Genomic DNA, 131,211 nt, shown 5'->3' with positions numbered 1-131,211 from the left:
CTGGTGGCCCTTAAAAAGACGACGAGCAGACAGCAAGTACAAGTAGTGAGGGGGAGATAAATAAATAAAACTAATCTTTTAATTTAAAAAAAGGGAAGCGGATGTGGCTCAACAGATAGAGTGTCTGCCTATCATATAGGAGGTCCAGGGTTCAAACCCAGGGCCTCCTGGCCCATGTGGTGAGCTGGCCCATGTGCAGTGCTGCCACATGCAAGGAATGCCATGCCATGCAGGGGCACCCCCTGCATAGGGGAGCCCTACATGCAAGGAGCACGCCCCTCAAGGAGAGCTGCCCTGTGCAAAAAAAGCACAGCCTGCCTAAGAGTGGCAACGCATACATGGAGAGCTAACACAGTAAGATGACACAACAAAAAGAGATACAGATTTCCCAGTGCTGCTGAGAATGCAAGCAGACACAGAAGAACACACAGCGAATGGATATAAGAGCAGAAAATGGGGCAGGGAGAGAGAAATAAATTTTTAAAAAACCTAAATTCATTAATTTTTAAAAACTTGAAAATTTAATGGAATTACAAATAGTTTGTTGGAGAAAGGATCTGAAGTGCATTAAGATAAAAATCCATAAACATAATCAGAAGCAAGAATATGAGTAATTCAGGACCAATTTCTAATGTCTGGAGATCTGCAAAATATTTATTAAAAGCTACATACACATACCATGAAATTTCTTTTTTTTTAAAGACACACATACGTGTTAATAAATATGCTAGTATTTTCCTCCAAAATGCTGACAGATTTTCTTAATTACCATCAGGGTTATCATAATCCCAGTAAGAGGAGGTGCATTTGCAATGATCAAAAAAGTCATTACCTTCTGCCTAGAAGGTAAGAGGTAGAGAGGGCTTGGACATGCTGTGCTTGAAGTGTCTCTAGGAAAAGCAGGGCAGGCTCCCCAGGAGGCAGCTGGAGGGATGCTTCTGGGGCTCAGAACAGAAGCCCAGGATGAAGTTAAGGCCTGGGGGAGTCGCCGGCATCTCAGTGGTAGCTGAAGCCAGCAGTGAGTCAGACCGCTCCCAAGGGAAGAGCCTGTGGGGGCAGAAGAGCAGGTACCGGATCTGAAAGAGCCCTCCTCAGGAGCCTGGGAGAAGCCCAGGCCACGAAGAATGAGAAAAAAATTCGCTGAAAGGGAACACTAAACCCAGGAGAGAAGAGTTTAATAGGAACCCAAACAACCACTAGTTTTTCACTTACAGAAAATGAATAGAAAATGAAGCAGCAGATATTTTAAGAAAACCAAGAGCATAACAATAAGAACTAAGATAATCAAAACTAAACATGTGAGGAGCAGGGTGTATGGGAATCCTCTATATATTCTTTGTAACATTTATGTAATCTAAGTATCTTTTAAAAAATAAAAAAATGAAAAGACAAAAAAAAAACTATGGAAAAAAAATCACTGCAGTAAATGGGTAAAAAAATGGCTTTTAATTCAACAGGTATTCTTAGATATACTGAGAAAAGAGTTTAAAGAACCAACTTCAACTAAAAGGAATCATCAGAGGGCAAGAAAGAGCTCCCCAAAATTTAAAATCTTGACTGCTGAATTGTGAAAATCAAGGACAAAATTCTCAACTGAAGACCTGAAATAGAATGGATATTTTTTAAAACTATGCAAATCTACAACACAGGACAAAAGATAGAGTCTGCAGGACTGAGCCTTCTTTTCTGAGCATCTAAAATAGTTAACCATTTTCCAGATCATTAGAAACACTGGTGAAGGGGCACGGCCCACCAAAGACTGAGAGTGAAGCATAAGCTTAGAGAACACCCTCCCTTCCCACACCTTACAGCACACCAGCAGGGCTCAGTGCAGTAACAGTGGGTGTCAGCGCAAGAGCTGTGAGACAGACTTCTCAACAGGAGTCCCGAGGGAAGTGCAAAGTCAAGAGGGAAGGAAAAAACAAGGACACTGGAGGAATTTGAAGCCTCTTTCATCTACAGCTATAACAAATGTTAAACACAGCCAGCTCCTGGCCAGAATAACATAAATCCTCATGCTAAAGCCTATTTACTTCAGTTCCCATTACCTAATAGCACATGTCCAGCTTTCAACAAAAAATTTCAACAAATGCCAAAAAGGCAAGCAAAAATATACTCTGAAGATGCAAAGCAATCATTAGAACCAGACTCTGACATGGCACAGATGTTGGAATTATCAGAGAAGAAACAAAGTGACTTTGAGGGATATGTTCAGGACTTGAATGGAAAAAGCAGACAACATTCAAGAACAGATGAATAATATAAACAGAGAGAGAGAATCTCTGAGAAAAGAATCAACAGGAAATGCTAGAAATAGAAAACACAGTAACTTGAGCCATAAAAAGGAATGAAGTTCTGATACAGGCTACAAGAAGGAAGAATCTTTAAAGCATCATTCTGTGTGAAATAAACATGATTCATGATTCCACTTATATGAATAAACATATTCATATAGACAAAAAGAAGATTGGAGGTTACCAAGGGGTTGGGGAAAGGGGAATGGGGAGTTCTTGCTTAATGCACAGATTTTCTGTTTATGGTGTTGAAAATGTTCTTTTAATGATGTAACATGATGGTAATGTTAGCACAACATTGTAAATGCAATTAATGACATGGAATTGTACACTTAAAAATGGCAACAGGCAAATTTTAAGTTATATATATATATATTCACATTAAAAATTTTTTTAAACACAGTAACAGAAATGAAGACTGCCTACCATGGGCTCATCTGTAGAGTCTAAACAACTGAAGAAAGAATCAGAGAACTTGAACAGAAACTTACAAACTGGAAGAAAAAAAAAGCACGTAATACATGGAGCTGGATTATTTGAAGTAATAATGGTCAAGAATATTTCAAAAGTAACAAAATATCCAGGAAGCACAGAGAACACCAAACAAGATAAATACAAAAGATACACATGAACATGTCCATACAGATCAAAGTCAAACCACAGAAAACCAAAGACAGAACAAATACTGAAAGAAGTCAGAGGAAGTTTTTTTTTTTTAAAAAAAACAAAGCCTTACCTACAGAGAAACAAGAATAATAACAATAACAGGCAATGTCTCATCAGAAACCACACAAGAGGAGAAAGGAGTGAAATACATAAGAAATGAAAACAACACATTGAAGCATATCTGTATAATTCCAAAAAACTCGTACAAGCCTCCAGATGAAAAGAACAGGTTGCTCATAAAATAGAGAAATATCCTAGCTTTAGATGTCTCCTCTGCAGTAGTAGAAGGAATAAGATAATGTGATTATGAAAAAGAACTTCAATCCAAGAATCCTCTGCACAAATAGCTTTTCATACGACAGGCCAAAAATAAGATGTGTTCAGACTGCAGTCTCGAAAAGTAAATGACCCAGATGACCCCAGCAGAGAAGAACCTGAGGTGTTCCTACAAACCAGGAAACAAATCTCAAGCAGGGAGAACACGAAGAGGAGAAGGAGTAGCAAATAGTAAATCTTGTTATAGATAAATGGTTACAACTAAATGGATAATGTTCACACGATTTGAAATGCACAATGTAGTATTAAAGAAGAGTAACTGAAACTGAAGAAATTCAACATAAGGGAAAAGATATATATATTAAAAATATGGAAAAATTACTGATATATTAGCAAAATGATATACTAGTAGAAATTAGCAAATTGAAGGAATATGGGGATGGGATGGGATGGGGGACTGAAGCTTTCTAGGGGTTGTCTAAGGAGGTCCAGAAGAGGAGGAGTGGCAACCACAACACTGTGGAACAGCAGGAGAGCATTTAAGTAATCTGGAACATTATAACAGGCTCAGTTATAATAATTAAAGGCAGGCTGATAACCACGAAAAATGAAAATCAGAAAATTACCAAATCAATAGAGAACAAAAAAGAAATGAGAATTCTGAACAAGCCTGAAAAAGTAAAAAAACAAAAAAAAGTATAATGGTACAAATTATAGTGTATATGTTATGTTATATTATACTTAAATATAATAGTTGATAAACCAAGACAGAAAGCAAATATACAAATTATCACAGGAAATACGAATGCCTGAATTCCTTATCTGAGACAATCATATTGGTTTTAAAAAACAAAATCCAGCCATAAGTTGTTTTTAAAAAAAGACAAATCTGAAACAGAGATAAAGGTAGAAAATAAAGGAATAGGCAAAATATTTCAGGAAAATGAAAATGTAAATAAAAAATTTTCAGGAGAATGCAAATGCAAATAAAAGGGAAGCAAGCACTTATCTATATCAAGTGGAACTTGCAGCCTTAACCTTTCCATGGTATAAAGACAGATATCATATAATGATAATTAGCAAAATTAAGTCAAAAGGATAAAAGTCATTATTTCTATGAAGCCAAATTTAAAAACAGCAATACAAGATAATTTGACTATAGAAAACAAACTATAGTGAGAGGTTAAGTAGCTCTTTCAATTTATGACAGATCAAGATTAAAAATAAGTAAACAGAGCTATCATGTGATGAATTATACAAACAGCGATTACTCATTTTGAGGCAGGTTAGTTTAGAGAATGAGGGAAGGTGGCTGAGACCTGCAAAGAACATGGCTGAGAGATACCCCCTCCCCTGCCATGAAAAAGAAACCCTGCTACTAAGAACAAAGCTGCAAAGTCCCTGCCTAGACCCTGACCACAGGGTTCCATTTGGAACTCTTTCCAGGGTCAAGGGGAAGCCCCAGATAACTCCAAATAAAAGGCCTCATTATTGGTCCCCTGGTGCAACCAACCAGAACAGCAAAGTGCTGCTGTTGTAGAATTTGAGAGAGGTTCAATTCTTTGCATATAGAGAGGCCAGGACTCAGGAATGATTTTGAGAAGGAAAAATGGTTTATTGGTGGCCGGCCACTGAACTCAGGAGCTTTCTGTTTCGATCTCAACCCCTGAAAAAGATTTTTGAGTCCTTTTTATACAGAGAGAAAAGGCCAACCAGGTCCTTTTGTTTCTGTTCTCAATAGGCTTGAATTAGCATATATATCTTCCACATCTTAGGTTAAGCTTTTAGCAGGGACCCTGGCATTCTAGATAAGCTTTTAGCATATTTGGTTTGCATTTCCTCTGAATACTTAAAGTTTATAGACCTTGCATTGTTAAACTGTTTCCTGCTCACCAAGGGCAGGAATGCAGCCTTTTATCCCACACACACAAGTTACAGATAGTTTAGGTTATCTCTGAAGAGACAAAGAGCCTCCCACCCATAGCCCACATCACTGGGGCCCCTCAACATTAGGAAGGGGGAAGAGGCAAGGTCTTAAAAAGGCCTAAGCTGGGACCCCACAAGCCTGTCTCCCCCTTCCACATGCCCACACCCATGTCTGGGGTTGCCCACTGCTTTTCTTTTCTTGTTTCTTAATAAACTCTTTACTTCCTTGCCTATCACTTGTCCTTAAATTCTTTTATGCAACATAGCCAAGAATGCAGAAGGCCAGAACCCACAGTGTTCCACTAACAATTTTATTCTTTCAGCGACAATTTGCAAAACTTGATGAGGTAGTAATAATGACACCTAAAATCTAATGGTATTTACTCTATACCAAATATTCTTCTAAATATTTTCAAATTACATAATCTAATAATTTTCACGACAGACCTGTAATATATAGACTAATTTTCCTCAAAATAAAAGGCAAGAAAATCAAAGCAAAAAAAAGTTAAGTAGCATACCAAAGGTTACCCAACTACCCAACTAAGGAGGGAGGGGTAGATTCCGGAAAGAAACCAGGGCATCTGACAACAAAGCACTTAATCATTTGATCACATTCTGATCACTGAGAAATTCTTAAATGAATTCTAAAATGTAGAAATTTTACAATCTATATCAATTATGGGCTTTAAAACTGAGATGAAAATGATGATTTCACCAAAGATATATACTCATCAATAAAGGAAAAGTTCCCTAAATAAATCTTTGGATCTAAGATAAATACCAAATCCAAATTAAGTTGTCTTTACATGACAACATAAGAGCCACAAATAAAGCTCATTTGTCTAACTCATTTTTTAATTAAAAAAAACTGAAAATAATTATTCATTACATATTTATCTAACAAAAATTGGAAAAAAATAAGAAATAAAGGAAAACAGGACAAGATAACAATAAAATCAGTGATGGATTAAAATAAAACAAAAGAAATAAGGAAGAAGGCTAAATAAAATTAAAAGCAGTTTGTTGAAATTAGCCCATAAAAGAAAATAAATGTAAACCTACTATCGGTAAGGAAACAAGGTAATAAAATAAAACTTTAAACAGCTTTGAGAAATGAAACTTAAAAACCAAACTTTATAAGGGAACAGATGTGACTCAAGCAGTTCCCACATGGGAGGTCCCAGGTTTGGTTTCCAGTGTCTCATAAAAACAAAAACAAACAACAAGCAAACAAATGAAGGAAAAAGAAGAAAAAACCAATGCAGGAAAGCCAATGTGGATCACTGGCTGAATGCCAGCTTCCCACATACAAGGTCCCAGGTTCAGTCCTCGGTCCCAGTACCTAAAAAAAAAAAATTTTTATGAAGAAAATAAAACCATAGAAAATAGAAAAATATCACAATCCTTATTTAAATGTACCTAATATTGGCAGACTACATATAGGAGTATACTAAAAGAACAGTACAGCATGTCCCATTAGATTATTTTCTCTATAAAAGTGATGACTTTGTTGTTCACCGCAATATTTCCAACACTATAACCACCAGTGCTCACGATATGTTCACTGAATAAACTTAATGACCAAATAAGATTTATATCAGGAATGTAAGACTACTGCAACAATAGGAAACTTATCGGAGATATTAATTTTTTTAAGGAGGTACCAGGGATTGAATCCAGGATCTTGTACTTACAAAGGAGGCACTCAACCACTGGGCTACACCTGCTCCCCAAGGAGATATTAAATTAATTCATTAGTTGTGGCTACAGATAAATATATGAATGTCACTAGCTAATGGGCACTTAGATACATATTTTAAACTATGGTAGCCAATGATAACTTGGAAATGGAATGACTATCAGCCAGTTAGGGGTAATGTCAAAAACAGTAAGTTATTATGAATAAATTCAGTTTTGTTTGAAGGAGACATTTGAACAAAGTCCTGAAGGAAGAAGGAAGAAAGGGAGGGAGGGAAGAAGAAAAGGATAAAGGGAGGAAGGGAGGGAAGAAAAGGAACAAGGAACAACTGATACAAATAGAAAACAAATAAAAAGATGATGGAAAAACACAAAAATATCAATATTCACATTAAATATATGTGGCCCATATATTCCAACTAAAAGGCACATATTGTCAGATTGGATTAAAAAACAAAAAGCAACACCTGTTTAAATACAATAGTCAATAAACTCTCATTAGATATAAAGACACAAATAGGTTAAAATAGAAACAACCAGCAAGATGGCAGCAGAGGAAGGAGATCCTAGAGTCAGCTCCTGCTACAGAATAGCTAGTAAGCACCCAGAGCTAAAAAGCACCTGTTTGGGGGGCTCCAAGAGACCAGAAGAGCATCCTGGAAGGAATGGAAGCAGGAGACCGCCCACCTGCAGAGAGGATTCGTAGAGTACTCCACACCAGAGAGGCTGGCACCCATCCTCCACAGGAGGCCCAAGCCACTTCGGGAGCTATTGCACAGCTGGAATTGGAAGCTCCACTTCCCAAAAATGGGGAAGGAAGAGACAGTGGGACACCAACTTCAGCTACTGATTATTAAATTCGGTAGGCTAAAGAATAATCCCAAGAACAGCTGAAGTTTGAACCTGTCCAAGTCAGAAAGAGGCTGGTAGCCTCCATCTTAATGCTCCCCTGGCACAAGGGGAAGCCGGGTGGGCTGAAAATCCCAGTGCTGGTAGGAACCGGCTTCTTTCCATCCAGATCACATTGCAGCTCCACTATAAGCCCCAGCTCTACCTCCAGCAGGGAGGAAGCTGTGGGGACCTGTGCCAGCCTCTCCAGGAAAACACAGACCACACTGTGGAGGCCAGTGATTACCCTACTCTAGTGGCACAAATCGTGCCGGAAGCGTTTCTGTGGCTGGAAATAGAAGCTCCATGTCCCCAAAACAGGGTAGGGAGAGACAGTTTGCCACTGACTTCAATTACTGATTAGTAAATTTGGCTAGCTAAAGTATAACTCTAAGAACAGCTAAAGTCTGAAACTGTCCAAGTTGAAAAGAGGCCAGTGGTTACCATTTTGACTCTGCCCCAGCATGAGGGGAAGCGGGGCTGACTGAAAATCACAGTGAGAGTAGACACCTGTTTCTTTCACCCAGATCAGCCTGCAGCCCTAGCCGAGGCTTCAGTCCCACCTCTAGCAGGGAGGAAGCTGTTGAGCCCTGCACCATCTCTAGGTAACTGCAGGGACATTTGGCTGGCACAGACTAAACAGTAGGAAATCTACCAGGGCAACTGCAGTCATTTTGTACCCACATGGCATAGATTGCTGCCCACACCTATAGCTCCATTACAGCCCCAGGTAGAGGAGAAGGAGGTGTGAAGCTTCATCAGTCTCTCTGGGCAACTACAGTCTAGGCCTGCACAACTTGGATTACTATACACAGCTGTGGCTCTGTCCCTACCCCTCACAAAGGAGAAAGTTGGGAGAAGCTTTATTGGTTCCTGGGGCAATAAGGGCAGCTTGAGCCTCCACAGCTTACAAAACCAACTAGATCCCCGGCTCCTACTACACAACCACCAAGGGAGAAAGGGCAGGAAGCCCTCAACTGGAGGGGAAAGCTACACCCAGAAAAATGCGTCTAGTAAGCCAGATGCCAAGACACCAACAAAAAATTACAATCCACACCAAGAAACAGGAAGTGGAGACAACTAATCACAGATGTTCAAACAAATCTCTCTAATAAATTCAATGAGATGGCTAAAGAGATTAAGGATATTAAGAAGTCACTGGGAGAGGGAAGCAGATTTGGCTCAATGGCTAGAGTGTGCAACTACCAATGGGAGGTCCACGGTTCAAACCCCACGCCTCCTTGACCTGTGTGGAGCTGAACCATGCACAGTGCTGATGCGCACAAGGAGGGCCATGCCATGCAGGGGTGTCTCCCGCATTGGGGAGCCCCACGTGCAAGAAGTGTGCCCTATAAGGAGAGCCACCCAGTTTGAAAAAAGTGCAGCCTACGCAGGAGTGGTGCCACACATACGGAGTGCTGACACAGCAAAATGACGCAACAAAAAAAGACAGAGATTCCCAGTGCCGCTGACAAGAATACAAGCAGACACAGAAGAACATACAGTGAACAGACACAAACAGCAGACAACTGGGAGGGCCCCTCCCCCCACAGGGAGAGAAATAAATAAATAATCATTTTTTAAAAATGAAGATAAAACTGAGGGAAGCAGATGTGGTTCAAGTGATAAGGCTCTGCCTACCATATGGGAGGACCCAGGTTCGACCCCTGGGACCTCTTGGTAAAAAAGAAGACAAAGTGTGCCTCCACACTGAGCCAGTACCCACACAGTGAGCTGAGTGCCCATGCAAATGCCTGTGTGGTGTGCCAAGTACCCATGTGAGTGCCCGCATGGTGAGACAGTGCCCAAACGGTGAGCCACGGCCAGTGCAGTAAGCCAGTGCCTGCACAAATGTGTCATGCAGCAAGATGATGATGCAACAAAAAGAGAGACAAATGGGAGAGTCAAAGTGAAGCACAGCAAACATCAAGAAGTGAGGTGGCACAACTGACAGGGAACCTCTCTCCACATCAGAGGTCCCCAGGATCGAATCCCTCTGAATCCTAGAGGAGAAGGATAAGAAGACAAAAAATAGATATAGATACTGAAGATCACACAGCAGATGGACAGAGATAGCAAAAACAGCAGGTGGGGGAGGGGGAGAAATAAATAAATCTTTAAAAAAAAAGAAGACATTGGATGAGCACAAAGAATTTGAAAGCATACACAGAAAAATAGCAGATCTTACAGGAAGGAAAGGTGCAATAAATTAAAAATACACTGCAATCATGTAACAGCAAATTTGAGGAGGCAGAAGAAAGGATTGGTGAGCTTGAAGAAAAGGCCTCTGAAAGCAAAAATACAAAAGAAGAGATAAAATAATGGGAAAAATTGAACAAGTTCTCAAGGAAGTAAATGACAGCAAGAGATGTGCAAACAAATATGTCATAGGTGTCCCAGAAGAAGAGAAGAGAAAGGGGGCAGAAGGAATATTTCAAGGAATAACGGTAGAAAATTTCTCAACCCTATTGAAGGGACATGTCTAAGAAACACAATATACTCCCTTCCAAATAAATCCAAATAGACCAACTCCAAGAGAAATATTTATCAAAATGTCAGATGTCAAAGACAAAGAGAATTTTGAGAGCAGCAAGAGAAAAGCAATGCTTAACATGTAAGGGATACCCAATAAGACTAAGTGCTAATTTCTCAACAGAAACCATGGAGGCAAGAAGACAGTGGTGTGATATATTTAAGATACTTCAAGAGAAAAACTTCCAGCCAAGAATCTTATATCTGGCAAGATTGTCTTTCAAAACTGAGGGGAAGTTTAGAACACTCACAGAAACATAGAAACTGAGAGAGTTTGTAACCAAGAGACAAGCTTTACAAGAAATACTAAAGAGTGTGTTATACTCTGAAAAGAAAATACAGTAGAGAGAGGCTTGGAAGAAGTCTAGAAATGAAGATTATATCAGTAAAATAGTTAAAAGTCTCAAAAGAGTGGTGAAAATAAAGTATGACAGATAAAACCCAAATATTTTGGAATAAACTTAACAAATGATGTAAAGCACTTGTAGTCAGAAAACTACAACTCATTGTTAAATTAAAAAAAAAAACTAAATAATTGGAAGAATATTCCATTCTCACAGACTGGATGACTAGATATCATTAAGACGTCAATTCTATTCAAAATGATATACAGATTCAATGTAATCCCAATAAAAAATTTCACCAGCATTTTTAAATAAGTGGAAAAAATGATTATCAAATTTATTTGTAAGGATAAGGTGTCCCGAAGAGCTAGAAACATCTCCAAAAGAAAAGCAAAGAGAATCAGCAAGATGGGGGCAGAGTAAGGAGCTCCTAGAGTCAGCTCCTGCTACAGGGCAGTTAGCAAACACCCAGAGCTCTCTGGAGCTGCTGAAGCACCTGTTTGGGGGCTATGGAGGCCAGGAGAGCATCCTGCAACATCCTTGGGGGAGTGGAAGGAGGAGACTGCCCATCTGCAGAGAAGACTCATAAGTAGAGCACTCCATGCCATGGAGTCTGGTGCCCACCCTCCCCTGGAGGCACAGGCTGCCTCAGGAGCTGTTCCAAGGCTGGAATTGAAAGCCCCACTTCCCCAAAATGGGGGAGGAAGAGACAGTTGGGTACCAATTTCAGCTATAATGAGGAAATTCAGTGGGCTACAGTATGATCCTGAGAACAGCTAAGGTTTGAGCTTGTACAGGCCAGAAAGAGGCCGGGAGCTGCCATCTTAACTCCACGCCTGGCACGAGGGGAAGTGGGGTGGACTGAGGATCCCAGTGGTGGTGGGGACTGGCTTCTTTCCATCCAGATCCTATTGCAGGTCTAGCCTAGGCCCCACTGCCACCTCCAGCAGGGAGGAAGCTGGGGGAACCTGTGCCAGCCTCTCTGGGAAATTACTGGCCAAGCCACGGAGGCTGGTGATTATCCTGCTCTAGCAGTATAAGCAGCCCCAGGAGCTATTCTGTGACAGAAATTGGAAGCTCCATTTCCCAGAAACAGGAGAGGAGGAGATGGTTGGCTGGTTGGCTGCCAATCTCAGTTACTGATTGGGAAACTTGGCTGGCTAAGAGATAATCCTGGAACAGCTGGGGTGTGAACCAGCTCAAGTCAGAAAGAGGCCAGTGGCTGCCATTCTGACTCCTCCCCCAGCCTGAGGGGAAGCTGGGCTGATGCACATAAGCCTGCAGGCCCCCTAGGCTTCAGCCTCACCTCTGGCAGGGAGGAGGTTGAAGAGCCCTGCACTAGCCTACACAGGTAACTGCAGGGAACTTTGGCTGGCATAGACTGAAAATCAGAAGTCTGCATAGATTGTTGCCCACACCTGCAGCTCCATCCCTGCCCCATGTAGGGGAGAAAGAGATGTGAAACTTCATCAGTCTCTCAAGGCAACTACAGTCTATGCCTGCATGTGGATTATTCCACACAGCTGTGACTCTGTCCCTGTCCCTGGCAAAGGAGAAAGTTGGAAGAAGCTTCATTGGTCCCTGGTGCAATGAGGACAGCTTGAGCCTCCACAGCTTACAGCACCAACTACCTGCTTGGCTCCTACTGCATAACCAGCAAGGGAGGAAGGATACGAAGCCCTAAACTAGAGAGAAAAACTGCACCCAGAAAAAATACTCCAGTAAGTCAGATGCGAAGACACCAACCAAAAACTACAATCCACACCAAGAAACAGGAAGCAATGGTCCAGTTACAGGAACAAGATAAGCCTCCAAATGACATAAAGGAGTTGAGACAAATAATTATAGATGTTCAAACAAATCTCCTTAATAAATTCAATGTGATGGCTAAAGAGGTTAGGGATATTAAGAAGACAATGGATGAGCACAAAGAATAATTTGAAAGCATACATAGAAAATAGCAGATCTTATGGGAATGAAAGGTGCAATCTATGAAATTTTAAAAATATTGGAATTATATAATAGCAGATTTGAGGAGGCAGAAGAACGGATTGATGACCTTGAAGAAATGGCCTCTGAAAGTGAGTATACAAAAGAAGAGATGAAGAAAAGAATGGAAAAAATTGAACAAGGTCTCAGGGAACTAAATGACAGTAAAAGCCATGGAAACATACGTGTCATGGGTGTCCCAGAAGGAGAAGAGAAGGGAAATGGGGCAGGAGGAATATTTAAAGAAATAATGGTAGAAAATTTCCCAACCCTATTGAAAGACATAGATATCCCTGTCCAAGAAGCACAACATACTCCTATCCAAACAAATCCATATAGACCAACTCCAAGACACATACTCACCAGAATGTCAATGGCCAAAGACAAAGAGAGAATTCTGAGAGCAGCAAGAGAAAAGCAATGAATAACATATAAGGGATAGCCTATAAGATTAAGTGCTGATTTCTCACCAGAAACAAGGGAGACAAGAAGACAGTGGTCTGATATATTTAAGATACTACAAGAGAAAACCTTCCAGCCAAGAATCTTATATCCAGCAAGACTGTCTTTCAAAAATGAGGGCGAAATTAGAATATCCACAGATAAACAGAAACTGAGAGAATTTCTAAGCAAGAGACCAGATTTTCAGGAAATATTAAAGGGTGCGCTAGAGCCTGAAAAGACAAGACAGGAGAGAGGGGCCTGGAAGAGAGTCTAGAAATGAAGATTCTATCAATAAAAGTAACTGAAAGTGTCAAAAGAGAGGTGAAAATAAAATATGACAGATAAAACTCAAATAGTCAGGAATGAACTTAACAATGATGTAAAGCACTTGTATCCAATGTTAAACAAATAAAAAAAGCCCTAAAAAACTGGAAGAACATTCCATGCTCATGGATTGGAAGATTAAGTATCATTAAGATGTCAATTCTACTCAAATTGATATACAGATGTAATGCAATCCAGATAAAAATTCCACCAGTGTTAGAGAAAAAACTGAAAACATGATCATTAAATTTATTTGGAAAGGTTAGGAGTCCTGATTAGCCAGAAACATCATAAAAAGGAAAAGTGAACCCTCATCTCCAGACTTTAAATCATAATACCTACCTATAGTGGTAAAAACAGCATGGTACTGGCCTGGAGACAGACACACAGATCAATGGAACCAAATGGATGGTTCAGAAACAGACCCTCACATTTATGGTTAAATGATTTTTGACAAGCCTGTCAAATCCACACAACTCGGGCACAAATGGTGCTGAGAGAACTGAATATCCATAGCCAAAAGAAGGAAAGGGAACTCCTATCTCATACCTTATACAAAAATTAATGCAAAATGGATAAAAAACCTAAATATAAAAGCAAGAACCATAAAGCTTCTAGAAGAAAATGTAGGAAAGTATCTTCAAGACCTGGTGGTAGATGGTGGATTCTTACAGGAGATAAGAGGAGGACTGAGATGGACTACTGATGTTTAATGTATGCAGAACTTTTAATTACTGTAAAAGTATAGAAATGTATAGAGTTGATGGTAACACATTATAGTGAATAACAGCCAGTTTATAAACAGGAATGTGGCTAAAAAATGGTAGTCTATGGATGTAAATGCCAATTGAAAGAAATCTAGAGAATAATCTAGGGACTGATTAATAGAGTAAACCCAAAGGTGGATGAGAATTGTGGTTGATGGCACAGATGCAAGAGTGTCTTTTGTGAGCTAGAGCAGATGTACATCATTATTGCAAGGTTGTGGGAATGTGGAGAAGCAAGGGAAAAACACAACTGGAGTGACCTATGGACTGTGGTTAACAGTAATAATGTAATATTCATGCATCTACGCCAAAGATATACAGTGGTGATAATGGGAGAGTATGGAAAAAGTGTGCCAAATGTATTCTATGGATCTGGTAATAGTCTGATATTATCCATAATCTGTAACAAATGTTCTACCATGGTGTGGTATGTTGATAGAGAATTGTATGGGAATCCTGCACATGTGCATGATTGTTTTGTATGTTTACAACTTCTGTCATAGAAATATATTTGAAAAATAATAACAGGGTTGGTTGGGGGGAATACTCTAAATGTAAGATAAGGACTATAGTAGTAAGATTTTGACAATATTCATGATTTGTAATAAATGTCTCACAACAATGCAAGGTGTTGGTGGTGGGCAGATGTATGGGATCCCTGTATGATGTCAGGCATGTTTGCTTTGTAAGTTCACAACTTTTACTATACACTTATAGTTTATGTATGTTTATGTATAAATGATACAGCAGCAGTAGTAGTAGTAATAATAATAATACGCTTCATTGGGGGAAAAATACACCAAATGTAAGATACTTTGGTTAGTAGTAATATTTTGAAGATGCTCTTTAATCATTAGTTAAAAATGTTTCACAACAATGAAAGGTATTGGTGGTAGGGTGAGGTGAGGTGACGTATGAGAACGCTGTATGATGTTAAGTATGTTTGTTTTATAAGTTCACAACTATTACTTTACACTTACTGTTTATATATGTTTATGTATGAGTGGTATACTTAAATTTTTTAAAAATGAAAAAAAAGTAAATGGATACAGGGAAAGAGAAGTGGCTCAGGCAACATAGCTCCTGCCTTCCACATTGGAGGTCCCTGGTTCAGTTCCCAGTGCCCCCCAAAGAAGAGAGTGAGCTGGCAAAATGGGCAAGCATGGCAAGCTGATGCAACAAGATAAAACAACAAGAGACACAAGAAGAAAAAACATAATAAGAGACACAACAAAGCAGGGGGCGGAGGTTCCTAGGAGTGGAGTTGCCTCCTAAAGAAGACAGCGAGCTGGCACGATGGGCAGGCACAAGAGACATGCGCAGCAAGCTGACACAAGATGATGCAACAAGAGACACGGTGAAAAAAAATGAGAGACACCACAAAAGCAGGGGGCAGAGGTGGCTCAAATGATTAGGCACCTCCCTCTCACATCAGAGATCCCAGGTTCAGCTCCCCGTGCTTCCTAAAGAAACAAGAAAGATGAACAGACACAGCAAGTGCAAACAACAAGGGTGTGAGGAGAAATAAATAAAAATGAATCTTAAAAAAAAGTAAATGGATAGAAAAAGATATACAGTGCTAACACTAATCAAAAGATTAAAATAACCCATGCTATCATTCCATTAATATCAGACAAAGGAGATATCAAAGCAAAGGTTATTACCAGGAATAAAGAGAACATTTCATACGCAACAAGAAATAAAAAAAAATCCCAAAAAAGAAAAATCTATTTATGTAAGCAGAAATAGAACTTTAAAACATATGAAACCACAGCTTATAGAACTGAAGTGAGAAATAGACAAATGCACCAAGTCAGAAATTTCAAAATCCTATCTCAATAACTGATAGAACAAGTAGAGAGAAAAATCTGCGATATAAAAGATTTGAGCAACTACCAATTGAATTAGCTTAACCTATTTGTCACTTATCGAACATTTCACCCAGCAACAATAGAATACACATTCTTTCAAGTGTACACAGAATATTTATCAAGATAGTCTATATTCTGGGTCCTCAAACAAGTCTCAGAAAATACAAAAAGAGAGAAGCGGACTTGGCCTAATGGATAGGGTGTCTGCCTACCACATGGGAGGTCCGCAGTTCAAACCCCGGGCCTCCTGACCCATGTGGAGCTGGCCCATGCACAGTGCTGATGCGCGCAAGGAGTGCCATGCCACACAGGGGCATCCCCCCGGTAGGGGAGCTCCACACACAAGGAATGCACCCTGTAAGGAGAGCCACCCAGTGCGAAAGAAAGTGCAGCCTGCCCAAGAATGGCCGCACACACGGAGAGCTGACACAACAAGATGACACAACAAAAAGGAACAAAGATTCCCGTTGCCGCTGATAAGGATAGAAGTGGTCAAAGAAGAACACACAGTAAATGGACACAGAGAGCAGACAACTGGGGGGGGAGGGGGAGAGGGGAGAGAAATAAATAAAAAAATAAATCTTTAAAAAAAAATACAAAAAGATTCAAAATATACTCTCTGACCACAAGGAGATTAAATGAGAAATCAATAGAAAGATACCTCGGAAATATCCAATTATTTAGAAACTAAATAACACATTTCTAAATAACCTGAAGGCCAAACACAATGTTAAAATGGAAATTTCCCAATTTTTGAACTCAATGAAAATGAAAACACAGCACATCAAAATTAGTGATATTCAGTGGCAGACTTGGCCCAGTGGTTAGGATGTCCATCTACCACATGGGAGGTCCATGGTTCAAACCCCAGGCCTCCATGGCCCATGTGGAGCTGGCCCATGTGCAGTGCTGATGCGTGCAAGGAGTGCTCTGCCATGCAGGGATGTTCCCCGCATAGGGGAGCCCCACGTGCAAGGAGTGCGCCCCATAAGGAGAGCCGTCCAGCACGAAAGAAAGTGCAGCCTGCCCAGGAATGGTGCCGAAAACACGGAGAGCTGACACAACAAGATGACGCAACAAAAAGAAACACAGATTCCCGTGCCGCTGACAACAACAGAAGCGGACAAAGAAGAAGATGCAGCAAATAGACAAAGAGAACAGACAACCAGAGTAGGGGGGGAAGGGGAGAAACATAAATAATAAATAAATCTTTAAAAAAAAAGTAGAGTTTCATTAAAAAAATAGTGATATTCAGTTAAAGCAGGATTTAGAGAGAATTTATAGCATTAAACTCCTACATTAGAAAATTTAAAAGTCTGATTATCAATAACCTCAAATCTACCTTTGGAAACTAGAAAAATAACAGTGAGTTAAAACCCAAACTAAGAAAGAAAATAAAAAAGATCAGAGTAAAAGTCAATGAAATAAAAAAGAAAACTAAGAAAAAATTTAATGAAGTTAAAAGCTGGTTCTTGGAGATCAAAGAAAAAAAAACTGATCAGGAAAAAAGAGCAAAGATACAAATTACCAATATCAGGAAAGGAGCAGGTAATATCACTATAGATTCTACAGCTATTTAAAGGAAAATAAAGAAAATTATAAACAACTCCATGCCAACAAATTTAAATAACATGCATGAAATTAATAAACTCCTTAATAGAGACAAACTACCAAAACTCATTCAAGAAGAAATAACCTGAATACCTTTATATCTATTAAAGAAATTGAACTTGTAGCTAAAATTTTTCCCACAAAGATAACCCTGGAACAAGATGATTGCACTGGTAAATTCTACCAAACAATTAATTAATACCAATCCTACAAAAATGCTTTAGAAAACTATAGTGAAGAAAATACTTCCCCACTCATTTTATGAGGTATTATCCCAATATCAATATACACTACAGTAAAACTGCACACTTATATCATTCATAAACGTAAAAGCAAAAAATTATAACTCAAGTCAATCTTAAATCTTAATAAATCAACAATATATTAAAAGGACAATATGTCATGAACAAATGGGGTTTAGCCCAAGATTTCAAAGTTGGTATAATATTTGCAAATCATTCACTGTAATTCACCATTTTTAACATACAAAAAATGAAAAACATCTCAATAAATGAAGAAAAGCATTTGAAAAACTTCTCTCACATCTATTCTTCAAAAAAATCCCAGCAAACTAAAAGTAGATTCTCAACCTGAAAAGTAAATCTACCAAAAAAAACTAGATCTAACATATTTTTTTTATTGTTTTTTTAAAAGATAAATAGATCGCACAAAATGTTACATGAAAAAACATGAGGTTCCCATATACCCCACTCCCCACCCCACCCCCATGCTCCTCCCACATCAACATCCCCTTTTCATCAGTGAGGCACATTCATTGCATTTGGTGAATACGGCCCGGAGCACTGCCACACTGCACAGACCATAGTTTACATTGTTGTTCACACTCTCCCCCAGTCCATCCAGTGGGTTATGGCAGGATAAACAATGTTCTGCCTCTGTCCCTGCAATATCATTCAGGACAGCTCCAAGTCCTGAAAATGCCGCATATCACACCTCTTCCTCCCTCACCCAGCCCTCAGCAACTCCCATGGTCACCTTCTCAAAATCAGTGATACAATTTCTTCCATCTAACATCATATTTAATATCAAAAAATTGTATTCTTTCTACATAAGATCGGGAACAAGTTAAGGATGCCTGCTTACAATACTTCTTCTACTCAACACTATCCTAGAGATTCTAGTCAGTGTAATAAGGCAAGAAAAATAAATAATAGGCATTCAGATAGGAAAGGAAAAAGTAAATTATCTTTATTTGCAAATAACATGGCTATCTATGTAGAAAATCCTATAGATCTACAAAAATCTGTAGTGAATTTAGTAATGTTCCATGGTACAGGAACAATATACAAAAATTAAATGTTTTTATACCCTAGCAACAAACAAGAGGAAACAATTTTTTAGTACTATATACAGTAGCATCAAAAATATGGATACTTAGAGAAAATTTAGCAAAATATGTATAAGGTACATATAAAGAGAATCTACAAAACATTGCTGAGCAAAATTAAAGTCCTAAATAAGGTAAAAGGTGTATAGCTTACTCATGGAAAAGAAGACTCAAAATTCTAAGATGTCAATTCCCACCAAACTAACTGATGGATTCCATACAACCCCTATCAAAATACCAGGGTTGTTTTTTTTTTTCAGTAGAAATTGGCAAGCTGACTCTAAAGTTCATAGGGAAATGCAAAAAAACAAAAATATCCAAAACATCTTTGAAAAAGAACAAAGTTGGAGGACTTACAATACTTCATTTCGAGGCTTATTTTAAATTTACAATAATCAAAACAGTGTTATACTGGCATAATAAAAAAACAAATAGATCAATGGAACAGAATCTAGAAGTAGACACACATATACAGTCAATTCATTTTCAACAAAGGTACAAAGGTAATTCAGTGCAGAAATGGTATTAGAACAATTGGATATGAAATAAAAAAAGAATTTCCATCCATATTTCTTCACCATATACAAAAATTAACTCCACTGGCCCACAGGCCCAAATGTAAAATATAAAATTATAAAACTTCTAGAAGGAAAACATGAGAGAAAAATTACTTATTTCTAGAATACATACAGAATTCACAAAACTTGATAAGAAACTAAACTTTAAAAAAAAAATTATCTGACTACACACTGCACCAAAGAAGGTATGTAGATGGTAAATAAGCACAGGAAAAGATGCTCAGTGAGATACTACTATAAAACTACAAATTAGAAAAGCTAAGATAAAATTTTACATACTAAAACTGTATTAAAATACCAAATGATGGCAAAGATGTGGAGCAACTGGAACACTCATACATTGTTTATATGAATTTTGGAATACAGTCCAGCAGTTTCTCAAAAAGTTTAACACATATATATTTACCACATGTCTCAGCAAGCCTACTCCTAGGTGTTTACCAAAGTGAAATGAAAACACATTCACACAAAAACCTGTAAATGACTGTATGCATTTGTCAAAGCTCACAGAACTGTATACTAAAAAGAGATAACTCCTAGTATATGAAAATTATATCTTAATTTTTAAAGAGGATAAAAAAGGTTAAGCACAAGGTTTGTACAGGCAATTCATATGAGAAAATGACAAGTGGCCAAAAGGTAATCAACATCATTAACACCAAGGAAACGCCAAACAATGACACACCATGCAACCTCTCCAGAATTATTACTGAAAACAAAACAAAACCTGAAACTACCAAGTACCAGCCAGGATCCCAGAATTACTACTAAAAACAAAACAAAACCTGAAAATACCAAGTATCAGCCAGGATATAGAGCAACTAGAACTCTGAGCAATGCTAATGAGTGTGAAAACACCTACAATCACATTAGACACTGTTGGGCAGTATTTACTACAACTGCACATATACATACCCTATAATCCCTATATCTAAGTAATCTGTATTAGTCAGCCAAAGGGGTGCTTGCTGCAAAGTACCAGAAATTTGTTGGCTTTTATAGATGGTACTTATTTGGGGTAAAAGCTTATAGTTACAAGGCCCTAAAGAGTCCAACTGAAGGTTACTTTTTTCACCAAAGTCTATTGCGACATGTTGAAGCAAAATGGTGGGGACTCTCTATGAGGTTTCAGCCTTCCTCTCTCTCTCAAAGCCCAGTGGGCCCAGCTTCTTCCGATCTCAGCTGTAGGCTGGAGGGCTCGTTTCTTTCTGGGCCTTCTTAGCTGCTCAGGGTTCTGGTCCCTTCAGCTGCAAACTATCAGGTGAATGGTTCATCTCTCTCCAGGGCCCCAGGCTCAAGCTCCCTCCTCTGCAGTGTCTATGGAGCACTCTGGATTCCTGTGAATCTTCTTCTGTGTGAGTGTCTGTTTAAATAGCCCACTGAAAGGGCAGGGACTCAAACTGAGTCGCCTAATGATGTGGCCAATTTAATCAAAGGCATCTCAGCTGAATCTAATACAAAGGGTATCATGCCCACAGAAACACACCAATTTACAAACATATCTCTTTTTGGAATTCATAAATAATATCAAAGTGCCACAAAATCCAACTCCAACTTATAAACTTAACAGATGTGAGCACATAGGGGCACAAAATAAAATGTTCAAGAATATTAATATCAACTTTATTCACAGACCAAGTATTGGAAACAGTTCAAGTCCATCATGTCATATTCCAATTATGAAAAATTAGACAATAATAAAAGATTAAAAGGCTCCATATGACCTGACCATCAATTCTTCTCTGCTTTCATCTGCTATCCCTCTACACCTCTTGCTGACTCTAAATAAACTGGCCTTCTCCTTGTTCTTAAAAAGCACATGGATCATTCTCAAGAATGATGAAATCCTGCCTCAGAGCCTTTGTACTTGCTATTTGCTCTGTCCCATACATTCCTATAACTCATTCTGTCACCTCTTCCAAGTATTTGCTCACTTTTCAGTGCCTATGTTTTCAGTAAAGTCCACCCTCAGCCTACATCTCAAGGAGAACAGAAAACACAACATACCAAAACTTATGGGATACAGCAAAGGCAGTATTGAGAGGGAAATTTATAGCTCTAAATGCTTACATTAAAGGAGAAGCATGATCACAAATCAGAGACTTAACCTCACAACTGGAGGATCAGAAAAAGAAGAACTGAACCCAAAGCAAGCAGAAAATAAGTAACAAAGATTACAGTGCAATTAAATGAAATAGAGAATTAAAAAAAAAAAACAATAGAGAACATCAACAAAACCAAAAGTTGGTTCTCTGAAAAGATCAATAAAAATCAACAAACTTTAGCTAGACTGACAAAGAAAAACAGAGAGGGCTCAAATAATTAAAATCAGAAATGAAAACGAATACATTACTACTGACCTCACAGAAATAGAAAGGATTGTAAGAAAATACCATAAAACTTACTAGTTATGGATTTGTTGAGATCAAAATTAAAAACTTGTGCATCAAACGACTTCATCATGAAAGTAAAAAGACACCTATGGAATGGAAGAATATATTTGAAAGTCACATATCTGATAAGGGTTTAACATCCAGAATATATAAAGAAATCCTACAGTATAACAACAAAAAGACAACCCAATTAAAAAACAGGCATAGGCTTCTCCAGAGAAGATATACAAATGGCCTAAACACACATGAAAAGATACTCAACATTAGCCATTTGGAAAATACAAGTAAAACCACAATAAGATACCATTTCATACCCACTAAAATGGCTACTATTAAAAAATGGAAAATAACAAATGCTGGAGAGGATGTAGAATAACAGAAATACTCATTCCTTAGTGAGAACATAAAATGGTACAGCCCACTGTGAAAGACAGTTTGGTGGTTCCTCAGAAAATTAAGCATAAAATTACAAAATGATACTGAAATCACACTTGAAAGTATATACCCAATGAACTGAAAGCAGATACTCAAACTAGTATTTGCATATATATGTTTATAGCAGCATTATTCACAGTTACCAAAGATGGAAGCAATACAAGTTTTCATCAAGAGATGAATGCATAAACATGATATATACACACAGTGGGATATTATTCAGTCATAAGTAGGAATGAAGTTCTGATAGTTGAATGAATCTTGAAGACATCGTGTTGAGTGAAATAAGGCAGGCACACACAAAAACAAATATTCTGTGATCTCAGTGATGGAAATAATTAGAATAAGCAAATTCAGAGAGTGAGAAACTAGTGTACAGTTTACCAGGGTACAAAGAGGGGCTAGGGAATAGGGAGTTAATGCTTAATGGGTACAGTTCTGTTTGAGGTGATGGAAAAGTTTTGGTAATGAATGGTGGTGATGGTAGCCCAACATTATGAATGTAATTAACAGTGCTAAATTATATATCTGATATGATTAAAGGAGGAAATTTAAGTTGTATATATGTTATGAGCATAAAAATATTTTTTAAAAGAATCATAAGACTAGTACAACATAGGCAGTGAACCCTACTGTAAACTCTGTTCTGTGGTTAATTATATAAATAAAATATTCTTTCATCAATTGTAACAAAGCTACCCCACGAATGCAGTGTTAGTCACAGGGGATAACATGGGAACTCCATGTTATCTGCATGCTTCTTCTGTAAACCTACAATTTCCACAATTCAAAAAATTATTTTAAAAAGTTATAACCAATTAAACTAAATCCTTTTTTCTTCTTCTTTATTTTCTTTTAAAAGATGTTACATTAAAAAAATATGAGGTCCCCACATACCCCCCCCGACCCTTCCCACATCAACAACCTCTTCCATCATCGTGGCACATCCACTTAAAACCGGTGGAGAGGCAGGCCATGTCCAGCATTGTCACAGCAGGTCATTCTACCACTAACCTGTGGCTGTTGCTACCACTAGAGCTTATGGACTAGTGTATAGGATCAAGAATCACATTGTGATGTAGGCAGATAAGGAAATGTTGAAAGCTTCTAGGATTTGATGACTTTGTCAGTAAGGTACTGGAAGACATTACTGAGTTGGAAATCACACTATATGAAGGATTACTATATTAGATCAGATCTTGCTAAATGGAAAAAATATAACAATGCTGGTTCCTGGAGAAGGTCCTTAAGCATGAATGGATTACCTTGACTAATGCTAGATTCAGTTTTCTTTTATAATAGCAACAAAATATATTTCTTTTTTACCTTTCAATGTTTAGAGTTTATAGAGCTAAGTTTCCTGTTATTTGAAGATACACTGTAAATGCAAATTTTTAAAACTATACATAACTAACCAGGGTAGAATTTCAACAAACAGATTACAGGAACAAAATTAAAATGTAGCAAAACAAATATATGCATATATAGCTTTATAATTCACTGGGGAAAAAAACAACAATAATTACAACTGGCATTCCTCCTGGAAAAAAATAAGAACCGTTCTCACAACTTACCCAAAAATAAAGGTAATGAAAAACAACACATTACTATTATTAGACAAAAATACAGCAGAATATCATGATCTTGTTAAAAGAAATGTTTTTTAAAGACATAAAAAAAAATCCACGGAGCACATGAAAATTTAAATTTTTACTATTACTAAAGAAATATCCTTGTTAAAAACAAGGCAAACACTGGGGAAAGATATTTGCAACATAAATAAGAGAAAAAGGATTACTATTAAAATTACATAAAGTATCCTCACAAGCATAAAAATAGGGGAAAAAAACAAAATGGGCAAATACATGAACAAGGTAATCCATAGAAGAAGCCTAACACATCATGCACAGTTGCTCAATAATTCATTGTTAAATAACAGACCAGCTGTGATGGGTCCTTAGTAATGGAAATAGGAACAGCCTTGCGTGTAAAGAAGCTTGGACTTTACAATGCAGGCAGCTGGAAGCCAATGAAGTTCTGTCCACATGGAAGAAACATTAACTGATCAATTTTGGGGAAATTATTGAAAACGGGCTTGAGTTGCTAGAAAAAGGAGATATACAGAGTAGTCCTAAGAAAAAACTAACCTATGGCAGTGTAGAAGGGATGAGAGAGGGCATTCAGATTTAAAAAACATTTTTTTAAAGATATAAGAAATACACATACAAAAAGAAACAAAAATGGACTGAAGAACTGAGGTAGGGAGTGATTCAGGACAAATTCTGCTTTTGGTCACTTGGATGACAGGTTAAATGGCATTAACGTTTGACAGAAAATAAAGGAACATGAGTACTTTTATTTTGGATCTGTTGAGCTGAGAGACTTTTTAGGCGAGAGAAAACAAGTAAAGTACACATTAGAGCTCATGGTAGGAGCTGAGGACCAGACTGGAGAGACAGATTTTGGGGTCCCAGCAAATGCATTCCAGCTAACAAGAAGAGGAAGTAGAAGGATCAGGAAAGGCACCTGAAGATAATTACTTTTAAGAGTAAGAGGATGAAGAAGGCACCAGAAGGCAGAAAATTAAGACAAAGGCACAGGGCCAGTGTGGTGGTGTCAGAAAAACCAACAGAGGGCACTCTCAGGAAAGAACAGTTCAGTGGTGTCAGCGAGACAGCAGACACTAGAAAATAATTAGGTCACTGTGACCTTCACCAAAAAAAGGTAAAAGAAGTAGAGAGGACAAAGCAAGAATGGTCTGAAATGTGAATCAGAATTACAGACAAAAGTACCAGAGAGTATAACTCTGAATTGTCTGCACCACCCCAGAAATACAGCCTAAATGGGAGGAAAAGTCATTTATGAAAATAATCTCGATCACATGCATTCCATTCCTTTCACTGGATACTCTCAACTTTTATTTCTAGATCAAACAGGAACACCAGAAACTGATCAAGAGCAGCATGATTCTATATGGTAGCCACTAGTCACAGGTGACAAACTGGCACTTAAAATGCTGCTACTGCAGCTTAGGAACTAAATTTTAATTATTTTTAATTAAATTTAGATGGAAATATCTACATATAGCTACTGGCTACTCTACTGGACTGCACAGGTCTAGTGCCACAATATTTTACTTCACTGAAAACCAATCACTGAACTCTCTCTTAGCTCTAGAGTTCTCTGCTTCCATTGAAGAACTACTACTTGAAAGAGGCTGCTTTTCTTTCAGGGATGTTTTTAGAAGGTTGTACACGTCAACACACATATAGAGTCCAAGAAAGGAACTTCTTAGACTTGAACACCAAGAAATCTTCATGTCTTCACTAACCATTGATATAGTTTCTCCTTATAGAAAATGTAAATCATGTAATAATGTCTACATTTTGATACAACCATGAGATCAGAAACAAATTTATAGTTCTGATAACTCTGAAACTTGTACATATGTGACATCAGCCTACTATTGGTCAAAAATTGTTATTTCCTTGTTGTTGATTTGTATACATATTTCCACTCTAATCTACTGACTTAAAATCCTTACACAAAGGTATTTTAAATAAAGTTGAGAATAAAAATAAACTCACCTGGCATCTGTTCATTTCCTGCTGGTCTTGGGAAAGCATAAAGAAGTGTGGATTTACAGCTGGAGAAAGAAGAAAGAAGTCAGTCTGCAGAAATCTGATCTGCCTTGCAGCTCTTGGATATACTGGCCTAAAACACTTCACAGAACAGGCAGTTCAAACAATGAGGAGGCTTATCTAAGACTAGTTCATGTTCAGCTTAGACATCCAATTTTCACTGGGTGAAAGTACACATATCAAGCCCATTATTTATTAGCAATGTATGTATGTCTCCCTCTGAATTGGGCACACACATTCAAAAAACGTAAAGCAGAACCAATTTACAGACTACAGAATGCTAAAAAATGATATTTTCATTAAAACAAATGCAGGAAATTCTCAAATTGTACTCTTTATTCATTTTACTAATATAACACTGTGGATTTTGCTGAAGTTGAACAATTCAAAGAACTTTGAAAAAGAGAGTGTTTTAATAAGATATCTTTTTTAATGTATTCTAACAATTGCAATTTCATAATCTTTCAATAAGAAATCTGTTTAACAGTGCAAAGGAGATAGCATGAGAATAAAAAAAAAAAACTAGCAACACTTGGCTTTATCAATAACCAAGGAGTAACCCAGAACAATTCATTGACTCTCTACAGGGCCACATTTTTCTTCTTTCAAATGAGGGAGAAATAGCTAAACCTTGTATAGTCTTCCTGCACTACCATTTTGTGATTCTACATCAGAATTTTTTAAAGAAAATAAAAACTATCTCTAGATGCCACACACAGTAGATAAGACATGACATGCAAGCTCAGGATCTGGAAATTTTGAGTGGAGACCATAAAAATGTGTACTATATGGGGAGGGTTAGGTAGAATTTCCCCAGTTGCAGCGAGTGATTGCTTCCTCCCTATAAGCACCCACAAAAAAGTGACATTTTCTGCACAGCCTGCCCCTCACTCAGTACACACCTCTCTGCTGAAACCTGGTCCTGGACCTTCCACCTCACCAAGCTGTGACCGCTTCAGATGTGACATCTGAAGTCTGATTTATTTAGGGAAGGGGCACCAAAAATTGCTATTGGCCTTGCAAATCTAGAATCTGCTCCTTTTGGGGTCTTCCACTTCTCTGAAGCTCTGGCCAGGGGTCTGAAGTCACAGGAGTGTTTTCTTCCAGGTGGGATTGAGATTCCTGCAGTTCTTTCCCTCTTATCTCCTTGGAACTGCTTTGTTCCAAAGGAGATGATGGGACCTAGGCCTAGAGAACAAAATCGTTTAGTTGGAACCTTCATATAACCTCCAATGTGACTCTCTGGGAAGTCTCTGTTCTCGAGAATCCCAGGCTAGATCTCCTACCAGCTCAAATCAGGCCCACTGGACACAAAGGATGGGAAGTTTAGGACAAACCCATACTCTCCATTACTCCCAGGGCACCTGAGCATAGCCCAAAAAGCACCCGTGCCCCTTCAGAGCTGGGAGGGCCCAATGCTGGCACTGGGCAGTGTCCTATTAGCAGCCACAAAAGATGAGGCCACAACAAATGTAGATTTCAGTCCAACTCACTTCTATGCTAGCTGGGAGTGTGTAAATCAGTCATCTCGCAGCCTGTTTTCTTATTTGCTAAAATGGGCCTATTAGCCCGACCTCAGGGATGAAAATTCAACAAGACACCAAACGGAATAACAGCTGCCTAATCATTGCTAGCAGACACTCGGCTAAGCACCGGATCTATGCCCCGCTTCTGAGCGCGGCCCACCCTGCCATGTGAAGAACGCGGAGACCCAACTCGGCCCGCCCACCCCCGTACGGACCGGGCCGCCGCGCACAGCGCGGAGCCTCGGGCCCCGCCCGCGAGCCGTCCCCTCCTCGCAGGGGCCCGCGCTCCTCCCTCCTCGAGACCCCGACGCCAGCACGCCCGCGCGCTTCAGCGGCAGACCTGCGTGGGCCGCGACCGCAGTCCCGGAGGCCGCGGGCCCGAGCCGGAGCTGCCGCCGCGCCGGTCCCACTGCCACACGCGGGCGAGGGCACACTTCGGAGCGGTGGGCGGGCCACTGGGGGCGCGACACTCGGCACGCGCTGGCAGTGGAGGCGGCGACGCGGGGCGGGCCCAGGGGGCGCTGAGGCCGCTGGCCGTGGGCGGGGCCAGGGGGCGCTGAGGCGTCTGGTGCCGTGGGGGGCAGGCGCGTGTCGGGCGGTGCGCGGGGCCAGGGTGCACAGGTTAGGCGCGTACCGGCAGAGGGGGCGCGGGGAGCGGGGGGGGGAGGGGAGCGGGGGGGGAGGGGAGCGGGGGGGGGGAGGGGCGCGGTGGGCGGGGCCAGGCCGCACTGGCTGGGTAGGTGCCGCGCCGCTGTACCGAGAGGAAAGGAATTAAGACCTTGGAAAGTCTTACCTCCTCTCAGAGATTTGCGCGCTTAGCCATTGAATGCACAACGTCCTGATATTTTGCAGAAACACGGCCTCATATGCTTATAATTTATGACTACTTTCAGAATAAATTTTCTTGGGAAATAACATTTTCTTCGCATTGATAGTAAGGAAAATAAGTTACATTCACCGTCGCATTAAAACTGCGCAAAGTACTTAATTCAAGCTAATAAAAAATGTGTAAAGAAAATGTTTTGTGGTGTATGACATTTGGGCTTGACAGATAATCCTATCATTTTCTGTGACGGAAGACCCAATCCTTGACAGAATTTCAAAGAGAATGTCGAATTCTATGTCTGCTTACTCTTCGCTTTTTATTTTGTATTGTTATCGTTTAGGAAACAGAATTTAAAACAAACATCTTGCCACCCCAGAAAACCTATCCACAAAAGTAGAAGAGACAGAAAATAGTTTTATTTTTTAAGAACTAAACCAGAATGTGATGCATATCATGGACAATCCACTAAAAAGACTGTGAAGAAATCTCACTCTTTGGTGTAGTTAGGCAGATACAAATCATTGTATACATGTTCTGAAGGTAAATGATAACTAGTCCTCAAGTAAAGTCCTTTTTGTAATACATAGATTATCCTAAATTCATTTGGTAATCTGGGTGACCATCTGTGTTAGCTAATTGCCTTTATCCACAGGAAAAGGAAATCATTTTTAAGACAGGTAGGTTTGCAACCTGGAATGAGGCACCCATTAAAGTTAGGCCCCCACTCTCCCACAGAACCTGAGGTTACATTTCAAAGAGATGGTTCCCAGATCCCTGAGAAAGACCTTCTTGGGCGTAAAGCTGGCAAGAATCTTATTTAGCTTTTAAAAAGACACATATCTCAAAGGGAAGAGAAAATATACAATTACCAGTTTTCTAAACAAATCCTCTTTTAAAAGGGAGAGGAGTCTTTTCCCTTTTTGCAGCAGGGAAAAATAATTTTTCTCCTTTTCAATTTGTATTTGCCCTTATAGTACTGAACAAGAGAATTGTAAACTTGATCTAAGAGAAGAAAAATGGATTTTTTTTTGCCATACACAGTACTGTAATGTGTCGTCCCCCCCCCCCCCCCCAATATATTAAAAGCATTCTATTACTATAATTTTAGTTTGGAATTGGTTCCAAAGAAGAGTGCTTAATATTTTATTACATGATTGAGAAGGGAAAGAATTAAGTCTTCAATTAAACATACTGGACAAATAACTAAGTACTTGAAATTAAAATGTGCTTAAACAGTTCACATGTTACAGTAAGTGCCATTTCATATAAAATCAAGATTAAAACATGAAAATTATTACTTTGTGATAGATTGAATCATGATGCTAACAAAGACATGTTCAAGTTTTGACCCTTAGTCCTGTCAGTGTGAAGTCATCTGTAAATAGTACCTTGGAAGATCCTGTTTAGATGAGGCAAAACTATATTAGGGTGGACCTCAATCCCATATGGCTGGAGTCTTGCAAGCGGAGGAAACTGGAATGCAGTCTGCTAGAGGAACCAAAGGAAGAGTCAGACAGGGGTCACCTTTATGTTGCAGGAAATTATACAAAGCACCTTCTCAGATCATAATGGAATGAAACTGGAAATCAATAATAGGAAAGAATTTTAAATTCACAATTGTGTGGAGACAAATAATGCACTCCTAAGCAATCAGTAGGTCAAAGAAGAAATCACAGGGGAAATCAGTAAATGTATTGAGACAAATGAAAATGAGAACACAACTTATCAAAACTTATGGATACAGCAAAGGCAATCTTGAGTGGGAAATTTTAGCCCTAAACAGCTATATTAAAAAGAAGAAAGAACTAAAATCAAAGATCTAACTGAACAGCTGGAGAAACTTGAAAAAGAACAGCAAAAATTCCAAAAGCAAGCAGAAGGAAAGAAATCCTAAAAATTAGAGGAGAAAAATGGAATTGAGAAAAAAAAAATCAGCAAAACCAAAGCTGATTCTTTGAGAAGATCAATAAAATTGGCAAACACCTAGCTAGACTAACAAAGAAAATAAGAGAGAAGATGCAAATCAATAAAACAGAAATGAAAGGTGTGAAGTTATGGAAGACACACAGAAATAAAAAGAATCATAAGAACATGTTGTGAGAAATTGTATGCCCACAAACTAGACTACCTAAGTGAAATGGACAAATTCCTAGAAATGCATGAACAGCCTACACTGGTACTGCAAGAAATACAAGAATTTACTAAACAATATTTAATGAGATTATCTCCATCATCAAAAATCTCCCAACAAAGTCCAGGCCCAAATAGCTTACAGGTGAATTTCCTGAGAATTTCAAGAATTACACTAATCCTGTTTAAATCATCGAAAAAAAATTGAGGAGGAAGAAAAATTATGCAACACATTTTATGAAGCCAATATCATCCTAATACCAAAGACAGATAAAGACAGTACAAGAAAAGAAAATTACAGCCCAATCTCTCTAATGAACATAGATGCAAAAATTATCAATGAAATACTTGCAAGTAGAATGCAAAAGTGTATCAAAAGACTTATATATCACTGCCAAGTGGTATTTATTCCTGGTATGCAAGGGTGGTTCGACATAAGAAAATCAATCAAAGTAATACACCACATTAACAAGTTATACAGGAAAAAAAACACATGATCATCTGAATTGATGCAGGAAAGGCATTTGAAAAAATTCAGCATCTTTTCCTGATAAAAACACTTCAAAAGATAGGAATAGAAGGAAAATTCCTCAATATGATAAAGAGATATATAAAAAACCCCACAGCCAACATTGTACCCAATGGGGAAATGTTGAAAACTTTCCTTATAAGATCAGGAACAAGACAAGGGTGCCCACTGTCACCATTGTTATTAACAGTGTACTAGAATTTCTAGCTAGAGCAATCAGACAAGAAAAAATTATAAAAGGCATCCAAATAGGAAAACAGGAAATAAAGCTCTATTTGTGGATGACATGATATTTGGAAAATTTTGAAATGTCTACAACAAAGCTACTTGAGCTAATAAATGTGTTCAGCAAAGTGCTGAACATGCAAAAATCACTGTTTCTGTACAGTAGTATCAAGCAATCTGAGGAGGAATTCAGGGGGGAAATTCCATTTACGATAGCAACAAAAAGACTCAAATACTTAGGAATCAATTTAATCAAAGAAGTGCAGGACTTATATGCAGAGAACTACAAAACAAGGCTTAAAAAAATCAGTGAAGACCTAGACAAATGGAAAGACATTCCATGATCATGGATTGGAAGACTGAATATCATGAAGAGGTCAATCCTGCCCAAACTGATTTATAGATTATGCAATACTAATCAATATTCAACAGCCTAATTTACAGAAAGAGCAAAGGCAATTACCAAATTAATTTGGAAGGAATAGTGCACCTAAGTAGCCAAAAGCATTCTAAAAAAGAACAGTGACATGGGAAGAATCCCACTGCCTGACCTTGAAATATATTACAAAGCTACCATGGTCAAAAGAGTATGGCAGGAAGCTGATGTGGCTGGGCTGGGGCGTGCTGGCCTCCCTCATATAAGATCCCAGGTTCAATTCCTGGCCTCAGTACCAAAAAAAAGAAAAGCCAGTATTGCATTGGCAAAAAGATAGAAGACACATCAATCAGTGGAACAGAAATAAAAGTCCAGAAATAAACCATCACCTCTATAGCCAACCGGTTTTCAATAAACCTATCAAAGCCATGTTAAAATACAAAACAGTCTCTTCAACAAATGGTGCTGGAAGAATGAGGTACCCAAAACAAAAAGAATGAAACATGATCCCTATTTCAGTCCTATACAAGAATCAACTCAGAATACATTAATGACCTAAATATAAAAGCCAGGATCATAAAACTACTAGAAGAAAATATAGAGAAACATTTTAAAGATGGTGTGGTAGGTGGTGGTTTCTTGGAACTTATACCAAAGCACACACACACCAAAAAAAAAGGATAAATGAGATCTTCTCAAAATTAAGCACTTTTGCCCCCCACAGGATTTGTCAAAGGGGTGAAAAGGTAGCTGTCTCAATGGGAGAAAATATTTGAAAATCACATATCTGATGAGGTTTTAATACCCATGATATATAAAATGATGACCAGACAGCAACAAAAAATGACAGACCATACCAATAATCAGGAAAACATGACCCAATACAATGAACAAACTAAAAACCAGGAAGAGAAGTGGAACATTGAACAAGTAATTAAAGCTCTCAAAACATGTATCGACAGACTTCCGGCAAGATGGTGGCTGAGTGAGCTTGCCTTGCAGTCTCTCCTGGGAAGAGGCAGCTGGGCAACGCTGGAGGTTCTCCGGGACCAGGCTTTTTCAGGATTTTTTCAGGGCAGGAAGTGTCTGGACATCAATTTGGTGGGAAGGTAACGGAAAGGACTGGTCTATAAGATATAATTTGGGACTTTTCAGGAGGGGGAGGCAAGATGGTGGCTGAGTGAACTTCCCGGTTACTAGCTCCTGGGGGGAATCGGCTGGGAGGCGTCGGAGACTCTTTGGGACCGGCTGTTTCGGGGATTTTTCCTGGTCCGGAGGTGTCTGGACATCGATTTGGAGGGAAGGTAACAGAGAGGATCCATCTGTGAAATATACACGGAGATCCCAGCTACGTGTGGAGGACTCCCTCCTTGGGTAGGCGGAGCTGAGGCAGCTAGCACCGCACGGAGCCCCGGTGGGCGGCGGCCAGGGTAGCCTAGCTGGGCCGAGGTGGGCAGCGGGCGGGGGATACGAGCCACGCCGCGGCGGGCAGCGGGCAGGAGAGCCGAGCCGAGCAGCGTTGCTCCGCGGCGGGCGGCGGGCGGGGGAACCGAGCCCAGCTGAGCCCAGTCTAAACTGAAAATTAACCTCCCATCTCCTGACCTCCACTCCTACCCTCCAGAAGCAGCCACTTGCAAAACCTCTTCTTTTGTGAGCATGTTGCACATTATTCTGATAACATGGTTGTACTGAGTGCAGTTTCTTATTAAAGTTTACATATTATCTCTTGACCTCTTCCATTTTCCCAACAGAGTTAAATAATTTCATACTAAATATTTATTGCTTACTTTGCCATTACAATATAAATATTGTTTATAGCTGAGCTATTTATTATGGTGTTATTTAGTTTTTAATTATTTGTTATGTTTATTTTTATCTTGTTACTTCAGGGATCTTTTAGTTTCCCATGTTTTCTGATTATGTAGAAGCTTCCCTCTTATATAACTAGCTTCCCAATTTTTTCATAGATATTCTCTTAATTCTCTGAGACTATGAATTGCAGAATTTTTACATTTTATCCTGCTCACTAATTCTTCTGAATTTTTCTGGTTGTTGCTGTAGGTACTGATATTTTGGTCACAAATTTTAAGAGCTGAGGTGTTCCTCGAGTGTCTGACCATCTTTGTCCATTCTCATCTAAAAGGGGGGCACAAAAACACTATTGCAGCTTGTTGTGCCAGAAGCTTTTTGCTATTCCACACCATGTCCTTCTCCAGTCTTTGGGTATCCTGTGACTCATTCTACTGGCCATAAGCCCTTGCTTTCTTTTTGTAGTCTAGACCCTCCTTCAAAACCATCTCAAACTGGGAACTTTCCTAGATGGTGTGTGTGAGCTGATGACTCTTGCTTCCTATAAATATTCTTGTAATTGTAATTCTTTGGAAGGGCCTTTTCACTCAGGGCAAGAAGAGAAGAGCAGAGAGAAGTGTTAGCATTAGCTAGGAAAAGGAGGGGCCTTGTACTTTTTCCTGTGGGCTGCCAAGGGTAAAGTCTGTACTGTGGGTGCCTTTTCAGAAGCTAGAGCTTTGCAGTCCAGAAGTTGTCCAATGCTAGAGAGGACCCAGAGTGCCTGCACCTCCTGCAATGGGCAGAGCAGGTGCTTTGTGATTGGAGATGGGTTCTTATCCATGCTAGCCCCAGAAAGTGTGGCCAACGACTTGACCCGCCTGACCCTCAGTTATCCCATCTGTGAAATGATAGTAACACTGGGTCATCAGGTTGTCCTGGAATTCGAAGTCATGCATAAAAAGTGCCTGGGATATAAATACCCCATAAATGATAATCCTGATATCATTAGAACCATCTGTCCTTAGTTCCTCATTGTCTGCTGGCAGTTTTACTTATTTAAAATTTTTTTTAAAAAGATAAATACATCACACAACTCTTACTTTAAAAAACGAAAGTTCCCATATACTCCACTCCCCACCCCCCACCCCCGCTCCTCCCACATCAACATCCTCTTTTATCAGTAAGGCAAATTCACTGCATTTGGTGAATACACCCTGGAGCACTGCCCTGCTGATAGTTCTAGACAAAGCCTAGAGGAGGCAGTAAGGAGGGAGGGGAGGAGAAGTTTGCTCTTGGGTGTATAGCAATGTCTGTAAACAGGACATTGAGAATTGTTTTAGTTTCCTCATTGCTAAAGCAAATACCATACAGTGGGTTGGATTAAACAAAAAGCCAGCTAACAGGGAGGTGAAGAAGGTCAACCACCACACCAGGGAGCCAAGAGTACCTACAGCTGCAAACAGGAGAACTGTATCCATCATCCAAGTGGAAGCTAAGCCCCCTCTTGATACAGAGGTGGAGTGGACATAACCATTCCAGGGTCCACAGGATGGAGGAGTGGAGTATGGATTAGAGAGGACTTGCTGATGCTCTATTCTGGAATTGTGATTAGTGATGGAAGTAAATGTGGCATTGAGGTGGAGAAAGTGGCCATGGTGGCTGCTGGGGGTGGGGAGTGGGAAGAAAATATGTGATGTGGGGGCATTTTCCGGACTTGGAGTTGTCCTGGGTGATACTGCAGGGACAGTTACTGGACATTGTGTGTTCTCCCATGGCCCACTGGGTGGACTGGGGGAGAGTATGGACTTAAATGTGGACCACTGACCAGGTGGTGCAGCAGTGCTCATAGATGAGTTCACCGAGTGCAGCGAGTGTCCCATGATGTTGGAGGAGGTTGTTGTAGGAGGAGTGGGGTAAGGGGGGTGGGGGGTATATGGGGACCTCATATTTTTTTAATTTAATATTGAAAAATAAATAAAGACAAAAAAATTTATTGGCTCACGGTTTTGACGCTGAGAGAGGTCCAAGCCAAGATGATGCTTTCTTCCTGAAGACTGGCCTCCCAGGGCAGGCTGTTTAGGTCTTTGGTCCTGAGCCCCTATGTCATGATGCAATGCACATGGCAGCCTCTCCTGGTCTCCCCCTTCTCTTCTGGGCTCTGTTGACTTTTACCTTCCAGCTGCTCCCTCTGTGGCTTTTTCTCTGTGACCTTACCTATAAGGTCTTCAGTAACAGGATTAGGACCCATCGTGGACCACATACTACTGAGGCAACCTCATCAAAGTCCTTATCCTCAAGGGTTCATACCCAGAGTAATGGATTTGGTTTCAGAACATGTTTTTTATGGGATACAGAGCTCCAAACTGCCCAAAGGTACATTAACTGCTGGAAGGGAAAGGAAGGGCCTCCCTGTGGGTTGGTCCCTCTGATGCATGGCTTAGGGGAGACCTGAGTGGTCCCAGATCCAGGGAGAGAGCCAGCAGGGAACAAGGAGGCCTGGGGCCAGCCTTGCCCCCATGACTTACCTCTGCAGGCCTTCAGACTGCAGGCCTGCAAGGAACCCAGGCACCTGCCACTTCCCTCCATAACCTGAGTCATGCCCAGCTCCACAAAGCTGTACACAACAGATCTGTGGACATGCAAAGACCTTGAACCCAGGGGAGATACATAGACACAAGCAGCTTCCCACCTGGCCAGAAGGGGCCTCAGCCTTCTCCAACCACCTCACTTCTTCCAGGCACTGAACACAACCTGGAGAAGCTTCTCCATTTACTCAGAGGGAGAAAGTACCTGAAAGTGTGGGTGGGAGGGCCTGTGGCTTTCCCTGCTGGTCAGTACCTGATGGGCTCAGCCAGCCAATCCACCGCCCCCATCCTGGCCCTCTTGGCCCCTCCAGGGTCCACACCTCCATCTGCCTGGGGCTGACTCAGCTTCAGCACTGGAGGGCCCTGGTCCAGGAAGCTCCTCTGACCTGGGCAAATGGGCTGGGGGCACCCCCTGCCCTGCTCACCAGATGCGCCATGGGGCCTGAGGGCTGTTGCTCTCCAAGGCTGTGTGCGGGAGGGAGGTGCCTGTTAGAGAGGCTGCTGGAATTGGGGGACAGGTAGAAACTCTCCCTGCCCTCTTGCCCGACAGGGCACCTCATCCCCCTGACCCATGCCCTCTTGTCCTCAGGTCGACATTTGTGGGGAAAAACTGGAAAAGCATTTGCAACCTTGTTGCCGACATCGCAAATAAATTAAAGAAGTAAGGCTTCTCCGAGCTGCAGGCCCCTTGGGCTGTGGGAGCTTGGCCCTGGTCAGGCAGAGCACATATCCCTTGGAGCCTCTAGGGGTCTGCACGTCCCTCGGGTGGGAGCCCCGAGCCCAGTGCTCTGAGCCAGAGCAGAGGACACATGGACAGATGCCAGTGGATGCCCCCGGTGGTGACCGAGGGGTGGTGCCAAGGGGGGGGGAGCTCAGTAAAGACCATCCATGGCCAAGACAGGGAGGTGGTGACCAACTCCCCAGAGGGGGCTAATTGGTGGAGGAGGGAGGAGGGGAGATGGCAGAAAGGAAGGAGGGACAGAACTGCAAGAATATCACAGTAGAAGGGAGATGTCTCAGAGATGCAGGTGCAGGTGTGTGCAGGTGTGTGCAGGTGTGCACATGCATCTTCTGGGGTGTGGGCTCTAGAGGTGGGCAGAATGCTATCCTGGCACCCGCTCTTGCGTGAAGTCCATTTTGTCTGCTATTATTCACTTGGAATATTTTTCTTTCCTTTCACCCTTGGGTTTAAGGTGAGTCTTTTTGTAAATGCATATAGTTGGTTATGCTTTTTACCCATTTTGTCAATCTCTGCCTTTTAATTGGCTAGTGTAAACCATTTACATCCAATGTAATTACAGATATGGTAGGATTAAGTATGGCCATTTTGCTTTGTGTGTGTGTAAATCTGATGCCTCTTGTACCCTACATTTCCTCCATCTCCTTCTTTTGTTTTAGTTAATCTTTTGTAGTGAAATGATATGATTCTCTTCTCATTTCCTTTTCTGGATATTTTAAAGATATTTTCTTTGTGGTTCCCATGAGGTTGATATTTAGCATCCTTAATATATAACAATCTAGATAGAATTGATACTAATAATTTGCCTTCAATAGAATACACAATCTCTGCTCTTAATACTCCTCCAAACCCTCACATGGTGTTTTTTTTCTCCACAAATTGCATCTTTATATAGTATGTGCTCAATAACATAGAATTATTCTTTTATGCTTTTATATTTTAAGTCATGTAAAAAAATAAAAAATTTTAGATTTACAAACGAACATTATAATAACTCTTCATTTCTTCATATGACTTCAAGTTACTGTCTGGTGTCCTGTCCTTTCCTCCTGGAGGACTCCCTTTAGTATATCTTGTAGGGAAGTTAGAGTGGTAACAATCTCCCTCTATTTTTGGGTTTCTGTGGATGCCTTGATTTCTCCTTCCTTTATTTTATTTTTTTAATTATTTATTTATTTTTAAAAATTACATTAAAAAAATATGAGGTCCCATTTAACCCCACCACTCCCACCCCCCACTCCCCCCACAGCAACACTTGCTCCCATCATCGTGACACATCCATTGCACCTGGTAAGTACATCTCTGAGCATCACTGCACCCCATAGTCAATGATCCACATCATAGCCCACACTCTCCCACATTCCATCCAGTGGGCCCTGGGGGGATCTACAATGTCCCGTTGTTGTCCGTGAAACAACCACCCAGGACAACTCGACGTCCCGAAACCGGCTCCACATCTCATCTCTTCCTCCCATTCCCCAAACCCAGCAGCCACTATGGCTACCCTTCCCACACCCATTCCACATTTTCTCTGTGGACATTGGATTAGTTGTGTCCATTGCACATCTATGTCAGGTGGGGGCTTAGATTCCATATGGATACTGGATGCACTCCTCCTGCTTTCAGTTGTAGACACTCTAGGCTCCATGGTGTGGTGGTTGACCTTCTTCAACTCCATGTTAGCTGAGTGGGGTAAGTCCAATAAATCAAAGTGTAGGAGCTGAAGTCATTTGAGGCTCTGGGCCTGGGTGTCATATTATCAGTCCAGAGATTCAAATCCCCTAAATATATCTTAAACCCCAGCACCAACTACAATTCCAATAAAGTAGCATGGAAGTCTTGTGAAAAGAGATCCCCTCTGAGTCCAATTCCATCACGCAGAAACACCATCTCCAAAGAAGGGCCATCTGCCATGGCAGTGAACCCCATCTGCCATGACCATAGAACCCATGGGTCTCTTTATCCCTCAAAAGAACCAATACCTGGGGTTGTATCTACTTTATCTGTCTCTCAGACTCTGCTCAGTTGTGCATAAGGGCATTCCTTCTGACAACCTCCAGACTCTTTTTTAGAGAAGCATAGCCTTATAATCTCATTTCTCCTTTCCATTTCCCCCTTACATTAGGTCAATCAACATTTTGAAGTCATGTTATTATATGTAGACAGGGATATTCTGCTGATCCATATTGAACCTTTAGTTCAAGGTCATTGTCTAGTTGTATCTTCAGCTGGTATGTGGTAGTGGTCCCTCGGTGCCAGGGAGTCTCATCCCTGGGTGTCATGTCCCTCACTGGGGGGAATGCACTGCATCTACATGCTGAATTTGGCTGTGAGAGTGGCCACATTTGAGTAACATGAAGGCAGTCAGGAGGAAACTCCCAGGCACAGTGCTACTCTAGGCCTTGTTCTTATTGCAGGTGTACAGGCTCAAAAGCATAGCCATTAGTATCAGAAGCCCACTGTTGGGCCCTCCTTTCTTCCTGGTTCTTGCCGTTGCACCTGGGGGACTGCTGCTGCTCCTCCAGGGTCCACGACAGTGACCCCCTGGCCAGGGGCCCAGTACCCCCCCAGCTGTTGTTTTTAATTGTTTCCACTATGAGTATATCTAGACATTACTATATACCCTGGGCATATGCCCTGTATAACTCCCTGTCAACCCTATATATCCTGTCAATAACATCCTATATCAGTATTCCTCCACTGCCATTGTTGAACCACTCTGTGATCCAAAACTTCCTGTAAAGTGAATCCCAACATATTGTCAGCTTCACAAGAGTCTTAGACCACTGAAATTCATATATACAATATACAGTACTTTCCCAGATCCACCATAAAACCTTTTCCCTTCCGCAGTGATAATCTTTTAACTTATTCATATCATATTTCCTGAAACTGATGCAGAGATTCCGAGACAATAGCTTTCAAACAAGGTAACAACTGTACTTACTATGTGGTCCATACTTTAGGTTGTACAGTTTTCTAAATTTTTTAGTTATCCTATGTTTTGCCTTACGGTTTACATTATTAGTCTGTTGTCCCCTATATGTTTTTGGTGTAATATTACATGTTTTCTATTCATCCTCGTGTACTCTCACAAAACTCCTCTCTTGCCCCCATATTTACCTTGGTTCCATCCATTCCACATCCATTTTCCCCTCCCCTTAGGGCCCACAACACCAGCCAATCTCCATTTCCTAAGAAGCCATGTCCAGAGATACTTGCAGCAATATTCAGGGCCTGACTTTCTCAACTGCCCTGTTGCCCTGGGAGCCATCCTTTCTCATGAGAGATACAGTTCTCTCTATTTGATGGCATTAGTCTTCTCCAGGATGTGGGTCCACCCCAACTCTCACTTCTTGGGTCTCTTCCCAATGGTACTACCCACCTTGGCATAATGAGCCTTCAGCTATTCCCCTGGAGTCCATCCCGCATCAGACCATACCCCCTGAGCATCCTAAGGACAGTTTTGCCAGATATAGAGTTCTTGGTTGACAATTTTTCTCTTTCAGCACTTTAAATATGTCCCGTCACAGCATTTTCACCTCCACAGGTTCTGATTAGAAATCAGCAATTAATTTTAATGAGGATCCCATGTATGTAACTAGTTACTTCTCTCTTGCTGCATTTAGGAGACTCTTTGTCTTCGGCCTTTGACAGTTTGACTATAATGCATCTCAATGTGGATATCTTTGAATTTATCCTATTTAAACTTTGTTGAGCTTCTTGGATGTTATACTCACACCTTTCACCAAATTTGGGAAATTTCCATCCTTTATTCTTTCAAATATTCTGTCTCTCTCTTTTTCTTCTACTCTGGAATTATGATATGTTGATATGGCTCGTTGTGTCCCACAGCTTTCTTAGGCTCTGTTTACTTTTTTTTTTCATTGTTTTCATTTTTCCTCACCAGCCTGAATAATCACTTGTCTTATTTTCAAGGTTGCTGATTCTTTCTTTTGCCTGTTCAGATCTGTTCCTGAACCCCTCTAGTGAGTTATTTCAGTTACTGTATGCTTTATCTTCATAATTTGTTTTGATCCTCTTTTCGATTTCTAATTCTTCTTTTTGCTCATGTATAATTTTTCTGATTTATTTTAGTTCTTTGTCCATATTTTATCTCACTGAACTTATTTAGAAAAGTTAACTTACTGTCTTTGATTAGGAATTCCAGTGTCTGGCCTTTCTCAGGGACAGTTTATTCATTTTATTTTGTTCATTTGAATGAGCCATCATATCCTGTTTCTTTGTATGACTTGTGATTTTTTTTGCTGAAGTCTAAACATTGGATATTTTCATGTGTTAATGTTTAAAGTCAGATTCTACCACTTCCCAGGGTTCTGTAATGTTTGTTTAATGATCGTTGAAGGCTGTAATGTGGATCAACTCTGTGTTGAGGGTCTCCTTCTACATGTAGGCCAATTTGTACTGAGCTCTCATAAACCAGCCCATATTGAAGAATTAGGTTCCTCTCTGGTCTTTCTATGCATGCATCTTGCCCTGGGCATGTGTAGTAGCTTTCAAAAATTCTCTGGCATGTACAAATTCTTTTTTGTGTCCCAGCTTCCCATCCTAAAGAGAAACTCTCCAGCTCTTCCTCCTGTGTGCCAGTCACCTTTTATATATTCACCACATTTTACCCCAGTGGCTGTGGCTTATTTCTTCCCCATGATCTGTCTGCCCTGCTTCTCCACCCATTTTCTCTGCCCTGCATACTTTCCACATTAGGCAAAACCAGTGATCACCTTGAGTCAGTCTTTCAGAAGCCATTGTGTGTGCAGACAGGCTGATGCACTAAATGGGACCCGCCCTGTGAACCTGCAGTATTTGTCCGATGTTTGAAGTACTGATAAATGTCACAATGATGGTTTATTTTTTAGATTATCACTTAGGTAGGTTAGCCCTTACCACAATGAGTCATTTTTTTAAGTGCGCATTTTTTTTTTAATGAGCAGATTTTACAGATACATCATAATAAAATGTACTGCTACATTTGAAAAATAGGGGATGATGTGGGAGAGTGAGGAGGGTACAGGGGAATTCCTCATAATTTCAATGTAACTTTTCTGTAATCTAAAACCTCTTTAAAAATAAATTTTATTATATTAAAAAAAAACACAACAAAAATGGAACCACCGAGCCCCTCCCCAGGGCTTTAAGCCCCTCTCCCTCACTCCTGGCTCTGAGTTGGTCCATTGCTCGGCCTTGCCTTATGTGGCATTTTGTCACAGGAGCAACCTTCTTACCACCAGCTTGGGAGAGGAGTTGCTGGCACACAGATGGCCTGGGAGGCGAGTGGGAAATGCTCTCCCCAAGTCCGTCCTGGGAGCTGGCTGGACAGATGGGGGACTCGGCTGCACAGGAGGGCACGGGGCAGGGAGGGGGAGAGGGGGCTCCCTCAAGCAGCAGCAACGCCAGACAGGAAGGCTTTGAAGGTCAATGGTTATTTGTCCCAGGGTAAGCCTGCACACACAACCTGCATACGCAGAAATGGGCCCCTCCAGAGAAACTTTTTTTAAACATGGGAAAAATTATGGTTATTTCCCTCACTAGCCATCTAACTCAATCAATATTAAACTCCAAAACCTGCCATATTTTTCCCCATTCTTGCCGTGCACTCAATTGAAAGGCAGAAATGTAGCATTCAGGAAGACGGGATTGAGGTGGAAACAGCCTAGTTCCCTAATGAAGTGAATGCCTGGGTGCCCTCAGTCACAGCTGCCCTTGCAGACCCTTCTGAGGTGCTCGGGGACCCCACGCCAGGTTCCGGGGGCCCATGGGCCTGGTGATTTCACAGACACAGAGAGACCGTGGGCTGCACCTGGTGGGAGGACGCTGCTCACTAAAACTCATCCTTCTTGGGCGTGGATTCTCCAACGGGCAGATGGAACCAGATGGGGAGTTGTTTTTCTTCTCTAGTGGAGAGGACACGGTTCAGTGGAATCCTTCTGGGCTTGGGCACAGTTTGGGACACCTGGATGGAGAAGTCGTGCTTCCAGCTAGTGACCTTGGGGGCTCCTCACCACCTTCTATGACACATTCAGAATGTGGGACTCCAAAGTGGGAGACCAGGGACATGGAGAAAGGAGATGAGAAATTCAAAGACTTCTCTTTGCATGAAGTTAGGGAGGGAGACACAGGACTGGATTCACATGAAATAGGCTCTTTGGGCTTTTTCATGGAGCGGAATTTGGCAGATGGATGAAGACGAGGTGCTGTGAGAGGCACAATCCATGTGCATCCCCACGGGTCCCGGGATGCGTTATTCTAGCAGGTGGAGCATACATGCATCTCGGAGAGGACAGAAACTCACCATGTAATAAACTCTTTTAATCATCAGCAACAAATGCCAACATCTTTTTGACTGTAAAACCAAAACTGTGTGTCCACCTAAGCAAGTCTACAATCCGGGTCATTTGGTGCCTTAGCGATGGGGCTTTGCAGGCAGGGCTCGCGGAGGGCAGGCGGCCTGTGCCCGGGAACAGGGCGAGACCAGCGGCAGCATCCGGGAGGACCAGGAGTACGCACGGGGGGAATGGCAGCACCCCGGGCACACGGGGAAGGGGACCCCCCTGCGGCAAGGTGGGGCGCACAGGGCTGGGTCGCAGACCACCGGCATGCATGGGGCTCTCACTGGGGCGAACGTGAGGCACCTCCCCTGGAGGGCAGAGAAGAGAGAGAAGGTCACAGGAAGGTTGTCCAATTTGGGAGCGGAGGTTGCAGTTCCCTTGGCACGGTGGGCTGGGCTCAGGACACCTGCACCCATTGGTGGACCTTTCCCTGGGTGCTGGCCTCCAGCCTCCACTCTACTTGGTGATGAGCGTCGGCTGTCACCTCCTCTGCAGGGGCACTCCCCGCCCTCCCCAGGCCCGACCTCTGACCTTGGTCTCTCCCCAGGCCCGACTCCACCCGGGGCTGCAGCATTGACCGGTTTGGGCCTTGGCATGTGTCTGCTGAAGGAGGACCCCTCCCCACAGCCTAGGCCACGGCGGGGCCTTGAGGCTGGGGGCTGCAGGGGGCCCCTGAAGGCAGAGGGTCTGCCCCACCCACTGTGCGAGGAAGCCCGTGCAGACCCTGCGTCTGTCTGCGGCACCTGCCGCCCCGGCGCTGCTGTCCTCTCTGCCCCTCCCTCCTGGGCTTGCCGAGGACCCCCACCCTCCACTCAAGGCCCCCGCAAGTGCCAGGAGAGTGACCAGAGCACATTGGCCCCTCCCTCACTCCCAGTAAGGAAGGGTCTCCCCGCGCCTTCGGTCAGCCCCCTGGGAGAAGGGAGACCGCCGGCTTTCCAGGACCCCCGCTCGCCTCCAGCGGCAGCACCTCAAGACCCCGGCGTCTATCTTTAGAGCCCAGCACCCCCGGTGCCCAGGAGGCCGGCCTCAGCAGGACAGGCCCGGCAGGGCCCCGGCGGGTGCTCGGCCGCCACCCTCGGCTCAGGCCCGGGGCCGCAGTCCTCCAACTCACCCGCACACCCGTGTCCGCCTGGCCTTCCACGAGGGCCCGCCCGTGCCCGCTCTGAGCCAGGCGCCTGACATCAAGACAGCCCTGCTCTCAGGCACATGGCCCTCGGCTGCTGGAAAGTGAGCCCAGGGTGCCCATGTCCTTGAGGGGCCTGCAGAGCTGTGCACGTTGCCAGGTGAGGCCAAGGGGCCTGGAGACCCCCTCCAGCCTGTAGATGGAGGACGGGCCAGTGTGCACGCCTGAAGCCATGGAGCTCGGGAAACTTCCATGGCAGCTGGAGGAAGCTATGACACTGCCAGGACAGCCAAGCAGGGACTCCAGGAAACGGTCACGTCACAGCCTCCAAGCCACCCAGGAAAGGCCACTGGAACCACGCGAGGTCCCCAGGCCCTGCTGACCTCACATGTCCCTCCCCACACCCCGAGCACACGCCGGGGCCTGTCCTGTGTGGTGGGGTCACCTCAGGACCTCACGCAAGAGGGACGGCAGAGGACACAGAAGGCAGGTGGAAGCCAGCCCCGCACAGCTGGGGTCAAGCTAGGGTCAAGCTGGGGCCCGGCATGTCGGGGAGCTCAGAGCTTTCCTCCGCAAGACACGGGGCCTGACCCCCAACCCGGGACACAGTGGGGATCAGATTTGGGGGCCACGAGCCACCCAGGAGCACTTGGAGAGTCTTCCAGCACGTGGACACGCTGCTGCTGGGCAGACGCCTCCTCAGTCGGAGACCTGCTGTCCCCTGGCTGTGGTCACTCGTTGGCCCCACAGTGCCTGTGCTGACCTGCAGCTATCCCGCTGCGGCAGAGACCAGGGCAGCCTGCTCAGGGGTGCAAAGTCCCGACGAGGAGCAAGGGGCACACCTAGATGGGAGGTGTGTTCTCCGGGGCAGCATTTGGTGGCCGGGTGGGGTGTCAGCTTGACCAGTCATCTACCGGATAACACAGCTGCCATCTCTAGAACGGAGCTGGAGCCGAGCCAGGAGAGCAGGAGGGAGAGGCTGGGCATTTGCACCGTCATCCACGTCTGCCAGCCCAGGGGACTGCGCGGCCCTGGGACCACTCGCCAGGCCAGACTCTTACCTTCACCAAGAGGAATTTCTCCTTTCCTGTGTTTACTAAGTGTGCTCGGCTCTGGGGGCGAATCTAAGAGCAGGCTGCGTGGCTCTAGGGTTCTCTTTCCTCCTGTCTGTTCCACCCCTGTGCTCACCAGTCCAGGGACGATGGGCCCAACAGGCATGATGAGGCTGATCTGACGGCAAGGGCACCGTGTGCCATCCAGAACAGATGTGCATGGAAACTTTACATCAGATCAGGCAGGGTGGAGGAGGGCTGCTGCAGCAGGTGGGCGAGCAGCGCTCGGGCCGCCCGGTCCTCGGGGCAGCCGCACCCTCCCTGGCTCGGGCCTGTCTGCCCTGGGTGGCCTCAGGTGCTCTCTGTGCCCTCGGGCACACAGCAACCAGAGCTGCACATGCCCCGCACCTGCCAGGATGCAGCAGTCCTTCCACCTGCAGTGCCTGTCCTTGCTGGGCTTTCTCTCTGCTGGGTGCTTTTCCCAGATGATGCAGGACTAGCCTGGTCCCAGCCCAGAGCAGTCCTGGAGCACTGCCCGAGCCACAGATGTGGCGGTCAAGGGCCGGGCGCCTCCAGGGCCCCTGCCCCACCTGCACGAAGCGTGACGGGGGAGGCCGCGCAGGGTGGGCTGCAGGCCGGGCCAGGGGGCCCGCGGCCACGTGGGGACAGCTGCCAGGTGATGTAGGAGGACCACATGAGATCCCAAGTGCTGACCCGAGCACAGGCAGTGCAGGGTGAGGAGGGTGCTGGGCTCTGGAGCCAGGCCACCGGGTCCCAGTCCATCCCCGCCCCACAGTGGCTGTGTGAGGTGGGGCAAAGCACAAGCCTCTCTGTGCTCCAGCTTCCCGGTCTTTACAGCTGCACATAACACAGTGCCAAGGCTCGGGCCAGAGGAGGGGCCAGAGGGGAGGACTGTAGGGCTCCCCAAGGGCAGCTGCCCAGGAGGTCCACCACGAGCGCAGCACTGCCCTGACTCCAGGTGCACACGTAGTGCTGCCGTTTACCCCCCGTGCCAGGGAGCCAACTCCAGGGGACCGTGGCTACCTGGAAGAGCCTGTGGGGGCTGCACCCGGAGGCTCCCACATGGGAGGCCACCTCCCAGGTGGCATAAAGCCAGCTGACCCCCAGGGCTGCAGGCGCAGGGGCCTCGTGGGCCAGGAGCACTGGAGCTGGCGGCCGGCCCTGCTCTGCAGCCCCTTGCCCTTGACTCTGGCTGTGGCCTTCAGCCTCCAGCCTGGACAGTCCCCCGCCCATCCAAGACCACGGGGAGGAGCGTGTGGGCAGCCACGGCCGGCCCCTGGGGCCTGCGTGCTCCTGAGGCCCCTGTCTGTGGGCACGTGTCACAAGGGAAAAGCACTGGGGTGTCGGCCCGCCATGAAATGGGGGCCACATCAGGTGCAATGGGGTGCAGCATGGACTGAACAGGGCACACAGGAGATCCACCTTGCCCTGCAAAGGAGATGTGGTGTGAGGACACATCCAGAGAGGGTCAGGCACCCCTGCTGCATGCCTGCTGGGGTGGTGGTCGCTGTGCTCAGTGTCAGAATTTGGAACAAGACACCCTTTTGGCATGTGGGGTCAGTGGCTCATTTAGGGGACAAGTTCCCAGGTCGGGCGAGCTACACCAGGAGCCAGGAGAGGTCCCTGAGGGGGTGGTCAGAGGGTGCAGGGAGTTGGGCAGGAGCCCACGGTGGGCAGGGAGGCCTGCGCTGGGGTGGAGTGAGGAGGGGGCAGGCAGGGGCCAGGCAGGAGGCAGGTTCCTGATATGGGGGGTGGGCAGGGCAGAGAACAGCCCAGAAGGAGCCCTGCGCCGGTAGAGGCAACACCTGGCTGGCCTGAGCCACAGGGTGGGGCGGGTCTGGGCCTAGCAGGCCAAACAAGTCACTGTGTCAGGACAGGGGTGGGGCTGGCTGTTCCAGTGCCTTTTGGGGCCACAGAGGGGCACGGAGCAGACACAGGAGAAGGGCGGAGGGGCCCGGCCAGGAGGAGGTGGGACTCTTGTCCTCCAGGTGGCCCTTTCACCCCAGGACACTCGGCCTGGCAGGGCTCTCCTGACCAGGTGGGTGGCATGACCAGGGAGGGGGTCTTGGGGCTCCTCCTCCCTGCAGCCCTGCGCCCCGTGTCACCAGCCACACAGCCAGCAGCTCTTGTCCTCATTCTGAGGAAACCTCGGTGGGAACTGCTTACCTGCCTGCTGTGGGCCGCCCGCAAGCACCGAGAGACCAGGTGGGGCAGGGGCGGCCAGGCTCAGTCAACTTGGAGCACCTGGGGCACAGGCCCCCCAGCTTCGTGCCCTCCCCTGGCCCCCGCACCCAGGGAGGAAGCAAAGCAACCCAGACCCTGCACTCCCCCAGGTGAAGCCTTCCAGCCAGGCCTCTGCACCTGAACCGTCACCCTCTCCCCTGCCCCAGCCCTCCTCACCTCCATTTGGCTCAGACACCCAGTGCCTGGGCAGTCACAGCAGCGGGTAATCATCACAGGGCGTGGCAGGCTGCAGCACACTGTCTGTGGGAAGAGAAAGCACCTGCTTCAGGGTGGCACAACCGGGGGGCTGGTGCTGCCACTCAGCCGATGTTTGTGGGATGAATAAGGAACAATCGAGTGAGGGACCCCAGATTCCATCAGCAGCCCGCACCCCCAGGGAGCATCCTCTGGGGTAAACAAGACGGCATCTGGCTGGTCCCCAAAGTGCTGCAAAGCTCCCCTGTCCCCTCACTGCTCTGACGCTCCCATTGGCAGAGCCTCCTTGAGGCTGTGCCCTGTGTGGGGCCTGGACCGAGGGCCCCAGAAGACAGGGGTTCACGCCTACAGCTGTGCTCTCTGCGGGGAGCCATCTGTAACAGGGCGTGCCCAGGACGTCACTACTGGATGGGTGGCCAAAGAGAAGCGGGGGCTCTGTCCACTCCAGGAGCCTCATGAAGGAGGAAATGTGACTCAGGAGGAGCCTGAAGGCAGAGGACGGAGGGGACCAAGGATGGCGCTGTGTGGCCGAGGCATGAGGCCAGCCAAGGACCCCGATAGCAGCAGTGACTGGCACCGGAACCTGCGGACCTGGGAGAAAGCTGGACTTCTGGGTTCCAGACCAGAGACAGTGACCTCCGGATTCAAGCCACCCGGTGCATGGCGTTTGTCAGAGCAGCCCTGGCAAATGAAGACACAACATGCTGGGCTGGTCAGGGGTCCGCGCATGGCCAGGGGACGCCCCTCAGCCACCGGGCTCGAGCTTTGAAAGCGTGACTGCCCCAGGCCCACCTGGTCCCACGGCTGCTGCCCTGAACCTGGCCCTGGGCTCCCCCGGGTGGGCGCCCCTCGCAGCTCCATGCCAGGTAAGCTCCCTTGCCCACCCTCGGCCCTGCAGGCCCCAAGGGCTGACCTGGCCAGGCCCCTCTGCCCACCAGGAGACCGTGATTAAGACAAGGGCCCGGCAGATCCCAGAGCTGGGTCCTTGCAACATGAGGCTCCTTTTCCAGAAGCTTCCCTGAGTCCTGGGCAAGTACCATCCTGCCAGCCAGCAGGGGCCCAAGGGCCCCACTTGTCTCAGGAGTGTCCGTGGTAGACCCCCCACAGGCTGCCCACACTGCCCCTTTGGTGGGAGCCCAGGAAGGGGGACGCCTGGCTTCGCTAGCAGCCCCTGTCGCCCCACCCCTGCGCCCTCCTCCTCCTGCTCTGCAGGCTCTTGGCACAGGCAGTGGAGCTCCTGGGGCGGGAGCGGACCCCTCCCTGGGCCGTGGGAGGCTCGGTGCATGGCAGATGAGCTCACAAAAGTCAGGACGCACTTAGGACTTACAGTAGAGGGTTCCAGCAGGAGTCGTGGCAGCTCCTTTTCTGTCTAGATTGAGAAAAAAACATAACCTGTGCTGGAAGGTGTGATTTGGGCTCAGCCTCAGCCCCTGGGAGAGGTGGGGACCCTGCTCAGAACCGCGGGGCACAGACCGATGCCTGTGGAGCTGTGGCCAGCATGGCTGCCTCTGAGCCTCAGTTTCCTCCTTTGTCACAGGGACACCACCCCTCCCTGGACGGCTTGGGCAGACCAGGCAGGCTGAGGCCACCCCAAGCCGAGAGCCCTTTGCGGGATGGTCCCCGCAGGCTTTCCCTCGAGCCCTCCCTGGGCAGGGACCCGCCTGCTCCTTCTCTGCCCCCCCCTTCTCCTCCTCCTTCCCGCAGCTCTCTGGATGGTCCTCCAGCCCCTCGAAGGCCCCTCCTTCCTAACCCAGGAGCACTCCTGTCTGTCCTCCTGCTGCCCTGCTGCACACTGGCCTCTGATCACCTCTAGAAGGGCCGTGGGCACTGGAGCAGCCTGGCCCAGCATGCGCAGCCTCCCCGTGAGCATCCCGTGGCAGGTGGGGCAGGAGGCCAGGGCGCCTCTAGGTTCCAGGGGGGAACGGAGCCTGAGCCGTGAGCAGTCTTGGGAGCTGCCACCATAGCAGGGGCACTCACCTGACTGCTCATGTAGCAGGGCACTCACCTGCCTGCTCACATAGCAGGGGCACTCACCTGCTTGATCACATAGCAGGGGCACTCACCTGCCTGCTCATGTAGCAGGGCACTCACCTGCCTGCTCACATAGCAGGGGCACTCACCTGCTTGATCACATAGCAGGGGCACTCACCTGCCTGCTCATGTAGCAGGGCACTCACCTGCTTGATCACATAGCGGGGCACTCACCTGCCTGCTCAGGCAGCAGGGGCGCTCACCTGCCTGCTCAGGTAGCAGAGACACTCACCGGCCAGCACAGGTAGCAGAGGCAGCCCAGCAGCAGCAGCAGGAGCAGCAGGGCAGATGCACCAGCCACGACAGGGATCCAGGGGAATTTGGAGCTGCCTTGGCTCTCGGTGGGGTCGTCGTCCTCGTACTGGTACTCCTCATCAGCGTCCTCCTCGGGGTCCTCCTCCTCATCAGTGCCCTCGTCTTCTCTATTCGTGTTCTTGCTGGCATGCTCGGGGGACTGCTCAGGGGACTGCTTGGGGGACTGCTCGGGGGACTTCCTGGGAGTGCTGGCTGCAGCATTCTTGGAGGGCTTTGTGGGGCTCTTCTCAGGGGGTGTGTCAGGGGATTGTGCAGCGAGGCTTTGGCTGTTGACCTTGCTTGGGTTCCCAGCCTTGTCCTCGGTGGGTTTGGCAGCAGGATTCTCCCCCTGTGGAAGGGCCACTGTCACCATCCAGCCTTGGCTGCCAGAGAACAGGTGTGGCCGAGGGCTGGGCTGGGGCTGGGTGGTCCCCTCCTGGCTCCCGTCCCCTGGCATTCCACCCCCAGCCTCCTCCTCTCCTCAGGCGCTCCACCTCCAGGGACCCCAGGGGGGGCCAGGAGTCCATGGCCAGATGCCCAGACCACCTCGGCAGTGCCCAGGGCCACAGACACCACATGTGGCGGAGGCTGCCCCATCCCCCTGCCTGAACCCCAACCTGGAGGGGTGGGCCCTGGGGCCCACACAGCCAGGGGTGCTGCAGGCCTGGACTCTGGTCCTGGTGGGCCCCCTGCCCCACCCACTCGCCCTGGCTGCCAGCTGCCCCCCAGCGTGTCTGCATCAGGGCTGGGCTGACGTGCCCCATGATGGGGGTGCCCCCACCCAGTACTCACGCAGTCCTTTCCACTGAATTTGAGGTTGTTGGCGATGAAGGTTATGCCTTTGTTGAGGCTGATTTCAACGAAGATGGGCCTAAAGCACAGAGGGGGTGGGCCGGTGACAACCAGGTCTCCCCCATGGCTGAACCTTGGCCCCCAGCTCTCCTGGGTGCAGTGACTGTGCCAGCAAGGTAGTAGGGTAGTGGAGAGAACGAGGCAAGAGCTCCTTCCCCAGAGCACGAGGTCGGCCTGGCTTGGCGGCCCCAAGGGACACGGCCGGCCCCAGGAGCCCGGCATCGTCTGCCTGCCGTGCGGCCACGTGCCACGTGAGCGGCGGCCACGGGCGGGGGGTCACTTGGCTCCTCCTTGTGGACAGGGCACGTGGGCTCAGCTCTGGCGAGTGGCAGGAGCCCTTTGGAACCAGATGGGCTGAAGCGCGTGCCCCAGAAAAACCATGTTCACGACCTGCACCCAGTCCTGGGGTGTAACCCAGCGTAGGTGGACCTTCTTAAGACATCGTTACGCTGCGGTCAGGGGAATGAGACTGCCCTTAGTGCTGTGACTGGGGGCTTTCAAGGGAAAGCCATTTGTAGGAGAAGACACTGGAAGTCCTTGGGAACCCGGCAGAGAGAGGAGAGCACGTGGCCGTGTGGTGGGGGAGCCACGGGACCCCAGGATTGCCGGCTGCCAGCACCAGAGTGCTGCCCACCCTGGAGGGAGCCAGCTTCCAGCCCCAACACTGACAGCCAAGAAAGCCCTCTTGTCAAGACAACCCATGGCTTGGTAGATGTCACAGCATGGGGAAACTGAGGCAGGCACCCTCCACCTCCTGCCGTCCTCAGCAGAGCCGGGCCACATGGATCCCTGCCCACCTCCAGGACCACCCATCAGGGCAGGTACAGAGGGCTCCCTGGGTGCCCTGGCCAAGGGTGCCCTCACCCAGGACCCTTAAACCACTGCCCACCTGGTCTCCTGCCACGAGGGTCCCCAGGTCGGGGCACTTACTTTCCAAGTACTTGAGGTTCTACTCCAGGACAAGTTATGAAGTTGTCTCCAGAAGAGTTTGCTGCTTTATCTAAAAGAAAACCCACAGCAGAAGGTCAGTGCACGTCCATCCATCCACCACCTCCTGCTGCCCTCGGCCAGACAAGTGGACCCTGGCAGGTGGCCAGCCTCTCCTTCGGCCATCGTCTACTCAGAGAAATTGTGGGATCCCTGGCCTTGCCCCAGGCACTGGGCAGCTGATGGTATTTAACAGAAGCAAGGCAGGCAGAGAGATGTTCTCAAGGCAGGAACGTTCTCGTGACTGGATGGGGAGGCAATCCCATAAAATATAACCATGAACAAAATAAATGTCAGGGAGTGCGAAGTGCATGACAATGAAAACGGGGAAGGCACAGAGCATGCAAGTGAAGGGACATCTACTCAGAACAGGTGGCCTGGATCATCTCTTACAGGTACAATTTCTCATTTGGAGACATTACGATATTTGCAGATGGACAGATGTGATGTCCGGGATTTGCTTCAAATAAGTGGCAGCAGGGATACCGACATCAACAGCTTGGCATGGGTGGACCATTACTGACAGCAGGTGATGAGTATTTCAAGTTCATTCTATAATTCTCACAAGAATTGTATGCTGTTGAAAGTTCACTAAAAATCAGGCCTCTCCAAGGAGGCAGTGCTTGCTCTGAGCCCCAACAGGTGAGGAAGCCATCAGGGAGAGGTCTGAGGGAGGAATGTTCCAGGCTGTGGAAGGGCCTGTGCCAAGGTCCTGAGGTCAGAACTACTCGCGCGTGTGCAGGGAGGAAGCGAGTGAGCAGGATGGGCAGCGTGGGCTTTATCCAAGGACAGTGAGTGTGCCGGGGCCTGACAGATCCCGGGGTGCTGTGGACTTAAGGCAGCAGGACTTTTGGTGGTTGGATGCAGGGGAAGCAAAGAGGCACGAGGGGGCCGTGAGCTTTGGAGGAGAGGACTGAGTGGCTAGGGGCGCCCTTTCCCGCGATGGGGAAGCCTGACATGGGAAAGGATGTGGGCTGCTTTGGCTTTCCTTTAGCCTTCAGTTTCTGTGGGGTTTGGGACTGGGGCACAGGAGGCTGAGTGCAGGCCCACAGCTGTGGGGGGACCTCTCAGTCCACAGCCCACGCACTCACTGGCCCCTGGACTGGGGTGAAGGGCACTGCAAAGCCGCCCTCTGAGTGGGGCTCAGCCTCACGGTCATCCCCCAGGCTGGAGGAGCAGGACCTCCGCTTCCCAAGGCCCAGGGCCAGCTGCGCCCAGGAAGGAGGGTGAGCAGCAGCGTCCACTGTCTCTCTGCAGGACGGAGGCTGGGTCTGCCACCACCTGCAGCCCCCGAGAGCTGTGCTCAGAGCTGCTGGGAGCACTGCCCTCTCCAGCAGAAGGACCCTGGAGGTGGCAGGTCAGCCCCCTGCAGGGGAGAAGATTTAGGGGTGGTTCTTGTGGAATGTTTTCAAAACTAGGCTTTTTATCTCTTTAGAAATGCCAATTTTGGTGGGACTGGCAGCCAGGTGTTACTTCCTGGGCACTTGACCTATAAAGCACATGGATCAAAATGAAATGGAACCCCTGGTTACTGTCCTAACCATTTCAGGTGTTCCAGTCTCCTTTAACTTCAAGGGTGTCTTTTAGGAACCAATAGGTCTTATAAAGAAATATTTCTAGGGCATGAGAGTTGCATTAATTCCAGTTCAGTTTCTTTTCTTTTTTCTGTCAAATTTGAGAAAAATTATTTCACTATGCTGTATTTGAGAGGGTAAATGGTAGTTATTTGGGTTTGGGATCGGGGTAATGTTTTATTCTCTATTCTTTCCTCTAATTCCCTGTGGCTGCATCAATCTTATAATTAAGAATCTCTAACAATTGTGATTGTTTTTCTCTTTTCTACCACAGATCAGGGCTCTTCTCAACAAAATGGCTCGTTTCCACAGTGACCCGCTGACATTACAACTGTCAGAGGAGCCATGAACCTGGCGATCTGGAAACTCATCTCCAAAGCAGGGCTCGAGGTGAGGATTTGCTGTGGGAAGGTTGGGAGTCACTGGAAAATGGACTCCCAGGGCGAGGATGACCACAGCATGTCCAAGGTCAGGGTCAGGAAGCACAGGGCACTGCAGGTGCCATCAAGCCACGGCCAAGATGGCTCGTGGCCAGGACAGCTGCCTGAGGGGCAAGGTGGGCAGATCAGGAGGGAGGTGCCACCCAGAACAAGCTCATCACCCGAATTTATAGGCCTTCCCGCTGTCGTGAAAACAGCATGCTAAAGACAGAACTCATGGGACAGGGGGCCACACTGGCTATTACATTTTTCTTCTCATTTCTCAGGTTTCCAAAAGTTTTCCCAGGTGTTTTAATAAGAGGAAAATGTGATTAGAAGTAACAAGACAAATTCTTCTCAGTGCATCAGAGCTGCTCATGACATGCCACGTGCCCTGGCTCTGCCCACGTGGTATGGCCGGGTGCCCGGCACCCAGCACTGCCTTAGAGGGGACACCAGGGACCCCCAGGGGGGGCACAGGAACCCCCAGCTCTCTGGGGAAGGACCTAGAAGCATTTCCAGGGCCGTCAGGTGGGCTCTGCCTGCTCCAGGAACTCTCTTCTAAGTGAACTAGAAGGTGCCCTCCATGGTTTTGGCTGTCAGCACTGAGGGGCTCGGGCTCACCCACCCTGGGGAAGGGCAGATAAAGGGAAACAGCACTTCCCTGGGTGCGTCACCCACATGCAGGGTGGAGAGCCAGTGCTGAGGTCCTCCCCGTGCTCTGCCCACCCAGAGGAGCAGATGCCCACCAGTGCTGGAGAAGGGAGCCGTTCTGGGTCTACCAGGCGGCTGGGCAAGGCACTGGCCCAGGAAGATGCAACTGCAGCAAATGGAGGCAGCGAGGAGCCGGCTGGGAGCAGAGGGTGCTGAGGGCCGCCCAGCAGCCCAGGCTCTGGGAAGGCCCACCCAGCCCCAGCTCCCTGGGCGCCGCCTGCCGGGCCCTCTGCTTCCTAAGGCTGCTCACCCTTGGTCACGTGCCTGGCACCTCAGTCCTGCCAAATAATAGGCTGCTTCTTACATTTTCACACAATTATTACACCCTCGAGGGCACCTCCCGCTCTACGTACGAGATCTTGCCATGACCATGGCCCATGTTACAGGAAAGAAAACAGGTTCAGGAGCAAGGCCCTGGGGCCTGGGCCTCGGACTCTGGAGTCCAGGCCTGGCCAGGGCTCCTTGTCTCAGCTCAGGATGAGCCACCTTCCCTGCAGGGGTCAGTGAACAAGGCAGGGCACAGGGCCCAGGCTGGCTGCCCATGCCCCAGAGCCGCCTGCGGCCCTGCTCCAGGTGCCCAGGGCCTGTTTCCAGTCGGGGTGGGAGGGGCCAGGCCCCCAGCCCATCTGACTCTACATGGCACGCTGCCTCTGACCCCACCAAGGCCACTGAAAGAGGCCATCAAGGGCAGGCAAGGCTGGGCATCTCAGAAGGAACACATGCTGTGGGGTCACTCGGGACTCAGAGGCATTTGGGCAGGTACTTACCTTTGAACTTGGTTCTGCTGAACTTGAATCTGCAAATTATGTCCTTCTTATTCAGGGCATTCGCAAAGCCTCTTCCGTGCACCTTGATATCAGGGCTTTCTGCAAGGACAATGTGGAACAGGCTTGTGAGGATGCGCTCAGGGCTGTGTTCCCTCGGCTCTTCCTTTCAGGACAGGCTGCCCCAGAATGAACACCCAAGGGGACTCAGGCAAGGAAGTAGCTGTGGGGACACCACCTCTGGGGGACACCACCTCCGAGCAGCTTCTTCTCTCCACTGATTCTTAGAAGCCCTGTGTCCTGCCAGGCCTCTCCTTAGGGTGAGCTCAGCCCCTGAAATCCCATGGGGCTCCCTAAAGCCACGGGATGCTGGCAGTGGGCAGAGTCACCCCTTGCTTTATAGGTGAGAGCAGAGCTCGGTCCAGGTGGGTCCAAGGCCCCCAGGCTGCCTGAGCTGGGCCTCCAGGCCTGGAGCCATGGGACTTCTGCACATACAGGGGCTGTTCCTTCATCCTGTCCTGTTGGTGCCCAGGGCAGCATGGAGGCCCCCAGGGCCCTGCTCCTGAGAGGCCCTCATGGCAGGGGCAGTTCCGTCCTAGCCCTGGGTGCAGAGCCCTGAGTCAGCTACCCCAGCACCCGCCTCTCCCTGGCCACCAGGGACCACTCCTGGCCCATGCTGGGCTCAGTGTGCACATCCGTCCCCATGTGAGAAAGGCTGACACGGAGGTGCCATTTGGTGCCTTGCACATGTCCAGGCGCTGGGGGTCCCCTGGGCTTCCTGGCCCTGAGGCAAATACTACAGTGGCTTTAGGGAGGCCCGCTGGACCTTCGGCAACTCCATCGCCGTTCCACCCCGGTGCGCCCACCTGAAATCCATCCATCCCCCCCCCCTGCGCTGCCCCCTGACCTGGGCCTGCTAATTCCAGCCCTCATGCTTGGATGGTCCCCGGTCACTGGACCTGAGGGACTTTGCCTCTGAGGCCCGGCATGGCCCAGTGATTCCCTTGCTCAGGCAGCACTTGGTGGCTGTGGCCGTGCCCTTGGAAATGAGCCATGCGGAAGCACCAAGGGCCAGGGGCCAATCATGCCTGCCATAAAAGTCACTTCCAAGGCCAGTCCCTGTGCACGTGGGTTCAACCCCTTTGTAAAGAGGAACTTTGAAGATGCTATTACGAGTTAAGGAATGAGCTCATCTATGAACAAGAAACCCAGGGATCATATTTCTTAAAATGCAGAGAATATGCAAACACAGGCAAGGAGAAAATGCCAGGGGAGGAGACCATGGAGACTGCTGGCCTTGGAGTGGTAGGTGGGGGAGCCAGCCAAGACCCCCAAGGATTGTGAGGCACTTACGCCAGCAGGCCACAGACCCCAGGAGAAAGCCTGGCCTGGAGCCCTTCGTGTGGGACTTTGGGGGCCTCCAACACGATGAGCCAGGAAACTCCTGAGTGAAGCCAACCAGCACACGACCCTTGTCATGTAGCCTGGCAAGCTACGAGGACCTGTGGTGACAACATCACCTGCGGCTAATGGCAGGCTGTGTCGCTCGGCACGGGCTCCCCCTCCAGGCGGGGGGCACAGGCTCCTTCAGTCATGGCCTTCTGGCTGCACCCTCAGGCACGTCCCTTCTCCCCCAGCGGGACGTGGGCTGGGCCTTGGCCCAGCATTGAGTCGCCACCCACACGGGCCGTTGCTGACCGGCCGACCCCGCCCACACTGAGCAGGGGACGGTGCTCAGTCATTTCCAACTTCCATCCTGGGATTATTTATATAACAGAAGGCGGAACCCTGACGAACACAGCGAGGCGTGGCTAGATAGACCCCAAGAAGGGACATTCCCTGCCGGAGTGCAGGCAAGCTAGGCTCTGGGCAGGGCCTTCCTGCCCCAAGAAGAAGCCAAGAAGAAACGTCCATGGGCAAGTTCGAGTGGCGCGTGGACGACGGGCTCATCCTAAATCGCATTCCCTCGTTTCTGAGCATCTTGTGAGCAGAAGGTTCCCACTTTACAGAACCGGAGGCTACAAAGGGCCCTGGGCCAGGGCCCAGCTCGGCGCACGCGGCCCGGATCCCAGGCTGCTTCCCACGGGGCCCAGCCGGGGTCGCGCCACCCCAGCAGCCCTGCTCCTGCCCGTCCCTGTCTTGTTCTGAGCCGCCCTCTCAGGGCTCCTCCCCAGTAAGCCCCCGAGCCCCTGAGGAGTCGTCAGCTCCAGGAGATGTGGGTCCTGAGCCGGAAAGCCCCGAGCAGGGGTGGGCGTGGAGGGCAGGGATGGAAGCCCAGGACAGGGCCTTTTGGGGACCCCAGCATGGCGAGCACTTGCCCCCACAGCACAACCCTCACCCCCAGCCTCTACCTGGAATGCGCATCCAGCCCCACAGCCCCAGCCGGCCTCAGGCTCCAGATCAACCCACCCACGCCTTGGACCCACCCCCACCCCCCAAGGATTCAGCTCCAAGAGGAACCTGCTTCCATGAGGGAAGGACAGGGAAGGGGCAGGGAAGAGGACGCCCAGGCAAGGACTTCTGCTCTGCGCAGCAGCCGCTCCTTCCCCTTCCCAGCCCCTCACCACCCCTGCCCCCTCAGCACCATCCCGGGGCAGGGCATCCGCCACCCGCAGCGCCGGCAGCCCCGGAGGGAGGCCGGGCTTTCGGCAAAGGGGTCTCTTCCTCTCAGGAAAAGGCCCTACACCAGGCCGCCCGGGTCGGGGAGCTGAGCTGGGCAGCAGGGGTTCCCCAGGAGGGAAGGGCTGGGCAGGAGCTGAGGGCCGACAGGTGGGCAGCACTGTGTGGGCAGCAGCTTCCAGGTGAAGAGCCTGGCAATGGGAGGGCCTCCCACACTTGGAGACCCAGCACCAAGTCACTGCTGAGCAGGTCCCCTCTGGCTGTGCTCAGCAGGGCCCCGTGGCCGTGACTGGGGAGAGGGCTTCTGCCCAGTCCCCAGGTGTGCGTGGGGCTCAGGATTCCACCTCCAGGAGGAGGCAGCTGCTGGCCGATGAGCAGGCACCCCTGCCAGGCTGGGAGGCCCTTCTCCCCCGGCACTGAGTGGGGGGCATCTGGATGTCGGGCTCGGCCATGTCTTTCCTCCATGCCTGAGCCGCACTTGTTGGGCTCCCCATCCTCCGATGCTGTGACTTGCAGGTTTCAAATGGCCACTCAGTTTTGCACAGCGGGGATGATGGCTAATTCCTCCTGTGTGATGTCTGTCTCGTGTGCTCCTGTGCTCCACCGCCTGGTGCTGTGCTGAGGGGGCTCTAAATATGCTTTTCCTTTCTCGTTGTTTGTTAAACATTTTGTTTTGAGAGGGGAAAAATGTACTTGCACACACATACCCACAAACACCCTCACAAAGTCACTCACAAATGAGCACCTTCCTGCACACTTCGAACACACTCACACACCACACACACACAAACACGTGCACACACATATAGACACCAAAGTATAAACACACAAAGGCACATACACGTGCACATGTGCACACACCACACATCCAAACACATATTCATGTGCTCACACGTACACATGCATACATTGCAAATACACACACACTGCATGTACATAGATACATACACAAACATGATTCTCACACATGCCCATGAACACACATAAACACACATGGATATGCATGCATACACATACACAACAACCCAAATATACACATACACATGCATGTACACACATCATGATATCCACATGCACACACACATGAAGTCTGAAACACATACACACAAACATGCACACATACACACATACAGGTTCATGCTCCTATTATACTCGTATCTGTGCACAAAAGCATGCCTGCACACACACACGATTGTTCTGGTCCACTAGGCTGCCGAAAGCAATATACCAGAAAGGGGTTGGCTTTTACAGTGGGGATTTATTAGCGTACAAGTTCATGGTTCTGAGCCTTGGAAAGGTCCAAATCAAGGCACCATCAAGATGGTACCTTCCTCCTGAAGACCACCAGCTGCCAGTGACCTCGCCTCCTCTGTCACACCACAAGGTCCTTGTTGGCATCTGCTGGTCTCCCTCCTCTTCCAGGCTGTTGCTTCCAGCTTCTTCCTTCCATGGCTTTCTTTCTCTTTGTGTGGATTTCATTGTCTTATAAGGACTCCAATAAGAGGATTAAGACCCACCCTGAGCCAGGCCTTAACTGAAGGAACCTCATCAAAAGGCCCTACTTACCATAGGTCCACACCCACGGGAATGGATCAGCTTTAAGAACATACTTTTCTGGGGTTTATACACGTTCAAACCATCACACTCTGCCCCGTGAATCCAAAAAGACATGCTCTTTCTATACTGAAATACATTCATTCCATCACAATATCCCAGAGCCTTAATTCATTTCAGTAATAATATTAAGTAAACTTCTCATCAAAAGCAGTTACAGCTGTCATCTGTCCTGGGGCACAATTCCTCTGGCTGTGGACCTGGGGACTCAGAGCACAAGTTACCTGCTTCCAAGAGACACAGAAGGGATAGTCATAGGACAAACATTCCCACTGCCATAGGGAGAAATTGGAAGGAAAACAGGGGTCACAGGTCCCAAACAATTCCAAAACCCTTCAGGTCAGACCCATGAGATTTCCAGGTCTGAGAGTCATTATGGAACAATGGTGTGACCTCAGGCCCTAGTACATCAGAAGCCCCACCCTTTCCAGGTGCTTGCACAGAGTCCCTGCCGCCACAAACACTGGGGTGAAGGCTTGTCAAGCATCTGAGTGGCAAACATCCTCTCTGCAATTCCACAGGCATCTGAGAAACCTGGCATGGTGGCACTCTTCCACAACAAGGCAGAAGGCCACCATCTCCAAGCTCCAAGGCATACTCACACCTTCCACATGGAAGTGCTAACCTCCAAGCTCCCAGGTGTACTCACACCTTCCATATGGCAGGGCTGACCTCCAAGCTCCTGTGTGTACTCAAACCTTCCACATGGCAGGCTGAGCTCCAAGCTCCTGGGTGTACTCACACCTCCACATGGCAGGGCTGAGCTCCAAGCTCCTGTGTGTACTCACACCTTCCACATGGCAGGGCTGAGCTCCAAGCTCCTGTGTGTACTCACACCTCCACATGGCAGGGCTGAGCTCCAAGCTCCTGTGTGTACTCACACCTTCCACATGGCAGGGCTGAGCTCCAAGCTCCTGTGTGTACTCAAACCTTCCACATGGCAGAGCTGAGCTCCAAGCTCCTGGGTGTACTCACACCTCCACATGGAAGGGCTGAGCTCCAAGCTCCTGTGCGTACTCACACCTCCACATGGCAGGGCTGAGCTCCAAGCTCCTGTGTGTACTCACACCTCCACATGGCAGGGCTGAGCTCCAAGCTCCTGTGTGTACTCATACCTTCCACATGGCAGGGCTGAGCTCCAAGCTCCTGGGTGTACTCACACCTCCACATGGCAGGGCTGAGCTCCAAGCTCCTGTGTGTACTCACACCTTCCACATGGCAGGGCTGAGCTCCAAGCTCCTGTGTGTACTCAAACCTTCCACATGGCAGAGCTGAGCTCCAAGCTCCTGGGTGTACTCACACCTCCACATGGCAGAGCTGAGCTCCAAGCTCCTGTGTGTACTCAAACCTTCCACATGGCAGAGCTGAGCTCCAAGATCCTGGGTGTACTCACACCTCCACATGGCAGAGCTGAGCTCCAAGCTCCTTTGCGTACTCACACCTCCACATGGCAGGGCTGAGCTCCAAGCTCCTGTGTGTACTCACACCTCCACATGGCAGGGCTGAGCTCTAAGCTCCTGTGTGTACTCAAACCTTCCACATGGCAGGGCTGAGCTCCAAGCTCCCGGACATACTCACACCTTCCACATGGCAGGACTGAGCTCCAAACTCCTGTGTGTACTCACACCTCCACATGGCAGGCCTGAGCTCTAAGCTCCTGTGTGTACTCACACTTCCACATGGCAGGGCTGAGCTCCACGCTCCCGGACATATTCACACCTTCCACATAGCAGGGCTGACCTCCAAGCTCCTGTGTGTACTCAAACCTTCCACATGGCAGGGATGACCTCCAAGCTCCCAGGTGTACTCATACCTCCACAAGGCAGGGCTGAGCTCCAAGCTCCTGTGTCTACTCACACCTTCCATAGAGCAGGGCTGACCTCCAAGCTCATGGGTGTACTCACACCTTCCACATGGGAGGGCTGACCTCCAAGCTCCTGGGTGTACTCACACCTTCCACATGGCAGGGCTGATCTCCAGGCTCCTGGGTGTACTCACACCTTCCACATGGCAGGGCTGACCTCCACACTCCCGGGTGTACTCACACCTCCACATGGCAGGGCTGACCTCCAGCTTCCTGGGCATACTCACACCTTGGCTGGGCTGGTCTGCTCTCTTGGCTGAATACTGTCTACAGTGCAGATCTCAGCTGCCATCATTGTGCCTATGAAGTTATTTTTCCATCAGTCTACCCCTTTTCTGTTCCTTATAGACCAAACTGGTAATGGCTCCATTCATACAGATTTTGCAAAAAACGTGTTGGTTTCACAGGTAGAATACTGGGGTCCAGGCCATAAGACAAAGGACCTTCCAGAGATCCTCCCTGGATGGTTGTGTTCCCAGTCCTGATACACACTGACGACCGGCTCCCTGTTCAGGGATGTTTTCACATGGGGCACTATTCTCTGGGGACTTGCTTTTCAGAAGCTCAGAATTTACCACCCATCAATATCTGCTCTCTTTGTGCCCATCAGTTCAGTCCTCAGCTTATCCCTTTCCTCTCACATTTTACTATGAGCTGCAAGGAGAAGCCAGGCTGCATTTTCTACATTTAGTCTCATATCTCCTCAGCTACATTTCCAAGCTTGTCATTTCCAAATTCTATCATCTTCCATATGATATCAGGACTCAATTTTGCCAAATTCTCTGCCATTTTAAAACAAGGATTGCCTTTCTTCCAGTTTGCAATGACACATTCATCATCTCTGACTGAGGCCTCATCGGAAGTTCCTTTAGCATCTGTGTTTCTACCAAAAATCTCTTCAAAGTACTCTGGGCCTTTTCTATCACGCTTTGCCCAATTCTTCCCACCTCTACTCTCTCTCCCTTCTAACAGTTTTTTAAACATTTTAGGTATTTGCACTAGCAGCTACCCACTTTCCTGGTACCAAGGTCTATTCCAGTTTGCTAGGTTGCTGACAGCAACATACCAGAAATGAGTTGACTTTTACAGTGGGGATTTATTAGCATATAAGCTTACAGTTCTGAGGCCTTGGAAAGGTCCAAACAAGGCATCATCAGGATGATACTTTGTTCCTGAAGATGGGCTGTTGGGACCCTGGACTCCTCTGTCACATGGCATGGGGTGCATCTGCTGATCTCTCTCTTCACTTCTGGGTTTCATTACTTCCAGAATCTTGCTTCTGTGGCTTTCTCACTCTTTTTCTGAATAATCAACCCAAATGCCCATCAACAGATGGATGGATAAACAAAATGTCATTTATACATACAATGGAATACTACTCAGCTGTAAGAAGGAATACAGTACTAACACATGAGATAATATGGATGAATCTTGAGGACCTTATGTTGAGTGAAGCACGCCAGGCATTGAAGGACAAATACTACATGACCTCTCTGATATGAATAAAGCAAGTCAAGCTCTCTCAGAGAGCTGGAGACTAGAAGATAGGCTTACAGGAAATAGGGGGAAAGAAGAAGGTTGTGAGCCATTGTCCACCTGGGCAAAATCTATCATTCACTTTAAACAACTCCAGTAAGAGGACTGAGAACGTCCCTGGGCCATGCCTTAACTAAAGAAACCTCATCAAAAGGCCCTACATGCAATAGATTTACACCCACAGGAATGGAATAGCTGTAAGAACATGCATTTCAGGGGTCCATGCAGCTTCAAACCACCACCACAACACATGTATATACACACACAAAAACATGCCGACACACACATGCACACATACAGACTCATGCAGAGGCACACACCTACACACACACCCATATGTATGCACACACACACATACATATACACATACACAAGCAGACACACACACACCTCTGTCTACACCAGTGACACCTCAGCCCTTACCTCCCATGCAGACACTGGTAGGCTCCAAAGATTTAATTTCGATACAGCTCTTCTCAATTACCTAGAATCCACAGTGGGCAAGAGGGCAGGGTGTGAGCTGTGGGGAGATTCTCGACAAGCCCCTCCTCACTTGCAGCTTCTCACACCCATCGGCGTTCTCACATCCAGTTCCCACTCACCTGGGAACTGATGCTTGACAGGGAGTCCAGATCAGGGACCCCAAACATATGGTCCTTGGAGTCTGCAATTCCTTCCAGCTATGAGGGAGAGGAGGTGGTTGGGACGTACAGCCAGGGCATGGAAGGGGCAGCTGCTTCCACAAACGGGACAGTGCCTGGCCAACACGTCAGGGTCTGGGCAGTGTTTCCCTGGAACTAGATCCTTCCATCTGCAGGAGAACTCATGGGGGGCGGCCTCCACCCTCAGCTGGGGTACAACCGAACCCACCAACTCCATCCTTTAAAGTGGATGGGGTAGACTCAAGTAATTGGGGGGGGGTTAGGATGGCATCCCTGGGCTACCCAGGGAAAGCAGCCTCTGACACCTGCCCCCAAACAGGCTCAAGGGTGGCCCCTGCGTTACCTGCTCTCACTTACCTGTTTTTGCTCAAATTCATTTGCGCCAATGGCGAAAACGATTGCTCCCATCTTCCGAGCCTTTTGAGCCTAAGAGAAAGAAGGCGTTGAGTAGAATTCCCCAGAATCAGTGCAGCATAATGGCTGTAACGATGGATTGGACTCACTTCCTCCGCAGCCAGCCGGTCTGCCCCTTCAGGTATTTTTGCAGCCGTCAGAGCATAGACAATGCTGGTGACCTTCTTACCTGGAGGACAAGCAAAGAGGGCCCAGGTGGGAACGGGACCTTGGGTGCACCAGGGAGCCGTGGCGGCAGAACCTCAGGGCTGCCCGTGCGGGCAAGGTCTGAGCAGCTCACTGGGAGGCGCATGTGCCGGCCACCCTACTCTGCAGGCTTTCAGCAGAGAAGGGCCTGAGCCCAGGACCCACCTGGCAGACAGGAGTCCAAGCCCACCTCAGGGCCCCTCCTGCCAGGCTGCCCCACCCTCCCCCACCAGATGGTACCACCTGTGCCAGGAAGGGAAACCCAGCTCATGCACCTGACAGGTGCAAGACTCCAGAACAGCAGGGAGACCACAGGCTGACCTGCCGTAATGGGTAGGCTGCAGGTTCAGGGTAAGGGCTCCTTGAGCTGGGCTGGCCTCGGGGTTCCTGCCAGTGTCCTGGGCCCCAGAGCCCCTGGCCAAGGCCCTTGATGGGGGACCATGCACCCAGCTAAGGGCTCTGCAAAACCCAGTGCAGGCCCCTGGGAAGCCTGGAAGGACGTCATTCCTGGTCTGAGGACAGCACCCAACACCATCAGGGAGGGAGGCACAGGGTGAAAGGAAGAAGAGCTGAAAGCCACAGTGCAGCTCAGAGGGCACAGCAGGCAGCAAAGGGCGGCAATCAAGAAGATCCATAAACCAAATCCTACGTCTGTGCGGGAACATTGGCTGCTTCCTTTTCTTTTCCCAAGTGCAGGTCAGAGAGGGAAATGGCCTCACCTGGACACACCTGCAGCCTCTCAAGACCAAAGGTGCAGGCAGGTACCTGCACCTTTATGAGAACTAAGGTTCTCATAAAGGCGAGGTGGGTATTACCTTAGCCTCCTTGTCCAGGGGAGGAATCTGTAACTCAGAGACCGTAAGGAACTTTCTCCAACTCAGAGCTAGAATGTGGGGGAGGGATTGGGACCCGAACGCGCTGATGCCCAAGCCCGGCTTTGCCCTCGGCCCCTGAGCCCACGGCGGGCAGGAGGGGCTTACCTCCAGTGGCGGCTTTTCTGATCATCATATTTGCCTGCAAAAAAGGAAGGAAATGTTGGGACAAGGGGTTTAGATGAACAAGGAGCACTCCAAGAATGCAGTCAGGCGGGATGAAAGCCCCAGGCTCCAGCAGCTGTACCTTCTCTAGTCCTTCATTCACGTATGAAAATGTCACGAGAATGGGCTCAACTGTTAGTCTCCGAAGGCCTTGTTGAAGATATTCTCTGAAATGCAACATGGAAAAGGCATTGGAGGTGGGCGTGGCCCTCCCCCGTCACTCTGCGTGGACGTGCAAGGACGCGGGTGCATCTCACACGCAGACAGGGCTCCGCTGTCCCCATGGGCTCGACCTGGCTTGCTGGGTGCATCCCTGACCCACAGCACCCAGCCCCCAGCCCCAGGGGCCCTGCCTCTGACCATCCTCTCCACAGTGGGGGCATCCCTGCATGTGCAGCTGTGAGGCAGCACTCACGAGGGACCAGTGTTTCCGTGGAATTCCTGGGGGACCGCCGGCAGGCGGCCCACGGGAGACTGAGTTTGGGAAAGCTCGTCCTGCTTCTCCACTGCCCACCCCCTCCTCTGTTCAGCAGCCCCCTGTGCGGGGGTGTGGACTCAGTGCCACTAGATGCTTGTGTCAGTGCTAGAGGAAGCAGCAAATAGGCCTGAGAGGGTTCCTGGGCTGCTGTGGGAGAAAGGCCAAAAGCTGGGAGGAGCGTGGGCTGTGAGCAGAGGGCGGGGCAGTGGGGGTGGCCTCACAGGCCTGCCCAGCCCAGGAGGTGGGGCTGGGACCCCTGGAGGCTGGTGTGCAGGCTCCGCCTCCCTGGGCAAGCCCCTCCTCTTGCAGATGCCTCTTCCCCTAGGAAACCCCCCTCCCAGGTCTCACTCTCCTGACAGCCCAGCTGGGGCCACCCAGTCCCTGTGCTCTGGCCTCTGCCCCCACAGCAGACCCTCCATGACCCTGCACCCACCACCCATGGCCACACACTCTCCACACCCCCCCAGGGGGTCAGGCTCCCTCTGCTCCCAGGCCCAGGGCCCCTTCAGGCCCCACCCCACCCCTCTGCCCCACCCCTCCTCAGCTCGGGCAGGGAGCACCTGTGGGAGCACCAGTCCCAGGCCGCCCCAGCTCTGCTGCAGGCCACGCGCCCCCAGAGCTGATGCTTGAGGACTTGGGGCTCCCTGCACGTGTCCCTCCTGCATGGCTCCCACAGCCTCCTGCCTGGGGGGGGGCCTTCCTGGCCCAGGCATGCTCCCCCTGGACACCACAGCCCCACCCAGGGGCCTTCCAAGACTTGCTTCCTCCCACCTCCAAACCCACATGACACCCACTCCCCCTCCATGCTCTCACCCCTGCCCAGAGCATCAGCCCTTGCAGCTCCTCCTGGAGCACCATGGGGAGGCCTGGCCCCCCCGGTGCCCCCTCTCGAGTGCTGCCTCCTGCTTCCCCTGCTGCCCTGGCTTCCCTCCAAGGTGCGGGCAGCGTGCTCTGCTCCACCCCCAGGCATCACCCACAGGATGACATATCCCCAGGTCTCATTTGGGCTCCCCACTCGGCATGGGGCCCCAGCGCTGGTGTCCCCAAGTGCCTGGACCCTGCATCCACCAGGCACTTCCCCAGCCCCACCCCCAGGCTTTGTGACCCCCTTCAGGCCACTGCATGCCCCCAGCTGTGCCCGCCCCATGCTTGCAGGACCCTGCCCTTGGGCTCCTCTTTTTGACCCACTCTGGCTTCCCCGGACCCTTCGCTCCAGCACCCTGACTGCCCCCATTGTCCCGCCTGGCACTGGGGCTCACTCCTCACTGCCCTGCCGGGCCTCTGGGTCCACCGAGGGCGTCCAGGGGTCTTACTCGTCTGAGGTGAGGTCCATGGACACGTAGCCCCGAGAGTCGAACGTGATGAAGCAAATCCGCATTTTTGGGCTGCGAGGAAGTGCCCACTTGTGAGAGGCCACTCACAGCTGGAAGCCGCACACCCAGGCAGCCAGGCCAGGCCACAGCCCAGCTGCCCACTCCCTACCACATCTCACGTTTGAGCCCACTCCCCACCAGACAGTGCCGACAACTTGAGTGAAGGATTTGGAGGCTTCACGCAAGAGCGGGTGCCAGGATAGCATTCTGCCCAACTCTAGAGCCCACACCCCAGAAGATGCATGTGCACACCTGCACACACCTGCACACACCTGCACCTGCATCTCTGAGACATCTCCCTTCTACTGTGATATTCTTGCAGTTCTGTCCCTCCTTCCTTTCTGCCATCTCCCCTCCTCCCTCCTCCACCAATTAGCCCCCTCTGGGGAGTTGGTCACCACCTCCCTGTCTTGGCCATGGATGGTCTTTACTGAGCTCCCCCCCCCTTGGCACCACCCCTCGGTCACCACCGGGGGCATCCACTGGCATCTGTCCATGTGTCCTCTGCTCTGGCTCAGAGCACTGGGCTCGGGGCTCCCACCCGAGGGACGTGCAGACCCCTAGAGGCTCCAAGGGATATGTGCTCTGCCTGACCAGGGCCAAGCTCCCACAGCCCAAGGGGCCTGCAGCTCGGAGAAGCCTTACTTCTTTAATTTATTTGCGATGTCGGCAACAAGGTTGCAAATGCTTTTCCAGTTTTTCCCCACAAATGTCGACCTGAGGACAAGAGGGCATGGGTCAGGGGGATGAGGTGCCCTGTCGGGCAAGAGGGCAGGGAGAGTTTCTACCTGTCCCCCAATTCCAGCAGCCTCTCTAACAGGCACCTCCCTCCCGCACACAGCCTTGGAGAGCAACAGCCCTCAGGCCCCATGGCGCATCTGGTGAGCAGGGCAGGGGGTGCCCCCAGCCCATTTGCCCAGGTCAGAGGAGCTTCCTGGACCAGGGCCCTCCAGTGCTGAAGCTGAGTCAGCCCCAGGCAGATGGAGGTGTGGACCCTGGAGGGGCCAAGAGGGCCAGGATGGGGGCGGTGGATTGGCTGGCTGAGCCCATCAGGTACTGACCAGCAGGGAAAGCCACAGGCCCTCCCACCCACACTTTCAGGTACTTTCTCCCTCTGAGTAAATGGAGAAGCTTCTCCAGGTTGTGTTCAGTGCCTGGAAGAAGTGAGGTGGTTGGAGAAGGCTGAGGCCCCTTCTGGCCAGGTGGGAAGCTGCTTGTGTCTATGTATCTCCCCTGGGTTCAAGGTCTTTGCATGTCCACAGATCTGTTGTGTACAGCTTTGTGGAGCTGGGCATGACTCAGGTTATGGAGGGAAGTGGCAGGTGCCTGGGTTCCTTGCAGGCCTGCAGTCTGAAGGCCTGCAGAGGTAAGTCATGGGGGCAAGGCTGGCCCCAGGCCTCCTTGTTCCCTGCTGGCTCTCTCCCTGGATCTGGGACCACTCAGGTCTCCCCTAAGCCATGCATCAGAGGGACCAACCCACAGGGAGGCCCTTCCTTTCCCTTCCAGCAGTTAATGTACCTTTGGGCAGTTTGGAGCTCTGTATCCCATAAAAAACATGTTCTGAAACCAAATCCATTACTCTGGGTATGAACCCTTGAGGATAAGGACTTTGATGAGGTTGCCTCAGTAGTATGTGGTCCACGATGGGTCCTAATCCTGTTACTGAAGACCTTATAGGTAAGGTCACAGAGAAAAAGCCACAGAGGGAGCAGCTGGAAGGTAAAAGTCAACAGAGCCCAGAAGAGAAGGGGGAGACCAGGAGAGGCTGCCATGTGCATTGCATCATGACATAGGGGCTCAGGACCAAAGACCTAAACAGCCTGCCCTGGGAGGCCAGTCTTCAGGAAGAAAGCATCATCTTGGCTTGGACCTCTCTCAGCGTCAAAACCGTGAGCCAATAAATTTTTTTGTCTTTATTTATTTTTCAATATTAAATTAAAAAAATATGAGGTCCCCATATACCCCCCACCCCCCTTACCCCACTCCTCCTACAACAACCTCCTCCAACATCATGGGACACTCGCTGCACTCGGTGAACTCATCTATGAGCACTGCTGCACCACCTGGTCAGTGGTCCACATTTAAGTCCATACTCTCCCCCAGTCCACCCAGTGGGCCATGGGAGAACACACAATGTCCAGTAACTGTCCCTGCAGTATCACCCAGGACAACTCCAAGTCCGGAAAATGCCCCCACATCACATATTTTCTTCCCACTCCCCACCCCCAGCAGCCACCATGGCCACTTTCTCCACCTCAATGCCACATTTACTTCCATCACTAATCACAATTCCAGAATAGAGCATCAGCAAGTCCTCTCTAATCCATACTCCACTCCTCCATCCTGTGGACCCTGGGATGGTTATGTCCACTCCACCTCTGTATCAAGAGGGGGCTTAGCTTCCACTTGGATGATGGATGCAGTTCTCCTGTTTGCAGTTGTAGGCACTCTTGGCTCCCTGGTGTGGTGGTTGACCTTCTTCACCTCCCTGTTAGCTGGCTTTTTGTTTAATCCAACCCACTGTATGGTATTTGCTTTAGCAATGAGGAAACTAAAACAATTCTCAATGTCCTGTTTACAGACATTGCTATACACCCAAGAGCAAACTTCTCCTCCCCTCCCTCCTTACTGCCTCCTCTAGGCTTTGTCTAGAACTGTCAGCAGGGCAGTGCTCCAGCATGTATTCACCAAATGCAATGAATGTGTCTTACTGATAAAAGAGGATGTTGATGTGGGAGGAGCGGGGGTGGGGGGTGGGGAGTGGAGTATATGGGAACTTTCGTTTTTTAACGTAAGAGTTGTGTGATGTATTTATCTTTTTAAAAAAAATTTTAAATAAGTAAAACTGCCAGCAGACAATGAGGAAACTAAGGACAGATGGTTCTAATGATATCAGGATTATCATTTATGGGGTATTTATATCCCAGGCACTTTTAATGCATGACTTCGAATTCCAGGACAACCTGATGACCCAGTGTTACTATCATTTCACAGATGGGATAACTGAGGGTCAGGCGGGTCAAGTCGTTGGCCACACTTTCTGGGGCTAGCATGGATAAGAACCCATCTCCAATCACAAAGCACCTGCTCTGCCCATTGCAGGAGGCACAGGCACTCTGGGTCCTATCTAGCATTGGACAACTTCTGGACTGCAAAGCTCTAACTTCTGAAAAGGCACCCACAGTACAGACTTTACCCTTGGCAGCCCACAGGAAAAAGTACAAGGCCCCTCCTTTTCCTAGCTAATGCTAACACTTCTCTCTACTCTTCTCTTCTTGCCCTGAGTGAAAAGGCCCTTCCAAAGAATTACAATTACAAGAATATTTATAGGAAGCAAGAGTCGTCAGCTCACACACAACATCTAGGAAAGTTCCCAGTTTGAGATGATTTTGAAGGAGGGTCTAGACTACAAAAAGAAAGCAAGGGCTTATGGCCAGTAGAATGAGTCACAGGATACCCAAAGACTGGAGAAGGACATGGTGTGGAATAGCAAAAAGCTTCTGGCACAACAAGCTGCAATAGTGTTTTTGTGCCCCCCTTTTAGATGAGAATGGACAAAGATGGTCAGACACTCGAGCAACACCTCAGCTCTTAAAATTTGTGACCAAAATATCAGTACCTACAGCAACAACCAGAAAAATTCAGAAGAATTAGTGAGCAGGATAAAATGTAAAAATTCTGCAATTCATAGTCTCAGAGAATTAAGAGAATATCTATGAAAAAATTGGGAAGCTAGTTATATAAGAGGGAAGCTTCTACATAATCAGAAAACATGGGAAACTAAAAGATCCCTGAAGTAACAAGATAAAAATAAACATAACAAATAATTAAAAACTAAATAACACCATAATAAATAGCTCAGCTATAAACAATATTTATATTGTAATGGCAAAGTAAGCAATAAATATTTAGTATGAAATTATTTAACTCTGTTGGGAAAATGGAAGAGGTCAAGAGATAATATGTAAACTTTAATAAGAAACTGCACTCAGTACAACCATGTTATCAGAATAATGTGCAACATGCTCACAAAAGAAGAGGTTTTGCAAGTGGCTGCTTCTGGAGGGTAGGAGTGGAGGTCAGGAGATGGGAGGTTAATTTTCAGTTTAGATGGGGCCATTCCTGCAGGGTATGAAAATGTTGGTCCATGCAAGGAAACCTGACCTAAAATTCAGAGTTATCTTCACAGTGTCTCCGTAAAGAATGTGTCCCTGGGCACTGGACATGTGTGAGTGGAGGTAGATTAGCAGTGCAGTTCTATCCCCAGGTGGAGATTGAGCCTGATGACCTGTGAGGTCACTAACCACTCTCTGAGCTGTGAATCCTGAAACCAAGCAGCAAAGAAGACAGGGTGGAAAAAATATGTTTCAGCATCAAGCCTGTACCTTCCTCCTGATCTTCCCACTGCCTGAATATACTGAGGTCAAACCACAAAAGCCACATGGGGCCATTGGCCTGCAAGGGCATCCAGTGAGCCACTAGGTCTCAAGCATCTTGGGGAGAGGCCCCAACATTTAGCTACTAGGACCGTCTGGAGCAGGCTGATGCTTCTTGGACAGTGAGATGACAACTCCCAGCAGGAAGTGGTGGATGGCATGAGTGCCAGAGGAAAGGACAGGAAGCTGCAGGTGGGACCAGGCATCCCATCCAACCTTTACCCTGGAATGCCCTTTATTCCACACCTGCACATCAGCCACAGGTGCCTCCTTGTGGACTTGTGAGGGGTCCTGAGAAGGTGAAAACAAGAGAACATGGATGGCCCTCTGAAAGGGAGAGCACAGATTAACTGCTGCCTTGCCTGGCTCTATTCATCCTTGTGCATCTGCTGCCTTCCTAAGGTCAGTTCCTGGAACAGACTTAATCCAGCAGTACACCAAGATCTCAAGGATGCTGAGAAAGGGGGTACAAGTCACAGCCAAGGCTGTAGGGAAGCTGTGCAGCAGCCTATTTTGTGGGTTGAAAGAATTTTGTTGGAAGATTCCAGGCTCACTGCCTCAGGCCGTTGGCTAGATCTCTGCTGTGACACTGGCTCAGGCCTGGTTTGAACTGGGGGGCCCAGGCTGCAGCTCCCTGAGGCAAGCTGTGTGACATCTCAAAAAAAAGATGGGCCAAGTGCATGTCACAAGCCAAAGGGAGAAGAAGGGACACTCGGAGATGCCCAGGAGAGGAGCAGGACAGGCAGGACCTCTCCCCTTTTGGAAGAGAATTTAGGACAGGTTCTAGATCTGTCATCAGCCTATCAGAAGCCGCTTCTCAACCATCTACTCCAGGTCCAAGAAATAATTAACCAGCTGAAATACTTTGGCCTTCCTTCAGTTAAATCCCCCCCAAATTTGGCTGCAAACCCCAGACATGAAGAAGCAACAGGATGGTCCAAATCCAAGGCGCTCATGGGGAGGCTGCACACAGAGCTGGTTAAGAAAGAACCGAGGGATTTTGCATCCTGACCTCAAGATCTCTAAGCATGGAGAGGGGCGGGCCTGGCTCGTGTCCCACAGAGCCTGGCCTGGAACCCAGGTCGGGATGCTTGGCATGTGCTCTGAGGCCTGGGTGCTGCCAGAAAAGAGCCATGTTGCGGGCAGACAAAGGGTGTGGGTGGGTACTGTGGGTTCTACAGAGAGTGGAGGCTGGTGGGGGCAGCCCTGGATGTCCCTTCCCACCTCCCTTGCCTGTGGGGCTATCCCCCCACCAGGGGGCTTTGGCGTGGGCCCTGGAACATCAAAGGCTATCCCAGCTGCAGGGATCTTGGCTGACAGCTGAGGACAGGCACAGCCAACCCAGCAGAGACCCAGGCGAGGGCTTCCTCACTCAACCTGAGCCTTTCCTTTTCTGCAAAAAGAATTGAGAGTGGTCCTGCCTCGTTCTGGTAGAAACCTGGAAGGGTAAAGCTGCAACTGAGAAGGAACATTCCTTCCTTCTTCACAGGGTCGAGGCACCAGGCTGCGTTCCTCCAGTGTTGCCATCCAGCCTGATGGAGGCGGGGCTGGAGACCGAGGAGGAATGTCAGTGTGTGGCTCTGACTCAAGGCCCCCAGAGCAGAAAGCCAGTCAGGGACCCTCAGGGACTGCAGCATGCCATCAGCAGAACACTGGAGACTATGGGAAGAGCATGTCCTTGATCGGGCCTTACTGTGGGACTTCGAAACCCATGAGCCAATAAAAGGCTGTTCTAAGCTGACTCGTTGTGTGCCTCAACAGCGTCAGCAAACCAAGACAGTTTTTGGTACTGGGAGTGGGGTGCTGCTTTTAAAATTATCTAAACATATGGAAGTGGCTTTAGAATTGGATAATGGGTGAGGGTTGGAAGAATGTGAAGCATTTGATTTAAAAAAAAAAAAACCTAGATTACTTTGAAGAGAAGATTGGTAGAAAACTGTATATTGGTGGGTGGACCTGTGGCACCGGCGCCAGAAGCCGCGTTTTCTGGAGGCTTTGCATTACTGGGAAATTCATAAGCCCTGAGCGGCCTATCAGGGGGTTAACAGGACAGGAGGCCTTTGCAGACTGATTTGGGGAGACAAATGGGAGTTTTATTGCGAAGCGGGGGAATTTTTGATTGCGGACACAAATAATAGCACTTCCGCCTAGAGCCCCGGCCCCCCCAAGCCTGGCTGCCAATCTGCAGTGGACTTAAATTGATAGCAATAAAGAGACATCACCAGGGTCTGGCAGGGTGAGAGACATCTGGAAGCTGATTAGGGGAATATTTTGTGAAGCGTGGGAATTTCGGTTTTGGACTGTTATCAGCGTTTCCAGCTGGAGCCCCACCCCCGGGCCTGGCTATTGATCTGTGTCATTAAATTGGCTGCAGTGTAGAGGTGCCCCCAGGAGGCCGTTCTGGGGGTTTACAGGGTGGGAGGGGTCCTGAAGTCAAATTGGTGATACATCCACAGAATAGACCCCAGTGAGTGAGTGAATTGTGGGGTTCAGACACACAGGATACAGTTTGTGGATGTGATCTCACCCATAGGGCTGGCACCCAGCTGTGGGGATCCCTGAAGGCTGTGTTGTACTGCGGTGCTCCCAGGCTCTCTGTTAACTGGACTTGAAGTTGCCAGGTCTGAGTCCCCTAAACCCTGGTGGCCCACACCCCAGAGACTCACATCTCTTGAGTCTTCAATATCTCAGACTTTCCATCCCTGAATCCATCATGCCTTGAGGTCCATCTGAAGTCCTTGAATGTCCTAGCCCTCAACGTTTGTGTTTTTTCTTTTTTGTTTTGTTTTGTTTTGTGTTTATATTTATTTTATTTTATTATTATTTTTTTAATGTCCTGATTGCTAACATTGCATTATTCCCTAGTCTTTTCTCACAGCATATCCCCAAAAGTCTTTTTTTTTCAGTTATTTAGGGTTTTTTGTTGTTGTTGTTGTTGCTGTTGTGGTTGGTGTATATCTTTTTTTCCTTTTCCCTACCTGTTCCCTGCCCTTTACCCACCCCCTTTTTCTATCTTCCTTTCTTCTCTTTTTTTTTCTCTCTCTCTTGTCCCTCATTTTCTTCTTATTTTATTTTATCTTAATTATACAGTAGGTGCTGCAGGGAACACCTCACATTTGCTGGGTTTCCTCATTTTCCACTGCCTCATTTCTGTGTGAATTGATTTTGGCTACCTACACTACAACCTTTCCCCTACATCTTGATATCCTTCATCATCTACTGTCTCTCCTATATTCCACCTCCCTTTCTTTGATCCACAAAGTGTCTAACTAAATTTCTAATATCTTTGTTTTGTTTTCTGTCTGTTATCCACTCTTGAAACTATTGCCTTTCTTTTCTCTTTCCCTCTTTAACAAAAATACTAGCTTTTTAATTCATACCATATTCCTCCCATATTCAGTCAACTACCTTATTATAGGTACTCTACCTCCTGCTATAACTCTACACAACTTACATGAATCTAATATCCATCCTCCCAGATCTCATACTGTTGCTCTGTTAACATTTATCACCAATACTACTTTACACTTTTTCCTTGCTTACATAATTGCCTTTCCCTGGCACTAATACTTTCCTTTAAAGTGAACTCAACCAGCAATAAGAAATTAGAATAAGAAGAACAAAGTGACAAAGAGAAGATATAACACTTATGCAAAAACAACAGCTAATTAATCCCCAAGACTAGACAAAGAAGCTAAGGAACTGATTAAACCTGTCAAGATAAAATGACCAGACAGCAACAAAAACTAAAAACCAAAACAGTAATCAGGAAAACATGGCTGAATCCAGTGAATAAACTAAAAATCAGGAAGGGGAGCAGAACTTCGCACAAGTAATTAAAGATCTCAGAACATTTATCACTGACAAATTTAATGAAGTAAAGGAAGAGGTTAACAACTTGAAGACAACACTTGGAGGGGAAATTGCAGACATATGCAAAAAGATAACAGATATGATGAGAATGAACACCACAGTTCAAGAAATCAAAAATAACTTGCAGCAAATATCAGCAGACTAGAAGAGGCAGAGAAGAGAATTAGTGATGTGGAAGACAGTACATCAGAAATCAAACAGATAGTAGAACTGGTTGATAAAAAGATAGAAAAAATCCAGCTAGGACTTAGGGACCTGAATGATAATACAAAATGCTCAGACATACGTATTATAGGCATCCCAGAAGGAGAAGAGAAGGGAAAGGGGTCAGAAGGAGTATTGCAGGAAATAATGGCTGAAAACTTCCCAAATCTACTGAAAGAGACAGATGTACATATCCAAGAAGCACAGCACACCCCAATCGTCATAAACCCCAACAGGCCCACCCCAAGACATATACTTGTCAAATTATCCAACACTCAAGATAAAGAGAAAATTCTAAAAGCAGCAAGAGAAAAGAAAACCATCACATACAAGGGAAGCTCCATAAGATTAAGTGCTGATTTCTCATATGAAACCATGGAGGCAAGAAGGCAGTGGTATGATATAGTCAAGGAACTAAAGGAAAAAAATTTCCAACCGAGAACACTCTACCAGCTAAACTAGCATTCAAAAATGATGGAGAGTTCAAAATATTCACAGATAAACAGAAACTGAAAGAGTATGCCAACAAGAAACCTCCCCTTCAAGAAATTCTAAAGGGAGTTCTGCAGGAAGAAAGGAAAAAACAGGACAGGCAGAGTTAGAGGAGAGTGTAAGAGCAACAAAAAAGATAAAAAGAGAAGGGGGAAAAAAAGCAAAAAAATATGACAAACACAAGTCCAATCAAAATATGGCTAACACAAATAATTCCTGGAAAGTAATAACACTGAATGTCAATGGGTTAAACTCACCTATCAAAAGATTCAGACTGAGACATTGGATAAGGGAATATGACCCATCTATATGCTGTCTACAAGAGACACATCTTTGACCCAGAGACTCATGGAGGCTGAAAGTGAATGGTTGGAAAACAATCATATAAGCAAACAATAACCCCAAAAAAGCCAGGAGTAGCTATATTAATATCAGACAACATAGACTTTAAATGCAAAACAATTGTGAGAGGCAAAGAAGGATACTACATTTTAGTGAAAGGGACCATCTGTCAAGAAGATCAAACAATCATAAATATTTATGCTCCTAACAAGGGTGCCTCTAAATAGATGAGGCAAACACTGGAAAAACTAAGTGAAAGAATAGATGCATCTACAATTATAGTGGGGGATTTTAATACACCACTATCAACTCTGGACAGAACATCTCAAAAGAGAATCACTAAAGAAACAAAATATTTTAACAGTATATTAGAGGAGCTGGATCTAATAGACATATATAGATCATAACAGCCACACACAGCAGGATATACATTTTTTTTAGCACACACGGATCATTCTCCAAGATAGACCATATGCTAGGCCACAAAGAAAGGCTTAATGAATTCAGAAAGATCAAAATCATACAAAATAATATCTCTGACCACAGTGGAGTGAAGCTGGAAATTTGCAGGGGTCAGAGGCCCAGATTTCACACCATGATTTGGAAATTAAACAGCACATTCTTCAAAAAAACAGTGGGTCAAAGAGGAAATCTCAAAAGAAATCAATGACTACCTTGAAACAAATGATAATGGTAACACAACATACCAAAATTTATGGGATGCAGCAAAAGCAGTACTGAGAGGGAAATTTATAGCCATAAATTCATATATCAAAAAAGAAGAAAGAGTAAAAATTGAAGAACTAACTGCACATTTGGAGGAATTACAAAAAAAACAAAAACAAAATAATCCAACAGAAAGAAGGAAGGAAATAACAAAGATAAGAGGAAAACTAAGTGAAATAGAAAATAAAGCACTTGAAAAGATACACAAGACCAAGAGCTGGTTTTTTGAGAAGATGAACAAAATTGACAAACCTTTAGTGAGACTAACAAAGAAAAAAAGAGAGAAGATGCAAATATACAAAATAAGAAATGAGAAAGGAGATATCACCACTGGCCTCACAGAAATAAAGACTATCATAAGAGGATACTTTGAAAAACTATATTCCAACAAAAATGACAATTCAGAGGGAATGGACAAATTCCTAGAAACATATAAGCAGCCCATATTGATGAAAGAAGAAATTGATGATCTCAACAAACCAATCACAAGTAAAGAGATAGAATCAGTCATTAAAAACCTCCCAACTAAGAAGAGCCCAGGGCCAGACGGCTTCATAGGTGAACTCTACAAAACATTTTGGTAAGAACTAACACCAATCCTGCTGAAACTATTACAAAAAATCGAAACAGAAGGAACATTGCCTAACTCCTTCTATGATGCCAACATTACCCTATTACCAAAGCCAAACAAAGACACCACAAGAAAGGAAAATTACAGACCAATTTCTCTAATGAACCTAGACACAAAAATACTTAACAAAATACTTGTTAATCATATTTGACAACACATTAAAAGAATTATACACCACAACCAAGTGGGATTCATTCCAGGTAAGCAAGGATGGTTCAACATAAGGAAATCAATCAATGTAATACACCATATAAAGAGATTGAAGGAAAAAATCACATGATCATATCTATAGATGCAGAAAAAGCATTTGACAAAATACAGCACCCTTTCCTGATAAAAACACTCCAAAAGATCGGAATACAAGGAAATTTTTTGAACATGATTGCGGTGGCTTGCTCGGTCGGTAGAGGTGGGGTTGCACTGCCCCACGTTGGGCGCCAGCTGCGGCGGCTTCCTCGGTCGGTAGAGGTGGGGTCTGGCTGTGGACGAGGGGTCGGTCCAGCTCAGGACGAGGGGTCAGTCCCGCTTGGGACGAGGGATCGGTCCCGCTTGGGACGAGGGGTCGGTCCGGCAGCAGACGAGGGGTCGGTCTTCAGGGGTTGCGCGGTTCGGCTGACGGGGTCGCCCGACGAAGCCGGCGATGAAGGGGTCGCCCAGAGAAGCAGGCGACAAACTGGGGACAAGGGAGGCCAGGCCCTTGTTGGGGGCTCTCAGGACTGGAGGGCGCACGGCAGAAGAACTACCGCGGAGACGAGGTAAACATGCAGGTCCACTTTATTGAGGGAGAGGCAACAGTTTTATAGGGGCTGGGGAAGGCTGATTGGTCTAAGCCATGCCCTGTTCTGATTGGTTGCCGGTGAAAGGTCAGTGGGCGGTACTGGATGGGGGAGGGGTGGTGGTTAGGGATTGGCTGTCACTGTTGCTGGGGGAAGGGGCAGGGTTTAGGGATTGGTGGCTGCTGTTGCTGGGGTGGAGGGCAGACTTGAGTTTCCCGCCCATGCCTGGCTGTTGCTGCTGTCGGGGGGAGGGAAAAGGGCAGACTGGATTTTTCCGCCCACGCCTGGCTGTTGCTGCTGTCGGGGGAGGGGAAAAGGGCAGACTGGAATTTTCCACCCTGTGCCTGCACAGGGAGAAAGAAGAAGAAAGGTGCCGCCCCACAGGCATCGTGTGGTGCCATCCGGGAGGAGGGGCAGCCACGGAAGCATGGCTGCCGAGAAGGGGAGACCCGAGGGCACTCTGCGCCCATGCCGAGCTCCCTTCAGGCGTGGCGGTGAGTCCGACCAACCACCCTATTATGGGGGCAGAGGCTTGGCCTGCCGCAGCTGCTCCCCCGCCAGGCCAGCAAACCACGCTTCAGCCCAAGGGGTGACCGCACATGATAAAGAGTATATATGAAAAACCTACAGCCAACATTGTTTACAATGGAGAAATCCTAAAATTCTTCCCTCTAAACTCAGGAATAAGATAAGGATGCCCATTGTCTCCTCTTCTAATTAATGTTGTCTTAGAAGTACTTGCTCGAGCACTGAGGCAAGAACCAGATATAAAAGGCATTCAAATTGGAAAGGAAGAAGTCAAAATTTCATTATTTGCTGATGACATGATCCTATACATAGAAAACCCTGAGAGATCTACAACAAAGCTTCTAGAACTCATAAATGAATTTAGTAAAGTTGCAGGTTATAAGATCAATGTGCAAAAATCAGTAGCACTTCTTACACCAATAATGAGCAAGCTCAGGAGGAAATCAAGAAACAAATGCCATTTACAATAGTAAATTAAAAAAATCAAATATTTAGGAATAAATTGAACTAAAGATGTAAAAAACTTATACACTGAGAACTATACAAGACTGTTCAAGGAAATCAAAGAAGACCTAAATAAATGGAAGAATATTCCTTGTTCATAGATAGGAAGACTAAATATTATTAAGATGTCTATCCTACCAAAACTGATCTACACATTCAATGCAATCTCAATAAAAATCAACACAGCCTTCTTTAAGGAACTACAAAAACTAACTATGAAATTTATTTGGAAAGGAAAGAGGCCCCGAATAACCAAAGACATTTTGAAAAAGAAAAATGAAATTGGAGGAATCACACTACCTGACGTCAAAACATACTACAAAGCTACAGTAGTGAAAACAGCATGGTATTGGCATAAGGAGAGACACACAGACCAATGGAATCGAATTGAAAGTTCTGATATAGAATCTCATATATATAGGCATATAATATTCGATAAAGCCACCAAGCCCTCTCAACTGGGAGAGAATGGCCTATTCAACAAATGGTGCCTGGAGAACTGGATATCCATATGTAGAAGAATGAAAGAGGATTACCATCTCACATCTTATACAAAGATCAATTCAAAATGGATCAAAGACCTAAATATAAGAGCCAAGACCATAAAGACCTTGGAAAGCAGTGTAGGGAAACATCTACAGGACCTTGTAATAGGAAATGGCTTCATGAATATCACACCAAAAGCACGAGCAGCAAAAGAACAAATAGATAAATGGGACTTCCTCAAAATTAAAGCCTTCTGCACCTCAAAGGAGTTTGTCAAGAAAGTAAAAAGGGAACCCACACAATGGGAGAAAATATTTGGCAACCATATATCTGATAAGAGACTTATAACTTGCATATATAAAGAAATCATATATCTTTTAAACAAAAAGATAAACAACCCATTTAAAAAATGGGAAAAAGATTTAAACAGACACTTCTCCAAAGAAGAAATACAAATGGCTAAAAAGCACATGAAAAAATGTTCCAAATCTCTAGCTATCAGGGAAATGCAAATCAAAACTACAATGAGATACCATCTTACTCCCATAAGATTGGCAGCTATGAAAAAAAAAACAGAAGAATACAAATGCTGAAGAGGATGTGAAGAAATGGGAACACTCATCCACTGCTGGTGGGAATGCAGAAGGATACAACCATTCTGGAGGACAGTCTGGTGGTTTCTCAAAAAACTAACCATAGATTTGCCATAGGACCCAGCAATACCACTGCTGGGTATATACCCAGCAGAACTGAAAACAAGGACATAAACCAATATATGCACACCAATGTTCATAGCAGCATTGTTCACTATCGCCAAAAGTTGGAATCAACCCAAATGCCCATCAACAGATGAGTGGATCAATAAAATGTGGTATATACACACAATGGAATACTACGCAGCTGTAAGAACAAATACACTACAAACACACGTGATAACATGGATGAATCTTGAGAACCTTATGTTGAGTGAAGCAACCCAGGCATTGAAGGACAAATACTACATGACCTCAATGATATGAAATAAGCAACCTGCCTCAGAGAGCTAGAGACTGGAAGATAGGCTTACAAGAAGTCAGGGGGTGGAGGAAGGATGTGAGCCGACGTCTGCAGGGGTGGAATCTATGATGAGCTGGCAGTAAGTATGAGCACAAAGAAGAGATAAAATGGGGGCAAGGGGTTGCCTTTGGGTGGGGCTTTGCAGGTTTGATGGGGGCTGGGGATGGGCAGACGGGTAATATTGCCCAAAAAATTGGGGGAAGGGAGGGGCAACATACGAACCTAGGAGAGTGTCAGGTGTTGGTTGAGAGTAAAATGCTTAGAAAACCATATCAAAATATAATTAGGAGGGTTACCTGTTTAGGATGCTCGGAGGGGATGGTCTGACACAGGACGGACTCCTGGGGAATGTCTGAATGCTCATTTTGCCAGGGTGGGTTGTACCATTGGGTAGAGACCCAAGTAGTGAGAGTGGGGGTGGACCCACATCCTGAGGAGGACCAATGCCATCAAATAGAGGGAACTGTATCTCTCGAGAGAAAGGGTGGCTCCCAGGGCATTAGGGCAGTTGAGAAAGTCAGGCCCTGAACACTGTTGCAAGTATCTCTGGACGTGGCTCCTCGGGAAATGGAGATTGGCTGTCGCTGTGGGCCCCAAGGGGAGGGGAAAATCGATGTTGAATGGATGGAACCAAGGTAAATGTGAGGGTAAGAGAGGAATTTCATGAGAGTACACAGGGATGGATATAAAACATGTAATATTACACCAAAAATGTATAGGGGACGACAGACTAATAATATAAACCATAATGTAAAACATAGGATAACTAAAAATTTAGAAAACTGTATATCCTAAAGCATGGACCACAATGTAAGCACAGATGTCACCTTGTTTGAAAGCTATTGTCTCAGAGTCTGTACATCAGTTTAAGTAAATATGATATGAATGTTATAAGATTATCACTGTGGAAGGGAAAGGGTTTTATGGTGGATGTGTGGGAGTACTGTATATTGTATATATGAATTACTGTGATCTAAGGCTCTTGTGAAGAGAAGCTCAATAATTAGGAAAAAAGAAAAGAAAAAGATAGGATGTAGAATTTTTCCAAATCAATACGTATTCTATATCTAACCTTTAAACTCATCGTTATATTCCATTTTACTATAAAGGGAACCTGACATTATATTGGGCTTCACTTTTCAGGAAGTTTTGGATCACAGAGTGGTTCAACAATGGCAGTGAAGGAATACTGGTATGGGATGTTATTGACAGGCGATATATGGCTGACAGGGAGTTATACATGGCATATGTCCAGGGTGCATGGTAATGTTTGGATATACTCATAGTAGAAACAATTAAAAACAACACCTGGGGGATACTGGGTTACTGGCTGGGGGGGGCTTTTTCGTGGTCCCTAGGGGAGCAGCAGCAGTCCCCCATGTGCAACAGTAAGGACCAGGAAGGAATGAGGGTCCAACAGTGAGCCCCTGATACTAATGACTATGCTTGTGAGCCTATATGCCTGAAATAAGAACAAGGCCTAGAGCAGCACTGTGCCTAGGAGTTTCCTCCTGACAGCCTTCATGTTACTCAAATGTGGCCAGTCTTGAAGCCAAACTCAGCATGTAAATGCAATGCATTCCCCCCAGCGTGGGACATGACACCTGGGGATGAGCCTCTCTGGCACCGAGGGATCACTACCAAGTACCAGTTGATGATACAACTAGAAAATGACCTTGAATTAAAGGTTCAATGTGGACCAGCAGAATATCCCTGTCTACATATAATAACAGGAGTTTAAAATGCTGTTTCACCTAAATTAAGGGGGAAATGGAAAGGACAAGTGAGTTTATATGGCTATGAGTCTCTAAAAAAGAGTCTGGAGCTTGTCAGAAGGATTGCCCTTATGCACACCTGAGCAGAGCCTCAAAGACAGATAAAGTCGATACAACCCCAGGTATTGGTCCTTTTGAGGGCTAAAGAGACCCACAGGTTCTATGGTCATGGCAGATGGGTTTCACTGCCATGCCAGTTGACCCTTCCGTGGAGCTGGTGTTTCTGCGTGATGGAGCTGGACTCAGATGGGATCTCTTTTCACAAGACTTTCATGCTACTTTACTGGAATTGTAGTTGGTACTGGGGTTTAAGATATATCTAGGGGATTTGAATCTCTGGATTGACAACATGATAGCCAGGCACAGACCTCAACAGACGTCAGCTCCTACACTCTGATTTATTGGACTTACTCCACTCAGCTAACATGGAGTTGAAGAATGTCAACCACCACACCACGGAGCCTAGAGTACCTACAACTGACATAGATGTGGAATGGACACAACCATGCCAAGGTCCACAGGAAGGAGGAATACAGTAAGGATCAGAGTGGACTTAATGATAGTCTATTCATGAACTATTGTGGTTAATAATCGAGAAAATGTGGCATTGATGTGGAAAAAGTGGTCATGGTGGCTGCTGGGTGTGAGGAAGGGGAGGAAGAGAAGAGATGTGGATGCATTCTTGGGACTTGGAGTTGTCCTGGGTGGTGCCCCAGGGACAATTGCCGGATGTTGTATGTCCTCCCATGGCCGACTGGATGGAACGAGGGAAAGTGTGGGCTATGGTGTGGAACACGGGACATGGGGTGCTGCGATGCCCGGAGATGTACTCACCAGATGCAATGGATGTGACATGATTATGGGGGAGAGTGTTATTGGGGGTCGAGTGGTGGGGTGGGGGCAGTGGGGGCAAATGGGGACCTCATATTTTTTAATGTAATATCTTTTTAAAAAATGAATACATTGAGTAGAATTTGGAAAAAAAAAGAATTAAACAAAAAAAAGAAAAGTGTATATTAAAAGTAAATTGTATACAGTATCTATTTGGTTTGAGCCTAAAGTTTTGGTAATGAAGGGTGGTGATGGTTGCACTGCATTGTGAATGTAATTAGCAACACTGATTCATAGCCCTGAATTACATTGTGAATGTGGTTAAAGGGGAAATGTCAGGTTGTATATGTGTTACTAGATTAAAATTTTTAAAGAAAACTTAGGATTGTACAACTCAGGCAGAGAACCATTGTAAACTATGGACTACAGTTAATAATACAATTATAAAAATGTCCTTTCATGAATTGTAACAAATGTAAAACACTAATGTAAGGTATTAATAATAGGGTGGTATATTTGAATTCTTTTTCTTGCATGATTTTTCTGTAAGTCTACAACTTTTCTAATAAAAAAAAGAAATTGGCAAGCGTTTCTGGCGAGGGTTCAGAAATAATTGAAAGGTGTATAGAAAGTTTCTATCAACTTAGAGAACACTTGTATTGCAATGAACATCATGTTCATAGAAATATGGACATCAAAAGTGCTTCTGGTGAGGCCTTAGGAGGAAATGATGAATGTGTTCTTGGAAACTGGAAGAAAGGCAATCCTTATTATGTAGCAATGAACTTGGTGAAATTGTGTACCTAAGCTGGATGGAAGACAACACTTGTAAGTGAGCTCTTGGATGTTTAGCTAGGAAATTTCCAAGGTAAGTGTGGAAAATGCTGCCTGGTATCTCCTTGCTATTTTTAGCAAATTGAGGGAGGGAAAACAGGTCTAAAAGGAACGAGCTATTGATGCTTTGGAAAGTTCTCAGCAGATCAAGACAACATATTCTGATTAGGCATGGAAACAGCTCTATTAGGGCCCTCCCCGAGATATGAGAAAGGCAGCTCCCAAGAACACGGTCCCACAGGAGGCTTTGGTTGAACTGAAATTTGCAAAGATTAGGTGTATGACTCATGGATCCAACCAGCCCCCTCAGAGGAAGTCAGGCTTGAAAATGCATTTATCCAGGAAGGATATGTGGGAAATCCTTTTGTCTGGTAGCATGGGCACTCTTGAACTGCATGCAAAACTGACAAGAATTTTGAGAACTTTTTGAGTACAGGCACTGCCAGCCTTGGCACAGAGGGTCAGAGATGGGACAAAATCAAGAAAAAATGACTGCAGAGGCAGAGCCATGGAAGCAGAAGTCTGGGCTAACTCTTCTCCTTTGCACTTCGGTCCTTGATTCCGTCCTTCCTCCTTCATATCCATTCTCTCCACAGATGCCAAAGGCTCTTTTTTTTTTTTTAAAGATTTATTTATTTATTTAATTCCCCCCCCCTCCCCTGGTTGTCTGTTCTTGGTGTCTGTTTGCTGCGTCTTGTTTCTTTGTCTGCTTCTGTTGTCGTCAGCTGCATGGGAAGTGTGGGCAGCGCCATTCCTGGGCAGGCTGCACTTTCTTTTCACGCTGGTCGGCTTTCCTCATGGGCGCACTCCTTGCGCGTGGGGTTCCCCCACGCGGGGGACACCCTTGCGTGGCACGGCACTCCCTGCGCGCATCAGCACTGCACATGGCCAGCTCCACACGGGTCAAGGAGGCCCGGGGTTTGAACCGCGGACCTCCCATATGGTAGACGGACGCCCTAACCACTGGGCCAAAGTCCGTTTCCCGCAAAGGCTCTTTTGAAAACACAAGTCTGACCCATCACACCTCTGATGAAGGCCTCCTTTCAATGACCCCCAAATGCCCTTGAGATGAAGAGCAAACCTTATTCATGGCCCCAGGTCCCCGCCATCTGGCCTGTCCTCTCCTCTCCCTCTTCCTTTCTCCCCCCACTTCCTTGAGCTCCAGGCCTGCCTAGACCACCTGACATCTGCTTTCCCTGGACCTCTGCACAGGCTTCACCCTCAGTATGGAGTCTCTTCCCTAGAAGTCAGAGGTGCCCTGGTCAAGGAAGTGGGCACACAGTAGGGGCTTACCCACATTTTCCAAGTCCATCAAGTGTAAACTCCTGGTCCCCAAATTCTGGGTGTCCCTGAATGGCAATGATAACCAGAGAGCCTCCACATGGCTAACAGATTTTTTTTTAAATTCCTCCCACTCCTTGCAGCTTGCTTGTTGTCTGCTCTCTGTGTTCATTCACTGTGCTTTCTTCTGTGTGTCTGTATATTTATTTTTATTTATTGCCCCCCCCCTTTGTGGTTTGCTTGTGTTGTCTGCTCTCTGTGTCCATTTGCTGCACACTCCTCTAAGATTTTACTTGTCTCCCTTTTAGTTGCATCCCCTTGCTGGGTTGGCTCTCCACGGCATGCAGGCGAGCCTGTCTTCACAAGCCTACCACCATATGGTAAATGGGAGCCCAACTGACTGAGCCACAGCCACTTCCCTAAAAGATTATTTTTGCCTCCAAGACCACATCAGCAACTCCCAGGGACCTCAGCCATTGGTTTAGGACTGGGTCCTGGAGTTGCACACTCCAGAGTTTCTATTCTGTCTCCATGTCTTCCTTCTAGAAGTGTCAACAGACCACTTTCAGTCCATGAGCCTCCTCCTCTCATTCTCTAAAAAATAAGGGAAATGCCATTTACCCACAGTGTTGTCAGACACTCAGTCAGGGGAGTTAACTTCCTCCTTACACTTACCCAAGTCCAGGCCACAACTCACCTTCCTCACTCAAACTGTCAAAAATTTCATGGCCTCTGGTTTCAATATGGGTTTGGAATGTGGCCAGTTACCATATTCTCCACCAACCTATATCCTCACCATCATCTTCTCCAACTCCCACATGAATACGCGCCAGGCTCAGGAAATAGGGCACATTAGTTCCCTGGGGTTAAGAAGTCCACTGTGGTCTGGCCACATGCCACATGCCACATGCCACATGCCAGCTTGAGGATATGCAATGTGTATACAAGGGCGATTTCTTTGGCAAGCTCAGCATACACTCCATTTTCATAATCCAGTAGCATCGTGGACTAGCAAATAAATAGACTGAGTGTGAGGAAGGGACCATGTAGAGCATCATTAATCCTAGGGTCTGATCTGGACCATAGGCAACTTGAGTTGCTCACCCCCTCCCCTGCTCTCCAAGGATACCTAGAGGTACCTGTGCTTCCTCCCCTCTTTTAAGAAGCCAAATGAGAGCTATTAGGAGCAAAATGGTAAAATAGGAAGTATTAAAGAATCTTCCCTCCACCTAAAAAAAAAAATGAGCTAGAAAAAGAGAGTGTAATTAACTAGGGGGTAACCCCAAAACCAGATCAGACATTCAGAACAACCATGGGGAGTTCAGGATGAAAGGAAAGACTGCCAAGAATTCAGTTTTGTAATGAAGACTAGAAACCATGAGGTACTGCAGTGCTGGCAGTGGAGGTGGCACAGCTGTGGAAACATGTCATAGATTCTAAGAGTAGCTGGCTGTAGTCACTGTGGGCAGAGGAAACATCAGCCTCCAAGAGTCTGGCTGGAGGTCAAGGTCAGTTTGGGAAATCCTGAGACACCAGCACACATGCTAAGTTCAGTCTGGGCCCACTCATCATTAGGGCGTTCTGGCCTCAAACAGCATCTGCTGGAGGTAAAGATCCAAGCATCTTTATATTTGGTAGGTATCTATGATGGTTAGGCTAATGTGTCAACTCAGCCAGGTAATCGTACCCAGTTGTTTGGTCAAGCAAGCACTGAGCTAACTGTAGTAGAAGGGCATTTATGGACTTTAGTCACCACTGACTTTACTGCATAGATAGCTGATTACATCTACATCAGTCAGGGAGATTTCTGTCAGCAATGAGTGACGCTTTATCCAATCAGTTGAATGCCTTAAAAGGGGAAGTGATTCAGCACTCAGAGAGAATTTCCCAGCTCGTCTTTGGACAGCCAACATCTCTCAGAAACTCATCAAGGACCTCCATTGGACGTTCATCAGAGCCATGCTTTGCAGCCTGCCTGTGGAACCTGGAGGTGTGCAACCCCACGGTGATGTAAGAGATTCTTATAAAATCGCATACTATTGACCAATATCTATTATTGGTTTTGTTTCTCTAGAGAACCCTGACTAACACAGTTTCATTTCTCTTTTTGTGTGTATTTTCTGGTGGATGGGTCATGAAGGACCTGCAGAGACACAACCCTTGATTTTGGCTTTCCTGGCAACAATAGCTTCCAGCTTTCCACTGGCATCTACTTAGAGAATTAAGGGGTGGCAGACATTTTTGGAAGGGGTGGGGGTATGTTTTTTTCCTTATTATTCTACCCCCTCACTTTTTTGTCTTTTACTTGATCTGGCAAACTGAGGAAGGCAATAGCTAGCCTGCAGAGTGACCACAATACTCAAAACTCAAAATGTCCAATTCTCAACCAAAAATTACAAAAATGTAAGGAGAGAGGAAAGTATGATTCAATTGCAGGAAAAATGAATTCAAAAGAATCTTTTAACAGAGGAAGCCCAGTCACTTGGATTACTAATCAAAGATCATAGATCAACTCTCTTAACAGGACAAATGAACTAAAGGAAACCAGGAAAACAATTTATTAACAAAATTATTATTTCAATCATGAGACAGAAATTATAAAGAGGAATCAAATAGAAATTCTTGAACTAAAATTATTCTAACATGAGGAAAATTCAATAGCATGAACAGACTGAAACAAGAAGAAAGGATCAGCAAACCAGAAGATAAGACCATTGAAATTATGCAAGTTGAGAAGCAGAAAGAAAAAAGAATGAAAAAGTGAAGAGAGTATAAGGAAATGGTAGGACCAAATCAAGTGTTCCAATTCATATGTCATAGGAATCCCAGAGGTAGAAGAGAAGAAGGGGAAGAAAGAATGCTAAAACAGATAATTGCCAAAAATGTCACAAATATGATGAAAGATAGAAATAAACTAATTCAAAAAGCTCAATCAACTTCATGCAAGATAAATTCAAAGAGATCTACATTAAGACACATTTTAGTGGAAATGGCAAAGCCCAGAGATAAAAAGAGAATCTTGAAAACAGCAGGAAAGAAGTGATATATCTTGTAAAAGGGATGCTTAGTAAGATTAACATTTGGTTGTTAATTCAAATATATGGAAGACAGAAGGCAATGGCATGAAATATTTAAAGAGTTGAAAGAAATAAATGACTGTCAAAGGAAAATAATATATCTATAAAAGTGCTCCTCAAATATGAGGGAGAAACTGTAATATTTCCAAATAAACACAAACTGAGGAAGTTCATTACAAATAGACATGCCTTATAAAAATGTTAAAGGAACTCCTTCACATTGAAAGGAAAGAACACTAGACATCAACTCCAAGCTGTCTGAAAAATAAAGACCTGTGGTTTAAGTACATATATGGCTAAATGTCAATGTCAGTATTACTGTATGTGTCATTTGTAAATCCATCTTTTATTTATTATCTGGCTTAAAGTTCAAATGCATAAAACCAACCATAATGATACATTATAGAGCACACATGGAAAGAAGTACCTTTCAATAAAAGTAACATAGGGAAGGAGAGAAATAGGAAAAGATTATGTGTAAACTATTGAAAATAAACTATAATAGATCTATTATGTCAAATGTGATCCATATGTTAATCACAAAAATGTCCAAAATATCTACACAAATGGAAATGAGAAGTGATTCAAAATGGGTCATGATAAAGGATCACCTTAGCAAAAAAGGTAGATAATAATGGAGCAAAGGAGGGATAAAAAATGTATGAGACATACAAAAAGCAAGTAGCAAAATGTTAGAAGCCTTGCCTTTTAAATAAATACATTACTGTAAATGAATTAAACATTCAAATAAAAAGGTAGAGATTGGCAGAAAGAATAAAGAAGCATGATCCAACTATATGCACTTAAAAGAGACTCATTTTCATTCCAAAGACACAAATAGGTTGAAAGTGAAAAAATGAAAAAGAATGCCCCAAGCAAATTATAACCCAAAGAGAGCTAAGATGGATATCTGATATCTTTCATATCAGAAAAAATATATGGTAAGCAAACACTCTTACAAGAAACAAAGATGGTTATTATATATTGATAAAAGAGTCAACTAAAAAAGAAGATATAACAATTATAAAACATATATGCACATAACAACAGGGCCCCAAATACATGAAGAAAAAGTAGAAAGAGCTCAAAGGAGAAATAGACAGTTCTATAATAATAGTTTCAACACACCATTTTCCATAGTAGATGAAACATTGAGAAAGAAAATCAGCATAGAAATAGAAAATTGAAATAGCACCATAAACCACCTAGAATTAAGAGACATATATAGGGCAATTTACCCAACGACACAGAACACATACATCCTTCAAGTGCACATGGATCATTCCATAGGAAGACCATATGTTAGGGCATAAGACTTGTAAATTTTAAAAAATGGAAATCATGCAAAGTAACTTCTTGGAGCACAATGGAATGAAGCTAGAAATCAATAACAGAAGGATCACTGGAAAAATTATAAATATGTGGAAATTAAACTACAAACTCTTCAAAACCAGTGGGTTGAAGAAGAAACCACAGAGGAAATTAAGAAGAGATCTGATGCGGGGGCATTTTCAGGACTTGGAGTTGTCCTGGGTGGAACTGCAGGGACAGATGCTGTACATTGTATGTCCTGCCATGGCCCACGGGGTGGACTGGGGGAGAGTGTAAACTAGAGTGTAAACCATTATCCATGTGGTGCAGCAGTGCTCCAAAATGTATTCACCAAATGCAATGAATGTGCCACGATGATGAAAGAGATTGTTGATGTGGGAGGAGTGGGGTGAGGGGGGTAGGGGATATATGGGGACCTCATATTCCTTTAATGTAACATTTTTTAAAAATTAAAAAGGAAGAAAAAATAAATAAAATACTTAGAAAGAATTTTTAAAGCCAACATACCAAAATTCATGGGATAGAATGAATGCAGTGCTGAAAAGAAAATTTATAGCTATGAATTCCTATATGAAAAAGAAGAGAAAAATCTCAAATCAATAACTTAACTTCACATCCTGATGAACCGGTGAGAGCAAAATAAATTCAGTGTTAGCAGAAGGAAGGAAATAATTTCTATATTAGACCAGAGATTAATGAAATGGAGAATGGAAAACCATTTGAGGCAATCAACACAAATAAACTTGGGTTTATGATAATTTGACAAAATGGACTGTATTTTAGCTACAGTGTCAAAGAAAAAATATACAAATAACTAAAATCAAAATAAAATAGTGCTGTCTTTACTGACTTTATAGAAATAAAAAGAATTAGAAAAGAATACTCTAAACATTTTATATCAACAAATTAGAGGGCCACGGTCAATTAGAAAAAGTCTTAAAAACACATCAACTACCTAAACTGACTCAAGCAGAAAGAGAAAATCTCTACAAATCTATAACAAATAAAGACACTGAATAAACAGAACCATCCACCAAAAGTCCAGGAATAGATGGTTTCAATAGTTAATTCTACCAATATTTCAAGTACAAAATAACACCAATCCTTCTCTGATCCTTCCAAAGCATTCAAGAAGAAGGAACACTTTATAATTCATTCTATAAGGCCAGCATTACCTGGATACCAAAGGCTGATAAGGGAAGAAATTTACAGAGCAAGTTCCCTTGTGAATACTGATGCCAAAAACCTAAACAAAATGCTAGCAAACTGAATCCAACAGCATGTGACAAAAGATTGTACCCATGACCAAGTGGTGTATATATACCACTTGGTTCAAGACTGGTTCAATATATGAAAATCAATCCACGAATAGAATGAAGGAAACAAAAACACATGATCATCTAAATGGATGCAGAAAACACACTTGGAAAAAAACCCAGCATCCTTTCTTGATAAAAACACTTAGAATTCTAGGATTAGAAGGGAAATTTTTCTTTATGATAAAGGTCAATTACTTAAAAATGACCTTAAATAAAAGGGTCAACTCAGACCAGCAGAATATCTCAGTCTACATATAGTACCAGGAGTTAAAAATGCTTTTTGACCTGAATAAAAGGGAGAAATGGAAAGGACAAATGAGTTTATATGGCTATGGGTCTCCAAAAAGAGCCAGGAGGTTATCAGAGGGGTTGCCCTTATGCACACCTGAGCAGAGTCCCAGAGACAGATAAAGTAGATACAATCCCAGGTACTGGTTCTTCTGAGGGCTACAGACACCCACAGGTTCTATGGTCATGGCAGATGGAGTTCAGTGCCATGTCAGTTGGCCCTACTTTGGAGTTTATGTTTCCGTGTGATGGAGCTGGACTCAGATGTGATCTTTGCCCACAAGTCTCTCCTGTTACTTTTACCGGAAATGTAGTTGGTGCTGGGGATTCAGGGGACCTGAATCTCTGGACTGACCATGTGATAGCCAGGCCCTGAGCCTCAACAGACTTGCAACTCCTACACTCTGGTTTATTGGACTTACCCCACTCAGCCAACAAGGAGGTGAAGAAGGTCAACCACCACACCAGGGAGCCAAGAGTGCCTACAACTGAAAGCAGGAGGATTGCATCCAGCATGCATGTGGAATCTAAGCCCCCTCTAGATACAGATGTGGAGTGGAAACAACCATTCTAAGGTCCACAGGATGGAGGGATAGAGTATGGATTAGAGTGGAATTACTGATATTCTATTCATGAACTATTGTGATTAGTAATTGAAGAAAATGTGGCATTGGTGTGGAGAAAGTGGCTGCTGGGGGTAGAGCATGGGAGAAAGAGAGGTGATGTGGGGGCGTTTTTGGTACTTGGAGTTGTCCTGGGTGGTGCTGCAAGGACAGTTATCGGACATTGTTTGTCCTCCCATGGCCCACTGGGTGGACTGTGGGAGAGTGTGGGCTATGGTGTGGACCATTGACCATGAGGTGCAGTGGTGTTCAGAGATGTATTCACCAAGTGCAATGAATGTCTCATGATGATGGAGGAGGTTGTTGTTATGGGGGGAGGAGTGGGGTGAGGGGGTGGGGGTATATGGGGCCCCATATTTTGTTAATTTAACATTAAAGAAAATAAAGACAAAAAAGAAAAAAGAAAAACTCACATATAACATCTTGCTCAATGATGAAAACTGAAAACTTTCCCCTTAAGATCAGAAACAAGATAAGGATGCCCATTTTAATCATGCTATTCAATATTCAATATTGTACTAGAAGTGCTAGCCAGAACAATTAAGAAGGAAGAAGAAATAAACTGTATCCAAATTGGAATCAAGAAGTAGATCTATTTTGCAAATGATGTTGTCTTTTAAATAGAAAAGCCAAGGGAATCCATGAGAAAACTACTAGAATTAACAAATTCAGCAAAGCAACTGGGTACAAGTTTAACACATTAAAAATCAGTTATGCTTCTATATACTAACAATGCACAATCTAAACGCAAAAATAGGAAAACAATTCCAGTTATGACAGCATATAAATGAATGATATATCTAGGAATAAATTTAAGCAAGGATGTAAAAAACTTTTATAGTGAAAATTACAAAAGACCATTGAAAGATATCAAAGAAGGCATAAATGTATGGCATGACAAAGCCCATGTCCATGGATTGAAAGAGTTAATATTGCCAAAATGTCAATTCTGCCCAATATGATCTATGGATCCAACACAATCACTGTCAAATTACAGCAGCCATTTTTGCAGAAATGGAAAAGCTGATCCTCAAATTCACATAGAACCACAAGGAGCCTCAGATAGCAAAACAATTTTGAAAGAGAAGAATTAGGTTGAAAGAGTACCATTTTCCAATTTCAAAATACACTACAAAGTTACAGTAATCAAAACAGTGTGGAAGTGGCCTAAAGATAATGCATAGTTGGACCATTGGAATAGAATTGAAAGTACAGAAATAAGCCCAAACATATATGGACAATTGATTTTGTACAAAAATGTCAGTAACACACATATGTGAAAGATTAGATTCTAACAAATGGCATCATTAAAACCTGGATATCCCCTTGCAAAGGAATGAGGCTAGACTCCTACCTCATATCATATACAAAAATTGACTCAAATTGGATGAAGGTCCTAATTATAATGGCTAAAAATGCAAAGCTCTTTGAAGAAAGCAATCTTTATGATACACTATTTGGCTATGGAGCCATAGATATGATGCCAGAGTATGAACAACAAAAGAAACAATATGTAAGTTCCATTTCATGAACAATTAAAACTTTAATTCATTAAGGCAGTATTAAAAAAACTGAAAATATTTTACAAAATGGGAGAATAGTGGCAAATCATAGACTAATAAGGGTTTAATGTCTAAAATGTACAGAAATTTTTACAATGCAACAACAGAAGCATAAAAAACCAGTCAAACAATAGGGAAAATCTTGAACATACCAAAGAAGATGCACAAATGAAAAATAAGCATATGAAAAGAGCCTCTACATCATTAGCCAGTAGGGAAATATAAATGCAAACTAGGTTTAACTGGCTTTGACCAACCCACTTAGCCCATCCAAGCCTCAGTTGCGTCATCCTAAAAGAGGGAATTGAACACACTCCCTCAGTTGTCAGGGACTAAAGTGTCTAGTACGTTGCTTATCATGTAGTAAGTGCTCAGTTAATGTGATTTCACACACCCCTTGTGCCAGAGCTCCTCCTCCAACCCTGGCTGGGCTGTGCCCCCACTGGGCCAAACAGCAGAGGCTGGGAGAGCAGTGGGAAGGCTGCCCAGCAGCAGGGGGCCCTCTGGCCTCACTGCCCTTTCCAAAAAGACTAAACTAGAGAGGCTGTCATCCCCTCCAGATCCAGCCGTCCTCCAACCCTGATCCACTCTCCAAGGGGACGTCAACCAGGTGAGACCTGTCCAGGGTATGTCAGAAGTCCCCCCACTGGGCAGAGGAAGGGATTCTCTTCCAAGATCTGCTGCCATCACTTGACCCTGGGTCCCTCACTCACCCCTAGGACCTCACCCCTCCCACCCAGAATTGGATGGACACCCCCCTTTGCTCCTGTCCATTCCAGGGCTGTTTGGAGGATGAAAGAAGACAACCACAGTGAAACCGTAAAGTGCTCCAGCAGAATTACCATTGGTTGCACTTCCATTACTCTTCAATGAATGCAAAGTTCACTGTCAACCCAACAGGAGGAGCTGAAGGTAGAAGCAAGACAATCTCTCCAAGGCTGACCCTGCACCTCCCTTTCCTTCTTTGGAAGGACAACCTCACAGGGGCCAGGAGGCACCTGAGCCACTGCCCAGGGGCCAAGGCCACAAGCAGACCCGCCAGCTGCTCCTGAAAGTGACTGTGAAGAAGGAAGCAAAGCCACCAGAAGAAGCAAAGCAAAGATTTTCCAAGCACCAGCGACACTTAAAATACCCAAAGAAAGCCACGAACCTGCTCCTTTGGGACCCTGTAGAGAAAGAAGTCTTCTAGACTAAAGATCAGCCCACTTGAAGTCCACTTAAAAGGAGGGACAGAAGCTTCAGAAACATTGTGGTGGCTTATGTTCCCTTCCTTATAAAGAACTAAAAGAAAACAGAGTTTGACAGCCAAGAGATTTCAAATGGAGTCAGGAGGCCACGCGGGAGGTGACTCTTAGGCAGGTCTCAGGTGTCACAAACTGCTGGAGTCTGCAAAGCCTCAGGCACAGGCTCCTCAAAACCTCAGGGGCATCCCCACTCCAAAAAGCAAAGTGCAATGAAAGAACTCAGCTAACTCCTAACATAAACCCGAACATCCTCCAACCACAGTCAACTTTTGTGCTCGTCTTTTTCTTTGAAATCTCCTGCTTGGAAATGCCACAACACAACACTACTTGGGGTGCTCCCTGACTCTCTGCTTCCCGAATTGCCATTCAGGACCCCAGATGAACGACTTGGTTGCCTTGCAGCTTAGCCTATTTCTCAGTAGAAACCTCCAAAGGAAAAGTATCTGGACACAAAAGCCTGGAGCATCCTTCTGCCTCGGGAAACGAGGCATTCCCAGTGCCACCTCTCTTGCGACTGACCCCTGGGCCTCCCGCAGCGCCCACAAAACAGGGGCTCCCCAGGCCCTGGACCCAGGCAGAACCTCCCTGTGGAGCCTGGACCTGCTCCAACAACCCTCCCCGCCCCCCACCCCCACCCCCAGTGCACCAGGCGCCCCCAGCAACTTACTTGTCCAGGACGAAATAGAGATCCAAGGAGGGCTGGCAGGTTCCCAAATCCCCTGAATTCTGGAGCCACGCGCCCCTCCCGCTCCGAACGTGATGGGGTCTGCCCCCCACGCTCAACACCTGCAGCTGCAGGAGCAGCAGCAGCAGCCATAAGGGCGCTGGCCCGGGCGCCCGGGGAGCGCGGCTCCCCATCCTTCTGGTCTCTCTGGAAGCCTGGAGTCAGCCCAGCAAATCCACCAAAGTCTCTTCCAGGCGCTACCTCCACCTCTGCGCGAGCTCAGCGGCCGCCGGCCCTCGCCTCTAGCCTAGACACGCACGACCTCGCCACGCACCCACGGAGCGCGCCAAGCAAGACAGCGGCTGGCTCTGGTCACCAGCCGCAACTGCCTGCTCGCCCCCTTCCGCCGCCCCGGGGCCAGGTTATTACGATGGCCATGAGGCTGACGTGGCCACTTTGTGACCTGCAGCACTGCGGGGCTGCTCACAACAGCAAGGGGGGGGGGGGGTCACAGGATCTGTGCGGGGTGGGAGGGGGCTAAACGAGGCGCCCCTTTCCCCCAGACCCTCACAGGGGGCCTCTAGGACCCTCAAAATCGCTGCGTTTTTCCTTAATAGCATGTTACCACAAGGGTCTGGGTGCTGGCGGATGAGTATCCGGCACTCCCTCGCCCCCCACCCGCTCTCCCCACCCCGGCCTGGGAGCAGAGCCTGGAGGCAGAGGCTGGGCTCAGGCATCTCTCTGGTCCTGTTACTGTCAATCCTGCGGGGAACGCAAGTGGAACCCAGAGGGTGCTGGCAGGCTGAGGACGCCTCCCTCTCCTCGCCCAGCAGGAGGCGGTCCTCCCCTGACCAGCTCCAGGGGGAAACCGAGGCCCTGCAGGAGGGGCCAGCCCCGAGGGCCTGCAGCAGGCAGTGGGGGAGGCGGGGCCAGCCACGGGCTCCGAGGGTCTCCGGACTCTCCCTTGGGGCTGCCTCTGGAGGGGTGGGGAGGGAAAGCCGGCTGGGGGAGCGGGAGGGACTCTAGGATCCCCCGTCTGTCCTGAGGGGCCCTTTCTCCTGGAGAGAAAGTCCCGCCCGGGCTGGCGCAGCCCCCGACCCGACCCGGGGGTCCAGCCGCGACTCTCCTGGCTTGGAGGCGGAGCTGTGGGGACCCAACTGCTCAGCGCCCCCCGGGCCAGGGCCAGGCGCTGACAGGGCCGCGGTGCCACGCCGCGGTTCAAGCCGGCAGGGAGGGGGGCCGGGGTCCCTCTGAGTCCCCCGGCCTGGAGCTGGCTCTGGGCTGGGGGTGCAGTGACGGGGCACGGGCTCTTCTTTCACATCCGCCCGCTCAGCACTGCGACCACCGCCTGCTCTGGCTGCGGGCGGCGGGGAAGTGCCCTGTGCGCGGAGGAGAGGAGCCCCGTGCTCAGCCCTTATCAGACCAGGAGCCTCGGGCCCGGGACCAGCCGTGACCACACCGTGGAGTCGGATGCCAGCGGCGCTGGGGTCGGTGGTGGGGCCACCCCGCGGGGCCGGCTGGTCCTTTGGGGCCTTTCTCCTCCACGCAGCTTCCCGGGGGGACATGGCTGAAGTGTTTGCTGAGGGAGGGAGCGCAAAGCCGGCGTGCAGGGGCTCCGGGTGCGAGCACGTGTTGTTGAAGGGAGGGCCTAGGATCCCAGCTGCTGGGGGAGAAGGGGCAGGCAGAGGGTGCCTGAAGCCCCTGGGAGAAGGCGTCACTCCATAATTTCACATTATATATTCAGTTCATAATAGCACAATCAAACAGTATTTGTTCTTTTGTATCTGGCTTGCTTCACTCAACATAATGTCCTCCAGGTTCATCCATGTTGTCATGTTTCCACATTTCTTCTTATGGTTGCATACTATTCCATTGGGAGAATACACCACAATTGGTTTACCCATTCATCAGTTGATGGATACCTGGGTTGTTCCCAGCTTTTAACAATCGTGAATAATGATGGGTGTGCAGAAGTCTGTTCGTTACACTGCTCTCAGTTCTTCTGGGTATATACCTAGTAATGGTATATCCAGGTCACATGGTTAAGTCTATATTCGACATCCTTAGAAACTGCCCAACTGTCCTCCACAGTGGCTGTACCATTCTACATTCTAACCAACAGTGAATAAGTGTTCCTACCTCCAACACTTACACTTTTCCAACTTTTACTAGTGGCCAGTCTAGCAGGTGTGAAATAATATCTCGTAGTTTTGATTTGCATTTCCCTAATTGCTAGTGATGTTGAACATTTTTCATGTGTTTCTTCACCATTTGTATTTCTTCTTTGGACAATTGTCTTTTGAACTCTTTTGCCCATTTTTTAATCAGGCAGTTTGACTTTTTATTGTTGAGTTGTATGTCCTCTATATATCATGGATATTAAACCCTTATCAGATATGTGATTGCCAAATATTTACCCCCATTGATTCAGCTGCCTTTTCACCCTTTTGACAAAGTCCTATAAGGACAAAGTGTTTAATTTTGAGGAGGTCCCATTTATCAATTTTCTCTTTCATTGTTTGTGCTATCGGTATAAGATTAAGAAAATATTACCTACCACAAGATCTTTTTTTTTTTTTTTAAAGATTTATTTATTTATTTGATTGCCCCCCTCCCCTGGTTGTCTGTTCTTGGTGTCTATTCGCTGCGTCTTGTTTCTTTGTCCGCTTCTGTTGTCGTCCGCAGCACGGGAAGTGTGGGCGGGGCCATTCCTGGGCAGGCTGCTCTTTCTTTTCATGCTGGGCGGCTTTCCTCACGGGCGCACTCCTTGCGCGTGGGGCTCCCCCACGCGGGGGACACCCTTGCGTGGCAGGGCACTCCTTGCGCGCATCAGCACTGCGTGTGGCCAGCTCCACACGGGTCAAGGAGGCCCGGGGTTTGAACCACGGACCTCCCATGTGGTAGACGGACGCCCTAACCACTGGGCCAAAGTCCGTTTCCCTACCACAAGATCTTAAAGATGTTTCTCAACATTTTCTTCTAAGAGCTTTATAGTTGTCTCTTTTATATTTAGGTCCTTGATCCATTTTGTTTTATTTATTTTTACACTTTTTTAATTAAAGTTAATAGATTACAAAGAACACTACAGTAAAAAATATTTTAAAAAACATGAGGTTCCCATATACCCCACTCCCCACCCCCACCCCATCATTTTTGTAAATTATATATTTTTGAAGATATATACATCACACAAAATAAAGTTACATTAAAAAATGTAAGAGGTTCCCGTATACCCCCGACTCCTGCACCCCACTCCTCCCACACCAACAACCTCCTCCATCATTGTGGCACACTCATCGCACTTTGCTGAACACATTTTGGAGCACTGCTACACCACATACATAATAGTTTACGTGTAGTTCACACTCTCCTCCCATACATTCAGAAGGTTATGGCAGGATATATAAAGTTCAGCATCTGATCCTGCAGTATCATTTAGGACAACTCAAAGTCCCCAAAATGCCCCCACATCACATCCCTTCTTCCCTCTCCCTGCCCTCAGCAACTACCGTGGTCGCATTCTCCACCTCAATGCTACAATTTCTTCTATTACTAGTCACAATAGTTTTATAGTAAAATGTCAGTAAGCCCACTCTAATCCATATTTTATTCCTCCATCCTGTGGACCCTGGGATGGTGATGTCCATTCCACCTCTAGATCAAAAGGGGGCTTAGGTTCCATGAATGATGAATGCAATTCCTCTGGTTGCAGTTGTTGGCACTTTTGATTCCCTGGTGTGGTGTTTACCATCTTCATCTCTCTGTTAGCTGGCCTGAGTAAGTTCAAAGAAACAAAGAGTAGGAGTCCCAACTCTACTGAGGCTCAAGGCCCAGCTGGCACATGGGCAGTCCAGACCCCTAAGCATGCACCATCCCTAGCACCAACCACAGTTTCAGTAAAAGTGACAGAAGAGGCATGTGTAGGAAGGTCACATCTGAGTCCAGCTCTATCACACTCAGGAGCACAAAGTCCAAAGTAGGGCCCTCTGACATGGCACAGAACTCCAAATCAATCTGCCATGACCATATACCCTGTGGATCTCCATAGCCTTCAGGAGAACCAGCACCTAGGGTTGCATCTACTTTGGCTCTCTCTGGGGTCCTGCTGAGGTGTGCATAAGTGTGACCCCTCTGATGACCTCCCAACTCGTTTTTGAAGACTCTTAGCCATATAAACTCATTTGTGTTTGCCAATTCCTCCTTTTATTCAAGGTCAAAAAGTCATTTTTAACACTGGACCATACATTTGGGCTGAGATATTCTGCTGGTCTGAGTTGACCCTTTTATTCAAGGTCTCTTTCTAGTTGCATCAGCAGTTAGTGATTGGTTGTAATCCCTCGGGGCCAGGGAGGCTCATCCCCAGGAGTCATGTCCCATGCTGGGGGGAAGGTAATGCATTTACATGCTGAGTTTGGCTTAGAGAGTGGCCACATTTATGCAGCATTGAGGCTTTCATGAGGTAACTCTTAGGTACCCTGCAGCTCTAAGCCAGTTCATATTTCAGGCACACAGGTTCATAAGCATAGTCATCAGTATAAAGGGCTCATTATTGGACCATCCTTCCTTGTTGGTCTTTGCTGTTACACTTGGGGGATTGTTGCTGTTCCATTGGGGAATGTGACAGAGCCCCCCTGGGTAGGAACTCAGTACTCCCTCTGTTGATGTTTGTAACTGTAACTTCTATAAAAATATCCAACATGTATCAGAACATTTTTATGTCCCCTATATACATGCCCTGGAGAACTCCCCCTCACTCATGTGCCCCCCATCGATAACATCCCACAGCAGTGTTCCTCCACTGCGATAGTTGAACCTCTCTGTGGTCCAAATTTTCTTCAGCAATGAAACCTAATATATTGCCAAATTCAATTAATAGGAAATTGAAATACAGTGATGGGTTTAAAGCTTAGAAATAGAATACATAATAATTGAGAAATACTAAAGTAAAAATGAATTGGTGTATTAATAAAATGTAAAATATTATAAAACTTTGTTTCAAACATTTTGCCTTTTATCATTGTAATAGGTGTTGCTCTGTATGTACAGTGGCAAGGCACTTTCTTTCATTTCTTCCTCAGTGTCTATATCCTTTCTTTATTTTTCTAATTTTTAGAAAAAGTTTTAGATCACAGTAACTCTCATACACAAGATAGGGAACTCCCATATACCCAACATCAAACCCTTTTCCCCTTTCCCCAGCAATGATCTTTTTACATGTTCATGTTATATTTGCTGCAGCTGATGTACAGATATTGAAATATAGCTTTCAAACATTATGGTTTACATTATGGTTTACATTTTGGTTTATATTCTTAGACTGTACAAATTTCTAAATTTTTAGCTTCCTTATGTTTTACATTATGGCTTACATTTTAGTTTATAAACTTTTATACACTTTTGGTGTAAGTTAACATGTCCTATCTCCATCATTGTATGATCTTGTGGAGCACTTCCATTGCCCCCTAGTTGCCCTGCTTCCGTCTATTCTATACCTCTCTCCCCCTCCCCTCAGGGCCCACAGTGACAATTAATCTTCACTACTTGAGGGACCAGATTTATAGATACTGCAACAATGCTGAGGGCTTGGCATAGTAGACTGCCCTAACTAATTGGGAGCCACCAATTCTCTCAAGAGACACAATTCCCTCTATTTGGGAACATCAGGTCTCCCCAGGATGTGGGTACACTTATACACTCATTGTATGTGTCTCCACCCAATGATATAGCACACTGTTCTTTTGTATGTTCACTTTCAGAGGCCATTTCTTCAAGCTCACCAATGCTTCTTCTGCCTCTTCAAATATGCTGCTATATGATTCCAGTTTTTTTAAAATTTCATTTATTGTGCCTTTCATTCCCATAAGATCTGCTATTTTTCTATGTATGCTTTCAAATTCTTCTTTGTGCTCATCCAATGTCTTCTTAATATCCTTAATCTCTTTTGCCATCTCATTGAATTTATTAAGGAGATTTGTTTGAACATCTATGATTAGTTGTCTCAACTCCTTTATGTCATCTGGAGGTTTAACGTATTCCTTTAACTGTGCAATAGCTTCCTTTTTCTTGGTGTGGATGTAATTTTTTTGTTGATGTCTTTGCACCTGGCTTACTAGAGTAATTATTCTCGATGCAGTTTTTCTCTTTAGTTTAGGGCTTCCTGTCCTTTCTCCCTTGCTGATTGTGCAGTAGAAACCAAGGATGTAGTTGGTGTTATAAGCTGTGGAGGCTCAAGCTGCCCTCATTACTCCAGGGACTGATGAAGCTTCTCCCAATTTTCTCCTTTTCCAGGGGTAGGGATGGAGTCACAGCTGTGTGGAATAATTCAAGTTGTTTAGGCCTATACTCTAGTTGCCCAGAGAGACTGAAGTCCCTTCATGTCCTTTTCTCCCCTACCTGGGGCTGTGATGGAGCTGCAGCTGTGGGTAGCAATCTAAGCAGTGTGGGTCCAAGACGACTGCAGTTGCCCTGATTGATTTCTGATTATTCAGTCTGTGCCAATCAAATGTACCTGCAGTTTCCTGCATAGGCTGGTGCAGGGCCTGCCAGCCTTCTCCCTGCTAGGGGTGGGGCTGATGCCTAGGCTAGGGCTGTAGGCTGATCTGGGTGAAAGAAACTCGTTCCTACCCTCACTGTGATTTTCTGTCAGCCCAGCTTTCCCTCATGCTGGGGTCGGAGTCAAAATGGCAAGTACCAGCCTCTTTTTGACCTGGACAAGTTCAAACTTTATCTATTCTTAGGGTTATACTTTAGCCAGTCAAATCTGCCAATCAGTAGCTGAAATCAGTGTACAACCATCTCCTCCTCCCCTGTTTTAGGGAAATGGAGCTTCAAATTCCAGACACAGAATAGCTCTTGGGACAGTTTGTGCTGCCAAAGTAGGATGATCACTGGCCTCTGTGGCTTGACCGGTAATTTCCTGGAGAGGCTGGCACAGGTCCCCCTGGATTCCAGGTGGGGTTTGGTCTTATGCTAGAGCTGCAAACTGATCTAGATGGAAAGAAGCCAGTCCCTATCAGCACTGTGATTTTCATTCTGCCCCACTTCTCCTAATGCCAGGCATGGAGTTAAGATGGTGGCTACTGGCCTCTTTCTGACTTGGACAGATTCAAACTTTAGCTTTCTCAGGATTATACTTTAGCCTGGTGAATTTACTCATAAGTAGCTGAAGTTGTTGAAAAACCATCTCTTGTTCCCCTGTTTTTGGGAAATGGAGCTTTCAATTCCAGTCCCAGAACAGATCCCAAGGCCGCTTGAGCCTCCAGTAGAGGATGGGCACTGCCCTCCTTGGCATTGAGGTCTCTACTTATGAGTCTTCTCTGCAGATGGGCAGTCTCCTCTTTCCATTCTTTCCAGGATGTTGCAGAATGCTCTTCTGGTCTCTGGAAGCCCCAGATAGCTGTTTCAGCTAGCTCCACATAGCTCTGGGTGTTTACTAACTCTTCTGTAGCAGAAGCTGACTCTAGGAGTGCCTTACTCTGCCACCATCTTGCCTATTGATGGATGGGACTCTCTTGGTTACAACTGTAGACTCTCTCATTTCCTTGGCATGGTGGTTATTCATCCTCACCTTCTCGTTAGTTGTCCTGGGTGAGTCCAATAAACTGGAGAGTAAGCGTTGAAACTTCGCTGAGGCTCAGGTCCTAGCTGGTACATGGGCAGCCCAAAGATTCAAATCTCTTGGACATACACCTAAGAACTCTAGCACCAAATATAGATTCAAATAAAATGGGATGGTGGAGGTATGTGTAGAGAAGTCACACCTGAGTCAAACTCTGTCACACTGGGGAGCACAAACTCCAAAATAGGGCTCACTGGCAAGGGACCAAACTTTGGAGCTATCTGCTGTGACAGTAGGCTGGCCCTGGGTGTCTCCGTAGCACTCAGGAGCCCCACTATTTGGGGCAGTATCTACTTTGTCAATCTATGAGCTCCTACTGAGACTTATGTAAGCATTACCTCTGGAATGACTTCCCGACTCACATCGAAGTCTCCTAGTCATATAAACTCATTTGTCTTTACTACCCCCCCTTTTTTTTTGTTTAAAGAAAACATTTATTTATGGTTTTTATTCAAACACACACAGAACAGGTTTTCATATTTTGAACCTTGAATGCATAGACAGGGATGTCATGCATGGAATAAATGCTTTTCCAGCAGAGCTATTCCCTGATGCATTTAAGTATTAGGATGATTAGGCAGAAAAGAAAAAGACTTACTTGATAGAAATCTGCTCATAAATCTGCTTGAAAAAGGACATGATTTTAACCTTATTCCCCCTTTTATTCAAGGTCTTTTTCCAGTTCCATTGCTTTTGGGTGCTTGGTAGTAATCCTTTGGTGCCAGGGATGCTCATCCTTGGGAGTCATAGCTCATGCTTGGAGGAAAATAAAGCATTTTTATGCTGAGTTTGGCTTAGAGAGGCCACATTGTAGCAACAAGGTGGCTCACAGGAGGGAACTCTTAGGCACCCTGTAGCACTAGGCTAAGTTGCAATTTAAGAGCAAAGTCTCATAAGCATAATTGTCAGTATCAAGGGTCCATCAATGGACCATCCTTCTTTACTAGTCATTGCCCTGCACTTCGGGGATCAGTGATGTTCCATTAGAGAATATGGCAGAGCTCCCAGGATGGGAATTCAATATTCTTTGGGTTATTGTGTGAATCTCCACCCACTGTGACAATGCCCCATGAACATTTGAACATATTTATGTACCTTATAGGTTTGCCCAGGTGAACTTCCTTCCATGTGTCCCCTATCACTGAAGTCCATACCAATGATCCTCCCCTGCCACAGTTGTGACCCTTTTGTGGTCCAAAACTTCTTCAAAAATGAAGCCAAGATCATGAAATACAATTAATAGTGAAATGAAATAATAATGATAGGTTTAAACATAAGAAATAAAATACGTAATAATTTAGAAAAAGTAAAACTAAAATAAAAAATTGGAATATTAAAAAAATAAAGAATATCAAAAATTTTTGATGTTTTTTCATTCATCACTGTAAGATCTGTTGTCCTGTGTGTATAGTGGCATTTTATTCCATTTATTCCCGCAGTGTCTTACATTTTTCATTTTGTCTTAAAAGCAGTTCTATTATTATTACTTTTTTCATTAACAAAATTGGAATTTTAATTAGAATTCAAAGCAAACTGTGGGAGTCTATCAAAATTAGATCATAATGTCAAATTTACCATACTAGAAAAACCAGACAGGATAGAAAAAGAAAATTATAGGTCAATATTACTGAGGAATAAAGACTTGGCATCTTTAAAATATATATTATTATATAGAATCCAGCATTATATGTAAAGAAAAATACACATTATCCAAATTGGGTTTAGTCTGAGGATGCAAGGTTGATTCAATTCTTTTTATCTTTATTATGCTTTTGTGTGTGTATGTGTGTGAGATGATATCTCATTATGGTGTTTTTTTTAATTTTTAAAATTAAATTGTCTTTTTAAAAAAAGATACATGGATTTCAAAAAATGTTACATTAAAAAATATAACATGTTACCACATACCCAACACCCCACCGCCCCACTCCTCCCACATCAAAACCTCTTTTATCATTGTGGCACATTCATTGCATTTGGTGAATACATTTTGGAACACTGGTGCACCACATGGATTATAGTTTACATTGTAGTTTACACTCTCCCCCAGTCCATTCAATGGGTTATGGCAGGATATATAATGTCCAGCATCTGTCCCTGCAATATCATTCAGGACAACTCCAAGTCCCAAAAATGCCCCCACATCTCATCTCTTCTTCCCTCTCCCTGCCCCCAGCAGGGCCCCTTTTCCAGATCAGTGCTACAGTTTCTTCCATTACTAGTCACAATAGTTCTATAGTAGAATCCAGTAAGTTAAATCTAATCCATATTTTATTCCTCCATCCTGTGGATGCTGAGTTGTTGATGTCCACTCCACCTCTATATCAAGAGGAGGCTTAGATCCCACATGGCTGATGGACACAATTCTCCTGCTTGGAGTTATAGGCACTCTTGGTTCCCTGGTGTGGTAGTTGACCATCTTCACCTCCCTATTAGCTGACCTGTGCAAGTCCAACAAACCGGAGAATAGGAGCTGCAACTCTGCTGAGGCTCAGGGCCCAGGTGGCACATGGCAGGTCCAGAGATTGAAGCCTCCTGGGTATACACCAACCCCAGCACCAACCACAGGTCCAGTAAAAGTGATAGAAGAGGCATGTGTAGAGAGGTCCCATCTGAATCTGGGTCCAAGTCCATCACACTCAGGAACACAAATTCCAAAGTAGGGCCCACTGACAAAGAGCTGAACTCCAGAGCCAACTGCCATGATTGTAGAGCCTGTGTGTCTCCATAGCCCTCAGGAGCACCAGTGCCTGGGGTTGTATCTACTTTGGCTGTCTCTGGGATCCTGATGAGGCATGAGTAATTTTAACCTCTATGATGACCTCATGACTCTTTTTTGAAGTCTCTTAGCCATATAAATTCATTTGTCTTTACCATTTCCCCCTTTTAATCAAGGTCTTTTCCTAGTTGCATCACCAGTTAGTGATTGGTAGTAATCCCTTAGCACCAGGGAGGCTCATCTCTGGGAGTCATGTCCCATGCTAGGGGGATGGTAATGCATTTACATGCTCAGTTTGACTTAGAGAGTGGCCACATTTGAGCAACATGGAGGCTCTCAGGAGATAACTTCTAGGCACCCTGCAGCTCTAGGCCTCATAGAACTTTCAGGCACACAGGCTCATAAGCATAGTCATCAGTATCAAGGGCTCATCATTGGAGGATCCTTCTTTACTGGTCTTTGCCCTTGCTCTTGAAGAATTGTTGCTATTCCATTGGGGAATGTGACAGAGCTCCTCTGGCTGGGAACTCAGCACTCCCTCAGTTGTCGTTTGTAACTCTAACTACTATGAAAATACTCAAGACATATCCGAACATTTTTATGTACCCTATATACATGCCCTCTAGAACTTCCTCCCAACCATGTGTCCCCCATCAATAATACCCTACACCAGCATGCCTCCCCTGCCATAGTTGAACCCCTCTGAGGTCCAAAACTTCTTCAACAATAAATTCTAATATATTGCCAAATTCAATTAATAGGAAAATGTAATAGTAGTGATAGGTTTAAAGATTAGAAATAGAATACATAATTTAGAAAAACTAAAATTAAGTAAAAATAAATTGGTGTATTAAAAAATGAAAAATACTATAATACTTTGTTTTTGAAGTTTTGCCTTTCATCACTGTGGTGGATATTGCCCTGTATGTACAGTGCCAAGGCAATTTTTTTCATTTCTTCCTCAATGTCTACAACCTTTTTTTTTAAAATTTTTAATTTGTCTTAAAGTTTCAGACCACAGTAAAATCACATATACTACTTAGGGGACTCCCATATATCCATATATCTACCATCAAAACCTTTTCTGCCTTCCCCAGCAATGATCTTTTTACATGTTCATGTTATATTTGCTGCAGCTGATGTACAGATATTGAAACATAGCTACCAAACATGGTTCCATTTTGGTTTACATTATGGTTTATATTTTAGACTGTAAAATTTTCAAAATTTTTAGCTACCTTATATTTTACATTGTGGTTTACATTTTAGCCTATAGACTTTTATACATTTTTGTTATAATTTAACATGACCTTTATCCATCATTGCACAATCTTTCAGAACACTTCTGTTGCCCTCCCCAGTTGCCCTGCTTCTATCTATTTTATTCCTCTCTCCCTCTCCCCTCAGAGCCCACAGAGACAACTGGTCTTCACTGCTTGAAGGACCAGATTCACAGATAATTGCAACAATGCTGCGGGCTTGACTTTGGGAGCCACTAATGCTCTCAAGAGACACAATTCCCTCTATTTCAGAACATCAGGCCTCCCCAGGATGTGGGTACACCTTCCCACTCATTGTATGACATAATGGTATAACACACTATGGTATAACACACTATGACAAGATGAGCACTCACACACTCCCTAGAAGCCTGCCCCTGTGAACATCCCACACCCCTTAAGAACCTTTAAGCAGGTAATCCTTCCTTATATTATCTTCTAAAGAGTTTTTTCAACATTATGGTGTCAACCACACACACAACAATCTCCCATGTTCAACTGTTCCCCCAGTCCTCCCCCCAATTCCTTGGGCCATCTGACCCACCCTTCCAAACCTAGCCCCCCTCAAGCCTTCACTGCCCCAACCAAAGGTATCCTTAATTCTCCATCTTATCCCTTCCTGTATAAATACTTACCTCTACTTTATCATAGATTTCATCCATGTAGGCATCAGCTCACAACCTTCCTCTCTCCCTCAATTTCCTGTAAGCCTATCATCCAGTCTCTGGCTCTCTGAGACAGTTTGATTTACTTATTTCATATCAGAGAGGTCACGTAATATTTTTCCTTCAATGCCCGACTTGCTTCACTCAACATAAGGTCCTCAAGATTCATCCATGTTATCCCATGTATTTGTACTGTATTTCTTCTTATAGCTGAGTAGTATTCCATTGTATGTATATACCACATTTTATTTATCCATTCATCTGTTGATGGGCATTTGGGTTGATTCTAACTTTTGACAATAGTGAATAATTTTGCTATGAACTTTGGTATGCATATATCTGTTTGTGTCCCTGTTTTCAGTTCTGGATATATACCCAGCAATGGGATTGCTGGGTCATATGGCATATCTATAGCTAGTTTTTTTAGAAATCACCTGTTAGAGAAAATACGGCTCTTACTGAGACATGGAGACTGATTGACCATAAGCAAAGAATTTATTTACTGAGAAACTCTCCCAATGGAGGGAATCTGAATAACAGATTTCAATCTCCCCACCAGCATGGTGGGGGTCTGAAGAGAGACTTCAGCCCACTCCTGGAAAGGGGGAACTTGAGTTTATACAGAACTTTCCTAGGCAGAGAAATTATAGTTAGTGGGAAGGGGGTTGAGGCTGTCTATGGCTTCTTGGAAAGCTGCCAGAGCAAATGTTTCTTTTGATCTGTAGGGTTTTAAAAGGGTCTGTAAATAGTGAAGGTTTCTGTCTCCATCTCCCTCTGATATGCAGTTAGAGGTAGTAAAGATCTCCCTCTCCCTCTGATGTGCAGATGGTGAAGATCTCTATCTCCCTTTACTCCTGTCCTTACTGGGTTCCTTTGTTTAACCTGTGGGAAAGTGCCACAGGGGGGAGGGGGTTTACCTTTTTCCCAGTGCATATCAGGGGAAACAGGTACAGTTTGTTAATTATTGCAAACTAACATCGCCAAACTATCCTCCAGAATGGCAGGATCCTTCTGCATTCCCGCCAACAGTGAATGAGTGTTGCCATTCCTCCACATTCTCTCCAGCACTTGTAGTATTCTTTTTTTTGATAGCTGTCACTCTTATGGGAGTAAGATGGTATCTCGTAGTTTTGATTTGCATTTCCCTGATAGCTAGTGATTTTGAGCATTTTTTCATGTGCATTTTAGCTGTTTGTGTTTCTTCTTTGGCGAAGCATCTGTTCAAATCTCTTGCCCATTTTTTAAATGGGTCTTTTGTCTTTTTATTTTCGAGATACAGGAGTTCCTTTTATATGCAGAATATTAGTCTCCTATCAGATACATGGTTACCAAATATTTTCTCCCATTGGGTAGGCTGTCTTTTCACTTTCTTGACAAACTCCTTTGAGGTGCAGAAGGCTTTAATTTTGATGAAGTCCCATTTATCTTTTTGTTCTTTTGCTGCTCATGCTTTGGGTGTGAATTTCATGAAGACATTTCCTATTACAAGGTCCTGTAGATGCTTCCCTACATTGCTTTCCAAGGTCTTTATGGTCTTGGCTCTTATATTTAGGTCTTTGATCCATCTTGAGTTTATTTTTGTATAAGGTGTGAGAAGGTAATCCTCTTCCGTTCTTTTACTTATGGATATCCAATTCTCCAGGCACCATTTGTTGAAGAGGCCATTCTCTCCCAGTTGAGTAGGCTTGGTGGCCTTTTGAGTATCAGGTGACTGTACATATGAGGATCTGTATCAGAACTCTAAATTTAGTTCCATTGATTAGTGTGTCTATCCTTGTGTGAATACCATGCCATTTTTTTATGTTTTATTATTTTATTTCTCTTCCTTCTCTCCCCTCCCCCTCTCCCCCCCCCCCGTTGTCTGCTCTCTGTGTCCACTCACTATGTGTTCTTCTGTGTCTGCTTGCACCCGTGGCAGCACTGAGAAACTGCATCTCTTTTGTTGTTGTTGTGTTATCTTGCTGCATCGGCTCTCCATGTGTGCAGTGCCACTCCTGGGCAGGTTGCACTTTTTTCAACATGGGGCAGCTCTCCTTGCAGGGTGCACCACTTGAGTGGCATGGCACTCCTTGCACGTGGCAGCTCTGCATGGGGGCCAGCTCACCACACAGGTCAGGAGGCCCTGGGTATTGAACCCTAGACCTTCCCATATGGTAGGTGAATGCTCTATCAGTTGAGCCACATCCGCTTCCCTACCATGCCATTTTCACTATTGTAGCTTTGTAGTATGTTTTGAAGTCAGGTAATGTGAGTCCTCCAATTTCATTTTTCTTTTTTAATATATCTTTGGTTATTTGGGGCCTCTTTCCTTTCCAAATAAATTTCATAGGTAGGTTTTCTAGTTCATTAAAAATTGTTGTGTTGATTTTTATTGGGATTGCATTGAATCTGTACTTCAATTTTGGTAGGATAGATATCTTAATGATAGTCTTCTTATCCATGAATAGGGAATATTCTTCCATTTATTTAAATCTTCTTTGATTTCCTAGAACAGTGTTGGTTTTCTGTGTATAAATCTTTTACATTTTTAGTTAAATTTAATCCTGGGTATTTGATTTTTTGTATTCACTATTGTAAATGGTATTTGTTTCTTGATTTCCTCCTCAGATTGCTCTTTATTGGTGTACAGAAATGCTACTGGTTTTTGCACATTGTTCTTATAACCTGCAACTTTACTGAACTCATTTATAAGTTCTAGAAACTTTGTTGTAGATTTCTCAAGGCTTTCTATGTATAGGATCATGTCATCTGCAAATAGTGAAATTTTGACTTCTTCCTTTCCAACTTGGATGCCTTTTATATCTGGTTCTTGACTCAGTGCTCGAGCAAGTACTTCTAACACAATAGTAAATAGAAGGGGTGATAGTGGGCATCTTTGTCTTGTCCCTGATCTTAGAAAGAAAGATTTTAGGATTTCACCATTGTAAATGATGTTACAAAAGTCATTTTAGGTCACAGTAAAGTCACATACAGTACACAGGGGACTCACATAGGCCCAACATCTTCCCCCTTTTCCCCCTTCCTGTATCAATAACCTTTTTATATATGGATGGTACATTTGTTACAACTGATGCATAAATATTTATACATAGCCACTAACCATGGTCAATGGTTTACATTATGGTCTACACTCTAGACCACACATGTTTATAAATTTTTTAATGAAATTCAACATAGCCTGTATCCATCATTGCAAGATCAAGCAGAACACTTCCATTGCCCCCTAAATACCCCCTCTTCCATATACTCTATTCCTCCCTCCTCCTCCTGTCAAGACCCCCAGTGACTGCAAGGCTTCACTCCTTGAAGGACAAGATTCATAGTTACTTGCAACAACACTGAGGGCTTGACACACTGGCCCACATAGGAACCACCCATGCTCTCTGAGACACCCACCCCTCTATTTGAGAATATATTGGTCTTCCCCAGGATGTGAGTCCAACTCCTTTCCTCTCATTATGTGGGTCTCCACCCACTAATACAACACACTATAACAAAATGATCACTTGCACATTCTTTAGAAGACTGCCCCAGATGCACCCTGTCCCAAATGCCCCCTCATCCAACACCGTAAGACAATAAACCTTCCTTGTCATATTGCCAAAAAAACTTTCTCAACATTGTAGTTTCAACCACATACCAGCCAATCTCCAGAGTTCACCTGCTCCCTCCCCAACCCTCTCCCAGTTCTACAGAATGTCCAACCCACACTTCCCCCTCACCCTCCTGTCAAACTTACATCACCCAACCCAATAGTGTCACTACACCCCTGTCATATTCCTTCATTGCACAACTACTCATTTCCACCTTATCATAGATTTCGCCCAAATGGGCATTGGCTCACAACTTCCTTCTCCCTTTCTATTTCCTGTAAACCTATTGTCCAGACTCTAGCTCTCTGATTCTGCTTGATTTGCGTAATCCCTATCAGTGACGTCATGTAATATTTGTCCTTCAATGCCTGGGTTGCTTCACTCAGCATAAGGTTCTCCAAATTCATCCTTGTTACCCTGTGTGTTGCTATTGTATTCCTTCTTAAAGCTGAGTAATATTCCATTGTATGTATGTACCACATTTTATTTATCCAGTCATCTGTTGTTGGGCATTTGGGTTGATTCTAACTTTTGGCAGTAATGAATAATGCCACTATGAACATTGTTGTGCATATATCTGTTCATGTCCTTGCTTTAAATTTTTCTGGGTATATACCCAGTATTGGAATTGCTGTTGTGCATATATCTGTTCATGTCCTTGCTTTAAATTTTTCTGGGTATATACCCAGTATTGGAATTGCTGGATCACATGGCAGATCCATAGTTAGTTTTTTGAGGAATCACCAAACTGGCCTCCACAATGGCTGGACCCATTCTACATTCCCACGAGCAATGGATGAAGGTTCTCAGTTCTCCCTATTCTCTCCAATACTTGTAGTCCTTTGTTTTTTCAATGGCTGCCTATCTAATGGGTTTAAGATGAAGTCTCATTATAGTTTTTTTTTTAATTATTTATTTATTATTTTTTTAAATTACATTAAAAAAAAATATGAGGTCCCATTCAACCCCATTATAGTTTTGATTTGCATTTCCCTAATAGCTAGTGATGTTGAGCATCTTTTCATGTGGTTTTTATCCATTGTATTTCTTCTTTGGAAAAGTATCTGTTCAAATCACGTGCCCATTTTTTTAATGGGCTGTTTTTCTTTTTCTTTTTGAGATATAGGATTTCTTTACATATGCTGGATATTGGGCTCCTATCAAATAGATGGTTACCAAATACTTTCTTCCATTGAGTAGGCTGTCTTTTCACTTTCTTTTTTTTTTTCATTTGCTGAGCTACTTTATTATTTTTTTTTAATTTATTTTTTTATTATTGACTCTGTAAAAATATTACATTAAAAAAATATATGAGGACCCATTCAACCCCACCGCCCCCATCCCACCACTCCCCCCCCCCCCCAGCAACACTCATTCCCATCATCATGACACATCCATTGCATTTGGTAAGTACATCTCTGGGCACCTCTGCACCTCATGGTCAATGGTACACATCATGGCCCATACTCTCCCCCATTCCATCCCGTGGGCCCTGTGAGGATTTACAATGTCCAGTGATTGCCCCTGAAGCACCATCCAGGGCAGATCCAAGTCCCAAAGACGCCTCCACATCTCGTCTCTTCCTGCCATTCCCCATACCCATTAACCACCATGTCCACTTTTCCCACTCCAATGCCACCTTTTCTCTGTGGACATTGGATTGGTTGTGTCCATTGCACCTCTATGTCAAGAGGAGGCTCAGATTCCACATGGATACTGGATGCAATCCTCCCGCTTTCAGTTTTAGGCACTCTAGGCTCCATGGTGTGGTGGTTGTCCTTCTTCAACTCCATCTTAGCTGAGCGAGATGAGTCCAATAAATCAGATTGTAGGTGCTGGAGTCTGTTGAGGCTCAGGGCCTGGCTATCACATTGTAAGTCCAGAGATTCAGATCCCCTAAATATATCTTAAACCCCAACACCAACTACAACTCCAGCACAGTAGCATGAAAGTCTTATGAAGAGAGATCCCATCTGAGTCCAGATTCATCACACATAAACACCAGCTCCAAAGAAGGGCCATCTGACATGGCAGTTAACCCCATCTGCCATGACCATAACACCCATGGATCTCTTTAGCCCGCAAAGGAATCAATACCTAGGGGTTGTATCTACTTTATCTGTCTCTTAGACTCTGCTCAGTTGTGCATAAGGGCAATCCTTCTGACAGCCTCCAGACTCTTTTTTTTAGAGACTCGTAGCCATATAAACTCATTTATCCTTTCCATTTCCCCCTTGCATTAGGTCAAACAGCATTTTAAAGTCATGTTATTTTATGTAGACAGGGATATTCTGCTGATCCACATTGAACCTTCCTTTCCAGGTCATTTTCCAGTTGCATCATCAGTTGGTAGTTGATAGTGATCCCTCGGTGCCAGGGAGGCTCATCCCTGGGTGTCATGTCCCACGCTGGGGGGAAGGCATTGCATTTACATGCTGAGTTTGGCTTCGAGACTGGCCACATTTGAGTAACATGAAGGCTGTCAGGAGGAAATTCTCAGGCACGATGCTGCTCTAGGCCTTGTTCTTATTTCAGGCATATCAGCTCACAAGCATAGTCATTAGCATCAGGGGCTCACTGTTGGACCCTCATTCCTTCCCGGTCCTTGCTGCTGCACCTGGGAGACTGTCGCTGCTCCCCTAGGGACCACGACAGAGCACCACCAGCCAGGATCCCAGTACCCCCCCAGCTGTAGTTTTTAATTGTTGCCACTATGAGTATATCCAAACATTACCATGCACCCTGGACATATGTCCTGTATAGCTCCCTGTCAGCCATATATCACCTGTCAATAGTATCCTATACCAGTATTCCTCCATTGCCATTGTTGAACCACTCTGTGATCCAGAACTTCCTGAAAATTGAAGCCCAATATAAAGTCAGGATCCCTTACTAGCTAAATGGCATATAGCGATGGGTTTAAAGGTTAGATATAGAATACGTGTTGACTTGGAAAAAATTCTACATCCTATCTTTTTCTTTTTTTTTTTTTCCCTAATTATTGAACTTCTCTTAACAAGAGCCCTAGACCACAGCAATTCATATATATAATATACAGCACTCCCACACATCCATCACAAAACCTTTTCCCTTCCACAGCGATACTCTTACACCCTATTCACATCATATTTACTTAAATTGATGTACAGAGTCTAAGACAATAGTTTTCAAACAAGGTGTCATCTGTGCTTACATTGTGGTGCATACTTTAGGATACACAGTTTTCTAATTTTTTAGTTATCCTATGTTTTACATTATGGTTTACATTATCAGTCTGTTGTCTCCTATATGTTATGGTGTAATATTACATGTTTTATATCCATCCTTGTGTACTCTTGCGAAACTCCTCTCTTACCCCCCATTTACCTTGGTTCCACACATTTAACATCCATTTTCCCATCCATCTTGGTGCCCACGGTGACAGCCAACCTCCATTTCCCGAGGAGCCACGTCCAGAGATAGTTGGAATAGTGTTCAGAGCCTAACTTGCTCAACTGCCCCAATGCCTTGGGAGCCACCCTTTCTCTCTAGAGATACAGTTCCCTCTATTTGATGGCATTAGTCCTCCCCAGGATGTGGGTCCACCCCCACTCTCACTACTTGGGTCTCTACCCAATGGTACCACCCACTCTGGCAAAATGAGCATTCAGACATTCCCCAGGAGCCTGTTCCGCATTGGACCATCCCCTCTGAGCATTCTAAACAGGTAACCCTCTTAATTATATTTCGGTATGATTTTCTCGGCATTTTACTCTCCACCAACACCTGACAGTCTCCTATGTTGGTATGCTACCCCTCCCTCCCCCCACTTTTGGGCAATATTACCCATCCGCCCATCCCAGCCACCCTCAAACCCGCAAAGCCCCTCCCAAAGGCAACCCCTTGCCCCCATTTTATCTCTTCTTTGTGTTCATACTTACCACCAGCTCGTCAGAAATTCCACCCCTGCAGATGTCGGCTCACTTCCTTCCTCCACCCCCGATTTCCTGTAAGCCTATCATTCAGTCTCTTGCTCTCTGAGGCAGCTTGCTTATTTCATATCATTGAGGTCATGTAGTATTTTTCCTTCAATGCCTGGGTTGCTTCACTCAACATAAGGTTCTCAAGATTCATCCATGTTATCACGTGTGTTTGTAGTGAATTTGTTCTTATAGCCGAGTAGTATTCCATTGTGTGTATATACTACATTTTATTGATCCACTCATCTGTTCATGGGCATTTGGGTTGATTCCAACTTTTGGCAATAGTGAACAATGCTGCTATGAACATTGGTGTACATATATCAGTTTGTGTCCTTGTTTTCAGTTCTGCTGGGTATATACTCAGCAGTGGTATTGCTGGGTCATATGGCAAATCTATGGCTAGTTTTTTGAGAAACTGCCATACTGTCCTCCAGAATGGTTGGACCCTTCTGCATTCCCACCAGCAGTGGATGAGTGTTCCCCTTTCTTCACATCCTCTCCAGCATTTGTATTCTTCTGTTTTTTTCATAGCTGCCAATCTTATGGGTGTAAGATGGTATCTCATTGTAGTTTTGATTTGCATTTCCCTGATAGCTAGCGATTTGGAGGATTTTTTCATGTGCTTTTTAGCCATTTGTATTTCTTCTTTGGAGAAGTGTCTGTTTAAATCTTTTTCCCATTTTTTAAATGGGTTGTTTATCTTTTTATTTTCAAGATATAGGAGTTCTTTATATATGCAAGTTATAAGTTTCTTATCAGATATATGGTTGCCAAATATTTTCTCCCACTGTGTGGGCTCCCTTTTTACTTTCTTGACAAACTCCTTTGAGGTGCAGAAGGCTTTAATTTTGAGGTAGTCCCATTTATCTATTTTGCTGCTCGTGCTTTTGGTGTGATATTCATGAAGCCATTTCCTATTACAAGGTCCTGTAGATGTTTCCCTACACTGCTTTCTAAGGTTTTTATGGTCTTGGCTCTTATATTTAGGTCTTTGATCCATCTTGAGTTGATCTTTGTATAAGGTGTGAGATGGTAATCCTGTTTCATTCTTCTACATATGGCTATCCAGTTCTCCAGACACCATTTGTTGAATAGGCTACTCTCTCCCAGTTGAGAAGGTTTGGTGGTTTTATCGAATATTATGTGGTTATATATGTGAAGTTCTATATCAGCACTTTCAATTCGATTCCATTGGTCTGTGTGTCTGTCCTTATGCCAATACCACGTTGTTTTCACCACTGTAGCTTTGTAGTATGTTTTGAAGTCAGGTAGTGTGATTCCTCCAATTTCATTTACTTTTTCAGTATGTCTTTGGCTATTCGGGGTCTCTTTCCTTTCCAAATAAATTTCATAGTTAGTTTTTCTAGTTCCTTAAAGAAGGCTGTGTTGATTTTTATTGGGATTGCATTGAATGTGTAGATCAGTTTTGGTAGGATAGACATCTTGATAATATTCAGTCTTCCTATCCATGAACAAGGAATATTCTTCCATTTATTTAGGTCTTCTTTGATTTCCTTGAACAGTCTTGTATAGTTCTCAGTGTATAAGTTTTTTACCTCTTTAGTTAAATTTATTCCTAAGTATTTGATTTTTTTACTTACTATTGTGAATGGTATTTGTTTCTTGATTTCCTCCTGATCTTGCTCATTATTGATGTACAGAAATGCTACTGATTTTTGCACATTGATCTTATAACCTGTGACTTTACTAAACTCATTTATGTGTTCTAGAAGCTTTGTTGTTGATCTCTCAGGGTTTTCTATGTATAGGATCATGTCATCTGCAAATAATGAAATTTTGACTTCTTCCTTTCCAATTTGAATGCCTTTTATATCTGGTTCTTGCCTAAGTGCTCGAGCAAGTACTTCTAAGACAATGTTAAATAGGAGCGGAGACAATGGGCATCCTTGTCTTGTTCCTGAGTTTAGAGGGAAGGATTTTAGGATTTCTCCATTGTAAACAATGTTGGCTGTAGGTTTTTCATATATACTCTTTATCATGTTCAAAAAATTTCCTTGTATTCCGATCTTTTGAAGTGTTTTTATCAAGAAAGGGTGCTGTATTTTGTCAAATGCTTTTTCTGCATCTATAGATATAATCATGTGATTTTTTTCCTTCAGTCTGTTTATATGGTGTATTACATTGATTGATTTTCTTATGTTGAACCATCCTTGCATACCTGGAATAAATCCCACTTGGTCATGATGTATAATTCATTTAATGTGTTGTTGAATACCTTTTCACTTTCTTGATAAACTCCTTTGAGGTGCAAAAGTTTTTAATTTTGAGGAGGTCCCATTTATCTATGTTTTCTTTTGCTGCTCATGGTTTGGGTGTGAAGTTTGTGAAACCATTTCCTATTACAAGGTCTTGTAGATGCTTCCCTATGTTATCTTCCAAGGTCTTTATGGTCTTGGCTTTTATATTTAGATCTTTGATCCATCTTGAGTTGAGTTTTTATAGGGTGTGGGATGGTGTTCCTCTTTCATTCTTTTGGATATGGATATCTAGTTCTTCAAGCACTATTGGTTGAAGAGGGCATGCACTCCCAGTTGAGTGGGCATGGTGGACTTGATATATATCAGATGACTGTATATGCAAGGATCTATATCAGAACTCTCAATTTGTTTCCATTGGTCGGTATATCTATCCTTGTGCCATTACCATGCAGCTTTGACCACTGTAGCTTTGTAGTATTTTTTAAAGTCAGCTAGTGTGATTCCTCCAATTTCATTTTTCTTTTTCAATATTTCTTTGTTTTGTTGGGACTTCTTGCCCTTCCAAATAAATTTCATAGGTTTTCCAATTTGGTAAAAAATGCTGTGTTAATTTTTATTGGGATTGCATTAAATCTGTAGATCAGTTTGGGTAGGATAGTCATCTTAATGATGTTTAGTCTTCCCATCCATGAACAGGGAATATTCTTCCATTTATTTAAGTCTTCTGTGATTTCCTTTAACAGTGTTGTATAATGTTCTGTGTATAAGTCATTTACATCTTTAGTTAAATTTACTCCTAGGTATTTGATTCTTTTACTTGCTATTGTAATTGGGATTTATTTCTTGACTTCCTCACATTGCTCATTATTGGTGTTCAGAAAAGCTACTGATTTTTTGCATTGATCTTATGATCTGTGAATTTACTGAACTCATTTATAAGCTCCAGAAGCTTTGTCATAGATTTCTCAGGGCTTTCTATGTATATAGGTTCATGTCATCTGCAAAGAGTGAAATTTTGACTTCTTCCTTTCCAATTTGGATGCCTTTTATATCTTTTTCTTGCCTAAGTGCTCAAGCAAGTACTTCTAATGTTAAATAGGAATGGTGAGAGTGGGCATCCTTGTCTTGTTCCTGATCTTAGAGGGAAACATTTTAGGATTTCGCCATTGTAAATGATGTTAGCTGTGGGTTTTTCATATATATACCTTTTATCATGTTCAGAAAGTTTCCTTGTATTCCTGTCTTTTGCATTGTTTTTATCAGGAAAGGGTGCTGTATTTTGTCAAATACTGTTTCTAAATCTATAGATATGATCATGTGATTTTTTTCTTTCAATCTGTTTATGTGGTGTATTACATTGATTGATTTTCTTATGTTGAACCATCGTTGCATACCAGGAATGAATCCCACTTAGTGATAGTGCATAATTTGTTGGATGTATTGTTGAATATGATTAGCAAGTATTTTGTTGAGTATTTTTGCATCTACGTTCATTAGAGCAATTGGCCTATAATTTTCCTTTCTTGTGGTGTCTTTGTTTGGCTTTGGTATTAGGGTAATGTTGGCATCGTAGAATAAGTTAGGCAATGTTTATTCTACTTCTATTTTTTGGAAGATTTTAAGCAGGATTAGTGTCCTTTCCAGAATGTTTGGTAGAATTCACCTGTGAAGTCATCTAGTTTTGGACTCTTCTTAGTTCAATCTTGTTACTTCTTATTGGTCTGTTGAGTTCACCAATTTCTTCCTTTGTTAAGGTAGGCTGCTTTTGTGTTTTTAGGAGTTTGCCCATTACCTCCAAATTATCCTTTTGTTGGCATATAATTTTTCAAAGTAACTTCTTATGATATTCTTTATTTATGTGGGGTTGATGTAATATCTCTTTCCTCTTTCTTATTTTGTGTATTTGCATCTTTTCTCTGTTTTTTTTCTTTGTTAGTCTAACTAAGGCTTTGTCAATTTCATTGATCTTCTTAAAGAATCAGGTTTTTGGTTTTGTTTGTCTAGTGCTTTATTTTCAACTTCATTTAGTTCTGCTCTAATCTTTGTTATTTCCTCCTTTCTACTTCCTTTAGGTTTACTTTCTTGTTCTTTTTCTGATTCCTCTATGTGTCCAGTTAGGTCTTCGATTTTAGCTCCTTCTTTTGATGTATGCATTTATGGGTATGAATTGCCCTCTCAGAACAGCTTTTGCTGCATCACATAGGTTTTGATATGTTGTGTTGTCATTTTCATTTGTTTCAAGGTAGTTACTGATTTCTTTTGAAATTTCCTCCTTGACCCACTGTCTATTAGTGTGTAGTTTAACTTCCTTATCTTTGTGCCAAATCTGGTTCCTTGCCCTTACTGATTTCCAGCTTCATTCCTTTGTGGTCAGAGAAGTTGCTTTGTATGATTTCAGTCTTTCTGAGTTCATTGAGAATTTTTCTGTGGCCTAGCGTGTGGTATATCTTGGAGAATGATCCATGTGCACTCAAGAAGAATGTATATCCCACTGTATTTGACTGTAGTGTTCTGTATATGTTTATTTGGTCCAGATTCTCTAATGTGTTGTTCAGAGTCTTTGCTTCTTTATTGATTCTGGTAAGAAATTCTGTCTAGTGGTGTTAATGGTGTATTAAAGTCTCTCACTATAATTTTAGAGGTATCTATTTCTCCAGTTAGTTTTTCCAGTGTTTGCCACATGTATTTGGAGTCACCCTGGTTAGGTGCAGAAATGCTTATGATTTTTCTTTCTTCTTGAAAGATTACCCCTTTTACTAATATATAGTGCCTGTCTTTGTCTCTTTCAATAGTTTTGCATTTAAAGTCTACTTTGTCTGATATTAGTATAGCTACTCCTGCCCTTTTTTAATTGTTGTTTGCTTGTAAAATTGTTTTGCAGCCAACCTCTTTCAGACTCCTTGAATTCCTGGGTCTAAGATGGGTTTCTAGTAGACAGCATATAGATGGGTCATATTTCCTTATCCGTTCTGCCATTCTTTGTCACTTGACGGGTGAGTTTAATCCATTAACATTCAGTGTTATTACTTTCAAGGAATTACTTATATGAGCTATATTTTCTTTGGATTTATGTACATCATGTGTTGTTTTTATTTCTCTTTTTTTAAATTTATTTTTTCTTACACTGTCATCAAACTCTCTCTCTCATGTTTTCTCCTTTCAATCTGCAGTACTCCCTTTATTATTTCTTGAAGGACAGGTTTTTTATTGGCATACTTCCTTGCTTTCTGTTTTTCTGTGAATATTTTGAATTCTCCATCATTTTTGAATGCCAGCTTTGTTGGATAAACTTGGCTATAGGTTTTTTCTTTTAGCAGCTTAACTATGGCATACTACTGCCTTCTTGCCTCCATAGTTTCCGATGACAGACCAGCACTTAATTCTATTGAGCTTCCCTTGTATGTGATGGTTCTCTTTTAAACTCTTGCTGCTTTCAGTATTCTCTCTTTGTCTTTTGTCTTGGACAATTTGACAAGTACATGTCTTACAGTAGGCCTGTTGGGAATTATACTGTTTGTGGTACACTCCACTTACTGGACATGTACATCCATCTCTCTCATTAAGGTTGGTAAGTTTTCAGCTCTTATATCATCCTATACTCCTTCTGCTCCCTTTCGCTTCTCTTCTCCCTCTGGGATGCCTATAATGCATATATTTGAGTGTTTTGTGTTGTTCAGATTCTTAAGTCCCCACTAGATTTTTGCTCTCTTTTTATCTATCATTTCTACTCTCTGTTTGATTTCAGCTGTACTGTCTTCCACATCATTAATTCTTTCCTCCGCCTGTCTGTTCAAATCTGCTGGTATATGCTTCCAGTGTATTTTTGATTTCTTGGATTGTGCCTTTCATCACCATCATATCCATTATCTTTTTATATATGTTTACAATTTCTTCAGTATGTTCTCCCAGCATCTTCTTAATATCCTTAATCTCTTCCTTTGCTTAATTAAATTGGTTCAAGATATTTGTTTGGACAGCTCTGATTAGTTGTTCCATGTTCTGTATCTCCTCCTGGTTTTTAGTTTGTTCATTGTACTGGGCCATGCCTTCCTGTTTCTTAGCATGACTTATAATTTTTTGTTGATCTTTAGGCATCTCTTTATCTTGATGGGTTTATTCAGTTGATTAGTTTCTCTTTCTACTTGGGTTTTATTTAATTGCTGTTTTTGTGTGTGTGGTAAGTTTTCTCTTTGACACTTAGTTCTTCCTATTCTGTTTCCTTACTGTTGTCTGTGTTCCCTTGATAGAGAAAGATTAGGGCCAGAGAAAAGGAAAGAGGTAAGAAGAGAAAAAGGATAACAAAAATAATAATAGTAAAAGATAGAAGAGGAACCATATAAGGCCTAGGAAAATGAATAATTAACTCATGTAAGAAGTACAGAGGAATTAGAATAAAGAAGAGGGGTACAATGAAATGAAAAACTGAATAGAGAAAAATATCTAGAATGAATTAAAAGGCCTGAATGGTAAGAAGAGACAGAAAGAGAAAAAATACAATAAGAAAAAAAAGTTAAAAATGAAAGAAAACAGAGAATAGAGGAGATAGAAATAAAAATAAGAAAAATTGAAGACTAAACATAGGCAGAATTTAAGAACCAAAACAGAAAGCAGAATATTGGAACATAAGGAAGGAAGAGAAATAGCATAAATAGACAAAATCTGTATACAAAAAAAGGGGGGGAAACAAAGGATGGGGAAACATAGCAAACAAGAAACAAGACAGCAGTATCTAATTTTTAAAAAATGGTGAGGAAGGGGAGGAAAAGGGGAAAAAAAAGAACAAAAAAATAAGCAATCAAACAAAAATTTAGGAGAAACAGCCTTCTCACTTAAGCCCCTGAAGAGCTTCTCAGGTTACTAGTGTTTGTCAATCAGTTACCCTGCAGCCTGCCCTCTGTAAATTTTGAATCGGGTTTTAGCAAGTAAAATAAGTAAAATTTTAAAAAGGAACCTTTTTTGAAGAAAAATAAGAGACCCAAGAGAAGCTAATACAATACTGTTTATGTGTTTCCTGTTCTAAAGTATCAGCTGTGTGTTTGATCACCTGGTAGATCACTACTCTAAGGAGAGGTGGGAATCAAGCCAGGGCCCTTGTATATTCAAATTGGAGACTCCTCCACTGAGCTAAACTTTCTACTTTGGTCTGTTAGCTAGAGAGCTATCCAGTCACTTTCCCCAGGATAGGCTTGACTCCCTGCAGTTGGGGTATTACTACTTATAAGAGCCTGTCTGTCCCCTGTCCCCCCTTTCTACACTTACTGCTTATTCTCCCAGGGCAGCAGGACATGACAGTCTGTGTGACTGGATCTCCCCTCACCTCTCCTGGTCAGGTTGAGTTCCCTCCTGAAATTCAAATGGGACCCTGTTATGTGAACTCACCATGGAGAAATGACTCTCAACCTTCTTCCAGACCTCCCCCTCCACCCGAGGGACCCTAATAGGCTCTTGGAAGGTTATTAAATGCTTCCTACTGCCTGCCTCCCTTAGGAGAGTTGGAATTTTAATAGTTTTCAGCACCACACCAGTCAGTTGCCTGACTCCACCATCTCTCAGCCCAAGTTCCTCTCTCCCAGGTCAGCTTGGTAAATCAGGCTGCTTGAGCAAATTTGACCTCCTCTCTTCCTGGGGCCACCTAGGTATGCTCCCTAAAGTTCAAAGGGGGACCAGGTAACCAAGCCCACAGAAAGGAAACCCCTCTCCACCCTTTGCCAGAACCCTATTAATCCTGGAGAACGTTCCCTCCTGCTCAGTGACTATTGGGAGTCAGGGAGTTAGCTGTGGTTTTTTGCCTTGAGGGCCTAGCTGCCCACCGTTTCCAGTCACTGGGGTGAGAAACTGATGGTTTTCCTTTGGGTTTTTTATCTCTTTGCCCTGTTCCTTGCAGATCGATGCCCTGATGCCTCCTGCTCTGTGTGTTCCCAAAACAGCTCTCTCGGCCAGGATCTTATTCCTTCCTAGCCTTTTTTGCGAGAGAGGTGGTGAGTGCGCACTTAAACCAACGCCATCTTGCCTCAGTCTCCAGAACACTGTCTTCATTGCAGAAAGAGCTTAACAATGCATGTCCACTTTCATGTTTGACACTGTATCTGATATTTTACTCTTTCTTCAATCAGCATTTGTGGAGTCCTCCAGTCTCTACCATCCTCCACAGTTTTGGAAAATGCATTGAATAACTCAGGCACAATACATAGTTTTAAACTTGTGAGTTAAAGAAGAAATCAAGAGGAATATCAAGTATTTAGAATTGAATACATATAAAAATATTTTACATGAAAACTTGCAGTTTGCTGATTGTACAGTGCTTTGCAAATCTAATTTAGAAGTCTTATATTTACAATAGTATCAATTATATAGTATTAGAATAAATTAAAAAGATGTGATTTGCCTTTGAGAATGTTAGAAATGTTTTTGATGGATAGCAAGGCATACTATAATGAAGATATCAGATATCCCCAACTTAATATTCATAATGAATTTAATTTCAATGAATATCTGTTTTTGCACGGTAGGTAGATTTGACCAACTGATTCAAAAATTTACTTGGGAAAGCAGAAGGTCAAGAGAGATTTGGAAAAGAAGGAGGGAGCAGGTGTAGCTCAGTTTTGAGTGCCTGCCTTCACATATATTAATACAAGGTCCCGGGTTCAATCCCTAGTACCTCCTGAAAAAAAAAAAAAAAGAAAGGAAAAGAAGCAAAAAGCATGTGTACAGTATATATGATGGAGGGGTGACTTGCACTGCAAATTAGTAAGATCGTAAGATATTATAAGGTTGTACATTAAGAAAATGTGGTAATGGTGTAGAAATTGGCACTTAAGACCAGTGCATAGGTGTGGAGAGTCTTGGCAAAGACCCATGGGCACTTTATATATGAGAAGTGACATTGCAAATCATTGGAGATGGAATGGTCAGCTCAATGAATTGTGCTGGAGCAATTTATCCAAATAGGAAAAATAAAACTTCAATACTACCTGTGAGTAAATGTCAATCAAGCCTGTCCTTCTCAATAAGAAAATGGTCTTTTGTTAGCCTGCTACCACCATGTTTCTCTGGAAACCTGATAAAAGTAGAATCTCCACTGTGTCACCTGGCAGCACCACTGCACAGGGTAAATTCAGTGCTGACTGGTGAACTGCATCTGGACTGGAGGGACTGTGACTTGTTGAAAGTACAGATGGAATCTGCTCTAAATGTGGCCGTTTCTCACTGTGATCCCCAGAAGTTAGGTCTGTGGGCTCTATTACACTGGTTCCCGTGGACCTGGGGCTCTTGTGGACCCACCCATGTGCTCTCACTGCCTCACACCTGCCTGACCCTAGACTGCTTTGAGGCCCCCTGCTTAGGCTGTCCTGCAAGCATGCTGAGGTTCCTCTCCATTGTCCTTCCATGAAGCTAATGGAGTGAGTGAGCAGCTCACAGCTCACTTTTGGTGGTTGAGCAGAATGGGCAGGTTCACTGAGGTTCATTCCATGGAGACTAAATCGTCAGAGGGAGAAGCAAAAATGTTTAAAAAGTAGTATATGTAGAATTGATATTTTTCTTATTCATTGTAGGGAATGGCTTTTTAAATCTATGTTTTATATATAATTCAAAATGGCACTGTATTTTAGAAATCCATTAGAAATTAATACATTCCAAAACGATCAAGTTATTGCTAAAACACAAGTTGACTGATATTTATTGTAAGGAGACTCATAGTCATGTTAGCGTAAAAACATGTTTTGGCTCATTCAGCCAAACTAATTGCTTAATAGGAATGCAAGGTAGTTGTTTACATGTGTACATGTACATGCTTATTGGTAAAAATGATTGTGCTCAGGCCCCTATTCTGGAATCACATATCTAATTGTGTCTGTAAGAGTCATTCCAAGGCTAGAGCATCTCATGGAATAGAATTAAGCACCACACCCACACCCACACTAAATGGCACTAAATAGCAAGGAAGGAAAAAATAAATGCATTCAAAATTATAAACAGACACCACCAAGAAGATGAAAAGAAAGGGCATAGTCGTGGAGGGCGGGGGACCGGAGCCCAGCCGAGCCCAGCCGAGCCTGGCAGCAGGGTTTCTGTTCTTTGTTTTTTGGTTTTTGGTTTTTTTTTTTTTTTTTTTTAATTTTATTTTTGTTGTTGTTGTTGTTGTTTTTAATCCTCTCTTTCCTGTCCCCAATATTCTTCTTATACTATTTTATCTTAACAATACAATAGGTCCTACAGGAAATACCTCACATTTGCTGGGTTTCCTCGCCCTCCACTGCCTCATTTCTCTGTGAATAGATTTAGCCTATCTACACTATCCCCTTTCCCCTACAACTTGATATCCTCCACCATCTGCTATCTCTCCTATATTCCATCTCCCTTTCTTTGATCCACAAAGTGTATAACTCTTAATTTCTAATACCTTTGTTTAGTTTTCCATCTGGTATTCATCCCTGAAACTATTACCTTTCTTTTCTCCTTCCCTCTCTCACAAAAACAGTAGCCTCTTAGTACGTACTACATTCCTCCCATATTCAGTCTTCTACCTCATTATAGGTACTTTCCTACTACTATAACTCTACACAATTTACATGATCTAACCTCCATCCTCCCAGAACTCATATTGTTGCTTTGTTAACATATATCACCAATACTACTTCACACTTTTTCCTCCCTTACACAACTGCCTTTCCCCAGCACTAATACTTTCCTTTAAAGTGAGATTAACTAGCAATAAGAAATTGGAATAAGAAGAACAAAGTGACAAAGAGAAGATATAACACTTACGCAAAAACAACAGCTAATTAATCTCCAAGACTAGACAAAGAAGCTAAGGAACTGATTAAACCCATCAAGAAAAAATGTTGACAAGACAGCAACAAAAATCTACAAACCAAACCAGTAATCAGGAAAACATGGCTGAATCCAATCAGGAAGGGGGGCAGGACTTCGCACAAGCAATGAAAGATCTCAGAACATTTATCACCGACAAATTTGATGAAGTAATGAAAGAGGTTAACAGCATGAAGACAACACTTGGAGGGGAAATTGCAGACATGCGCAAAAAAATAACAGATATGATGGAAATGAACACCACAATTCAAGAAATCAAAAATACATTTGCAGCAAATATCAACAGACTAGAAGAGGCAGAGCAGAGAATTAGTGATGTGGAAGACAGTGCATTGGAAATCAAACAGATAGTAGAAGTGGTCAATAAAAAGGTAGAAAAAATCCAGATAGGACTTAGGGACCTGAATGGTAACGCAAAACGCTCAAACATACGTATTATAGGCATTCCAGAAGGAGAAGAGAAGGGAAAGGGGTCAGAAGGAGTGTTGCAGGAAATAATGACTGAAAACTTCCCAAATCTACTGAAAGAGACAGATGTACATATCCAAGAAGCACAGCGCACTCCAATGGTCATAAACCCCAACAGGCCCACCCCAAGACATATACTTGTCAAATTATCCAATGCTCAAGACAAAGAAAAAATTCTAAAAGCAGCAGGAGAAAAGAAAACCATCACATACAAGGGAAACTCCATAAGATTAAGTGCTGATTTCTCATCTGAAACGATGGAGGCAAGAAGGCAGTGGTATGATATAGTCAAGGTACTAAAGGAAAAAAATTTCCAACCAAGAATACTCTATCCAGCTAAACTAGCATTCAAAAATGATGGAGAGTTCAAAATATTCACAGATAAACAGAAACTGAAAGAGTATATCAACAAGAAACCTCCCCTTCAAGAAATTCTTAAGGGAGTTCTGCAGGAAGAAAGGAAAAAACAGGACAGTCAGAGATGGAGGAGAGTGTAAAAGCAACAAGAAAGACAAAAATAGAAGGGGAAAATAAAATAATACAAACAAAATATAACAAACACAAATCCAACCAAAATATGGCTACCATAAATAACTCTCTAAACGTAATAACACTGAATGTCAACGGATTAAACTCACCTATCAAAAGATTCAGACTGGGACACTGGATAAGGAAATACGACCCATCTATATGCTGCCTACAAGAGACACATCTTAGACCCAGAGACTCATGGAGGTTGAAAGTGAATGGCTGGAAAACAATCATACAAGCAAACAACAACCAAAAAAAGGCAGGAGTAGCTATATTAATATCAGACAAAATAGACTTTAAATGCGAAACAATTGTGAGAGACAAAGAAGGATACTATATTTTAGTGAAAGGGACAATCTGTCAAGAAGATCGAACAATCATAAATATTTATGCTCCTAACAAGGGCGCCTCTAAATATGTGAGGCAAACACTGGAAAAACTAAGTGAAAGAATAGATGCATCTACAATTATAGTGGGGGATTTTAATACACCACTATCAACTCTGGACAGAACATCTCAAAAGAGAATCACTAAAGAAACAAAACATTTGAACAGTATATTAGAAGAGCTGGATCTAATAGACATATATAGATCATTACACCCAAACACAGCAGGATATACATTTTTCTCAAGCGCACATGGAACATTCTCCAAGATTGACCATATGCTAGGCCACAAAGAAAGGCTTAATGAATTCAGAAAGATCAAAATCATACAAAACAATATCTCTGACCACAGTGGAGTGAAGCTGGAAATTTGCAAGGGACAGAGACCCAGACTCCACACGACAATTTGGAAATTAAACAGCACACTCTTAGAAAAACAGTGGGTCAAAGAGGAAATCTCAAAAGAAATCAATGACTACCTTGAAACAAATGATAATGATAACACAACATACCAAAATTTATGGGATGCAGCAAAAGCGGTACTGAGAGGGAAATTTATAGCCATAAATTCATATATCAAAAAAGAAGAAAGAGCAAAAATTGGAGAACTAACTGCACTTTTGATGGAATTAGAAAAACAACAACAAAGTAACCCAACAGGAAGAAGAAGGAAGGAAATAACAAAGATAAGAGCAGAACTAAATGAAATAGAAAATAAGAGAGCACTTGAAAAAATAAACAAGACCAAGAGCTGGTTTTTTGAGAAGATCAACAAAATTGACAAACCTTTAGCGAGACTAACAAAGAAAAAAAGAGAAAAGATGCAAATACACAAAATAAGAAATGAGAAAGGTGATATCACCACTGACCCCACAGAAATAAAGACTATCATAAGAGGATACTTTGAAAAACTATATTCCAACAAAAATGACAATTGAGAGGAAATGGACAAATTCCTAGAAACTCATAAGCAGCCCATACTGATGAAAGAAGAAATTGATGATCTTAACAAACCAATCACAAGCAAAGAGATAGAATCAGTCGTTAAAAATCTCCCAACTAAGAAGAGTCCAGGGCCAGATGGCTTCACAGGTGAATTCTACAAAACATTCTGGAAAGAACTAACACCAATCCTGTTGAAACTATTCCAAAAAAATCGAAACAGAAGGAACACTGCATAATTCCTTCTATGATGCCAACATTACCCTAGTACCAAAGCCAAACAAAGACACCACAAGAAAGGAAAATTACAGACCAATTTCTCTAATGAACCTAGACGCAAAAATACTTAACGAAATACTTGCTAATCGTATTCAACAACACATTAAACAAATTATACACCATGACCAAGTGGGATTTATTCCAGGTATGCAAGGATGGTTCAACATAAGAAAATCAATCAATGTAATACACCATATAAACAGATTGAGAGAAAAAAACCACAATTATATCTATAGATGCAGAAAAGGCATTTGACAAAATACAGCACCCTTCCTGATAAAAACACTCCAAAAGATCGGAATACAAGGAAACTTTTTGAACATGATAAAGAGTATATATGAAAAACCTAAAGCCAACATTGTTTACAATGGCAAAATCCTGAAATCCTTCCCTCTAAACTCAGGAACAAGACAAGGATGCCCATTGTCTCCGCTCCTATTTAACATTGTCTTGGAAGTACTTGCTCGAGCACTGAGACAAGAACCAGATATAAAAGGCATTCAAATTGGAAGGGAAGAAATCAAAATTTCATTATTTGCAGATGACATGATCCTATATATAGAAAACCCTGAGAGATCTACAACAAAGCTCCTAGAACTCATAAATGGGTTTAGCAAAGTCGCAGGTTATAAGATCAATGCGCAAAAATCAGTAGCATTTCTATACACCAATAATGAGCAAGATCAGGAGGAAATCAAGAAACAAATACCATTCACAATAGTAAATAAAAAAATCAAATACTTAGGAATAAATTTAACTAAAGAGGTAAGAAACTTATACATCGAGAACTATACAAGATTGTTCAAGGAAATCAAAGAAGACCTAAATAAATGGAAGAATATTCCCTGTTCATGGATAGGAAGACTGAATATTATTAAGATGTCTATCCTACCAAAACTGATCTACACATTCAATGCAATCCCAATAAAAATCAACACAGCCTTCTTTATGGAACTAGAAAAACTAACTATGAAATTCATTTGGAATAAAAAGAGGCCCCGAATAGCCAAAGACATATTGAAAAAGAAAAACGAAATAGGAGGAATCACATTACCTGACTTCAAAACATACTACAAAGCTACAGTAGTGAAAACAGCATGGTACTGGCATAAGGAGAGACACACAGACCAATGGAATCGAATTGAAAGTTCAGATATAGAACCTCATGTATATAGCCATATAATATTCGATAAAGCCACCAAACCCTCTCAACTGGGAAAGAATGGCCTATTCAACAAATGGTGCCTGGAGAACTGGATATCCATATGTAGAAGAATGAAAGAAGATTACCATCTCACACCTTATACAAAGATCAACTCAAGATGGATCAAAGACCTAAATATAAGAGCCAAGACCATAAAGACCTTAGAAAGCAGTGTAGGGAAACATCTACAGGACCTTGTAATAGGAAATGGCTTCATGAATATCACACCAAAAACACGAGCAGCAAAAGAACAAATAGATAAATGGGACTACCTAAAAATTAAAGCCTTCTGCACCTCAAAGGAGTTTGTCAAGAAAGTAAAAAGGGAACCCACACAATGGGAGAAAATATTTGGCAACCATATATCTGATAAGAGACTTATAACTTGCATATATAAAGAAGTCGTATATCTTGAAAACAAAAAGATAAACAACCCAATTAAAAAATGGGAAAAAGACTTAAACAGACACTTTTCCA

The 131,211-nt window shown here is 44.6% G+C and overlaps 1 protein-coding gene across 1 annotated transcript; it reads right to left on the bottom strand.

Annotated features, from left to right (window-relative positions):
- Positions 1-27,882: 27,882 nt before the first annotated feature.
- On the bottom strand, positions 27,883-96,336 carry LOC105745771 (anthrax toxin receptor 2-like). Its single transcript, XM_058299528.1, has 16 exons — positions 96,040-96,336; positions 67,798-67,869; positions 67,093-67,164; positions 65,384-65,468; positions 65,245-65,278; positions 64,168-64,247; positions 64,022-64,090; positions 63,605-63,682; positions 63,426-63,486; positions 55,373-55,471; positions 51,842-51,911; positions 50,852-50,930; positions 49,998-50,408; positions 49,062-49,103; positions 47,696-47,779; positions 27,883-28,119 (listed from the first exon to the last, which is right to left on the bottom strand). Exons 1-16 carry the CDS (start codon positions 96,228-96,230, stop codon positions 27,883-27,885), a joined length of 1,764 nt encoding a protein of 587 aa, XP_058155511.1. The 5' UTR covers positions 96,231-96,336.
- Positions 96,337-131,211: the final 34,875 nt, after the last annotated feature.

This window comes from Dasypus novemcinctus, chromosome 6, assembly GCF_030445035.2.
Source record: "Dasypus novemcinctus isolate mDasNov1 chromosome 6, mDasNov1.1.hap2, whole genome shotgun sequence".
NCBI classification, from domain to species: domain Eukaryota; kingdom Metazoa; phylum Chordata; class Mammalia; order Cingulata; family Dasypodidae; genus Dasypus; species Dasypus novemcinctus.
Note: the sequence above shows the minus strand (reverse complement) of the source record. Positions and strands in the feature narration are given on the sequence as shown.

Excerpts from the sequence above, each read along its gene's own strand:
- LOC105745771 (XM_058299528.1), bottom strand. The coding sequence starts at position 96,230 with ATGGGGAGCCGCGCTCCCCGGGCGCCCGGGCCAGCGCCCTTATGGCTG. Across the intron at positions 63,487-63,604 it reads TGTCAAGCATCAGTTCCCAG|GTAATTGAGAAGAGCTGTAT; the intron begins GTGAGTGGGAAC and ends TGTGGATTCTAG. Across the intron at positions 55,472-63,425 it reads TACCAGTGTCTGCATGGGAG|AAAGCCCTGATATCAAGGTG; the intron begins GTAAGGGCTGAG and ends TTGTCCTTGCAG.